Source organism: Vipera ursinii (assembly GCF_947247035.1).
Source record: "Vipera ursinii genome assembly, chromosome: 1".
NCBI lineage: Eukaryota > Metazoa > Chordata > Lepidosauria > Squamata > Viperidae > Vipera > Vipera ursinii.
In genome coordinates, this window is record NC_139512.1 from 58,987,199 (window position 1) to 59,131,377 (window position 144,179).

The following is a 144,179-nucleotide window of genomic DNA, read 5'->3' on the forward strand; positions in this document are numbered from 1 at the left end:
CAATCCCTACAATTGGCTTTTTTAGCTAATGAAATACACAGTATCCTCACCCATTGTTGGGTTATCCATACCTGCAAGCAAAGGAACAGGGTAAAATATTGTGCAATTTCTGATGCAAACTAAAAAAAAGTCCTGACTCATAAAATACCAGATTGAACTGTGGTTTAAAAGAATAACACATGGATAATTGTTGGGTAATATCAAGGAATAGTAGAAAAGAAGGCAAAGAATTGGAGAAGATCACAAATTATCAAGATCTGAAAATCAAATTTGAGAGATTATGGCATAAACTGGCAGTGGAGGTCCTTGTAGTTATTGGCATAACATGTATCATACAAAAAGCCTTGAAATAGCACTTATAAAATCACTTCATTGAGAAAATTTCCATCTGTCAGTTACAAAAAGCCATAATTCTTAGATACAAATATAGTATGCCAATACATTACAATGTCTTAGGTTCTCGATAAGAACTTGATGTGAATGAAGGCCAACACCAGCCAAATAACTGGCAGTCGTGATTTCATGATTTTACATATAAAATAATTAAATCTATATAAAAGGTAAAGGTTCCCCCGCACATGCGTGCTAGTCATTTCTGACTCTATGGGCTGGTGCTTATCTCCGTTTCAAAGCCAGAGAGCCAGCACTTGTATGAGGATGTCTCCGTGGTCATGTGGCCAGCATGACTAGACGCCAAAGGCGCACGGAACGCTGTTACCTTCCCACCGTAGTGGTTCCTATTTTTCTACTTGCATTTTTACATGCTTTCGAACTGCTAGGTTGGCAGAAGCTGGGACGAGTAACAGGCGCTCCCTGTGCTACGCGGCACTTGGGATTTGACCCGTCAAACTGCTGACCTTCTGATCAACAGGCTTAGTATCCTAATGTGTGCATGTGTGCGCACGCGCACACCCACACATATATGTGTGTGTATATATATATATATATATATATATATATATACATATATATCCAGCTTCCAGAGATTTTGGTCTAGTAGTTCAATTGGACCATGTTTTTAGTATTAGTTCTGATATTTCATCCATTTTTGTAGTTTTGTTGTTATCAATATTTTCAAAAATCATTTAATTTCACTTTCCAGTATGCTATAATTCAGCAGTTTGCCTGTGCCTGTGTCATCAATCCTAGGTTTATTTTTCTGTATATTTGTACTATGTGTTCTCATCTTTTTTGTTTGTACTCTTGTGCCTATTTTAACTTAAATAATCTCCTTGAGTTTTTAAAAGTTATTAAATAAACCTTATAACCCCCACATTCAGTTGTAATTTAAAACAAAAAGAAACTAGACATCCTTCTTGTCTCTTTTTGTTCTTTGGAACCTGGTGTTCAGCTGTGTCTATTTCCCTCCATCTCTTTTGCTTCCAGTTTTTCTTCTGCTATATTCAACATATTAGCAGAAAACCATTTTGCCTTTTGCTTGATGTGTATCAAAATATTTCTGTTTGCTTTGTCTTTAATCATGTCATGAATTTCAGATCAGAGTTCTTCAGACACTCTATTCATCAAACCAATCCATTAAATCACTTCTTTATCTTCACTGCATAATCACAGGGAGTTATTGCTGAGGTTGCATCGTGTAGGTTTGATTATTTGTTTTTTCTCAGTTTAAAGGGTAATTTGGCAAGGGGTTCATGATCTGAGTTGTAATCAATATTAGGTTTTGCTTTTCCTGAGTGAATAGAGCTTTTCTTTTCTTTTTTTGCTTGTAAAATATATATTCAAATATGGTGAGGTCCATGTGCATGTTATCTTTAAGGTTATTGAAAAAAGCTATTTTCTTGGCTGAATTCTTATTAGTCTGCTTCCTGTTTTAATTCATACACTTAGGTCATTTTTTTGCTATTATGCCAAATTCTGTTTTACTTTCAGCTTTACCATTCTAGCCTCCTATGATTAAAATGAGGTCTTCTGTTGGTGTGGTGTCATACAAGTTGCCACAGAATTTTCCCTCCCTCTGTATTTATGGTTGAAGCAAAGATTTGGACCATTCTAGCATTGCTTGTCTTCATATCGCTCCCTATTATCTTGTGTTGTATCCAAGCACTAATTTACACCTTTTCATTACAATGTCTTACCCACTTGTTTACCCTGAAAAAAAATGTAATGCTCTTCTAATGGGGAATGATCATTCCAGTCCATTTCAATTTACTGCTTTCTCCAAATGCTGCTGTTCAATAATCAACATTCCTGCTCTAACGACATCAAATTTGTCTTGGTCAAAATTCTGTCATTCCACCTAACATTGTTGTGCATGTTTTTGTAGCATCAAACTTTCCTTTTGCTTCTATAGTCAAAGGAAACTAGGCCAACTTTCAGTCTTAATCCAGCCATTATTATAAGTCCCTGTAATTCCCTTCTCACTGGATACCTTCTAACTTAGGAAACTCAAGTTCCAGTATCAAGATGGCACTTTCCTACCAGTGAATTTGGTTATTTTGACAGAATATTGACGTGCCTCACCATTTCCGTCTTCACTGATTGCATTTAGTCATATCCATTTTCTGTAACTAGCCCATTATGGATTATCTCTCTGGGAGCATACCCTTGTGATAGCACAACTGGCATAATGTCATTGGGATGTGCCAGCAATGATTCATGACTCTGCACCTGGGACAAAATTTAAAATCCTAATAGACATTTTATGGTTTTGTTTAATTAGAAGCTATGTTTTGATACAACAATCTTTTCCCACAATCAGTTGCAGAAAAAGGATAAAGATGTTTGAGACCCCTTAAAAATGTATTAGTTTATTAAAACATAGGATTTTGCAGAGGATATTCTTGTTTCATTCCACTGGAAAACAAATACGCTTACATTTTATTGATACAATGTTAAAAAAAAACAAAAAAACCAGACAGACAGAAGGAGTAAAATAACTTTTTCCCAGCACTGAGGGACAAAATAACAGTGACCCTGATTTATTTTCTTAAAAAATTGCAACTATGCACATATTCAGCATTGTGCATTAAAAAGAAAAAGAAAAGAAAGAAACCATGGCTGAAACCTTAAACAAAGTCCAATTGTCAATGCCCTTCACTCTATGAAGAACAGGAATGGCAAAACGCTTCTTTTGTATTATCCGGCTATCTCTGTCAGAGCATCTCTGCAGGGATTCAGTTGTGTGAAGAATGTGCAGCTATTCAGAACTGAGTAAATTGGCCTTTTCACCAGAGAGTAGGTTGGCAGAGTTTGAAAGAACTTGGGACCCATTCTTTGAAATTTCGAAGGCACAGCTGGATAAGCAGGTGACGGGTTGAACGCTGACAAATTGATGACAGATGAGAACGAAGAGGAGTGGCTGCTAGATGATGCATGTAAAAGATTTGTAGTCAGGAATACAGTCAGGGCTTTTACCCCTTCTCTCTCTTTTTTTCATGGATATATATATATATATATATATATATATATACACACACACATATATATACATATATATACATATATATATATACATATACATATACATATACATATATATTCTTTATTAGCAATTTGAATAATTTGCACAAATAATGAGCTGTCATAGTTGACTATATCCTGTGGATAAGCCTTGAGACAGGCCAATACAGGAATGAAAGAGTTAATTAGCAAGGTGCTTTCAAAAAGCCTTGACAAATACTTAACATATATTTGCCTTGCCTTCTAGCTAATAAAAAGAGAGAAAGAACCTGTGGCTCAGCAAGTTAAAAACAACTGCCTAAGATACAATCAGCCCAGGTTCGAATCTCAGATAAAGGGTATGACTGACTGATGAGAACATAAAGAGTTCGAAATGGCCATATCAGCCTCCCAAAATTCTTTATTAGCAATTTGAATAATTTGCATATATATATATATATATATATATATATATATATATATATATATATATATATATATATATATATATATATATATATATATATATATATTCCAAAAGCTTCCTTTTTTCAATGAAACTTTACTTTCATGTTAATAATTAGGCTGTTCAACTCCAAAAGTTTACCAGGACAATTCATCTTAAAAAAAAAAAAACAAAGCCTTTGGCACATAGAAATCAGAAAGGATGTTTCTGATTTGTCAGCTGGCAAACTATTCTGTTAAGACAGTGTGGCTGAAGAATTCTTTTCAATATCTTATGAAGCAGCTTATCCAATATAGAGTAGGAACTGAAGTTGTGTGTATGAAAGGGAAAAAGGAGCTGAGCATATCTTCCCTAAATAACAGCCTAAAGTTGTCATTTCATTCAATTGCTGCAGGCGCTACGGCTATTTGTATTATTTAGTAGCACCCCCAGACCTCCAGCGTCATCTGGGAACCATTGTTTATTAACACTGATGCTTTGCAGACATTACAAATGACTTTGATGCCTTGAAGAAATTACAGGCTTATGGAGGAATGGCAACAGCTACATTTCTAATTCAATGATCCAACCATACAGGCATTTATTAGAAATACATGGATTTCCATATCTACCAGGCATTTAGATTTTTTTTCCCATATACATTAGGAAAAAAAGAAGAACAAGGAAACCAATGGTAAATATTTACAACATTTGGATTTAATACATTGTGATTTTCTTTGTGAAGCTTTGTTAGGGCTAAACACAGTGTCGGTTTAAAAAAATTTGGGGAGAATGCAAGTCTAGGTTTGTAGCATTACCCCCCCCTTTCCCACCCGCCCACAAAAAAAATACACAGCCATTGGATCTCATGGCAGATGGATCCCTGAAAAATGAGATATTAAAACTATGTATTAGAAATGGAATACCCACAAAAACTGGCCTAACCGCTAAAGATATAACTGAAATAGATATACTGGATACAAAATCTAAAGTCTTATTACTTAAATTCCAATTCTTTTTCTAACGACAGAGAAACTAGTAAGCAAGTATTTGCGAAATGCTGTTTGCCATGTTTTCTGTTCTGCACACTTCTACAAAACTACTACAGCCATTGCCTGTACAACATTTCATTTAGTGACCATTCCAACTTACAATGGCACTGGGGAAAAAAAGACTTATGACCATTTTTCACACTCGTGACTTTTGCAGCTTCCTCAGGATCATGGGATTTACCTTTGCATTTGCTTGACAAGTGGCTCCTATTTAAGACAGATGCTGTGTCCCGGGGTCATGTGATCATCCTTTGCAACCTTCTGACAAGCAAAGTCAATGGGGAAGCCAGATTCACTGAACAGCCAGTGTTACTATTCACTTAACAAATGTGGCAAGAAAAGTTGTAAACTGGAGCAAAACTCACTTAACAAATTTCTCACTTAGCAATATAAATTCTGGGCTCAATCGTGATTGTAAGTTGAGGACTATCTGTATTGCAGGCTATGCACACAGGCACACACCAGAACAATGAAGAAAAACTGATCAGTCTCAGAGACACTACATCCCTATTTCTAGGAAAAAAACACATGTTTATTCCTACCCTCTGTTTCCTGTCTTTTAGCCAGCTAACTACCTATGACAGGACTTGTCCTCTTTATTTACAGCTACTAAACTATTCCAGCTTTTTGGTGCTCTCTGAGCTTGCTTGTTTTCTTGCAGATGTTTCATTACAAACTAAGAAACATCTTCAGTACTAGTAAGAAGTGCTGTTTGCTGTCAGTTTATATTCTAGTGGCTTGCCTGTCAGTGTTGGTGAGGGTGGTCTTAGAGATCTGTTGATTGGGCTGGATGCTGTTGGCTTCTTTGGCAGTTTCTTGACTGGGGTATTGTTTACTTGACTGTTGATCTGATGTTAACCTTGGAGTTAATCTATACTGATCTGGGCACTGATTGCTGGTGGAGAGGTGCTTAGATTTTTTTTTGTTCAGCACCCAGATCAGCATAGATTAAGTCCAAGGTTAACATCAGATCAACAACAAATAACCCAATCAAAGAAGCTCTAAGACCACCCTCACCAACACTGACAGGGAAGCCACTAGAATATAGACTGATAGCAATCAGCACTTCTTACTAGCACTGATGATGTTACCTAGTTTGAGTAATGAAATGTCTGCCCTGAGCTACAAATATTCTCCTTTATTAATATTCCAGGTTGTTTGGTAAAGGACTTTGCCAAAAGCCTCTCTAAGTCCAAATATGCACAGTCAGCCCCTGTCCAAATGCTTGTTCATTGGCCAAATAACATCTCCCTGTTCTCTTTCTCCCTCTATGCATGTACCATTGGAGAAGAATGTGCTGCACACAGCACTCCTCAGCCCAGGCAGCGGTACCAATAGTGGGCTCAAGGTCACAGTGCAGGAAGTATCTAGGCTTATAATTCTGACAGATGAGAGGAGGCATTGTGATCCAGGCAGTGGGTAGGAATAGTACAGCTGCATAGAGCTGGTGACAGCCACTGGACTATAATAGCTTTTAGCTATCTTAAGGAAAGACAATGACCCTAAGAAATATAATGGAAGAAAACAGGACAGTGATGAAGAAAACTTTTTTTTTCTGGGCCTCATTGCAACTACAACCTCCTTACCTTGGCTAAGCAACTGGTGATTTGTTTTGATTTTTATTTTATTTTTTTAAGTGGCATATGCCTTCTGCCTCTCTGATGCTTCCTCCTTATCACAATCTTTGTTCCTTCTACCAAATAGAAATAAAAGGATGGGTTCACTGATTCCACTTCTGTCTCCAAGAGTCAAGTCAAAAGAGATAGCTCTATTGCCAGGGAAAAGGGGACCTTGTATCTCTCCTAACAATAGGAGGTTCTCATCCAGCCTCTTAGTACAAAATGGCATACCTGTCTTCCTCTCTTGTTTGAATTATCATACAATATAAGATGGATTAAGAAAAAAAGAATTGAACTATTGATATATAATTTATTGGTATAGATCATTTATAGATATATAATTATTTTGTAGCTGAATATCTTAAATAAACCTACTATACATAAACAAATGGCTATTCATAAGAATATTTGAGTAATTCAAAGTGAATCTTGGGTAAACATAAATGGAAAACTCAACTAGTTTATTGCAAAGTACAGCCTTCTATCAAGATGATCTGCAATAATGCCTTTGAGCATAGGCAAATTAAACATGCAAATACAGAAACAACCTCACATTACTTTACCTACTGTAAATTTTTGAAATTGTCTTCATGGATCAGTAAGTTATTTAATGGCCTTTCACCCCCGAGGCCATACTTCAAATTACAGTTGCATGAGCTTTGAAAAAATAACCGATTTCAAATTATATTTTGAACTTTTATTAATGCCAGATTGAACACTGAGGAAGAAACCAGAATACCCCCCCAAATGGTCCAAAACAATTCTTTATAAAATATATATTATTCATCTGTTATATCATTTGGATTTGCCTCATTCAGTTCCCACACATTTTAGAAGTATGTGGTAATGCTATGAAATAATGTAGAGTGAAATATGGCAGAAAAAAAACCCATCCTATTTTCTTCCTAACTGAAGACAGTTGAAGCAATTTACTTAAGGTTTCTGCAAAACACGACATTCTGTCTTTTTTGTTTGTTTGTTACTGTATGAAGAGAAAAGAAAGAGAAAGGAAGGTCTGAATCCACTGCTAGGAGAAGGCAGCATGACAAGAACAGGTGACAAGAAAAGGATATGCCTGGGCTTTTGACACCACCCCCCCAAAAAAAAGAAAAAAAAGAAAAAAGGGGGAACTATCTTCAAATGGAACTTGTGGTAAATTAATAGGTAGGAGTGTCTGGTTACTCTGAATGAATTTTCCAGGACTTACATTTTCCGGTTCCCAGAAATAGACCGATGACATCTGGGATTGTTGAGAAAGCTTGTGGATGTTATTTCAGTGCCTCTTTCTGTTATCTCTCAGAAATATAGAAATATGGGTATTGATGGTAGAGAACTGCAGAAGGGAAAGGAGTACAGAGTATGCTTGGGTAACTATAGTTAGTCAGGTTGACATGATGCTGGACAAAACAGCTGCAGTTATTAAGCAGTTAGTTTATTACTACAAGTAGTTCTTGATTTACTATCGTTCATTTACCAACTATTCAAAGTTACAGTGGCACTGAAAAAAGACACTCATGACCAATTCTTGCACTTATGGCTATTGTAGCATCCCCACAGTCATGTGATCAGAATTTGGATGCTTGAAAATGGGTATGTACAGTACTTATGACAGTTGCAACATTCCCAGGGTCACATGGTTGTCATTTCTGACAAGCAAATGACCATGTGATTCACTTAGTAACCATGGTGATTCACTTAACTACTGTGGCAAAAACTTGGACTTATATGCCATTTCACAGTGCTTTACAGCCTTCTGTAAGCAGTTTACGGAGTCAGCATTTTGTCCCCAACAATCTGGGTCCTCATTTTACTGACCACAGAAGGATGGAAGGCTGAGTCAAACCTTGAGCTGGTCAGGATCAAACTGCCACACTGCTGGCAGTCGGCAGTCAGCAGAATTAGCCTTCAGTACTGCAGTATTCTAACCACTGCACCACCACACAGTGATGCAACTCACATAATAAATGCATCATTTAGCAAAGGAGGTTCCATTCCCAATTGTGGTCATACGTCCAGGACTACCTTTATTTAGAAAATAATGTATTGCTTGGAAGAAACTAGCAGTGTTTAAAATCAATAATAAGTAGTGCCAAATGTGATCTTCTTCATTTTGCCTCCAGTTTAGATGACCATGGGAATGCAGAGAATATAGTACACTTCATCAGGCATACAACAAAGTATTTGGTGAAATTCCAGTTTACAGGTCATGTAAAATCTGGTCTGGAGTATACTATCATCAGATGAACAAAGAGTTAGTTACATTGTTACAACCAGTTTCTGCATTTCAATGGTTATGTGTCAAATTGGAAAGAAGTATGAAATGCATACAAAGATTGATTCTGAGATTTGTCCTATGCAGTGTATGTGTGAATTATTCAGAGCAGGGATTATAAAATGTTGTTATCAAATCTGAAAATTATATACAGATAATAAATGTCTAAGAATATAGTATCAGGCTTTAGAAGAATCTTGAGAAGCTTAAACAATGGGCAGAAACCATCAGGAAGAATTTTAAGTAGAATAAATGCAAAGTTCTTTATTTACGTTTACGTTTACGTTTTATTTAATTTGTATACCGCCCTTCTCCCTAGGGACTCAGGGCGGTTCACAGGGCATATAAATAACAATACAATACAATACAAAAGTTAAAACAAAGATTAAATCAGTGCCCAGTTAAAACAATAATACTATTCTAAAACAACAATTTAAAACCCAACTCCCCTGTCAGGCCAGACCAGCTAATTCAAATAAATGGGTCTTCAGGTCACGATGGAAAGTTCGGAGGTCTGATGCCATCCGGAGCTCCACCGGCAGTTGGTTCCACAAAGCCGGGGCACCCACAGAGAAGGCTCTCCCCCTGGGGGCCGCCAGTCGGCATTCCCTGACCGGAGGCACCCTGAGGAGGCCCTCTCTGTGGGAACGCACAGGGCGGAGGGGAGTTGACGCCGGCAGCAGGTGGTCCCCGAGGTAACCCGGACCCATGCCATGTAGGGACTTAAAGATCATAACCAAGACCTTGAACCTCACCCGGAAGACAACTGGTAACCAATGCAGCTCGCGGAGCAAAGGTGTAACATGGGAGTACCGGGAAACTCCCAAGACAACTCTCGCGGCCGCATTCTGTACCAGTTGGAGCCTCCGAGTGGTCTTCAAGGGAAGCCCCATGTAGAGAGCATTACAGTAGTCAAGGCGAGAGGTCACGAGCGCATGAGTGACCGTGCACAGGGCATCCCGGTCCAGATAGGGCCGCAACTGGCGCACCAGGTGAACCTGGGCGAAAGCCCACCTAGTCACGGCCACCACATGATCTTCCAGGGTAAGCCGTGAATCTAGGAGGACTCCCAAGTTGCGAGCCCTATCCACGGGGGGTAAGAGCTCACCCCCCACAGAAAGAGATGGAACATTTTGAATGTCCCGGGATGCCGGAATGCACAGCCACTCAGTCTTGTCAGGGTTGAGTTGAAGTCTGTTCCTCCCCATCCAGACCCGAACCGCCTCCAGGCAACGGGACATCACAGCGAGGACATCACTGGGGTGGTTTGGGGTCGAAAAGAAAAGTTGGGTATCATCAGCATATTGATGATACCCAACTCCAAAACCACGAATGATCTCACCCAGCGGTTTCATATAGATGTTGAACAGGAGAGGCGAGAGAACCGATCCCTGAGGAACTCCACAAACGAGAGACCTAGGGGCCGATCTCTGCCCCCCTGCCAACACCGACTGCGAGCGTCCCAGGAGATAGGAGGAGAACCACCGAAGAACTGTGCCTCCCACTCCCAATCCCCTGAGACGCCGCAGCAAGATACCATGGTCGATGGTATCGAAAGCCGCCGAGAGGTCTAATAGGACTAGGACAGAGGAATATCCCCTGTCCCGAGCCCTCCAGAGATCATTCACCAGAGCGACCAATGCCGTCTCCGTGCTGTACCCGGGCCTGAAACCCGATTGGTAGGGGTCCAAATAATCCGCTTCATCCATGACCAGAGGGAGCTGATGCGCCACCACACTCTCAACAACCTTCGCAAGAAAGTGAAGGTTGGAGACTGGACGAAAGTTGTTCAATACAGCTGGGTCCAAGGCAGGCTTCTTGAGGAGAGGTCTCACCACCGCCTCCTTCAAGATGGTGGGGAAATAACCCTCACTCAAAGAAGCAGATATAACCGCCTGGAGCCAGCCTCGTGTCCTCTCCCTAGCTGCATAAACCAGCCAGGAAGGGCACGGGTCCAACAAACATGTGGAGGAGCTCAGCCTCCCCATAATCCTGTCCACTTCATCAGGGGTCACAGAATCAAACTCTTCCCAGGTAACATTGACAAGACCGCTCGTGTCCTGATCGCCAGACTCTGCCCAGTTGGAGTCCAAACCGGTCCGAATCCAAGCGATTTTATCCGACAGATGTTGACTAAATTCCTCGGCACGACCCTGCAAGGGATCCTCCCTCACCTCCTGAATAAGAAGTGAGCGAGTCACCCTAAACAGGGCGGCCGGGCGATTATCTGCGGACGCGATGAGGGTAGAGAAGTAGTTACACCTCGCCACCCTCATCGCTGCGAGATAAGACCTAATATAGGTTCTTAACCGCAACCGGTCGGGTTCGGATCGGCTCGACCTCCAACAGCTCTCTAGGCCCCGTTTCCGACGCTTCATCTCCCGGAGCTCCGCGTAAAACCATGGAGCTCGCTGGGATCTGCGCCGAGTCAGGGGCCGCAAGGGTACAACCCGGTCAAGTGCCTCAGTGGCTGCCCTTTCCCAGGCTTCCACTAAGGCATCCGCCGAGCTGTGAGCAATGGAGGCAGGTGGGGACCCCAGCGCCGCTTGGAATCTATCAGGATCCATTAAGCGTCTGGGGCGGTACCATCTGATTGGCTCCATATCCCCACGGCGGGGGGTGGCAAAACGGAAGACCATCCGCAGGAGATGATGATCGGTCCATGACAGGGGCATAATAAATGGAGAGCCCCCACCAAGATCATCCAACCACCGTCTAGATAAAAAAATCAGGTCAAGGGTGTGACCTCCCTCATGAGTTGGTTCAGAAATTACTTGCGTCAGGTCCACGGCCGTCATGGAAGCCATGAACTCCCAAGCTAGCTCAGATGAGCCTCCCAGGGATGGTAGATTGAAGTCTCCCAAAACTATAAGTTTGGGAAACTCAACCACCAACCCTGAGAGGATATCGAGCAGCTCGGGCAGGGCTGCCGCTGTACGACTAGGCGAAATGTACACCAGCAGGAAGCCCAACTGCGCCCCAGAACCAAATCTCACAAAGAGAGACTCACACCCGACTATCTGAGAAACGGTGGTCTCCCGCGGACATAAGGTCTCCCTAATAGTAACCGCCACTCCCCCACCCCTACCTTGAGCTCGTGGCCGGTGTAGCACCCGGAAGCCTGGTGGGCAGAGGTCAACCAAAGGGACCCCACCCTCTGGACCCAACCAGGTCTCCGTGATGCAGGCCAGGTCCGCATGCTCACCCTCAACTAAATCCCTAACGAGGGGAGCTTTGTTGACCACGGACCTGGCATTCAGATACACCAGCCGGAGCTCAGGAGGCTGCACATCCTCGCTCCCGGGACCTCGGGGAAGAAGCAGAGGGTCGGAGCGCCTCACCGCTTGCAAGTAGCGGAGATGGCCCTCCCGGTAGCGATACGGCCCCCTGTCTATCCGCCTGCTGCCATTCCCCGTCGTGGGAATTGGTAATCCCACAACCCGCTCGTGAGCTCCGGAGACAGCGACACCCCGTTCTCCCGCCGCGCGGTCGGACCGAAGTCTGGCCTGAGCCATGGTTGATTGGCCACCCCCCAAAGCCAGACAACCCTTATCACCCACCCCTCTCCCTAACCCTATAAAAAAATTAGATTAAAAAATGATCAGAGGCCTTCTATTAACTTTATATTGACGGCCCCTGCCCCTGCCCAGCCATTTCTCAGGGTCCCAAAACTCGGGCCCGTCATCGAGGTTGAAAGTGTTTAAGGAGGCGGGTCGCACCCAGGAGAGGGGGGCTCCCCTGAGGGCATACAAGTCCGTGCTAGTATATTTTCGCATAAGTCTAGCAAGTCCAGGAAAGGCGTCCCATTAGTTGTATCCATGGGAGGATCGAAGCATAAAGACAGATATCTAGGTCCCCACCCAACTTCACTGCCACTCAGTTGGGTGCCCCCAGAGACAGGCCACCCCCCGCCCTCTCACGACGCGTTGCAACTCTGTTCCTGGAGGTGGGCCAGATATCCTCTGGGTAGGCAACCCCATAGAGCTCCCACCTCCATGGAGCCGCAGATGGAAAAAGTCAAGCCACTCTCCCACCGTGGCCAATACCCAGGTGTGTCCCAAAATCCAAGGGGAGAGGGGGGAGGGTAGGCAGAAAGATGATAAATATGTATGTCCATATGTCCGAGGCAAAAAGGGTGGGCAGGCCAGGATAGTGAAGATGGTCCAAAATTGCCAACATCGCTGCAAAAGCAGTCCAAAAGCTGTGCGGGAACCACGTCATCTTAGCACCATTATGATGATCCGCGGTCATCTTCTCTGCCACTAAATGGACTGAAGACACCGTCGCCGCCAAGATGACTAACAATCGCCCTTTCCACCGTCGAAACGGCCCGAGGGCGACATTGCCACTAAAAAGCAGCCCAAGGCGAGCTAGGGCAACGTGGGGACCCCACCGCCGGCGAGAGGGCCAAAAGCCGAAAAAGCACAAAGCCAGCCACTGGCAAACGGGCACACAGTCCCAGAAACGCCGGTGCCGCCGTAAGCAGTCCAAAAGCTGGCCCCCGAAACGTCTCATCAGCTGTTGGGCCGCCAAAGACGGCCAGAACACACCATCTTCGCCGTCGCCACCGAACACGTATTGCCGCCGCTGCCGCCGAGCGCGGGCCGCCGTCGGCGCCAGGCGCGGCCCAGAGACCACCGCAACCAGCGCCGGAGACGCCGCCCACGCCATTGCCGCCATTGCCGCCATCACCGCCATTGCCGCCATCGTCGCCGCCCGAAATCGCCGCCGCCTGAGCAGATTCACCGGCGTCCACCCCGACAACCGGGGCCAGTCCAGGAGCGCCCAGGCGGCCCAAAACGGCCCGAAGTGCAGGAAAAATGCCGGCATCGGCCACGAGCAGCCGCAGACAGACCGGGAAGGAACAGCTGGCAAGAAAGAAAACAGCCGGCGTCGGCCCCAAGCAGCCGCGAATGGTCCGGAAAGGCGGCAGCAGAGAAAACAGCCGGAGGACAGCAGGAAGCAGCCGAAAAACAGCAGGGCCAGCGGACGGCCCCAAGCAGCCGCAAATGGTCCGGAAAGGCGGCAGCAGAAAAAACAGCCGGAGGACAGCAGGAAGCAGCCGGAAAACAGCAGGGCCAGCGGACGGGCAGCTTGGCAGATGAAGTAAGTCACTGCCAGCTTCGTTGACCTCCTAATTGTCTCGCTGCCTGATTCCCCAATCCCCCAATCCCCATTCTCAAAAAGCCCAAAGGCTCATGAGGGGCTCCCAAGAGACGCCTAACAGCTGGTGCTCGCGGAGCTCAGCCGAGCACGTCCGCCATCTTGGGTGGGGTTCCAATTTAGATTGGAAAAATGAAAGGCATACTGTAAATATAGGTGGGAAGGGGACAGTGAAAAAGATCTGGGTAGATCTTGGCAGATCACAAGCAGAAGATGACCCAATGATGTGATGCAGCTACAAAAAAAACAGCAACAAAACAGGCAAGCAAAAATAAACACAAAAGCAAACAGTCTGTAGTTTTATGTTAGTTAGACTGCACCAAGAATAAATTGATCGTCTGGGAATTGTATTAGTGAAAACATATTGATAAACCTGTGTGTCTAGAAGACGGCAACCAAACTAAGGAATCTGCAAGTAAAAACTTATGAGAAGAGAGCTTGTGTCTGAAGGGATGTCTTTAATAGATAGGGTAGAATTGTTCCCAATCACAGTGGAATTAAATTGGATGTAACTCCAATGAAATCCACAAAGTACATGGGATTAGCTTTCAGTTGGATATCAGGAAGCATTTCCTAACAGTAACAGCCAAACAAAACAGATGGCTTCAGGAAGTGGTGGATTGTTCTTAGTTGGAGGCATTTAAAAAAAGATTGGATGGTCAACTGTGTGGATGAAAAGTGGATTTCTCTGCAGAGCTAGATGATCTCTAAGGGTATTTCCAGAACTTATTTTCTGTGATTAAGGAGGAGGCTGCGGGTCTCCATACCTCTACATTCAGAGGATCTCATCACCCAACAGCTGGATCATTAAATATTATATCAACCAAAATTAGGGAAATTTGTTGTTAGAGAAAATAAATTACATATTTTTTTTTAATCAGATTGTCTTGCTTCCACACACAGACACGGACACTTCTACATACAAGTAGCACTTGACTTGGGACCTCAACTGAGTCCAAAATTTCTGTTGCTAAGTGAGACATTTGTGAAGTGAATTTTGCCCCATTTTATGACTTTTTTTTAACCAAATAGTTAAGTAAATCACTGCAGTTGTTAAATTAGTGACACAGTTGTTAAGCGAATTCGGTTCCCCACTGACTTTGTTTGTCAGAAGGTTGGAACACTGCAGCCATCATAAATATGAGTCAGTTGCCAAGCATCTGGATTTTGATTACATGACCATGGGGATGCTCCAGTGGTTGTAACCGTGAAAAATGATCATAAGTCATTTTTTTCAGTGCTGTTGTAACTTTGAATGATCACTAAATGAACTGTTATACGTATATCGAGGACTACCTGTACAGAGGAAAGCTTAATTATTGTAGATGTCATATACAGAAAGATACTGTAAATTCCCAATGGATATTTTCATTGAAAAAATAGCGAAAGACTAATTCTAAATAATTAAACTGCGTAGGATTTCATGAACATAGGAAGTAACCTCTAAGTATGTTCATACATCCACAACCACTCATCCAGCCTTATTATTCATTGACACACAAGAGAGGTCGTATATATGATATATTGTATTAGCATTTGAATCCCATTAAAACTTGGGCTACTGTGTATTATTTACACCAAAGGTTCCTGAAGTGTCTTCAGCCAAATACCATTCTAAAGAATGTATCTGGCTCTCCCTGTATTAGGTAGTTTGCTTATCTGAAAATCACATTTGCTCCAAAACTGAGAGCATCATTTGTTGGAAAAGTAATCATATACTCCAAGGTTAGAAAACCAGCTTCTAGGTCAGACTTGCTTATTTATTGCAGCTTTGATTATAGTTATTTGCTGTGGTGCCATCCATTAGAAATTCTGCAGGGTTGCATTGCTATGGAGAAGAGCATCCAAGAGCAATTGGTTCCTGAACAGTAAAGGGCAAGTTTAAGACGCTGCTGTAAAAATCTCTCAGTGATGCTCCTGGATTTAGCATTGGATTAAGATATGCGAAGGTCTTAAACTATGGGAAGCTTGAGACGCCAGAGCATTTTTAAAAATAACATTCCTACGGATAATAAAGAATAAAGACATAATAGAAACAATACTTTAACCTTCTCACATATACTTGGTAAAGATGTAGTGGAAAACTAATAATCTAACAAAACAGTTTTCTAGAAAAAAAATCCCTATTTGCATTATAAACACTACTCTTAGCTTAAAGACTATTACTGTTTTTCTTTCTTTTTCAGGAGATAGTAGCACAAGAGTGGTTACAGAGTTCTATATTTCTCAACTATAATCTGCCTTGCATTCCACATAAAAGTTAAAAAATATTTTATTTTGTGAGACTCAGAAAATAAAGTGTTATCAACTAAGATATTACAAAGTTACATTTTTCGATGTACATCATGCTTAAGGCTGGAAGTTATTATTATTTTTTCCCTAAAGTACCGATGTCCATAGTTCATTCTCCTCAAGAGCCATCCTATTACTTTTACGTTTTGGAAACTCAGTTGAAATTTTAATGATAACTTGATACAGGTCCTAATCTTGAAAATGCTACTTATTTGGATATCATTGCTGGATTTATCCATGGAAATGTTTTATGTCCCCAATATACACTAGCATTATCATGGTTTTATGCCTTCGTACAACTGATTTCCTGTGACATCTAACTGAACCAAACAAGAACAAGTTTATGCAACTTTTTCATATATAATTCATTTCCCCCCCCTTTAAGTTGGTTTCAAAGGCCATCAATGAGCAATGAAGGACTTGAAAGTTGCTTCTTTCAGAATGCGTCCCCTTAGATTAGATGTATCATCATAATTGGCTAGAATTTATTTTCCTTTTGCCTTTTATTCACTTACTGGTGGTCTATATCAGACAGCTTTTCTTTTACATTCAGTTCAGTTCCATCACAATAGGCCCCAATATTTATTTATTTATTTATTTATTTATTTGTTTGTTTGTTTGTTTGTTTGTTTTATATACCGTCCTTCTCCCGAGGGACTCGGGGCGGTGTACAGAGCAACGTATGTATACAGTTAAACAATATTAAAAACAAATGAACCCCAAGAGCTGTCAGGCCAGGCCGGCCTGTTGGAACAGGTAAGTTTTTAAGTCGTGCCAGAAGGTGCGAAGGTCGGGGGCCATCCGGATATCGGTAGGCAAGCTGTTCCAGAGGGTTGGCGCACCCACTGAGAATGCCCTCCCCCTGGGGGCCACCAGCCGGCATTCTTTGACCGGTGGCACTCTGAGGAGGCCCTCTCTGTGGGAGCGCACAGGACGGTGCGGTGTTGACGCTGGCAGTAGGTGCTCCCGTAGGTATTCCGGACCCATGCCATGTAGGGCTTTGTATGTCATCATTAGCACCTTGAATTTCACTCGGAAGGCAACCGGAAGCCAGTGCAGCTCACGGAGGAGAGGTGTGATATGGGAGTATCGGGAGACTCCCAGAAGTGTTCGTGCAGCTGCACTCTGCACCAGCTGAAGCTTCTGAGTGGCTTTCAAGGGCAGCCCCATGTAGAGAGCATTGCAGTAGTCAAGGCAAGAGGTCACAAGTGCATGGGTGACTGTACGCAAGGCATCCAGGTCCAGATAAGGTCATAGTTGGCGCACCAGCCGAACCCGAGTGAAGGCCCCCCTGGTCACAGCTCCTATGTGATCTTCCAAGGATAGCTGTGAGTCTAGGAGGACACCCAAGTTGCGGGCCCTATCAACAGGGGGTAATAACTCACCCCCGATGTTAAGGGATGGGATGCTCTGAGTATCCTGGCATGCCGGTATGTACAGCCATTCAGTCTTGTCCAGGTTGAGTTGAAGCCTGTTCCTCCCCATCCATTCCCAAACCGATTCCAGGCAACGGGACATCAAGTCGATGGCATCACTGATGCTGTTTGGAGTTGAGATGAAAAGCTGGGTGTCATCAGCATACTGATGGTACCCTACTCCAAAACCACGAATGATCTCACCTAGCGGTTTCATGTAGATGTTGAACAGGAGAGGCAAGAGAACCGTCCCCTGAGGGACTCCACAAACGAGAGGCCTCGGAGTCGACCTCTGTCCCCCTGCCAACACCGACTGCGAGCGTCCCAGGAGAAAGGAGAAGAACCACTGCAGAACCGTGCCTCCCACTCCCAATCCCCTGAGGCGCCGCAGCAAGATACCATGGTCGATGGTATCGAAAGCCGCCAAAAGGTCTAATAAGACTAGGACAGAGGAATGGCCCTTGTCCCGGGCCCAATATGTGCGAGTTGGAACAAATACCTCTAATACCATTTTCTTGAGCACAGGTTCTCCTCAGGGCTGCGCCCTAAGTCCGCTGCTGTTCACCCTGTTGACCCACGACTGTTGATGTAGATTTGCCACCAACCATATTGTGAAGTTTGCATATGATACAACAGTAGTGGACCTTATTCATGATGTCAAGGTGAAAGCTTACCGCAGGGAGGTTGAGGGGTTGGTGAACTGGTATAAGGAAAACAGCCTAGTTTTAAATACTGGAAAAACCAAAGAGATCATTGTCAATTTCAGAAAAGGCAGGCACAGCCACAGTTCTCTGTGCATAAATGATTCATCTGTGGAGATGGTTACCGGCATCAAATTCCTGGGTGTGCAGCTAACGAGTAGGCTGGCTTGATCGCTCAACAGCGAGACAATGGTGAAGCAGGCACAGCAGCACCTGCATTTTCTCTATCACATGAGAAAAGCACACCTTCCTTCTCCTATCCTTACCACTTTCTACAGGGGGACGATCGAGAGCATCCTGTCATACAGCATCAAAGTCTGGTTTGGAAGCATCACTGCTTCAGATAGGAAGGTGATGCAGAGAGTGGTGTGGATGGCCTAAAAGATCACTGGCAATTGCCTCCCTTCCATCCAGGACATAGCACACAAGTGTTTTTTGAGCAGGGACTGGAAGATTATCTGGGACACTACACATCCTCTTCACGACCTGTTTTCCTTGTTACCTTCTGGGAGGAGGCTTCATGGTATCCACAGCAGAACATCCAGATTCAGCCATAGTTTCATTCCATATAGCATTAACCTTGTGAACTCTCAAGCTTCCTCCTTCCGTTATATATTCAAGATGAACAGTATTTAATATTCATTTGTTATGTATATGTAGGGATGTGGGTCTGTACATATGCTGTACAGTATGTTTAGGTGTGTGTCATGTATATGTTTCACTTTGAGAGCAGGCAACTAAATTTCATTTTTGATGTGTGCCATTGTGCCCACAGTAAAAAAAAAAATGACAATGAAGGTTATCTTATCTTATTTTTAGCAGACAATAAGAAAACAAACTGAGCAAACTGTGTCTATAGAATTCAACAGATAACCCTGGCACATTTCAATAGCCCGTAAAGTATTGGAAGACTGTTATCGTGTTTATCCTTAGCTTTCTCTTCTTTAGGTTAAACATTTCCATTTCCTTTAAACATCCTTCACCAGATTTAGTTCCAAGGCCTTGCACCATATTTCATCAAAACCCTGCACTTTGATGAAATATGAGTGTTAAAGGAGTGGGGGAAAGGACAGATTTAATACGAATGCAAAATCATTAAAATATATAACCAGAATGAATTCTCTTCTTCATTCAGGAAACCCCAGAGACTAAGATCATTAGTAAGCTTTGTGTATTTATGTTCTTCTACCGGGATTTCAGGCTCTGTAACCTTCTCATATGTAGCAGTTATTCACCCTGATATAATCCAGAGAGGTAGCTGTGGGCCTGATTGATTATTCTGAGAACCAGGCCTCTTTCTGTCTACTGCAGTGAAATAACTTTGTAATTTCTGTATTTGCTGCTCAAGCTGCTGTTTCTTCTTTTTCTCTTCTGACATCCCCTTTCAAAGGTTCTCCTCATTTCCAAAAACTCTCCGAAAATTATTCAAAATTAGTAATTAATTATTCAAAATCACACTGTAGTAGCACTGTGTCTCAATAGTACCTGGTAATATACACAGCAGGGGAGTAACTATAACTGTACAATATCACCTTCCATTATGGAGCATTTCCTCCCCTGGAAAATAGCTTGCTTTTGTGCTCTTGCCTCCTATCATCCTGACACAGTGAAATGCTGCAGTCTGCAGATCAGAATATGGAAAGAGTATGATATTGTTTACACAGGGCTCTGTTGATATAAAGGATGTGCAAGGAATGTTCCACTCTTTGTTCTTTGTAGATCTTTTTCTGGGAGAAAAAAAAAACCCTCACCAAGTGGGGAGTGGAACGGGAGAAGGAAGGAAGGAAGGAAGGAAGGAAGGAAGGAAGGAAGGAAGGAAGGAAGGAAGGAAGGAAGGGAGGGAGGGAGGGAGGGAGGGAGGGAGGAGGAGGAGGAGGAGAAAGAAGAAGAAGAAGAAGAAGAAGAAGAAGAAGAAGAAGAAGAAGAAGAAGAAGAAGAAGAAGAAGAAGAAGAAGAAGAAGAAGAAGAAGAAGAAGAAGAAGAAGAAGAAGACACCCCCCCTTTCCTCGGGAATCAGTTCAATCTACTACAGCATGTCCCTGAATTATGCAAACTTTCAGTGCTGTATTTACCAAAATGTAGATGCAGTAATTGTGCTGTTTCATACCCATCAGGTGCATGTAAAAAACAGTACATCATGAGTACATCGTGCAGCCACCACTTATCTCTGGTACTGGCTTCCAAACTGGTCAGATTTTTGTGCTGTTTAATGTGTTGATTTTATTGACCTATCTGTTATGTATTGAATATATATAAAGTTGTGTTAATCCCTGCTAAAGTGAAACTAACTTAACTCCAACTGCTTGTGAAGCTAAAATGAAACTAACGTTTAGATGACCCTGACTGTTAACTCCAACTGTTTTGGAGGGAAACTTTGAACATTCATATTTGGGTGGGTTTTTCAAGTATTGTGATTGGTTAAGGCCCTGTGGGTTCAGAGTATAAATCACAGGCAATTGCCTGCAGTTCTCCAGTTCTAGTTTGAGTCAATAAATAATGTTGTAACTATGCTGGTCTGCTCCTTGCCTACTGAAGCCCACTACTCAATAATATCATTCATTATACTTTATTGACTTTTGTATCCTGGCCCCTTGTCCTATCTCTTTCCATGTTTTGCATGCCTTTCTCTCATAAATGTAACATTACCTTTTATATAAGTCTGTTTAAAATAATAAAACATAAAACACACTCATGATTATCATTTTTTTCTTTTCCCTTTTTCTTTTTGAACCAATTATGTAAAATTTGAAATTCAGGTATGGTTTATATTTGGAGGTCCTTCATAATGTGAGGTTATAAAATCTGCATTTCTTGATCTTAACACTCTTTTGCTATCGTAATCAATACTGAAGCACTGATTTTTATTGGAAGCAAATTGTTAGTAACAACTCATATTCCAGCATAGTGCACAATTCTGTTGTCTGTACAAATACTTCCCACTGAATTGTATACTAGTATAGGTAAAGATAAAGGTAAAGATTCCCCCGCACATGCGTGCTAGTCATTTCCGACTTTAGGGGCCGGTGCTCATCTCCGTTTCAAAGCTGAAGAGCCAGCGCTTGTCCAAGGACGTCTCCATGGTCATGTGGCTGGCATGACTAGATGCCAAAGGCGCATGGAACGCTGTTACCTTCCCACCGCAGTGGTCCCTATTTTTCTACTTGCATTTTTATGTGCTTTCGAACTGCTAGGTTGGCAGAAGCTGGGACGAATAACAGGCGCTCACTCTGCTACGCGGCACTCAGGATTCCACCCACCAAACTGCCGACCTTCTGATCGACAAGCTCAGCGTCCTAACCCACTGAGCCACCGCATCCCATATACTAGTATAGAAGCTACCAAATGAATCTGAAGTTTCTAAACCAGTTGAATATGGTAAAAACTGTGGGTCTAACAATCTGTTTTGAAGAAATATGAGTAGGAAAGTTAAAAGGTAGATTTAATGTGAATGCAAAACTATGAAAACTGCAATACTTTTCTCGTGATGATAAACTTTTTTTGTGTGACTTTGTTACACAGAACTCCAAGTGCCCCCCCCTTGCAAACCTAGTTTTGCATGGAGAATAACAGCTAATTTGATATGTCTGGCCTTTATGGGCTACAGAACTAAATGCACTCCATGACAACTATTGTAAATGCAGACTCTATCTTTTCTGGATGCTTTCTTTTTATTAGCAACAATATCGCAGATAGTTGCAAAGCTAACTTTACTGTGTGGTAATAAATGAGGAATATGTCAATGCTTTTTCGCCCCTGAAGTCATAGACCAAGCATTGTGCAACTTAAGTCCTTCAGCACATGATGAAAAGTATCAAACAGTGTCAACTAAGGCACTAGGATATGTGAAAATCAGAACAGCTACCAGGGCTTGCTAACAAGGTGGAATTAATTAGGATTGTTACCTGAATGGATTTCTTGACATTTTGTCAGAAAAAAAAGTGGCATTTTAAGTCAGGGATTAGAAATCTTTAGTATTCCAAAGATTGACTTAGCAATGACAAGGAAGACAAGAAATGTAATGGGTAGGGAAAGATATAAAATGGTTGGCACCATGTCACAGGCAGGAGCAATGTCAGTGTTTTCTACTTTTCCTTATTTTCTAAAAATTTATTAAATTTTAAGAACATAAATCAAATTTAGCAAGCAAGAAGGAAGAAAGTTAAAAAGAAAGAAAGAAACGGGGGCAAGAAAAGTAAGATAAAGGTTAAAAAAATGACTTCCAACTAAAAATACATCCAACTGAAATTAGCAATTGTTTTCATCACTTCCATAATCACATATAATTCTAACCAAATCCCAAAAGTGGATTCCAAGTATAAGTAAAATTGGTCAAAGTCTTTTCTTTAAGCCAAGCTGTTAATTTCTCCATTTCTGTCTCTTCCATCAGTTTTACTATCCATTCTTCCAATGTTGGTATTTATAAGTTCCAGCTTTGTGCTTATAGGTTTCCCTCCCATTTTTGAATAAATGTATAAGAGACTTTCTTTGCCTTTGGAAGTTGTATAAACCAGAGGTCCCCAACCTTTTGAGCACCAGGGACCAGTTACGTGAAGAGAGGTTTTTCCACGGACCAGAGGGTGCATGGTTTTGTCTGCTGCCTGCATCCCACAGATGGGATGTTAGTGCAGACCAGTTGCTGGTATACCATGGCCCAGTACCTGTCCACGGACTGGGGGTTGGGAACCCCTGGTATAAATCTATTAGTGTGTATATTATAACTGTATTTCATGAAAGAGAATGGCACTAGTCAACAGTCAGAGAAAGCTTTGAGAAACAGTTGCAGCTCTGGGATCAATCCTCCTCTGATTTTAACAGACATAAAGGGAAACTAAAAATAGTTTATTGTAACTTTTGTGTGGTCTCAGTGGTCACTATCCTGAGAATCCTTTGGAAGTCATTCCTAAGGGCAGGAACAACTGGAGGTGAAGAAAGGAAATCAAGTTAGAGGCACAACTATGAGATTGTGTAAAAAAGGAATGGAACTTCATTCATGTGAGCATGCAACTATCTTGACTATCTTATTTGGTCCCTCTGCAGGACCAAGTAGCATGTAGTTTTGCTGTTCTAGGCTAAAACTTTGTTACTATTATGTCTTGCTTCAGGTAATAGAATTGTTTGGGTTCATGTAAACAAATTATATGCAAGAGTTAAAAATATAAAAAGGAGTTTTCCATTTTTCCTAGTCAATATTAACAATGGCCCACATACAAATTGACAAAACCTAGTCATTATTGTCAGTTAATCAAAGCATTATGTTTGGATCAACATACTACACCATTTTTTCAATGTAAAAACTTAATACATTGTAGTCATGTACAAGGCATGGAGACAATATTTGTCTCACATTAAAACTTGTTGACCAGGCATTATATCAAATCCACTATAATGTGAATATGCACATTAGTACATTTAAATTCCATCTCCAACTACATTTAAACATAAATTATTTTATATTTATTATTTCTCCTATGCCCACAGGCTAAATTCTACTCAGTTTTTGTATGTTATGACTGTATTTGACTTTCACAAGGCCACAATTTGATCCATGCACTTCAAAAGCGTATTTCAAGGACAGCATTTAGCAAATGTGATTTTTGCTGTTCTACTTTCTTTGAAGAAAATCAGCCTCAACTATTAACAAGGAAACAGAAGAACAGATACCCAGGATGGAAAATCATATTAGTAAACAACACCCTTGCCTGAAAAAAGTCATTAAAAGCTATGTAGGAGTTAATTGAGTTTTATGTGAATTTTAATATCAAAAAGTTAATGACTAATGTAGATATTTCACAGAGTTTGGTTGCTGCAGACTTTATAATGATCTTCTTTGCATCTTAGCAGTGAAATTAACCTGTCTTTTGTCCTGCAGGTGTTCCACTCTGATAATGTATATCCTTTACAAAGCTGGACAAGTGATTTGTTCTGCATACTAGTCAGACATAAAACTGAACAGATATTTTGGAAATGGGAAAAATTGAGCAGGGTAGCTCCTTGCATTTGCACAGCAACATATTTTATAATATTGTTATTACAACAGAAATTCCTATAATTTAACTCTGAGAAAAGACTTTAAACTTTGATAATAGGATAGCAAGGAAGGTAATCATGCATTTAGATAAGTGTAATAGGTGGTAATCATGTTGATTCATAACAATGAGCAACTATTTCAACACTGAACAAAATCTTTACTCGAAGGAAGATTACATAAATTCTCAAAAGATGGTACAGAAGTTTTCAGTTCTGAAAAGTTGTACAGTTGTTTGGTTTTCCAGAACTTTTCAGCCTGCAAACCTCAAGAAAAAACAGGGGTATCAGTGATACTACAGTATCACAGTAGTAAGCAAAAATGACAGTGCAAATGCAAAGATGTCATGACTCAAATCCTATTTTCCCCTTAGGTACTTGAATCATGACATATGACAGAAGCATGTAACATGAATATTTCTATCATGAAGTGAGAAAACAGATTTTGTTACTTTCTTGTTTACACAGCCCTCCCCATTCTCCTGGGCATCCATGGAAAGAAGGAAGAAAGTGCAACCACTGCTCAGTTATTTCAGCCATGAAATCTGTCATTCAAAGCTTGCCTCCCAATGAAAATTACAGACTAAATATATTTGTTGATTGTAAATGTTCCCCATCAGTGTCAGTTTAAATGTAGTTTATGATACAAAGACAATGATTGGTCCCCCTCAGCATTGAAAACACAAAAGTTCCCACTTTATCTCTTGCCTAGATGAATTATATTTGTTTTCTGAGGTTTTCGCAGGTGTTTGTATGTAGATCTTTGGTCATTCGGGTTTTTCCCCACGTAGAATTGAAGGTGTAAGAGCAACGTTTCGACGAAATCTCATCCGTCATCCTCAGGAGAAGTGTGTGGTAGTGGCTGTTTGTTCCACTACCACACACTTCTCCCAGAAGAACGAAGCTGAAACCACCAGCCTGAGGATGACGGATGAGATTTCGTCGAAACGTTGCTCTTACACCTTCAATTCTATGTGGGGAAAAACCCGAATGACCAAAGATCTGGTCATTTTCTTGTTCTACTTAGTTTCTATTTCAACATCACCCAGTATTAGAGCCTTCTACAGAGAGATGGGGGTTCACATAATGTGTATGAAGTAGGATAATTTAAGCCTGGTCACTTGCATCTCAAGTGAAAATACTGGATTGATTTCCATTTGTTGATCTCTTGGCTTTCTACGGTATTCTCAGGAATATTCTATGATATCAAAGTTCAAAATTCAAGTTCAATACTCTTCTATCTTGCTCCTTCAAAATCCAATTTTCACTTCTATAGTGTGTCACAGGAAAAAATATTTCCTAAACAATTCAGATCTTTGTACATTTGGAGTGTACTTCTATATAATTTAATCTATTATAATTTAATTCTAATGGTAACTGGGTTAATTTGTTCACTAATTATTTGTTTTCTTTGCTATCCACATATGCTCAGGAATCTTCTCCAATAACAAAGTTCAAAGCATCCATAATTTTTTTCACCTGCTTTTTAAAGTTCAACTTTTACTACCACAGAGACTATCATTACTTGCACGCTCTGATCACTTTTGGTATAGACACATCAGGGCAGTGGAATACTTTTTCTAAGACCTTCATGGCTCTTCTACTGAGTGTTAATCTGTGGCATAATTCTTGACTGCTTTTTCCTTTATTGTTGATAGTTGATCCTAAAAGGCAGAAGCTATTCACTACTTCACTGAATACATTGTTGTCATTTAGTTTGGTCTTTATTCTTGATTTTTAATTTATTTATTGATAGAGCTTGAAGATCCTTTGCATTTTCAGCTATCAGAGTAATGTTAACATCAAAGCACAGGTTATTGATATTTCTTCCTCAAATTTTAAAAGCCTCACTTGTCTTCCTCCAATTCAGCTCCCTTTGATATATACTGTATACATATAGCTTCTATAACAAAGGAAGAACTGTGGTGGCACTATGGTTACAGTGCAGTACTACAAGCTACTTCTGCTGATTGCTGTTTGCCAGCAGTTTGGCAGTTCGATTCTTACCAGCTCAAGATTGACTCAGCCTTCCATCCTTCTGAGATTGGTAAAATGAGGACCCGGATTGTTGGGGGTAATATGCTGACTCTGTAAACCACTCAGAGAGGGCTGTAAAGCACTGTGAAGCACTATATAAGTCTAAGTGCTATTACTTTTCAGCAGAATACTCTGCATATCTGAAGCCAGTCTGTTTCACTGTGTTCTATCTGCATTTGGCTTCCTGCCCTTTATATACATTTCCCATGTGGATAATGAGACTGTCAACATCCAGCTTGAGAATCCAAATAAAACTCCAGTTTATTATGTTTCCGAAAGGTTTACTGTTTATTGGATACACTACATGGTTTTGTCGAAGTAAAACTAACTGAGGTTCCCACACCAATTCATAGACTTAAACAATAATTTTCCCAGCCAAACCCCCAAAGTCTTACATAATCAACATCAAAAAATCCACTTGATTCAAATCCACACCTGTTCTGGTGTCCTTGACAAGGCTTCAGGCTCCCATGATCTGCAGCTGAATTGAAGAAGTTTCATTTCCCCATCTACTTACTTGAGACTAACACCTCACATCCCTACCCCACACCCTTTATCTAAAGGCAAGTTGAAATACGGAGGCACTTAGCTGCCAAAGTTTCATACTTGATAGAGACATTCTGGATTTTCCATTTTTTCTAATCACTTTCCAAGTTTGATGTGACTGACATAATTAAAGGTCTTTCTATAACCAATGAAACACATAGAAACTTCGTTCTGGTATTCTTTGACTTTTTCAAATTTTGAGTAGATGACAATAATGAGTAGAAATAAAAGGTCATGGATTTTGGATATATATTCATTTAATTACCTACATGCAATTAATATAAAGGTAGACGTGGAAGAGAACTTCTCTGCTGAAGTTCTTCATGCCATCCAAAGAATCTAATTTGGTGCATTCTTTGCCAGAAATGGATTGCTGTGCATATGAAATCTGTCAAAGCAAAGCAAAGCAAAGCAAAGCAAAGCAAAGCAAAGCAAAGCAAAGCAAAGCAAAGCAAAGCAAAGCAAAGCAAAGCAAAGCAAAGCAAAGCAAAGCAAAGCAAAGCAAAGCAAAGCAGCCACTTCACTTTGTCATGTAGCATCTTATTGCTTCAGTGAAACTCTTTAGAAGGGTAGATTTTCTGAAGCCATTGTTGAAAGCTGACTTTGTAATAATGCCGCTTGGGGGGGGGGGGGCGAAAGCCCTAATAAGCAGGCATATACATAGAATGAAGGCTATTGCTAAGCACATTAGTTTGTGCTTAAATTGTAAGCCGCCCTGAGTCTTCGGAGAAGGGTGGGATATAAATGGGATTAAAAAAAAAAAGAAATGAAGAACTTCTTTGAAGATTTCTACCACATTATTGATCACATATTTAGTTTTTAGGAAAAAATCTAGCATACCAATAGCCTTACTTGCAAAGCAATTATTATACTGTCTACACACCAGCAAGTTTAGGATATAGAAGAGAAACAAGGGAAATTTATCAATTTTTGCATGCTTGTATGAGATAGGAGAAGTTATAAGATATATAGATCAGAGAAATTTTGCACCTCGTTACATGGACCATAAAACTTTGATGTACTTTAATCTACTGCAAGTCATTCTGATAAGAGGACATCTAGCAAATAATAAGGGGTTCCTTGTTTAAAAGCATACTTCTGAGGATGAAACCTAAGTACTTTTCACTCCCCAATCTGTTCCAAACTTAATTTTACAAGCTTACTATCTGGTCATTGTGTGCTACTTAACCTCCCACCTGTCCTTGCATTGATTGTTTTTGTGATATACTTGCAGAATATCATCTATTATGTTTTTAGTGTTATAGCGCATTCATCTTGAATGTATGAGTCATAATATTCTCCAAAGCACCTGAAGGCAGGACAAGAAACAATGGATGGAAACTAATCAAGGAGAGAAGCAACCTAGAATGAAGGAGAAATTTCCTGACAGTCAGCACAATTAATCAGTGGAACAACCTGCGTCCAGAAGCTGTGAATGCTCCAACACTGGAAGTTTTTAAGAAGAGATTGGACAACCATTTGTCTGAAATGGGATAGGGTTTCCTGCTTGAATAGGGAGTTGGACTAGAAGACCTACAAGTTCTCTCCAAATTCTGTTATTCTGTTATTTTTACAATTATATCACACTTTCTACCTGTAGGACACTCATAAAATCTTCATATCTTGCAGCTGTTTGCTGGTAAAGAATAAACAGAACAAATCATACAGTAAGCACATCATATGTATTCTTATCTCCTATGTTACAAAATAATGTATATTGGATTAGTTAGATTTATGTTAACCTATCTCAGCATTCTATATGTTTATAAAATTGACTGAGAACATCTCACCTGAGGTGTGCATGTATGATTAATAAAAGTAAAGGATAAACTAGTGGAGGAAAGATTTGCTAATGAGGTATTATACCTTGAAAGAAAACTGAAGCTGCTGGGGATAATAAAATACTTGGTAAATATCCCTGTGGTGTATCACATGTCCTTTCTTGATAATAGATAGAACACAAATCCTTTCAGGCATAAACCACAGCAAGATGTCACTAATATTACTGAATTCCACAAAATTGGTAAGCAAGCAGTTATTTCAGTACTTTGTAAATTATAGCACTGACAAGTGTTATATCTCCAGATGTGCAGAAATTTGGTGTTGCACTAACTTAGAAAACCAATCTGGTGGAACGGTTGGGCACCAGACTAGAAACCAAGAGACCATGAGTTTTAATTCCACTTACGGTAGGTACAAAGCCAGCTGGATGACATTGGGCTGTCATTCTAACTCAGCCCTAGAAAGAAGACAATGGCAAACAATTCTGAAATCTTGCCAAGAAAACTGAAGAAATTTGACCAGACAGACACCAAAGTCATCAGTGACTTGAAAGCACCCCTTCCCCTGTAAAGGCCATATTGTGCATAAAAGCAGACCTGATTATACAATGGATATTACACAGTGAGGTATGTTAATTGAAACAAGCACTTGAACATTTGACATTGACATTGAGAAGTTTGCATTCTACAAAAATAGAAAAATGTTTTCTTTTCCTCCACAAATCTAACAAAAATGGTTTATCCTGGGAGACTTTTCTGTCATTGTCCTTCCTTGCCACTGGTGACCCCATAAAGATGAAAATAGGACAAAAGGAAGATTTTGTTAGAAATGGATCAAATGAGTTTTAAAAAACAACAACAACAACAACAACAAAACATACAAGCTCCCTCATTTCCCTTTAAAAACAACAAATTTGCATATTTTAATCACTTGTATCTTCTTCTTGAATGGCTTTGAAAGCAAGCATTTTTCTTTTACATTCTCTTTCCTCTGCTCTCATAGTACAGTTCATGTACTAAATTGTATGGTGAATCTTTATATGTGAGATACAAAGAAATATAGAACCTATTTTTATTTATTTATTTTTATTTTATTAATTAAATTTACATATAACTGATCTTCAGTTTAGAACATCATATAGGAGCTGTGACCAGGGGGGGCTTTTGCCCAGGTTCACCTGGTGTGCCAGTTGCGGCCCTATTTGGACCAAGATGCCCTACATACAGTCACTCATGTGCTCGTGACCTCTCGGATTGACTACTGCAATGCTCTCTACATGGGGCTGCCCTTGAAGTCCACTTGGAGGCTCCAACTGGTGCAGAATGCGGACGCGCGAATTGTGATGGGGTTCTCCCGATACTCCCATGTAACACCTCTGCTCCGCGAGCTGCATTGGCTTCCAGTTATCTTCCGGGTGAGATTCAAGGTGCTGGTGATGACCTCTAAAGCCCTAAATGGCATGGGTCTGGATTATTTAAAGGAGCACCTTCTGCCGGCGTCAACCTCCCATTGTCCTGTGTGCTCCCACAGGGAGGGCCTCCTCAGGGTGCCGTCAGTCAGAGAATGCCGACTGGCAGCCCCCAGGGGGAGAGCATTCTCTGTGGGCGTGCCTGCCCTATGGAACCAACTTCCTATTGAGCTCCGGATGGCTCCTGACCTTCGCTTCTTTCGCCGCGACCTGAAAACTTGGTTATTTGAGCTTGCCGGCCTGGACTGAGGGATTGGAATTTTAATTTTTTTTAAATTTTTAAACTTTTAGAATGTGTTTTACTTATTAGGGCTAATTTAATTTATTTTATTTTAACTTTGTATAGTGTATATTGTATATTGTGTTTTAATTGCCCTGTACACCGCCCCGAGTCCTTCAGGAGAAGGGCGGTATATAAATCCAAATAATAATAATAATAATAATAATAATAATAATAATAATAATAATAATAATAATAATAATAATAATAATATATAGGGATGCGGTGGCTCAGTGGGTTAGGACGCTGAGCTTGTCAATCAGAAGGTCGGCAGTTTGGCAGGTCAAATCCCAAGTGCCGCATAACAGAGTGAGCGCCTGTTACTCGTCCCAGCTTCTGCCAAGCTAGCAGTTCGAAAGCCACATAAAAATGCAAGTAGAAAAATAGGGACCACTATGGTGGGAAGGTAACAACATTGCATGCGCCTTTGGCGTCTAGTCATGCTGGCCACATGACCATGGAGACGTCCTCAGACAAGCGCTGGCTGTTCGGCTTTGAAACGGAGATGAGCACCAGCCCCTAGAGTTGGAAACGACTAGCACGCATGTGCGGGGTAACCTTTACCTTTACCTTATATATACTGTATCAAAGTTGTCCAACCAGGACACCGGAAGAGATATCTAAAACACAACAACCCACCAAGCCCGGAGAACAGGAACAGAAGACAAACAGGTGGATAGAGCAAGGGAAGAGAAGACAATGTCACGTGCACGCACAAACAGATGGAGAGCACCCGGAAGAAAGGAGCTTAACAGAAATGGATGGACAGACAGGTACAATGAACAAACAAAAGCAACCATCCCAAGGCAAGGAAAATAACCAGCGAACGCATGACCCATAGAAAGAAATACAGCAAACAGAGGATAACATGACTCATAAGAAAAAGAAGATACTGATCATGCAACAACTAGCCGAGAAGACAAGGAATGATCTGAAGACAACCCCAATTGAATAGATATGGGTGAACCAAGGAAAGAGAGCGCCGCAACACACATACACACCAACACACAAAGAACGTCCAAATACAGCAAGATCAACTAAATCAGATAGCAGAAAGCAAGGGCGGCATATAAATAAACAAAAAACATTGGGTTGGCTAGTCCAGGGATCAGATAAAGATCAGTGGATAAGCACTCAAAACTTTCTTTTTCGAACAAGCTGGCCTGGTCTGATGGGATGGGGTTGGGTTTTATAAATAGTTTTAATTGTAATATGTATTAATTTTAAGGGCATAATGTTTAATGGCTTTTTAATTTTTGTATAATATTTTATTGTGTATTGCCCTGTTCACCGCCCTGAGTCCTTCGGGAGAAGGGCGGTATAGAAATCAAATTATTAAATTAAATTAATTATTAAATTAAAAAAAGTCATATGTGCAAGTGAATCGGGGCGGGGAGCTGTTTGCAGAAATCACGGAAGGGAGTCAAGAGGGAAACCCAGGCATAGCACAGAATGGCCAATCACAGGCAAGGAGGGTAGAGAAGGAGGACACAGAGAACAAGGAAATAGAAATACCAACAGCTATGACATTGGATGAGGAACAGCAAAAGAAAACAAGACCAGTTAAGGTAGTCAAACCAAAACAAATAGGGAGAAGAAAGTTAAAAAAAAAAAAGGGACAGTAAGACCAGATTGCAAGGGAAGCGATGCGAGACAGTCAGAACAATCACGATTGGCTAGAGCAAGGTCCATCTCATGGCCAACGAGCAGAGCTCGGAACCAAACAGGCTTACCAATGGTTTTTCAAACCTTCAATGCTTTCTCTGATGATGCTGGCAGAGGACCAGCGAAAGCTTAGATTATTGCTTATTATGATCTTTTAGCAATAAACAACTGTTTTTTATCCATCCCAGTGTTCAAAGATTTTATACTCACCCAATGCCTCACGTAGATTTTTAAAAAGGGAAAAGAAAGTACCAAACCCTGTGGCACCCCACAATGTAGTGGCCAAGGATGGGACCTCCTTTCCTTATTCATCACCAACTTGAATTGATCCTGAAGAAAGGACATGAACAAGCATAACACCATGCCACTACCCCCTCCCCAATCCTTTGAAATGATCCAGAATGATAAAATGGTTGATGGTATCAAAGGCCACTGAGAGCTCAAGCAGGGCAAGGATTGATCCACTATCTATATCCTACTCATGCTAGAAGTCATCCAAAATCTCAACCAATTCTGTTACTGCTTTACGGTCTAGATGCCTATTCTCCCATTTCATTGCCCTCAGCAATGGCCATGGAAGCCATAAACTCCTGAGTCACCTCAGACCCCACTCTTAGGGAAAGCAGAAAAAGTTATCCAAAGAGGATGGATAAAGGCAATGCTTTATTATTGTTATGAAATATGCCTGCCCTTCAAAGAGCTTTCACATAAGCATAGTACAAGCACAGTACATAGTACAAGATCTATTTTTCTCTAACTCAATGATTGCATAAGATAAGTTGGCTGAGAAAAGAAAATGACTGGCCCAATATCACTGTGTAAGTTTTTATGACAGAACGTGGATTGCAAATTTGGTCGCTCTGTTCCTAGTAGAAAACTTTAACTCAGTGTTTTTCAATGTCAGCAATTTTAAGTAGTATGTACCTCAATTCCCAGAATTCCCCTGCCAGCATGTTGGCTCATAAAGTTGCTGAGGTTGAGAAACACTGCTTTAATTATTGCATTATACTGGCTTTCAGCTTTAGTATATAACCTTATATAACATTATATTAAGAAAAGACTGAGATGAGAAATCAGGAATCTGGTAGTTGATGTTTTGGGGCCATTTGTCTTTTTTGGAATCAGTAATATGCCTCTGCCAAATAAATTCATTTCCAGGGTTGATTTTAAAATTTGTTTAATTCAGATTTTCACTCATCCTCCCTAATGATTAACTAGATTCCAGAAAGAAGTATCAGAAGGTATAGTTTGTATAAGAAGCTATAGCTGTGAAAAATTTATTTGTGAGGTGTTGTTTCAAATACAAAAATCTTACAATATGATTCTGATTTAATTAAGTCATTAGCTGATCAGTGATTGGATTGTTTTAACTTTTGAAATACATGATAAAAAATGTCTGAAAAATGTTTTTCTTGAGGTCATAGTCACATGATATTTATCCCAATCATTCTCTGAGAAGAATGCCATAAGTAATATCCCAAAATTACAAAGTTAGATTAGCAATGCATTTTTTTCATGAAAAGAGAAACATGTTTATATCAAGATTTATATTAACTATATTACTAGGTGGTTTGAATCACACATATATGTGTTGGATATGTTTGCCGCCTTGAGTTATTTCTAAAAATAATAAAAGCAGGATACAAACAAATAAATAAAATATAAGAATAATTAAGCTATACTTTTTCGATAGCCGACATAGCTTCCTTCCAAGTTATCTTTTTTATCATTTTCTAATCCAATTATTTAATTATTTAGTATTTAATGCTTCATGTTTGACAGTCATGGAAAGATAACTCAAGTTAACAACTTTCCAAAATCATAAAATATTCTTGTATGAATTTTTTTTTAATTTTTATATTGATGAAATGAATGAATACAGTTAATTTGGCTATTATGCTAATTGATCAGCACAGATCATATTCCTAAAATCTGAGATCTCTCTGCATTGCCTTCTGTCATTCCCTTTCTAATGAATCTTTCAGGATAGGATAGGATAGGCTAGGATAGGATAGGATAGGATAGCATAGCATAGCATAGCATAGCATAGCATAGCATAGCATAGCATAGCATAGCATAGCATAGCATAACATAGGATAGGACAGGACAGGACAGGAAAGGACAGGATAAGATTCTTTATTGGCCAAGTGTGATTGGACACACAAGAAATTCATCTCCAGTGCATAAGCTCACAATGTACATATAAACAGCAAGTAATAGGTCATGCCTATTATGCCTCTAAGAAGCACATTAAAAAATAATGAGTTTGATGCCTAACACTTCCTGATTTTTCCTATCTGTGGACTTGTGGTAAAAGTGTCACCAGACATCAGGCAGAGTGTAAGATGCTTTCTCTCAAGTTCATCAATGCCTTACTTGCATTCATCCAGCCCATGAAATAATAGGCTGAATGAATGGACTATTCCCTTCCAAAACAGATCTGCTTCTTTTGTCACAAAAGGGTTAATCAGTGAAAGCTTGGTCCTCTTTTAAATCTGGTCATCCTGTTACAAACTTATATAGGATAGTCACATTGAAAATACTACACTGATGGGAAAAGAGCAGCTGACTATAGAGAATTCCACAAAAAAGAGTAGCTCCTCAAAATATTGAAGTCATGGGAGATAATCTACTTATGCATTAGCTCCTAGCTTAGAGCTGTGACTAAGCAGGCTAATGTGTCCTTGGAACTATATAAAAAAGCTATTGAAAAAGAACAAAGTACAACTTTTTATGTATTCCATTTCAGTTGATCTACGGATTTTTAAAATGCTGAAAATATATAATAAGTGACTTTTAAAAAATGCATTAAAGATTTACATTGAACTTGGGGATCACTGTAAAATATGGGCTATATTAGGACTAGTTTCTGCATTTCAGTTCTGAGAAAGCCCTCCTACACATTATTATCATCTGGGTCATTTGAGGTAATAACCTATATAAGAGAAGTTCAGTATTTGATCTTGAAGGACATACAAACATGCATGGGGGGAAAAATAGCCATTCTAAAATGCAGATTCTAAGAAACTGAGGGCTTCAAATACAATGAGTTGCAAACAAAAAATGTACCACGAATGAAAAACATGACTGCTCCTCTGCAATTTAATGAAATAATGAACATCGCCACTAAGGGGCTGATCACATAACTCTCAGAAAGCTTCTACACCTGCACAGTATTTCTTTCTTTCATAAAAATTGGAACTTTACATTGGACTTTAACAAGGAAAGGAAAGAATACATTAATACCCAGTGTGCACAGCGGAAAAATGGCTAGATTATTGTTACCCAGGCAAAGTTGAAAGCCGAAGAATATCTAGATATTTTTACCTAGGCAAAGGAAATTTCCTTTATATAGTGGGGGAAAAACACATGTCATTACTGGATTCAGAGAGAGATTAGAGTTGTGATGCAGCCTAATAAAAGAAAGTAGACCACCTACCTTGAAGGATGCTAAGAAGAGAAAGAGCTTTAGTGTCTTAAACACTCCTTATTTCACAGGAAAAAAATTCTCTTTATAAATTGATCTTTGGCTCAAGATGTGAACTGAATGAAACAATTTGAGCAATTAGCATTCATTGGAGACAATACTACTTCCACTAATCCTGGGGTGTCTGTTTCCTCCTTAGACTTGCTATAATAACTGTACCTCTTAAATGGTAGATCCTTCAGAGCAATTAACCAATCGGAAATGTTCCAGAGCTATGCAAACAGAAAATTACTCTAGCCACATGAACAGTAATTGTATTTAAAAGTAAAACTGTGGCATATTATCTTGCTGAGAATAGCTACATCTTTTCTTGTAAAGTGAATTTATCATTGGATAATTTCATGAATGATCAGTTGGATTTCAGACTCTTTAATGAACAATGATGATGATGAAGAAGATTTAGATTTTGAATTACTGTGGAAGCATGTTAATGCTGTGCAAGCTTTTTCTTTTTTTAAAAAAAGATGTTGACTTTTAAATTCATTTATATACACTACTATTTCTAAGGACAATGTCCTGCTTAAATATTGCCAGCATTCCTGCATAGTTTTATTAGCAGTACTCTATTTCACTGGTAGCTAAGCAACTGACCGTTGGTGAGGAATACATAATGATTTTCTGCATATCCATTTTTCAGTGTTGGAAAAAATACAGCAAAGACTACACACACACAAACACACACACACACACAAACACATGCATGTACTTCAGCTGTAGCTATTGAAAGATCATGGGTCAATATAGCATTTATACTATAATGAAGAAGAAAGGAATGCCAAAGATTACAGCTAACAACCAAGGTATGAAGTTCCTTAAAAAAATAGGAAAATGCAGTAATCAAAAGGTATTTTACAAAGCCTCGACTTCTACAACTTAGTCTTGTCTTCTGAAAGCAAACTAATGAATGTTGTCTTACAATTTGAATTTCAGAACTACCAGTACTCTAGATAAGTTTGTCTTAAGTCATTTTCCATGGTCTTGCACACAGATTTTATCAGGGTCAGACACAACAATATTAAGAACTTAAGACTCTTGATTGGATGATGATGAATAGATTTATAAAAGACACTAAAATCTGTTTTTTGTCTCTGAATTAGAAAACTTCATTCCTTGGTTTACTTTCATATGGAATGGTCCAGATCAGGGCAACCAGTTGGGTCTATCAGAGAAGAATAAAGAGAGAAGGATTAGAACGAGACCACCTATCAGTAAGCAAGTAAGTTTTCTATAATGCTATAAACAGTGCTTTTTTAGTAAATGAAAAAGGTGCCGGAACTCACACATGTCATACAACCCACCTTGCCTACCCTACAAGGTCCCATCCAAAAAAGGTGTCAGAACTCCGTTCTGAGCGTTCTATGAGAAAAAAAGCCCTGGCTATAAATATGTAGTTTCCATCTATCAATAGAACTCTTCCCCCTCCCCCATAAATCAATGATCCTTCAAAGAAAACAGAAAGGATAACATTCTTTCTACTTATTCTACTTATTCTCTGTGTCATTCTACACATACTAATCTGTGCCTATAAGGCCAAATTACATTGTGCAAGTTTTTCAGTGTGATGGCAGCTTCCTCCTCCCCCTTGTTTCAAAGCTTCTCCTTTCCTTCAGCAATTTTCATTTTTCTTTTCTTTTTCATTTCTTAACCTGTTTTAAAGCTGTTTCTAGAAGGCATTCTTCTAAAACAACTCTCTACAGGTTGCTCTAAAACAGCAGCTTTTTGAACGATCTGTAACCATCTACTCCTTCCTTGCTGCCTCTAGAAATCCATTGATATCTTTTCTTGGACCTTCTCTTCAGTCTCTTAGCATTGAGCATTCTCTATCTCAGCATGGAAAGAGAAGGCACAACTCTGACCAGAGAGCAGAAGTTATTTCCCCAGTGCCCTGAAGATCTCAGAGAATGGAAGGCTTCTGAGATTTCTCTAATACTATTGTTCAGGACAAGAATGCCTGCAACGGAATTTTTAAGTAATGCAGATGTCTTTCTTCTCTGTCCTGTACACCAGATGGCAGCCTTTTAAGGCTACATAGTTTTTTGTGGGTTTTTTTTAAAAAAATGCAAAATAGATATACACACAACTCAGCTTTACATATCATTTGGTCTCCATTTTTTTCCTCCTTTAATTCTCTCTAATTCAAGCATCCCTAATACACCAAACCCTAATCAGCTACATTCCACTGCTTTTCATTTCCATAGAAGGTTCTTTATATAGAAATGTTCAAGTATTATTTAAGAAAAGTTTCCAACTTACTGTGCACTTTGGTGGATGAAAACCTGCCCAAAGGCCATGTTAGCTTCCTTATATAAATATTATTAAATAAAATAAATAAATAAATATAAATTTAAGTTTGCTAAAATTCCTCTGGAGAATCATCTGTGGATCCTTATGCAAAACCACTTGTATGCTGGGTATTTTGGCTTACTTTCTTTGATTTTTGTTCTTTTTCCCTTCCATTTCCTCCTCCTCCTCCTCCTCCTCCTCTTTCCCTCCACAATCTTTTCCAGATACTATGAGATGTGGTGAATGAGGTATTACATTGCAAATTTATTTTGGACAAAAACAAAATTAGGCATACTGAAGGCATAAACTGCATAACATTTACCTAGGAAAGAGTAAGTTTATACTACTTGTATGTGCAAATTATTGTGCTCTGGATAAACTCATTGTTTATAGCCTGCTATCAACCTTTCTGGTTCTGAAAGCCTCTATTTATGGTAGCAAAAACATAAACAGTTAGCTTCCTTTATTAAATCCTGTATTATCTAAGTATGCGTGAAGGTTTCCTTTCTTTCTTCTTCATTTTTTCCCCCTGCCATAACATTAATTACTAAGCTGCTGGGTGGCACATCTTTTTCATTTGGCTTTTCAACGCCTATGTGCACAGAGTTATGTCATTGTGTAATTTATTAGTGTTATCTGAGTCACTCAATGCATCTAGTATGTATAAAAACTTGAAAATGGAAAGCTGAGCATGCCAGATACTGAGCTTTCATCAATTTAAGATGCCAGCAAGCTGACAGGGCCAAATTTTCCATTGTTTAGAATGACTATTATATTGATGTGATTGAATTTGCCATACTGAGTTTAAAGAAAATGTGGGCAAGAATAAAGCTGTATTTAAACATCATGTTTTAAATAACTCAGCACAGAGCTGCTGCCACTATGTATCTAGCACAAGGATGATGTCAGCTTTTATTAAACTGTGATAGGTCTTTCTCAACGATCCATAACTTTAGCTATATATAAATAGGTCTGGAACTAGGTTTAGCTGTTTTTAAAACCTTAATCCAGTTTTATTTAAATAAATAAGATGGCAAGTCCTTTAATATTTTATGGTTTAGGACTTATATTGCAACCAAATTCATCCAGGACTTCTGCAATATATGAAAATTGAGTAGAAGGCCCTTGGCCTGGATCTTTTTGGGAGGGGGAGCTGATATAATAATTATGGTATTGATAATGATTGATAATTACATGCCATCAAGTCATTGTCAAATTTAGCAACCTTATAGATAGGTTTCCTCCATGATGATCTGTCCTTAACCTAAACTTCAGGTCTTCCAAGCTCACTCTCTCATTCACTCACACTTTGCTCACAACAGCTTCTCTCTTTCACTCTCATTCACTCACCCTTTCCTCACAGAGGCCGCTTGGTCACTCTCTCTTCACTGCTTCACTAACAAAAGCCTCTTCTCTCTCTTTCTCTCTGTGTTTTTTTCTCTCCCTCTCCTGCCAAAACCTGCTTTTTTATAGCTTCTCCTCTCTCCACCCTCTTCCTTTTCCGGGTAATCAGCAGGTAGCCACACGGACAGATCCTGGGGCTTCTGTTGAGCCCTGAAGCTCCAGCTGATCTCCTCCAGTCCTATGTAGCACCACTTTAGCTCGTTCCCTCCCCCACTACACTTGGCTAGGGGTCGTGTACCACCTGCCAAGTGTTAAAGTACTACTGGTGGTACATGTACCACCAGTTGAAAAGTCCTGCTCTAGAGAACTAGCTCTTCACATAACATGTCCAAAATAGAGTAATTTGAACTTAGTCATTTGTGCCTCAAGTGATATTTGTGTCTCTGAGTTGTTTTGTTTGATGATCCATTTGTTTCCTTTTTGGCTGCCCACATTATTCTCAGGAATCTTTTCCAACACCAAAGGTCAAAAGAGTCAATATTATTCTTTTATTGCATCTTCAAAGACTATCTTGCGCTTCAATACAGTTTCACAGGGAATACCATTGTCTGCATAATTCTGATCTTTGTAAGTATACCACGACATTTTAATATCTTTTCCAAGACCTTCATGGCTGCTCTACCAAGTTCTTATCTCTGGTATCTTTCCTGATTGCTCATTCCTTTACTGTTAGAGGCTATACAAAATGGAAGAAGCTATTCATTACTTCATCCAGTTTTATTGTCAATTCTATGGCTGATTGTTATCTGTTGTCATTTAGTTTGCTTTTTTCTATATTTAATTTTACTCCCATTTTTTCACTGTGCTCCTTGATTTTATAGCTACAGCTTACAGATTCTTTCTAGTTCATCTATCAGGGGAACATAATCAGCCTTGTAGAATTTATTGACATTTCTTTCTTCAATTTTAAAACTACATTAATCTTCTTCCAATCCAGCTTTCCTTAATATGTATTCTGCATATAGGTTGAATAAATAAGAGGAGACGATGCAGTCTTGATGCATTCTTTCGCCAGCCTGTTTCACCATGTTCCTTCTGCACTGTGGCTTCCTCACCTGTATAGGTTTCTTGTACGGACAATGAGATGCTTTGGGATTCCCATTTTTCTGACACTTTTCATAGTTTGATGTCATCTACACAACCAAGGGTGTTTTTATAATCAATGAAGCACATGGTCACTGCTTTTTTGCATTCTTTGGATTTTTCAATTATCCAGTGTACATCAGCAATAATGTTTCATCTTCCTTGGTTTTTTTCTAAAGCCAGGTTAAATATCTGGCATCTTTTTCCATATGCTGATTTAATCTACATTGAAAGATCCTAAACATTATTTTGAAATTAAGTATTTTGCTCTATAGGTTGCACTCTCTGTTAAGTCTTCTTTTTTAATTCAGTTTTGCTAATTCTTCTACTTGTTGTTTGTTATATTTCAGTAAGTTTTTCATCAGGTCCTGTAGACCTTTGACTTGGTAATGACAAGGGTGCAGAACTAATTTAATTGGAAACTACTTCTTTGTATCTTTTTTTTTCCTTTTACTGTTTTCCCTTTCTTGCACTTTTAGTTTTCTTTCTGATTTTTTTCTCTTCTGTTTCTTTTTTCTTTCTGTTAATTTCTATTAACTTTTAATGTTCATTTTTTTAAAAAATGAGCAACATTATATTAGAAATCTTGTAAGAAGGGAATATCTTCTAAGGTATCTTGGATATTAATGTTTCTATTCTGAATTATTGCATATATACCTTCCATCTTTGAATAGGTTATTATCTACTATGCCCAATGGCAAACTTTACCATACAGACGTGAAGTTGGAACCTCCTTTTGAATGCAGGCATTTTTGAAAGACTTTCCTTGTTTGTCCATGTCTGTTCCATATTTAAAATATTCACCTGTGTTGTCGTAATAGTGCTTCTTATCTCTTCTAACAGCTCTGAGAAGTTTGTATCTGAGATTTTTGGTTTTTTTAGCTTTGGCTTCTCTTCCTGGGGATTCTGTGGTTTGTTCTGACATCAGTTTTGCTTTCTTCTCTTTCTTAATTTTTACAGTCATTTTTTCCACATTCATCTTTAATAACATCTTTAAATTAATTCCATAATTCCTCTGGATCTCTATTAAAAAGGTTCCTAATGTTCTTTCTGATGCAGTTCCTGACGCTCTCTTTGAAAATGCCCCATATATATACACACACATATACACATACACACTCACACACACACACACACACACACACACATATATATACACATACACATACACATACACACACACACATATATATTAAGCATCCTTTTTTCTAATATTATAAAGTATTCATGTTTCAAGTTTAGGTTTCTTACTTCTCTATTAGTTCTCTAATGGTGTTCAGATCTTCAAAGATCCAACTACTGGAAATCCTGCTGGGACAACAACCCTTCCAACAAAGAAGGATTTACTTTCTTTGCTTCTGGCATTCTTTTAGTGTAGCAGGCATATACAAGCAAAACAAGAGAATGGAAAATATCATTTCTATTCTATTATATATACTTCATAAATATTTAATTCAAAGTGTTATACCCATTCTGTTTCTTTATATATAATTGCAGAATGCATATGAAAACAGAACAGACGTATTTACCTTGTATCTTAAGTCTCTCTTCTGTGTGTCCCATTCAAGTCTTACAGTCTGAGGAGTATCTTTCTTGATACAAGCACTGAATGGAGAAATTTTCCTTATGGTTACATTACCATTTCTCATTCAGTTTAATGAAATCATCTCATAGCTCAAAAGTAATATCTAAGTCTTCAAAAAGCTGTCATTACTTTAATTAATATGAGGAAGAATTCTATTTTAAAAAGCTAATATATAATAATAATAATAATAATAATAATAATAAGAAGAAGAAGAAGAAGAAGAAGAAGAAGAAAAAGAAAAAGAAAAAGAAAAAGAAAAAGAAGAAGAAGAAGAAGAAGAAGAAGAAGAAGAAGAAGAAGAAGAAGAAGAAGAAGAAGAAGAAGAAGAAGAAGAAGAAGAAGAAGAAGAAGAAGTTGGAAGGGACCTTGGAGGTCATCTAGTCCAACCCCCTGCTCAGGCAGGAAACCCTATACCATTTCAGGCAAATTTAATTTAATTTAATTTAATTTAATAATATTTGTATACCGCCCTTCTCCCTGAGGACTCAGGGCGGTTCACAGGGCAGAATAAAATACTAAATACAAACATTAAAAAAAGATTAAATGATTGCCCAAGTTAAAACAATTGGAATAAAATTCTAAAACACCAAGTTAAAATTAAGACACCAAAAATAAAAAAAAACCCACCAATCCCCATCAGGCTAGGCCGGCTTGAACAAACAGAAACGTCTTGAGATCGCGACGAAAGGAGCGAAGATCGGGCGCCATCCGGAGCTCTACCGGTAGCTGATTCCACAGCTCCGGGGCGCCCACAGAGAAGGATCTCCCCCTGGGGGCCACCAATCGACATTCTCTGATTGGTGGCACCCTGAGGAGGCCCTCTCTGTGGGAACGCACAGGGCGCAGGGAGCTTGATGCCGGCAGCAGATGTTCCCTAAGGTACTCCGGCCCCATGCCATGGAGGGCTTTAAACACCGTTACCAGTACCTTGAATCTCACCCGGAAGACAACCGGCAACCAATGCAGCTCACGGAGCAGAGGTGTAACGTGGGAGTATCGGGAGACTCCCAACACAACTCTCGCGGCTGCATTCTGTACCAGTTGAAGCTTCCGGGTGGTCCTCAAGGGCAGCCCCATGTAGAGAGCGTTGCAGTAGTCCAGACGAGAGGACACGAGCGCATGAGTGACCGTGCACAAATCATCCCGGCTAAGATAGGGCCACAACTGGCGCACCAGGCGAACCTGGGCGAAGGCCCCCCTAGTCACAGCTCCTATATGGTCTTCCAAGGTGAGCCGTGAGTCTAGGAGGACTCCCAAGTTGCGAGCCCTATCTACGGGGGGTAATAGTTCACCCCCCATAGCCAGAGGTGGAATGTCCGAATATACCCGGGATGAAGGTATGCAAAGCCACTCAGTCTTGTCGGGGTTGAGTTGAAGTCTGTTCCTCCCCATCCAGACCCGAACCGCCTCCAGGCAATGGGACATCACATTGAGGGCATCACTGGGGTGGTTTGGGGTCGAAAGGAAAAGTTGGGTATCATCAGCGTACTGATGATACCGAACTCCAAAGCCACGAATGATCTCACCCAGCGGTTTCATGTAGATGTTGAACAGGAGAGGCGAGAGGACCGACCCCTGAGGAACTCCACAAATGAGAGACCTCGCGGTCGACCTCTGCCCCGCTGCCAACACCGACTGCGAACGTCCCTGGAGATAGGAGGAGAACCACTGTAAGACTGTGCCTCCCACTCCCAGTCCCCTGAGACGCCGCAGCAAGATACCATGGTCGATGGTATCGAAAGCCGCCGAGAGGTCTAATAGGACTAGAACAGAGGAATATCCCCTGTCCCGAGCCCTCCAGAGATCATTCACCAGCGCGACCAATGCCGTCTCCGTGCTGTGCCCGGGCCTGAAACCCGATTGGTACGGGTCCAGATAATCCGCTTCATTGGCTGTCCCGTCTCTTCTTAAAAACTTCCAGTGTCGGAGCATTCACCACTTCTGGAGGCAGGCTTTCCAATTTTAATTAAAAGTGTTCTATTAATATATAGGCAATTTACAGTGCTAACATCAGTTCTGTAGTATTTCACATTAGACCTTTATAATTCTCTTTTAGGCATACAATTTTGAAATAATATATGAAATGGAACTATATATTTAAAACAGTCAGTCTTCTAGAAAACACTAATTTGCCAATGACCCTGAGTTTGGCTTTATTTACTATCCTGACATTTTGATAGTAATTCTGAAATTTCCTGTCAGCGAGAACTCTTAATCAGTGGAATGGCTTGCCTCCAGAAGTTGTGGCTACTCCATCACTGAAGATCTTTAAGAAGACTTTGAACAGTCTAGAATGGTATAAGGTCTCATGATTGAGCAGAGAGATTCCAAGGTTCTTCCAATTCTGTTATTCTGTTAGTCCTGTTAATTTGGTATAGTATTAAGCATGGGTGACTTGAATATAATAGGGAAACTCAGCAACAAACACCAGAACAATAGAGGAACTGGAAGTATTTTCATGAATAGCTTAGAATGAAGCTAAGTTAATTCTAAATTTTTCATGGTTGGTAGAAGCATGCTGGTGGTTAAGGCACCAGGCTAGAAAGCCAGAGACCATGAGTTCAAGTCCCACCTTAGCCATGAAAGCTACCTGGGTGATTTGGGGCCAGTCGTTCCCTTTCAGGCCAACCCACCTTACAGGAAAAGGAGAGGAGAAAGGTGTGCTGGATATGTTTGCTGCCTTGAATTATTTGTAAAAATAATAAAGGTGAGATATGAATGAATGTATGAATGAATGAATGAAATGAGCATTTTTCTTTCTGAAATCTCATTATGAAGCCTGTCCTAAGTGGGACTATATATTGAGAGAAATGTAAAGGTTGGAGCAATGTGGAAAGATGAGGATAATGAAGATAGATTTACTGAACTGTACTGCTCAAATGATATATTTAAAGGAGCCAGTTTCAAGATTAAGTTGCAGATCACCAGAATTTTTCTTCTCACCTCCTTTGTAAAACTAGTAGATCTTTAAATTTATATCAATTTCTCAGTCTATTGGACATGAAATTTTCCAGACCTCAAGACTACCAGAATGATGAATATGTATAAAAATGTTTGAAAGTGCTTTAATCTTTTTTTTATGTTGTTCTATATGCATGCTAAAATGTATGTAGCATATAGTGTACAATAGACTATGGAGATGAAAGAATGTTTCAGTAGTTTAATCATTGACATTTTTAAAGTATATGATCAAAACCCACAAGGTGCAGGTGTCATTTGGTCACAAACACTGACTACCCAATATGGTACACTGCCTAATGCCCAAGGAAAAGCTGGTTGACATCCTTGAAGTTCATTATTAATTTAACTTTTCACTTGATTTCATTGGCCTCTGGATTTAGCAATATTGGAATGATATATTTTTAGGGAAATTATATTTTGATAGTTTTTGAAATAAATAAAGTTTTATGTTTGGTGAGCTTTTAAAATAAGAACTTTAAGTACACAGAAAGAGAATGTGTTACATTACATATTGCTTTTTGTATTTTGTAAATATTAAGTACAGAAATATAACTGCAAAATTTAACTGGAAAAATACTACACTTCCTCTTCAATTCTTCAATGAAAAAATAGACCTTGGAAATGTAATTTAAATTTATTTACTGTTATTTTTTTAAAATAATATAAGGTCCTAAGATATCAGCATGATTCTGACAGCCTATTCCATAAAAATCCTTCATTACTGTCTATTGGGTTGTCTACAACAGTAATTTTCAACATAGGTCACATGTCTTCCCCCCCACCAGGGGTCCATAACCAATTTCTAAGAGGCCATAGTCTTTATATGATACAGTTTAGCTTAATAAATAATGTAGGTGGTAAAATATGTTGTTGTTGTTTTTTCAGGCAACAGTGATGATGAGAGTGGTCTGATCCATAAATAAGGCTCAGAGGGGCAAAATGAGCAAAAAAAGAAAAAGAAAAAAAAGGTTGAGAATCACTGGTCTACATGATCAAAAATGATTTGATGATACACTGAAGCTGATTTCATTAAACTTTTTCTGTAGACTTTCCATATTCATGGCCCCAGATTATCATAACTATTTCTACTAAATTGGATTAATATGTTATATTTCACACGAGACACTTTTTTTCTGGAATGGGAAACTTCATATAAGGAGAACACTAATCCACTTTTAGTAATCTCAGATATTGAGACCAAAGTGCTTGTTAATATAAAAAGTTAATATGTCAAAATGTTGGTCCTATTAGTGACAAAACTATGTTAACATTCCCCCACTGAAATTTTCTAATAAAATATAAAAATAAAATCTTTTTATTTCTTATGTTAAGCCTGTTTAACCATGTCAGACTATAAAAGAAATTGATACAATTTAATCAAACCCAAGTAAAGTATTATCTAAACCAGCCTTACTGAAGCTCTTTGGTTTTCAAAGGAGTTATGAATTTAGGTCTGATGCAAACGGTTTGTGACATTAGCATGTGGTATAAAGGCAAGATCAGACCTGTTTGCTCCAATATAAGGCTGTTTGTCTTAACCAACAAGTTATACCATTTCCCAGCTAAGAAGAACTTTTATCAAAATGCATGCAATTACCATAAATAGATGTTTACAACTTCTGTATTAAAGAAATAAATTGGTTAGGAGCAAAGTAGTGTCTGTGAATTTTTTTTCTTGTTTCTTAATGGAATTAAAGTAAAATAAAATTATAAAACTTGGCTCTGCTGATGTGTCACACATTCCCACCCCCCAACAAAATAGAAATAATTCTCTATCTGTCCCACCTTGCTCCATTCTCCAGGAACTGCTACGCACCAGCGGTATTCTGTTTCTGATAACAGGCTCATGTAGAACAGCCAAGGCTGTCCCAAGTCACACAAGGCCTTTTGCAATGTCGCGTGGTTGTACGGAGAGGCGGACACTTGAGCTGGGTAGTATTTCTTTATTGAGTCAGAAATGAAGCTGGAGCAAAAGGGTTACCTGGCGTCTCTTTATACCTGCCCAGGTGAATGGTGACCAATAGATTTAAACCTTTCATTCCCACCAGTGCAGGTGGCCAATGGATTTAAACCCTGGCTTCTTGCCAGAGCTGACCATGTCCTGGGGCTGTCAACGACTCGCTCTATTCAGGCTTTCCCGCCAAAACGGTTATAGCCTGGAGCTGTCCAGCCCCCTGCTGTGCTGACATTTCTGTGTATGCTTTAAAGGCATACACTACACCTTTGTTCTTAAAGTGACTTTGTAGAATTCTCTTCCATGGCCTCTGAAGCTTCTGAAAGCTGCACAAAAGCACACCCTTTTGTTGCAACCTTCCAAGATCACTTGAGGACAGGGCATGCTTTATGAAGCTTGTTGTCAGGCATTGATGAATGTTGGCGTGTCAGTCAAAATGTTGTGGCATGTCAGCTTTGACACACATGTCATAGATTTGCTATCAGTGTGTTATATGTATCCCAGCTAAACCCAGCAAATCCCATGTCTTTTGGTAAACTTGGCAATCACTGCCCCAGAAACAGCACACGACTCTTGATACCTGAGGCAAAGAAAGAGTAAGAAGCAGAAGCAGCAGAAGCAGGAGGAGGAGGAGGAGGAAGAGGAGGAGGAGGTCATTAAATGAATGATAAAAAGGTCTAAGTCAAAAGGCAGAAGGGCATAACTAGGCAATCAAGAGGCTTTATTCCTTCCTTACTAGGTACTGCTATTCTGCTGCTAAGCAATCTATTTATAAGTAAACCACAAAGTCAAATTTACTACCTTCATATTCTCCTGGGTTAAACAATTCATCTCCTGCATTAAGCACACCTTTGGTATGTGAGATGGCCCCATTAAAGAATAAAAGGAGATGATTTAGCATTAAGCAAAATAAGGTCTTAGTCTACCTCTATCTGTTGCATCTACAATGACTGAAGCAAGGAGATTTTCTCTGGAACTATCCATCCAAGAATGTTTATGCACCCATATTAATGAACAAGGACCATTGTTAATGCTTGACATTTCTCCTTTATACTATGTTAATGAGATGTAGTTGGGAAGACCATGCTCTGGTTTCCAAAGTCTGCAAACAAGCCCTCTGATGTATTTGAAAGAATATCAACATGAATTATTCAACTTGTAAGCTATCTAGGAATGCTAATCCTTCTATCCCGATGCCTGTCTGTAGTGGACAGAGGACTCATTGGAGGTAGGATATCTATTCCTCAGAGTCAAATTTCTCTAACCAGGAGTTTATATAACTAAGACTTTATAATGCTTTTTTAATAGGAAATGTGTGTCGCATCTGATGTAGAACTAGATGAGTTTTTGAATTTTTAAGTCTGGTAACTCCAAGCAAGCTAGGAGGAGACTCAGGGAAGGATTAGCAAACATGGTTAGTAGAGCTATACAGACATGACTGAATCATTTCTAGGCCCTTTCTCTGAAAATACTTTTTCTCCCTAAAAACTTCATAGTTAAGCCTCATAAGGCAGACCTGTACACGATGAAGATTCCCAAGCAGCTTGTGCCCAGTAGTAAGTCAGAAATTTTGTGACCTTCCATGCTCCTTGACCATAACTACCCTTCATTTTTCTGCAGCCTAAAATTAAGCTTAGCAACTACTTTCCTGTGATAAAATTGTTGATTTTGTTCTGGTCAGTTTTGATTTGTACAGTAATGGTATCAATGTATTTTTTCTGACTGAGACCTAATGGGGCTTGTCATAAATTTACCATGATGAAATTGTTTCTTGCCCTCACATAGATATACAGTGCTGTAACAGCATGTAGAAATTACTACCATCTGATGCTCTACAGTGGCTCCATAAACATGTAATCTATTGGGCAACTCTAATCCTAATACATGTCTAAGTTCTTCATAGCTAGAATTTCATGAGTCTCAAAAGATCAATTTTTTGAACTGCCAAGTCATACCACAGAATTATTTAGGGCCATCTATGGTATTTAATATACGTGTTTTTAGCAGTTCTTAGTTGCTGGCATAGTATGTAGTTCTCAAAGAAAAAAGATCTTTGTATTATTAGTAGTTTAATTTTTTAACCTGATATTAACATATTCTAATGAACTTCTACTAAATCCTTGCTGGTAAATTCATGGCCCTTGCTAATTAAGTAGTGTAATTAGAATTTTTTATTTTGGAGAAAACTGTCACTCTATCTATGGATAGAGTGATATAAATCCTTCCATGTTAAAGGAACTTCAGTTTCCTTAACCCAACTGTTGAATGTTTATGGTTGGCCAACCATTTCACTAGATTTTTCTCAATTGTCCCTACTCTGTTTTTGTTGTTGTTTGACCACTTTCTCAATTTTGCACATGCCATATTGGTCATGGCAAATCTTCAGGAACTCTTTGATATATAAAAGAGATCTTACAAGCTTATCTGTGCAGTATTTTAATCTGCATATCACTCTTTCTCTCCCTGTTCCCAATTCCTTGATGATGAATAATTCACCCATTGAGGTTTGCTGATAGCCCATTCAAATTTCACCAGGATACTTTGAGAATGCTCTCTTCATTCATTTGCCTTTTAAATTTTTCCCATACAATCTTATTGAAACATCCCATTTATTAGGTGAATTTAGAATGTCAGGGCTAGGCTAGAATAGATCCTATTGTAGCACTGAAGCCTCAGTATCCATGTACTTTCTAGCTGCAAAGTATATCCAGAGTTCAGTTTTCAAGGTAAAGTTAAACCACATTGGGACAGTCGTTTAAATTTTCTGAGTGACAAAGTAATAAATGTCATAATGTTTTAAAAGATTCTTTAGAGAGTTGTTTAAATATACCTGCACTTGTTTGTTGTTTGAGGGCCCATTTGGAACATACACTGAAAGGCAATGGCTATTTTCTCTCCATCACATTAGATAAAGGGATAGCTCAATCATAGTTAGATAATATGTCTATCATTGATAAATTTATTTTTGCCCATGGTTTTCTTTGGGAAATGTTGAAATTTAGTCTGATGTAGAACAGACATTGCCATTTTTTATCTAGGGAAAATGTAGCCTTCATAACCCTTGTAACTCTTGTAGCCTTATGAAGGATAATAAGCTCCTTGCCACAAAGCTATATTTCAGTCTCTTTCTGGGTAGCTTTTTATTGCATTTTCAGCCCTTCTTGAAATAGGGAATTTACTTTCTCGCTAAGTCCCTACAAGACTGGGCATGTGATAAATACTTTTTAGAATGTTTTCCTATCCCAACATATCAAAGGACAGTGAGGAAACAATTACACTGACTTGAAAGTGTATTTTAATTGATGATGCAATCAATTTTGATTGATAATGTAATTATGTGGAGTGCACAGGGGTATTTCTATCTCATTGGATGCTAACCACTTATCATTGCCTTCAGAAAAAAATACATATCATGTGACACCATTTTACAACATACACACCTTTCAATATCATACAAACCAGAATTACACTCACAAATAAAGTTTAATTATAGCATTCCAAGTCACAATGAAAATAGTGACTTTAATCTAGTTTTGATAGAATAGAATCATAGCCACCTTCCAGGTGGGGAAAAAAACCCCCAGATTTATGATATCACAATAATGTAATTACTGTCTCTTTCAAACTACTTGTGTGACGGCCTTTTCAGACACTTCCCTGGATGCCTTTCTGGAGGTCAGCTGAGAGGAGGACAAGTGGGTCCCAGGCATGTCTGGGGGAAGGTTCCAGCACATCTGCTGGTGGCTCTGAACCAGGATCAGTGAGACCAGAACAATCACAGGGGGCAATTAGTTGAGCAGCTGGCTGAGCTGGAATGGTCAAGACACATCTATAGCAGGACAACCCCAAGGCTTTAGGTCAGGGGTGTCAAACTCGTGACATGTCCCAACATATCACAACTTTTGTCCCATTGCCAGCAATGGGGTGGGTGCATCAACAATGACAGTCATCCTGGCTACCTGTGAGGCAGCAGCCTTGACCCTCTTGATGGACTGTACTGGGCAATGGCTATTCAGTGCAGCTGGAAGAGGCAGATGACATTAGGAAGAATGCATCTCTTTTGCTGCCAGTCTCTTTGTGCGCTTCCTGACCAGGACTGTGGACTTAGCTAGATTCATGCCTTGACCCTTGGACCTGCTTCTTGAACTTGCCTTCGCTTTGAATCCTGTACTCCAGACCCCAGGCAGTGGACCTTAGTATGTGTGTTTTGCCTTGCCTCTACTTTGTCCTTACCTTGTGGACTGCTCCAGCTTCGTGGATTCATACTGGGGTTATTAAGGAACTGAACTGGAATTCCCTGGGGAAGACTCTTGGGAGAGTTTGGAAACCCACTGAATCCTCTGTGCTGTGTGTGCATGTGAGTGGGAACAGGACAGCTTCCTTTCTAGGCGGCATTTAATTCAGACACTGCATTATAAAAATCAAATCCTTTAGGTTGACATCCAAGCATTGGTATGTACATAACAAGAAATAAAAACCAAATATTTTCTTACCAGGGGTGCTTGAAGGAGGTTGAAATGGGATGATTCACCATTTCACAGGTTGCCCAATAAGTATTACATAATATTGCCTCCATTTTCCTCTGCTCATTGTCAGCTGTGTCAGAATTGCAACACAGCTTATGACACCCAAACAAGATTGGCCCAAAGAAATAATGTTGTTCATCAAAACTCTGACAAAAGACTTTATTGCAGCTTGTTGGCTGTGGGCATTCTCTGCATGGAGAATGTGCCTTAGCAGGAAACAGGACCTTGTGCTGCTCTGGGTGCTAAAGAATATTTCCAATATTGCAGAAGGATTTGTAGAATCTTTGGTATCTAATATTCCATCTTCAAAACTAGAGGCCTTTATTCTGCAGAACCACACAGGACTTTAAAAAATAGAAGTTAAATGCAGTCTGTTTTCTGGGATATATAAGCAATGGCCCCTTTACTAAAACAGATGTTTATCCCTGCAAATGCAAAAAGCAGCTGGCTCTTATTTAAAAAGTTTGCTTTTTCCTAGTGTTTTCTCTTTTTTTTTTAATGTGCGAAGGAGAAATCCTGTTCTTGAATCTTTTTTCAGAATCTGCTTCATACATCTCTCTCCAAGAGTTTAGTTTGTTTATATTCCCATTTGTTCAACAATCTTATATATTTATTAAAATAAAAACTCCTATTTTGAGTGTATATTGTTGTGGGTGTGTCCAAGTAGGTGTTTGACTATTGTTCTCCTAATCCTTAAGACTTTCTTCTTAAGCCAAATCATATCTTTCCATTTCTGTCACTATTTAAATAAAAATAAATGTCAGAGGATTAATAGAAACATATAGAAGTACTTAAAGGTCTACAGACAAGATTCAGATCACACTCCATATTTACAAATAGAATGTACTCATTTAAACTGGCAACAGATGATTATAGCAGCTAGAGCTAAAAAAATAATCATCCACATTTTGGCATTGAGTTATACCAGGACTAAAGATGAGTCTTCCTGTCTAAACTGCCATATTCCAGTAAAGCTGGGGGCTCACTTCTCCCAGTTCAATGCAGTAGGATAGCTCCTTTTCAAAGCTGATGAGTAGTCATGATCATGTGAACCCAAATAGACTTAACTCGTGTTGGGAATTGTCAACTTTAACTCACATCAAGTTCCTGTAAAATTGTGAAGAACTTTTATCACGTGTTTCTTATGATTCTCAAGAGTTTGTGAAAATATTATCAATTATTAAGCTAACCTTGACTTTAATGTAACTGCTATATTTCATAAAATTTTCCATCCATTTTTAGAAGACTTGAGTCGTAGTTGTCAATTTCTTGAAATTCATATAGAGCACCCAATTACCACAGGCTGAAATAGTTTTTTTTTCCAAGTTCTGTCTTCATGCCAAACAGGTATTATTTAATAAAATCAAGTGAAAAATTTAAATGCACTGAGTTCCCATCTTTATTCTGTTCTGCTGGATAAAGAGCATGTGTTAGTCCTTGTATTGCTGGCAAGATATCATTCATCTACCACTGGAACATAAAAAAAACCCCAAAACAAAACACTTTAAAAGTATGTTAGGCTGAATTTTGTCAGTTTTGACAGAGAGATGAGAAATCCAGCCATATTCAATTACAGAGTTATTTTCAGGGAACAGATAATTTTTAAAAATATTTCAACCCATAATTCTGTATGGGTCACAGTTTTACATTTATATGGGTTAGCAATTTTTGTATCCCTTCTTTTAAAAACAGTCCATCTATTGTCACTACAACTAGAGTATTGAAGAAGACATTTTGTGGGAGAATTTGATGGGCACTTGTATTTGTCTCCCTCTTCACACATATTGATAACTTCAGCCATATTTATTATTTATTTATTATTTGGATTTATATACCACCCCTCTCCTGAAGGACTCGGGGCGGTGTACAGGGCAATTAAAACACTATAAACAACACATAATATACAAAAATTAAAATAAATTAAACCAAGTAGCCCTAAACAATAAAACATGTTCTGAAATTTAAAATTTTAAATCTAAAATCCCAATCCCTCAGTCCAGGCCGGCAAGTTCAAATAGCCAAGTCTTCAGGTCGCGGCGAAAAGAGCAAAGGTTGGGAGCCATCTGGAGCTCAACAGGGAGCTGATTCCAGAGGACAGGTGTGCCCACAGAGAATGCTCTCCCCCTGGGGGCCGCCAGTCGACATTCCCTGACCGACGGCACCCTGAGGAGGCCCTCTCTGTGGGAGCGCACAGGACGATGGGAAGTTAACGCCGGCAAAAGTTACTCCCATAAATAATCCAGGCCCATGCCATTTAGGGCTTTATAGGTCATCACCAGCAAACTGGTGTTGTACTATTAAGTTATATTTTTTATGAAAGGTAATAAATCTGTTCCTGTTAACATCTGTCCAACTAGTCTTTTAAGTCTTCCTAATAAACTATATATTAAATATCCCTGTGAGAAATACATTGGTTAGTTAGAACCAGAGCAAGGTTTGGCTGATGAATAAGCAGACTTCAGGGCAGGACAATCAAAATTAGATAAATGTATTTTCCTAAATTACTAGGTAGAAAAAAATATATTCATCTTGTTTTTGAGACTCTCTTTTTGCTGCCTTTATAGATCTGACTGAATTTCTAGAAAGAGACTGCAGTGGAAATTATTAAATGCATCTATGTATCACTATCTTATTAAATTAATCATGATGTTCCATGAGAATATGTACATACAAGTTAAATCTTCAGCAAGTGAAGATCTTTCTGCCCCAATTTTCACTACAAAAAGTTATTGTATTCTGACTTCTTTTAATTCTTATATCAACTTGGTAATTCAAATCCTCATAAAAAGTGTGTTTCAATCTCCAATGTTAGCAAATAGTAAGTTTGTTTTATGTAGACAGTCATCTACATAAAACAGATGTCATCCTCTTGCTAACACAAGATGCTCTTCAACAAATCTACAAGCTTTAACTGTTTATCATAAAAAAGAAAAAAATAAGTAATTATACTAAAACAAAAATGGTCATATGCACAAAATAACACACCAATCTCCTTCATAAATTGAAAATCAACAGCATTGAAATTGAACTGATCAAATCCTTTAAATACTTAGTGACTGGGTTCCAATCCTCTAATACCTGAAAATGATTAGAAAAAAGCTATTTCATCTCTCTCACACACTCAAAATCTAATGCAATAATTAAATTTTCCAGCCCCCTGGAAATAATTATGCTTTACCTGCAAGCATGCTTTTTCAGTCCAAAGGCTTGTATCTGATATTCTAGGGGCCCCAAATTTGTCCCTATAATGATATCCACATTTTGGAGACAACTCAGCCCAAGTTATTAAGAGCATTATTTGTATCCCTCACTTCATTTCAAATGCAAGCTTGAAGCAGGAACTAAATTATGTACTTTATCAACAGAAGCTCACATGGGGATTTGGTAATAAAACCACAAGCTAAAATATTTTTGGCATGAGAGAACTCTATCATAACTATTCTTTAACAGCAAGTTTGACTTCTCAAGGAAAAAAAAACAGCCTCAAACTTTATTACTGTGAAATTCTTATGTCAAACACTAATAATAGTAAATTTTGAGAAGGCCTTACAAGAAATGAATGGTATCCCAGTTCTATGACTCAGAAGAGAAGCAGATTTTTTTGGTATTGTAATATTGATCTTTAGAACAGGCCTTTATCTACCCCTAAGTACTTAGACATACTGTAATTGTCCCTCATGGAAGTGCTTTTAATCCTGCAAAACTTAATTTCTTGCTATCAAAGGTACTGGAAGTGAGGTATGACAATCTTCTCTTCCAGGAATAAACCCGCACTTGCATAGAAGATGTTATGAATCAACATCACACTTTTTGCTGAGCTGTTTGTTGTAACCTGCAATGTACTGTGCATTAATATTAATCCACCTTGTAAATTGTTCCAGTTCTACCATGGAAGACAATGCTTTCTTTTATTAGCCAATGCAACATCAGAGTTTCAAAAAGGGAAAATAATCAGAATCAACCATAATCACTGTAAAGAAACTTTAAGTATTATTAAGCTCTGTCTTAATACTGTCATACTGTCCCATGTTAGAAGGTAACTAGCTATGAGATTTTCTTCTAATAATTCAATTCAGGTATTGTTATTTTGTGGGGCATTTTGGTCTATGGTTGTAAACCAATAAACCTGAACTTCTGTCAAGAATCCCTGGAAAAAACATCAATAGTCAAATCAAGACATTTGATTGTTTGTGCTTCTTAAAAGACTGTTTCTAGTCTCAGAATCATATCAAGAAATGAGTGTTGTATAACCAAGTGTAAGAGATGCCCAGAAGCTGCACCTGTTCCTTATAAAAAATTAATCCTTCAAATTTGTTTATATTCAAAACATATGAACTAGCAGAATGCATACAAAAATAAGTGTTTATGTCTAGCTTTATAGAGGATGTTGTAGAGATGGTGTTGCCCTGATAAACAATCTCACCTTTTGTAATCATACAGCTTTTGAATAATGTTATTAATGTCTATCTCCAATTTTTCTATTACAGAATTCCTGATTACCCTTGCAAACTGGTTTTTCACAGGTACAGCCCTGAGATATATTATATTTTTTGTCTTGGAATATCATCTCAAATTGTTCTTCTTTTTGCAAAACCTTGATATTTATAATAAGACCATTTATACTGCAGAAAGTACTGTGACTATCTGATTTTCTTCTGTGCCTTTTTCAGTACATTGTAGGCACATATGCCCTGGGGCACACATGACATCAGTCTGAAGTCACTTCAAGAAATTTGGAACTGCAGGTTTCTTATATGACTGCTAATAATAGGTGCAGATGTCATTTTCCCACTTCATGTTTCATCTTCATGAGGAAAAAAAATATTTCTCTAAGAGAATCAAATAGAAACAGAAACGTTTTTCCTAATTTGCCCAACATTTCATCCATTTAAAAACTGTCCATGATTGCATTGAATTGTTTGTTCTTTTTGCAGTCCAATGTATTCTCAACAATATTGTCCAGCATCACGGTTCAGTGTCATTAGTTTTCCTTCAGATCTTTTTCGATGCCTGAACTTTCACAGTCATTTGGTGTAACTGAGAAAATTTTCATCTTAGACATATGTAACTTTGTCAGTGTGGTGACACCAAGCTGGGGGGAATTTGGAAGACAGACTCAATATTCAGAAGGATCTTGACAGACTTGAACATTGGGCCCTATCCAATAAGATGCAGTTCAGTGGTGAGAAAAGTAAGGTCATGCACTTAGGCAGGAAAAAGCAAATGCATAGGTACAGAATAGGTGGTACCTTGCTCACCAGTAGTAACTGTGAGACAAATCTAGGTGTCCTGGTGGATCACTACTTGATCATGAGACAACAATGTGCTGCAGCTGCCCAAAAAGCCCTGGGATGTGTCAACAGAGGAATAGCATCAAGATCACAAGAAATGATAATGCTGCTTTATACCACACTGGTGAGATCACATTCGGAATACTGCATAAAGTTCTAGTCACCATGGTTTTTTTAAAAAAGCTAAGGAAGTGTACAGATGATAAAGGGTCTGGAGGCTAAATCGTATGATGAACAGTTGAGAGACCTGGATGTGTGTAGACTATTGAAAATAATGATTGGGGAGGGGTGGATATGATAACTGTCTTCCAGTATTTATGGGGCTGTTACAGAGAAGAAGGGATTGACTTAGTCTCCAAAACACCAGAGGGCAGGACAAGAAGTGATGGGTAGGAGCTTGTTAAAGAGAGATCCAACCTAGAAGTAAGAAGAAATTTTTTGACAGTGAGAGCGATTAATCCATGGAATAGCTTACCTCCTATAGTTGAAACTCTTATCACTGAACATTTTCAAAATAGACGGGACAAACATTTGACCAGAATGTTATATGATCTCCTGCCTTGAACAGGGAGTTGGACTACAAGACCTTCAAGGATCTCTCCAGCCCTATGATTCTATGTTCTATGAAGTTTAACATTTTATTTGATTTGTTATGGTATTTCTCCATAATAAAAAAGTGGCAGGTAGCAAATACTTATTTTGTAACTACAGTCAGCATCTGTATTAATTGTTGAGCCTTACTATTTCAATATATAGAATTATTACCTTCTACTCTTCATATTAGGGGACGCGGTGGCTCAGTGGGTTAGGACGCTGAGCTTGTCGATCAGAAGGTCGGCAGTTTGGCGGGTCGAATCCCAAGTGCCATGTAACAGAGTGAGCGCCTGTACCCGTCCCAGCTTCTGCCAACCTAGCAGTTCGAAAGCACGTAAAAATGCAAGTAGAAAAATAGGGACCACTACAGTGGGAAGGTAACAGCGTTCGGTGCACCTCTGGCATCTAGTCATGCCGGCCACATGACCACAGAGATGTCCTTGGCTTTGAAACGAAGATGAGTACCGGCCCCTAGAGTTGGAAATGACTAGCACACATGTGCAGGAGAACCTTTACCTTTACCTTTTTACTCTTCATATTAGCAGTATTTGTTGATATAATCAGATTGTGTGTGTGTGTTTTCATTATCATTTTTATTTTTAAATTTAAGTAGCAGTTTTTTGCACATTTTCTTTCACATTCTGCACTTATATCTCCCTTGTTTCCAAAGTGGCATGACCAGTCTACAGTATCTGAGATTGTATTTTTACCAACAATTTTAATTCCAATTTCTATTTTTTTATAGTCCAGAATTTCTCATCATATATTCCCTAAATTAAATACAATAGCAGTACATATTTTAGCAAATATTTTGGTTTGGGTACTCAGATTGCAGCTGCTTTCTTGCAGGTATGTGGAATGGTGTGGGACCCACAGGTTTTGCAAAGTGAAGACAGGAAGTTAGTTACAGCTTTTTAGGAAAGATAAAATAGACAACCAAGAATGCTTTATTGACCAATCTTCATCCAGATTTTATATCAGTTGCATCTGCTCATACAGGCGTTCTGCTTCAGATTTCTATGTTATTTTCAGTATCTGGTAAAATGAATATAAACTTTTCCAACAACCTGTAAAATCCAAGACATTGCTTTTATTGTTTAATTCCCCACTCCTAGATTGTTGATTCAGGGAATATCCATTTTTTTAGTGTTTTATCAAATAGTGTTAGTTATTTAGGGATAGATTTGTATTGGTTGCTTCATTTTCTTTTTAATTTTGTGTTTTTGTAGACTCCAAGTCTTGTATACCCACTCAAAAATGACTACAGCAAAAAAAAGCAAAAACAGATAGTGGAAGTTCATTTCAAGAGGCCTAGACAGAGTCATTTCGAATGATTAAACACAGTGGGAAAATGTTATATGTTCTATGCAATGAAAATGTTGTGTATTGCACATCAAGCATCAGACAGCAGTTTGAAACCAACCACAAAAATGTTGCCCAACTTGGTGATACTGAAAGAAAAGAGTTTCTTGAAGGGAAATTGAGGAACTATCATTCCCAGCATCTTAGTTCTTCCAACTATCTTTCCAAAACAAATCATCTGACTCCTGCCAGTTTTTAAAATTTCATTGTGAATAGCAAAATATGGTAAGTCCCTCTCTGATGGTGTTAGTATTTAAAACGGCCATGTTGTCTGGGAGTGATTCTCTTTTTCATGATTTCCCAAACAAAGATGAAATTATTCAACACATCTCTGAGATAGCACTTAGCAGAAATACTGTTAAAGATCGAGTCCAGCACATGGCAAGTGATGTTAGTCAGCAGCTCACCACTGACTTACAAAAGGCAGCCTGTTACTCCGTGTGCTTGGATGAAAATACAGATATAAATAGTCCTGCAAGGCTAGCAGTAATTTTGCGTTATGCTGTTGGTGACATCATGAGAGAAGAGCTGGTGAAACTGGTGTCTTTGCCTGAAAGAACACAAGGAGTAGATATCTACAATGCTGTGAAGGAGACCTTTTTGTCACAAGACATAAGACCAGAAAAAGTGGTTTCAGTTACTAGTGATGGAGCACCTTCTATGGTGGGGACAACATCTGGTTTCATATAGTTGTTTGTTAAAGAAACAAAACATCAAAGTCATTCAGTTCCATTTTATTACACATCAAGAAGCTCTTTGTGCCAGGGAAAGCAACAAAAAAATTGACGATGTCCAAAGATGTCACAAAAATAGTGAATTACATCATGGCTCATGCTCTGAATTTTTGACCGTTCCAAGCACTTCTTGAGGAGGTTCAGGCACAGTATAATTGTTTATTTATTTATTTTATTTATTTTATTTTAATTCCATTTATATCCCGCCCTTCTCCGAAGACTCAGGGCGGCTTACAAGCTTAGCAGTAGCCTTCATTCTATGTATATGCCTGCTTATTAGGGCTTTCACACACACCCCCAAGCAGCATTATTACAAAGTCAGCTTAATTGCCCCCAACAATCTGGGTCCTCATTTTACCTACCTTGGAAGGATGGAAGGCTGAGTCAACCTTGAGCCTGGTGGGACTCGAACCTGCACTAATTGCAGGCAGCTGGTGTTACTTAAGGAGGCATTAGCCCACTGCTCCACCAAGGCTCTTGGTGTATAATATGTATAATAATGTCTGGTGGCTGAGCAGAGGATGAGTCCTGGAGAGATTTGTAGCCTGCTTGGATGAAATTAGGCTGTTTATGAATGAAGAAGGGCAAGGATATCCACAGCTCACTGATATGGCCTGGCTTACCAACCTCATGTTTTTTTTTTACAGATTTTACACTACACTTCAATGTACTGAACAAACAATTACAAGGTGTAGGGAAAACAGCAGATAGGATGTTTTGTGATATCAAAACATTTGAGAGAAAACTGCAGGTTTTTGAAAGACACTTTGAAAGTGGGCAGCTGAAATATTTTCCAAATCTAAAAATACATTTAGAAAATTCTACAACATGTGCAGACAATACTACAAGCCATCAGGAAATCCTACAAGCCACCAGGAATTTTCTAGCATTGTAGCAGCTGCAAAGGTGAATTTTAGTAACAGATTTTTACAGTTCCGTAAGATGGAGACAACCCTGTGTTTTCTTACTTCTCCAGATAAAGCCAAATTTGAAGAACCTGCTTACACTGGTTAGATTTAGGAAATCTGGAAATGGAGCTATTGGAATTTCAAGAAAACTCTATCTGGAAAAATAAGTTCTATGACCTGTGTGAAACACTTGAGAAGATAGAAGAGATGACAAAGGACAGCACAGTTAGTTCTGAAAATGAAATCCTTAAAGTGTGGAATTTTCTGCCAAATAATTTTAAGTCAATGAAAGCACTTGGGATTGCTTTCCTTACTTTGCTTGGATCATCTTATGTTTGTGAGCAGCTGTTTTCAGCTTTTAATTATATCAACAGCAAAAATCACATTAATTCTTCAAAAGCATGCCAAACGCAAACTTTTACTTTTCAATAAAAAGTTGTTTGTATCATTGAAAGCTCTGTTATTATGTTTTTGGGAGGTGGAGTGAGTGGGGGGATTTTTACTTTTTGCCTTGTTTTGCTCTTTTAAAGAGAACGCACCCCCAACGCACCCCTGCATAGAAAGAAGACTTGCGCCATCGCCATTTGTCTGCCATGCTCCCCCAGCCCCTCTCTTTCCCTTCCTTTGAAACAAACAACCTCCCCTCAATCCTCCCATTCCTGCCTTCTGAATTAAAATGAGAGAAAGCCAAGATTTTTCTTTTGTGGTCTTTACATATTTAAACTGCAGCTAGAAGGAAGTGTAGAAGAAAATCATCGTGAGACATTCTTCTGTTGTTGTTTTTTCCCTTGCTGCTTTTTGGAGTTTTCATCCTGCTTTTGTGAGAGGGCAGCATTTGGGAGGGGGTGTAGCTGCCCGCTTCCCCGCCCAAGCCACTGGCTGAACAAGACCCCTGCCTGCCCATGCTCTTCCCCGTCTGAGGCTTTCATTGTCTGAGCATTTCTGTTGAGGATTGGCGGGGCGGGGCTGTTTGGTTTTTATTCCTCTCCCATCTGGTGGGTGGTTGCAGCAGGTTTTGGTATCTTCTGTTGATGAAGCATGTTTGTTTTGGGGGGCATACCCACACTGGTTGCTAAGCTTGCTTAAACCCTCTTCCTCAGTCTCCTCATTGGAGCCTCCCTTTGTCTGCAACCAGCCCCTGCCTTGCCTTGCCTTGCCCTGTGGCAATGGCACCCCCGCCTTGTCCCCTCTTTTGCCTTGCCTCACCCTGCAGAACGAGCCTCCTTCCCACTGCCTCACCCACCAGAGACCCCCCCTGGATCTCCCCCAACCCTGCATGGCCCTCACAGGGATCCCTACTCAGGAGCAACATTGAGGTGGCCACGCCCAACCTGGCCACACCCTTCCAGTCTGCCATGACTACCATAGCCATGCCCACCCAGTGGGCCATTCCCACTCAGTAGACTATGCCCACTCAGTGGACCATGCCCACCCTGTGGGCCACACCCACCCAGCAACCAGCAATACATAAGTGGGTTTTGGGTTACAGTTTGGGCACTCAGTCTCTAGAAGGTTCGCCATCACTGGTATAGGGTTTTCTGCCTGAGAAGGATGTTGGACAAGAAGACCTCCAAGGTCCCTTCCAACATTATTATTATTATTATTATTATTATTATTATTATTATTATTATTATTATTATTATTATTATTATTATTATCCTATTATCATCTGCTTGACCTCTGCATGATGAGCAGCTTCAAAGATAAGTAAATGTTCATACTTCTGAGCCATGCCCAATCTAATACACATTTGAAGATGATGATGATGATGATGATGATGATGATGATGATGATGATGATGAAAGTTCTATTGCCAGGAGTAAACTTGATTACCAGATTTGCCAGCTCTTCTGGCACTCCCATAAACCTGGGAGGCAGCAAAGTGCATAATTCAACAAAGGGATGTCTTCAGAACCAAAATGAAACACATTCTTCAGTGGTATGCCAAATCAGAGAAAAGTAAAAATGTACCTTTACTTTTGGGTGGAAAAGTAAGAGTGAGCCTCTTCAATAGTTTCTGAACATGTTGACCATCACCACCACTACTATCGCTACCACCAGCCCACCACCAGAGTGTCTGAATAAGATTGATTTTGCAAACCTGAACCAAATCTTTTGCAAGTTGAATCCGGAATCAGAATAAAATAGGGTTGATTTCTGGAGCCTTGTTATTTACAATATGTTAGTGGTTGTTGTTTTTTTTAATTAATATGGTTGTTTGCTCTGAAATGACAGAGAAATGATACTGTTATTTTCTGTTACATTTTACTTTTGCCTCTGTAGCTTCACAGAAAATGGACCTGAAAAGGTCCAATTTAAGTATTCTCTTGTGGTGGCATTCTTTAACTGACAAATTTTATTGAAACAGGAGAAGGCAAAGAGGACACACATGCATACTGTTTGGCCATTCATAACTTAGATAAGTGCAAGGACAATACCCTTTATTCAAAAGGTAGATAGAATGAAAATAAATTTCTTTTTCATCAGATTTTATGGGAATATTAAAAAAGGCACAAGAAATAAATTTTCTGGCAAGCACAATCCTGAACATTGAGTATTATTAGTTTTATGAACCTTGATTTGTAATACAATACTTAAGAAAATAACAACATGATCGTCCCCATCTCTAGGGAAATAAGCAGTTTACCATATTATAAGGTACAGTTCTTGGGAGCAAGCAATATAAGTAAAAAGTTTGCATTGGAAAATCCCATATAATTAGATCACAGCAGGTGACCAAACTAGGCCAGGTCTGCACTGTGTAGTGCTAAGTATAATGGTTAATCCATCACTGAATTTAATAAGTTAATATGTTCATGTATAAAAGGTGCAATTATCAGCTACTTGGCGAGATAGAGGTGGAATCTAAAAAAAGCAAACACAAACGAAAAATGGTGAATTCCATAACCAGAAGACTAATCTTCACTGAAGCAATCTTGAAAAGATTTATAGATATATTTAGCTGTCAGCGGTGCTAATTTATTATTGAAGATGCACAGATTAGGCTTTTAACTATTGATGTGCTTAAAACGTTGGCACCTGAATTAGTTTTTATCTATATTCAACATTGATTTATGAAGTTCATAAAGGTTATTAAACCATTATTGGAATCCTACAGAACAAAGAATAGCATCGTTATATGAGCCTTGGAAAAAAGTTGCCTATGAAGGCCTCTGTGAGGTTTTTGTAATACATCAATGTCCACATAGTTTTATTGGTATTATATACTATAGAACTGGTTTGTGTTATGTGAACAGCTGAGTTTTCCTGCTCTGTTGCATTTAATATCACCTTATATAGCATGAATAGCTCTATCAGTCTATTTTGCATCTGCATCTGTTTCACACATGTTTCACTCTTAGATCCAGATGATTCTTTTTTTTAAGTCAATCTGATTAAAACATCGCACACATAACTTATATTTTTTCAGGAAATATACCTTTTTTACATATGTACTCCACATTACTCATTTGATATACATTTTAGTCAGTTAGTGACATTTAGTCACCATGATATAAAAGAGATATTAAGACTCTAGAAAGAGTATAGAGAAGAGCAACAGAGATGATTAGGAAACTAGATGCTAAAACATATGAAGAACAGTTTCAGGAATTGGGTATGTTTAGTTTAATGAAAAGAAGGACTAGGGGTGACATGATAACAGTGTTCCAATATCCAAGGGATTGCCATAAAGAAGAGGGAGTCAAGCTATTCTCCAAAGCACATGAAGGCAGGACAAAAAGCAATAGATGGAAACTAACCAAGAAGGAAAGCAAGCTAGAACTAAGGAGAAATTTCCTGACAGCTGGAACAATTAATCAGTGGAATGACTTGCCTCCATAAGTTGTGGGTGCTCCAGCACTGGAAGTTTTTAAGAAGAGATTGGACAACCATTTGTCTGAAATGGTATAGGGTTTTCTGCCTGAGCAGGGGGTTGGACTAGAAGATCTCCAAGGTCCCTTCCAATTCTATTATCCTGTTGTTTTGTTACTAAAAATAATTTTGTAACCAGTGCTTTTTTTGTAAAAGAAAAAGGTGCCAGAACTCACACATGTCATACAACCCGCCTTGCCTACCCTACAAGGTTCTATCCAAAAAAGGTGCCCGAACTCTGTTCTGAGCGTTCTATGAGAAAAAAAAAGCCCTGTTTGTAACAATAATTGCAATGCATACCCTTAGAACTATATGACAAAGGCTAATAAAAATAAAAATACCAAGAATCCGTGCCTTGATGGCACAGGATGGACTTAAAAAAAAAGAACAAACATTTCTCTAAGCATTTCAAAGTGCTTCAAATGTCAAGCTCCTTGAAAGTTAATGAACAGAATCCTCCAAATGATGTTCCAAATGGGACAAGCTTTATATATAAAAAATAGCGTAAAAGGATTATTTTTATTTACACAAATTCCTAAGATACAGAAATCCAGGGAGGAAGAGAGGCAATTTTTTGAATCTAAATCAAGCAGAGGAAATTACAATTCCCACAATGCATTTTTCCAACCAAGCAGAACCAAATGTAGGGAATGTTTCTATACTGTACAGCTACTGTCATTTCCTCAGGGGCTTTTAAATTTGAAGGACAACCATCTCATCTATCATTTCTGGTAGGGGAAAAATGACACAGAATCTGTTTGTTAGACTTATGCCAGTTTTTGTTTTATGTTTTGCTTTTGCTGCCTTCTAGGATAAGAACAGGTTTGAGATTTTATAGACCTAGCCAATATTCTTTGATCCTTATCTCCCCCCCCCAAAAATGGATGCTCTTCAATTAATCAGGAAACTGATTAATTACAAATTGGCAGTATAATTGTAATAGGAATCTTGGGAAGACTGTGGTGTTATTTGCTTTTAGATACATGTATGTCTGTGGGAATGCTTGCACTCCCTTTGTTTTTCTTTACATCTTCAATATTTCAATTTGCTTTTTTGTGTATTATATTTATGTGTTGCCAGTTCCCAATGATTCTTGCTGGTTTATAAAATCCATAAATATAGTCAGTCAATAAAAAGAGTCACGTACAATACATAAAATACCTGTATATCAATATTCTCAATCTGTATGTCATAATTCTAAATCTGTGTATCATAATTCTGAATTTGACATCCCAATTATTAAAAACTCTATGAGATAGCTCCATCCTGAGCTGCCTCCTAAAGGTTAGCATGGTGGATATTATTCAAACTTCAGAAAGAAGCTGTTGTACTTTGATGGAGCAGAGACTTAGAAATAGTGTCTCCTGCCCCCTAATTTATGAATGGGAGGAGTTCTCAAAATTGTAATTGTAATTGTAATTCAGTTCTACTTGAAGGAGAAAGTCATTCAGAGCTCTGGGTGTCAAGCCATATGGGTTTTATAGTTAAAGAAAGTATTTTAAATTGTACTAAGAAGTTTACTGGAAATGAAAGTATTAGTTAGTTATGACAGCTCTCACCTACCAATAACCGGGCCAATAGCATCTGTAACATCTAAGTACAGTACTAGGTAAAGTGCATTTATCCAGAAATTTCAAACATAACATATGGGTGGGGACAGAGAGGACAATGGGAATCCTATAGATAAGGGAATTGATGCTATGTTCCAGTAAGTTGCAAAATAAATATTTGGTAATAATGATATGATGTTTGTGGGCAACATAGAGTTTAGATCAAAATTTGATGTGTGTCCTTTTTGGAAAGAGGAATGAATTGTAGTATAGCAGGTGGTATACTACATATCTTTTTGAACTGAGTCAATTACATAGGTCTATTGTTTTGGTGAGGGAAACATAACCTGAGCCCTGAACTGAACTGAACTTTAGAGTCTTCTCTGGTTTGGTTCCTTTGCAAAGTCCTCATTTTAGAGACATAGGTGATCACTTGCTTGCCACCACAAACATTGATTGGTTCCAATAACCCAAATGCTCAAGAAATGGGCCCCACATTGGACACAGCTCACTGCTACAGCTACTGTTGCTGCCACAAGTCTATAAGGACATCCTTAAAAATCCTGCATTCATGTATATTACCCCCTTGTTTTAAAGGTATGTATTCCCCTTTGGAGTTCCTTACACAAAGCTTTTCTCTCTAAACTCTCCAAACCTGAGTTTTGCAATTGAATTTTAAAATTATCCACCTCTGTAAATTCTATAACTATATATTCAGTATGTACAAGATAAATTATTAAATAAAACATAGTAATGGAGGGCAAGAATAATATCTCCTATCATATATATCTGGCAAGGATTTAAAATATGAATAATATTTATGTTACTTATATGTAAGGGTGTATATGTATATGTTGTATATGTATATGTTGTATATACATATTATGTTTTAAATGTATTGTGTATGTGTACACTTTGAGAGGAAGCAACTAAATTTCATTTTTAATGTGTGCCATTGTGCCCACAGGAAAAAAAGGCAATAAAGATTATCTATCTATCTATCTATCTATCTATCTATCTATCTATCTATCTATCTATCTATCTATCTATCTAAAATGTATTGACTGAAAGTTACCTTTGCAATTAGCAAATGTTTTGATTTTCATGCCATTTAAAACCCCTTTGAGAAACTAATTTTACTAATTATTGCTAAAACAATTTAGCAGGTTTGAAAAAAGAATGCCCTCTACCAGGAATAAAAAAAATTGTACATAGGGATTTTTGGCATAAATAGCAACTATAGCTAATCATGCAAATAAACTGGTAAAAAATCCTTTCTCTTTCAAAATGATAATATTGAACTCATATTTACTTTGTAATTCATAAGAAACTTCTCTATATTAAAGTTATAAATATTGCTTTAGAAAAAGAAGCATGGTAGGTTTTTTAAAGTTGTATCTTCCTTTGAAACATAATATATTTAGTTATGCAATCCACCTAGTCTGAATGCAAAACTATTTTATATGCAGATTTAAGGTAATGAGCATTCAAGTTTAAAAAATGGCTCTGATATCCTGTAGTTTCTCAATAATAATATACTCTTACATTCCAACTGGAAAGGATGGATTAGGGTTTTTCAATTTGTCTCAGGCATATTAATTGCTGAGTAGGGTTTCCACATAAAATATCAATGTACTGGAACCAACTGTTAATGTACCAGAATATGAACACTTACATTCATTTCTTGAAATTTAGAAGCGATCTTTTTTCTTTCATACATAAGAATGATGCCCAGGAGGTTTTTTTTTTTTTGGTTTTTTTTCAATTGGCTAATGAGGATAAATGTAGGCGGGATTTTTTTCTGAAGTTCTTAATTAACTTAAGTGTCAATAGGTCTTCACTGCGTTGTCAAACAATACAACAAAGCACTACTTAAATAGCATAATTTTGATGGATGGAAAGAGGAAGAAGAGGAGAGGAGGAAGCATTTATATAGATTGACTTTTCAGAAACATGCCAAAAAGGTCAAATTTATGTTGCTATAAGAATAAAAGATGCTCACTTTATTCATCCTGAATCTCTCATTGATGAAAAAAATTACGCCAATAAATCTGTACGTGAGCAATACAGGATACGATCCATAAAATTAGCAGTGGTATTCACAATTCCCCTTTGGATTGCTTAAGATAAAGTACATATGTGTGATGGAATGTTGTCCAGATTCTCAGGAGGGAAGGTATGCATTCCGGAGGAGCAAGAGACGTTGCAGTTTAGACTGTTTGTGTGGGAGAAAAAGGGTGAAGGTAGCTCCTTTATAATCATGTTTTATGGTGCAAGTCTGCATTAGTTTGGTAAGGTTTCTATCTGCAGGTGAAAAACAGTAAAAGGAACTGAACTTCAATGACTCTTTCTTGGTTTTTTGAGCCTGTTAATATGACATGAATTCCAGGTGGTGGGAATTCTGAATGGTGACCCATCACTAGAATCAAAAATGTGAAACCCCGAAACAGACTTTATAGAAGTTAACACATTCCAATTGCTATATTGGGGTTTTGTTTTGTTTTGTTTGAGGCAATATTACACTGTTGGCTCATGTTCAGTTTATGATCCACAAAGACATTCAGAACCTTTCTACACATTGTTTTTTATTTTTTATTTTTCCTTCCTGAAAGAGTACATTGTATTTATTCCTGTTGAACTTCACCTTCCTACTTTCTGCCTATTATTCCAGGATGTCAAGATCCTCCTGAATCTTTATGCTGTCCTCTAATGTATTTATCTTCATCCAGATCTCTTTCTCAACAGCAAATTTAATAAACATATTTCTAATGCTTCATCCATGTCATTTATAAATGCATTGACAGCACCACCATTCAACTCTTCCTTTCATCTTGGCATAAAGCTATAGATGTATACGCATGAGGTACAATTTTCAAGCAGCTCTATATTCATCTGATGGTCACATGGTCCAGCATTCTTTTTTTCCATCTTTTTAACTAGAATGTCATAGGAGGCTTTGCTGAATACTTGGCTGAAGTCAAGGTACATTATCTTCACCACATTTTCATGGTCAACTATACTGCTTTATCAGAAAAGGAGGTCACATCAAAGTTTGGCATTTTAATTACTCTGAAGGTAACTGCTTTGTAGTCTGTTCCTGATTTGTGTCTGACACTGACAAGTATCACTATCAAGCTGACTGGCCTATAATTCTTGAAGGCAGAAACATTTGCCCTTCTCTAGTCATTTGGCCTTGCATCTGTCCTTCATGTTTTCTCAGATTACAGAAAAGCAATTCCTTCAAAAGTCTCAGATGGAATTGATCCTGTTTGGAGATGTAAAGTGATTCATGGTAGCTAAATGTTTCCTATTTCCCTTTTTACTTTGTTTGAATTGCTACTTCCCTTTTTTTGTCAATATTTCTGTTTGGTTCTATTTGGGGAGAATACCCAGAACAAGTAGGAGTTAAGGAATTCTATCCTCTTTCCATCACTTGTAACTATCCTCCCCTATTCTCCTAGCAGTGGGCCCACCCATTGTTTTTTTCTTCATTTTACTACTGATGTTGCCCCAAAAAATATTTTGTTGTTTTTGGTTTTCCTTGTGAGACTAAGATCTTTTTGTGCACTACCATTTCTAATTTTCTTCCTGCAGATATCAACTATTTATTAATAGATCTTTTTGTTGATTATATCAATATTTAATTTTGGATAGATGTCCATTTTAACAGTTATTTCAAGCAAAGTATCTCTATCAATGATGACTTCCTAGGCTAGCCCAGGATCCCTTGACCCTCATTGTGACCTGCTGATTTCAATATATGGTATTGAAATACCTATTATTTTTCTGAACTGTTGAAATTAGTTGTGCTGAATTCTATTATGCATGTTCAACTTTGCTGCAATTTTTCATTCTGTACTACCTTGAGCCCCAGATAACACCATTATTTCCTCAAAAGTTCCCACTGCAATTTCTGCTTCAACTGGCTCTTCCCTATTGTTTAGGATCAGATCTAGGAAATCTGATTTCCTATTTTATTCTTTAACCTTTCTGAAAATTAAAAAGCAAAACTGCTAAGGAATTTGGGGGACTTATAATCTTGACCATTGTGATTTCTCAATAAATTTATTGGAAATTATTATGATTATTACTACTATGCATATCCTCCTTGAAAGTTCTATAATCTGATCTAGAAGGGCACTCTAATGGCAGAAAATGAAGAAGAACTAAAGAGCCTCTTGTTGCGGGTGAAGAAGGAGAGTGCAAAACTTGGATTGAAACTTAACATTAAGAAAACCAAGATCATGGCATCTGGCCCTCTCAATTCCTGGCAAATAGATGGGGAAGAAATGGAGGTAGTGACAGATTTTATTTTCCTGGGCTCCAAGATCACCACAGATGGGGACTGCAGCCAAGAAATTAAAAGACGCTTGCTACTGGGGAGGAAAGCCATGGCAAATCTAGACAGCACACTAAAAAGCAGAGATATCACCCTGCCAACAAAAGTGCATGTAGTCAAGGCTATGGTCTTTCCAGTTGCAATGTATGGCTGTGAAAGTTGGACTATAAGAAAGGCTGAGCGCCAAAGAATTGAGGCCTTTGAACTATGGTGCTGGAGAAGACTCCTGCAAGTCCCTTGGATTGCAAGGCGATCAAACCGGTCAGTCCTAGAGGAGATCAACCCTGACTGCTCTTTAGAAGGCCAGATCATGAAGCTAAAACTCAAATACTTTGGCCACCTAATGAGAAGGAAGGACTCACTGGAGAAGAGCCTAATGCTGGGAAAGATTGAGGGCAATAGAAGAAGGGGATGACAGAATGAGATGGCTGGATGGAGTCATTGAAGCAGTAGGCATGAGCTTAAACGGACTCCAGAAGATGGTAGAGGACAGGAAGGCCTGGAGGAACGTTGTCTATAGGTTCGTGATGGGTCAGGCGTGACTTGGCAGCTAACAACAACAACAACAACAACAACAACAACAACAACAACAGAAGGGCATTATCCAAACTGTCCGTCAGGCCTGGCATTGGTTTTAGCAGTAATGTACTTGTTGTTTTCTCTTCTTATATTTTTATCCAAATGTTCTCAAATTTCTGGATCATTATACATGTTTATATTCACAAATAATGCCATTTTATCACTATTTTTATTTGTACATTGTACATTTCAATCTCTATTTTGCTCATATATAATATATTTATCCCATTAAGTTAAATCTTGCCACTAAATTTGCTTGCTGTCCTGCATTAAAACATCTAATTCTTCCTGTTGTCAATGCTGCTAACATCGGATGTTCTTGCTTTGACAACAGATGGAAATGCAGCCATTTTCTCTATTGCTTTTAGAATTAGTTGCTGCTGGGAGGAGGAATAAGAGTGAGAGTACAGCTAGTCATAACAATAATAACTTAATCGTGGGAACCCAAGGACATTGGGCCCAGAGCTAGGGAGAAAAACCCTGCTTCAAGCCAATTGGGGAATGTGAGTTATCACTGCTTATTGGAGAAGGAAATTGCACTTTGTTACTTTGCAACTATAGGAGAGGAATTTACTTTCTGGTTTCAACTATGTAGTGCCTATACTTTGTTTCTCAAATAAAAGATTCTTTAACGTAAACAATGCCTCAAATTTCTTTTGAAGAGTTTCATCTATCGCACAGGTCGGCAACCTGCGGCTCCCAGCCGCCCGGTGCGCGCGCACCTCTTCCAACGGGCAGTGGTGCGCGCGCACCTCTCCAAATGGAGAGTGGCACCGCCCGTTTGGAGAGGTGCACGCGCACCTCCCCGAATGGGCGGAGGTGCGCGCGCACCTCCCCAAACCTTTGGAGAGGTGCGCGCGTACCTCCACGCGAATGGGCAGTGGTGCCGCTCTTTGAGGAAGCTGCCGCTGCCCCTTCGCACGGAGGTACGCGCGCACCTCCCCAAAGGTTTGGGGAGGTGCGCGCGCAACTCCGGTCGTTCGGAGAGGTGCGCGCGCACCTCTCGGAATGGGCAGGGGCGCCTCTCTTTTTGAGGAAGCTGCCACGGCCCGTCTGCGAAGCTGCCGAAAGCGGCAGCTTCGCAGACGGGCCACGGCAGCTTCCTCAAAGAGCGGCACCGCTGCCCATTCGCGCGGAGGTACGTGCGCACCTCCGGTCATTCGGAGAGGTGCGCGCGCACCTCTCGGAATGGGCAGGGGCGCCGCTCTTTGAGGAAGCTGCCACGGCCCGTCTGCAAAGCTGCCGAAAGTGGCAGCTTTGCAGACGGGCCGTCGCCGTCGGGCAACCGGGAACCGGTTCCATCTCATTTTTAAAAAAATGGCAGCCGCGTGCATCCGCGCATGCGCAAAAAACCTTTTTGTGCATGCGCGTGCATGGACACACGCACGCGGCTCCCTCTTTTTTTAATTTGTGATAGAACCGGTTCCCAGTGGCTCTTTTTCTTTTTTAGGTTGCCGACCCCTGATCTATCGGAATGATAATACCTGTTTCTTTACCATATTTGAAGTATTTCTATAGTGATACTAGGAAACTGGAGCCAGTAATTTGAGCTATTCTTTCCGATATTTGCACACTCCTTATTGGGCATTTTCACATTCTGTGTGCATCACTCTTCGTCTGATACTCAGTAGGAGCATCATACTATTGCCTTAGCTGTCTTCTACTCCCCAACAGAATTCAGCATTTATTCTTCCAGATCAGATTTACATGACACTTTCCAGTTGATATATCCAGGGCTTTTTTTTCTCATAGAACGCTCAGAACGGAGCTCCGGCACCTTTTTTGGATGGAACCTTGTAGTGTAGGCAAGGCGGGTTGTATGACATATGTGAGTTCCGGCACCTTTTTCTTTTACAAAAAAAGCACTGGATATATCTATGTAACCAGTTGTTCCCTTCCAATATTCTTCTCTGTTTTCCTGGCCATGTCAGTATTTATTTATTTATCATATTTATTTATTTTACTTAGCAAAAATATAAAAAAGCACATCACAAACGCATTCTCAATGAGCAAATATGGAGCGACTTTATTTACAAATTCAAAGGTAAACTATTTATATAATCTGTATGTAATTACATACAAAAAGTCTCTAGGGTTTCCTGATATGTGCTCTGGGGGCACTCTTCCATTGTATATTGCTCTGTCTGCTACTGTCCAAAGAGGAGAGCTTTCCCCATTCACAAAGGAGGCTAGGCCCACCTGCCATATTTAGTTCTATTGAGGATTGTTCAGCTCCTACAGGGTTGATTGAATCCTTTCCGTTCAACTGTAAAGCAGAGACTGTTGTGACACTCTAGAAGAGCAATAGGGGACCATTCTTGCATCCAGACGTGAAGCAGATTGAAGTTGTTACCAGCGTATTTCTGGGTGTCCTAATAGGTGGATGTCTGGAGTGAAGCCTGCTGTGTATAGCATCAGTAATATCTGCACTGATTGGCAGGTATTACTAGTTATTTTCTTATACTCTCACGGTAGAGCATTTTCATTTCATAGATTTGGTAGAGGAATAAGACTTAAAACTGACAACCAGATTAAATCCTATTGTGGTCCAATATGATGCATATAGTGTGATTTATCTGGGTGTTGATCAGTCTGGTATGGTTACTATTTATCCGTACCAGTGAACAATATTCTGCTATTGAAAAGATGGGGCCAAGAGCTGAAGATCACAAGGTGAAAATTGAGGAACCCCAAGTATAACCACAGATTTTTTGCAGTATGTTATTCCTTGGTCTCAGTTTGGCTGCACTCTTCTTGAGTTGTTTTCTGAAGGACAATGGTCTATTGAGGTATTTCAGATATTTGTTATGAACAAGAAGAGAATCCTCAAGCTGTACATTTAGTTTACAGTTGGCCAACTTGTGGTTGAGGCAGAAACATGTTACCTCTTACCTGGGTTTGGCTGAAGTCTCCATTTATGAAAGTATTGTTCTAAGATAGCTATGAGGGCAATTCAAAAATAAATCTTTGGTTATCAATGACAGACTCTTACAGATATAAAACACTTATTATACAAATTAGAAAACTACATTACATTACTTTTTGACATAATTGCCATTCAAATTGAAGCACTTGTCATAATGTCTTACAAAGTTCGAAATTCCTTAGTAGTAGTCACTCAGCACTAAATCTGGGCTATGGCGGGGGTGTTCAAAAACATGCCAAAAGAACTGCTTCAAAAGTTCTAGCAGTGTGCAGGTGAGCATTATCATGAACCAACACCACACTGGAGGTCAGCATGCCCCAACGCTTGTTATGGATGTCTCATCTGAGTTTTTGTAACATTTCACAATAGACATCTGAATTGATGGTCAAACCATGCTCCATGAACTTCAGTAGCATCTTTGGCATCTTCACATTTGGTGGGATTTTCTAAGGCGCCACTTCTGGGATGATGTTTGTTCATGATAATGCTTGCCCGCACACCGCTAGACCCACCCAGGAACTTTTGAATCAGTTCTATTGGGATGTTTTTGATCACCACCACCCACCATAGCCCAGTTTTGGCACAAAGCGATTGCTACTAAGGAATTTCAAACCTTGTAAAACATTATGACAAGTGCTTCAATTTGAATGATTATAATGTAATGTTGTAGTTTTCTAATGTGTATAATAAAAGTTCTGTATCTGCGAGTGTCTGTCACTGATAACCAAATGGAGGTTTATTTCTGAATTGCCCTCATAGATCAGCTGTCAGTGCTTCTTCATTATATTACATGGATCCAGGAACAAGGAAGAAGTCTCCCTGAAGAATGTAGGAATCATAAACTTGGGCATCTCCTGGCCAATGACAGAGTCAGCTAATTTTTCTACAATGGCAGTCAGGCCATCTTTTGATCTCTTAGCTTAAAACACATCACTATGAGAAGGCCATGCATTCTTAGCTCCATCACTCTCCTGTTCAAAGCTTCATGGTTCTTAACTTATAAAGTTTACTAACAAAATATTTATTGATGGTAGTAGTTAATTTATAAGGCCTTAAATACATTCAGAGAGCATAATGTTAAAAATAGCTACTGCCAGCAATATGGTCAATGGCAAATTATTCATGATTTCAGCTGAATGAGAGCGACAGCAGGATACACCATTATGCATGAATAATAAATATTGGACTCTGGTTAGAAAAAACAAACAAACTTTGATCTGGTTTAACAAAGCTTTTTTATTATTGTTTAAATAAATTAGCCTGGAAGATTTTGGATCAGTTACTATACCTCAGTACAATCTACCTCACAGGGACGTTGTGGGAAAAATGGGGTGGGTGGATGAGGAAAAGTTATGTGTGCTGCCTTGAAGAAAAGGTAAAATATTCAAAAAGTTAGAGAATTGGCAACAACAATGTACACAGTTTGTCAACAAGCAAGAATCTGTTTTCCTTCCCTCAAGCAACTCTAGATGTATAATTGATGCTGTGTGCATTCTTTAAATTTTGTTTTGCACCTTTGAGTAGCTATATTCCAATAAAAATGTCAGGTGAGAAGTAATCTTTAGACCTCCTCATGAAGGCTTACAGGGAATCTATTGCTGTTACATTGATCCATACATTATTTCAAGAGGCTTCCTTTTCATTTAATGATTGCTTTGTCTTACATTACTCAACTTTAATGTCTCTCCGAAAGATCCGTGAAGTCTCACACTCCTCTTTTGAAAACCAAACAGAAAGAGAAAATATTTGAGTTTGCACGCCACAGCTGCAGGCAGTGAATTATCACACCAGGGAAGAGTGGAAATGCCACCCACATAATCCAACAGGAGGTCTGATTCATTTTGTGTCTGAAGCGATTATAGCAGTTCTACAAATCTAAAATGTCTTTCCTCTACAATTTTTCCAAGGTAAAAAAAAAAGAAAAAAAGAAAGAAGTGAAGCAGATCATTTTTTACTACTTTTAACAAAACTTTCTTTTTCTAGCCAGCCCCCATACCACATTCATTACTTTCTTATTCAATTCCAAGAAATGATGTGACAGGATATTTGGCATGGAAATAAATGTGGAATGCATACAAAACAGGAGATATACATGATTTTTATAATAATGTGCATCTCAGTCACAACAGCAATACATAATGGTCCATTTTTTTTTGTTTAACTTCCCACTTGCTTTACAGTATCTTCATAATATGCATTATTTTGTTCTGACATGTTATTCTGAAATTGGATTTCAATAATTTTACGCAGTGTATTGTTTTAATTCAAGTACTATTTATAAATTGTGAAAGAAAGGAGGGGAACAACCCAATTTCTGGATATTATGAATTTATTCAATAGTTTTATTCTGAAATAACTCTAATTTTAAGAATTGGAAAGGAAACAAGGGTAGGAAAATGGAGAGAACTAATTAGGAATTTTCACATATGAGAACAACTTAGGAGCATTCTGTTACCCAAATTAAAAATGACCAATTAAACTCTAGTGTTCATTTCATAGTTGTCTAAGTATTGAGCTGCCTTTTTAATGACTTTTTGTCAGCTGAACTAAACCCCAAAAATTAATTTTAATTTCTTTATGGAATATCTAGTATATAACATATATCCAAATGTAAGAACACTTTGGCATCTACTCTTTATGTTATGCAAATTTAAATAGGTTCTAGCATTTTGTCTAATACCTAAAACCACATTATTACTTTGAATATGTATTCTATAATTACATTGCTTTCTTGCTTCCTTTTTGTATTTGAATTTGCTAAGTGGAGTTTATGTATTTGAATATTAATGTTTACATTTTTTAAAATCCTAAACTTCCTACATTCAGCATAGCAGACACAATGTTATTCTTTATAGTTAAAGCTATTCTTTGAAGTAACATATCAAAACAGCATAATTAAATTTGGTCTAATTTGTTAGTGTGTGAGCGTTAACTGCATACACATCAGTGGGAGATCAGATTGACTTCTACTAAATATGTCATGCAACTTTAAGTTTAAGAGTGACTGATTTTTGATATTCCACCAAACTTTGGAAAAAATCTGAACTTTTTCAAAAGGGGAAAAATCTTTATATGCTGGAATACCAGGGTTATTTACTGTAGCTTGCTCTGAGATACGAACCAATGAATGTCAAAATTTGCAAAATTTATTATCTTGTTTATCCCCAAAGAAGATTACTCTGAAATTAAGATTATTTTAGCATAGGATAGCAAATTTGGCAGAAATAAAAAGCATAGGACTTTGTTTCAGGATTCCAGATAATGATAATGCTCTTTAGAAGGTAGATTGCATTCCTAATAGAATACAAATAATTGAAAATCAGCTAGATGAATATATGTGTGTGTGTGTATGTATGTGTGTGTGTATATATATATATATATGGATATATGGATATATCTGGATCTTTGGTTATTCGGGTTTTTCACCGCGTAGAGTTGAAGGTGTAGGAGCAACGTTTCGACGGAATCCCATCCGTCATCCTCAGGCTGGTGGCTTCAGCTTCCTTCTTCTGGGAGAAGCATGTGGTAGTGGCTGTTTGTTCCTCTTTTTTAAACTGCCAGAGGGGGTGTGTTCTGTGGGTGGAGGTGTGCTCTGATTGGGTGGGGGATTAAGTGTGTTCTGATTGGGTGGGAGTGTGTTTTGAATGGTGGGTGTGTTCTGATTGGGTGGGGGTGTGTTTTGAGTGGATGGGCTGGTCTCAGCTGCCAGCCTTAGACCTGAGCTGGTGAGTTGTGCTGCTTTTTTTCGGCTTCGTGTTTGTGGTGGTGCTATGTTTTTATAGTGGGTGTCAGTTTGCTTATTGTGTGGTTTGGAGGGGTTTAAAGTGGCTGATGTTGCAGCTGTAGTTAGGTTTCTATTTTGTGGTTGTGCGTTGTTATCATTGTGGGTTCGGATTTGCTTTTTGAATGGTTGTGTGGTGGTGGTGTCATGTGATGTTATCATTAGTTTGGGTCTGGTATCATTCTTGGTGGTTGGGACTCGTCTGTCAATCAAGGCGGGTTTCCAAATGGCTGGTAGGCAAGAGGTATCATCTCGTTTGTTCATGCTGTGGGGGCTTTTTTCTATCTCAATGGCTTCTCTGATTATTCTGTTGTTAAAATGTTCAATTTTGGCGATAGTTTTGGTTTTTTTAAAATCAATTTCATGTCCCGTGGCTTCAAAGTGTTGGACCAGGGATGAAGTTTGTTCTCCCTTTCTGAGTGAGTTTTTGTGCTCTTCAATGCATGCACTTATTCTTCTGTTGGTCTGTCCGATGTATGTGGTGGGGCAGGTGGTGCATGGGATTTCGTATACTCCTTGGTTTTCTAACCCAATTATGTCTTTGGGGTTTCTTAGGATGGTGGATATTTTTCTGTCTGTGTAGAATGCTGTTTTGATGTTGTGTTTTGGGAGGATCTTGCTGATTCTGTCTGTGGTCCCTTTTAGGTATGGGAGGAGGGCTTTGCCATGTTCTTGTTCTCTGTCTTGGGTTTTTGTGGGTGTCTCTCTTCGGATTAAGTTGGTAATCGTGTTTCTTTGGAATCCATTGGCTGTTAGTACATTAGTGAGAGTGTGTAGTTCGGTTTTTAGGTGTTGTTTGTTTGGAGCACCCATGGGATCACCCCTTTCACCTGTCATTGCTAACCTCTACATGGAACACTTTGAAACCCTCGCTCTAGAAAAATCCAACCACAAACCCAAACTCTGGCTCAGATACGTAGATGACACCTTCGTAATCTGTTCACATGGCAAAGAAAAACTGGATGACTTCCTCACACACCTCAATAGCCTACACCCCAAAATACAATTCACCATGGAAACAGAAGCTAACAATCAACTTCCCTTCCTTGATGTCTTAGTCTACAAGAAATCCAACGGCTCCCTAGGACACACTATCTACCATAAAAAACACACACAAACTGCTACCTGAACGCACTCTCACACCACCACCCAGCACAGATCAACTCCGTAGCCAAGACACTCATCTCCAGAACAAAACACCTAGCTGACAAACAACACCTAAAAACCAAACTACAACCAAACTCAGAAAACATATATATATATAAACATACATACATACATACATATATATATATATACATACATACATACATATATATACATATACATATACATATACATATACATATACATATACATATACATATATCATATATCTTTGGTCATTCGGGTTTTTTCCCACGTAGAATTGAAGGTATAAGAGCAACGTTTCAAAAAAATCTCATCCGTCATCCTCAGGCTGGTGGCTTCAGCTTCGTTATAATAGGTATGTGTCTTTGTGGGGAGCTGTTTTTTTCTCTTAATCACAGCCCCTCCCTCACTGTGTCATGTTTATGCATATCTGTGTGTGTGTTTTCCCCCCTTTTTGCTGCGTCTCTCATCATCTCTCTATTTGGGCAAGGAGGAGGGTACATTAGCATTCATATTCACCATAATCCCACTGGCCAAATCCAGCACCCTTGCCTACTCTACTACATTAGCTTTTATTTATAACATGAAAGCTCTCCACATGCTCTCCTCAGGACACATATATCAGCAAAAGCATTCAGCTTACCTGTTAAGGTCACTTGAGTTATACTTGGGGGCTGATATGCACAAGAGTCAGCTCCTTGTGCCCCTTTTTTTTTTTAACCAAACCTTGCATCCATCAAACTTCATCTATATGTTAATATTTATGATAATTATTGTATTCCTTTTAGGATCATAACCCTTGAACAGGCTGACACCTCTGTTCCTGAAGTCAGGCTAACAGGCTATGGAAACCACAGAGAAAGTCTACCACACAGGGAAATAACTGCTCTAAGAGCTTTTGCAATGTTCGTGTTGCTAAGGAAACCAGTTCTTTGTCTGTACGTGTTTAGAATGACTGCCTCATTAAGGCCCTTATTTTCGGCACTTCTTCATGAGAAAATGGAAGAAAAACTACAAATAGGTTGGTCAAAGATGAGAAGATCTGGAAGGAGCAAAACATAAATGTCATTTTCTCTATTGTTACTGTCGGTGATATTTAGATTTTGTGTAACTTCAAGACATGTAGAGAATCTTTGTTTCAAAATGAGTGATTGAAAATGTATAAATCATCCTTTCCTTCCTGGTTGTGATTCAGTGAGTTTACAAAATGCAGCCACAAATGTGCTCATGTGCTCACTCTCTCCCTCTTGGTAATGTGTAAAAGTAACTAGCCTGGTAATATGACCACTGCCTTGCAAACAATATACATGCCTATTTCTTGTTGGAAGAATGTCTGCATAGATAAGAGTCCTCTATCAGCATAAAAATCTGACATTTTAAAAAATATATTTTGGACCTAGATGTGCAGGGAACTCCTATGTGACAATGACATTTATATTATGAAAAAGCATTGAAATACTTAAGCCTGCCCCCCAAAAATATACATATATAACATTGCAATTTAATGTCAAAGCAAATAGGTGAAAATTGGCTAAAATCAGTGGTGGGATTCAGCCAGCTCGCACCAATTTGGCAGAACTGGTAGCTATTTTTTTGTCACCCAAGCCCAGAATGGACTTCCAGAAGTGGCATCCATACAGAGAACTGGTTGTTCACATATTTGAATCCCACCACTGGCTAAACTAGTTTGTACTTCAAGGCATTCTCCATTAGCAATAATGCTGTAAACCTAAAGTCCCGTGGGAGCTCGCTTCCCACCTAAATTGATAAGAAAATCCTTTGAAAATAGGGGCAGAGCATAACCTTAACCTTGAGCTCATAAATATCAGCATGGTGACAAGTCTGCAAGTCACAGTGTTTCATTATCAGTTGTTGAAGGACAAAAAGAAATAAAATAGTATAAAAAGGAAAGTGGCAGAAAGGGAGGGAGGGAGGGAGGGAGGGAAGGAAGGAAGGAAGGAAGGAAGGAAGGAAGGAAGGAAGGAAGGAAGGAAGGAAGGAAGGAAGGAAGGAAGATTTTAAAACTGCAGGTCTACATACAGCATGTTCCTCTTGAGCTAGCATGTAGTTATTCAGTACAGAGGAATGGGATTACATTATACTGTAGAAACTGCATGTATCAAAGGACAAGTTGATAGAATATTTAAAGGGTTAAAATGATTGAAACCTCCAAATATCAATAAGATATAGAGAAGACAAATTTGCCCAATGGTCCTTGAGTGGGATTTCAAATAGCTCTAGCTGCTGAGTTCAGAGGTATAGTTTGTTTGCAAATGAAGCACTTTGACAAATTGTTCATATAATCCCATAAAATAAAATATTGATATAGGGTTTAAATGAGATGATATTGTATTGTATGGCCTATGAAACTTCTTAAGATCATGGAACACTTCAGACTTTTTGACAGCATCATGAGCAATATGAGAAAAAGTCTGTTGCTGGAATGAAACTGGTCAAATCCAGTAAATGAGAGGATAAATCATCATGATCTTGCATGAATTATTTTATAATTGTGTTTTTGTTGTACAGATAGCCCTTTTTTAAGGCCAGAATTGGGACAAAATTTCTATTGCTAAACAAGGCAGCCTGTTAAGTGAGTTGCACCTGATTTTACAACCTCTTTTGCCATGGTTGTTAAGTGCATCACTTCAGTTATTAAATGAATCATGTGGTCATTAAGTGAACTTGGCTTCCCCATTGATTGTTGGAAGATGGCTGGGAAAGTCATGAATGGCAACTATATTGAGACACTGCAGCTATCATAGATACATGCTGGTTGCCAAGTGCCCAACTTTTGATGACAAGACCATGAGGATGCTTTGAAGGTGTAATGAGTGGGAGAACCAATCATATGTCACTTTTTTCAGTACTATTGTAATTTTGAACGGTTGCTAATTGAGTGGTAGTAAGTTGAAAACTACATGTATAAATGAACATAAACCAATTAATAAAAGTTAATTCCACAATAAGGTGTAGACCTTATTTTATTTATAAAAATAGGTACCATGGTAGCTTTTGTACTAAAAAAGGGAAGTCTGTCACAACAAACAGGAATCCTTGGTGTGTTTAATGGTGCTGGTGAACAATTTATATTATCGAAAGACACAGAAATTTATATAGTCACTGGATCCAATATTGAGGATAATTAGCAAGGTCTATCTCTTGTATTAAAAAATAGCAAATGTAATAAAAATTATAAATCTAAAGATAAACCAATAATGCAAACTAAAACAAGAAAAAAGAAAAAAATAGAAATATAAGAATATAGTAAAAAGAAGAAAAGTATTTTATAAAGAAATGACTGCTTCCTACACCACAGGTATACTGTAAGCAATTTCAGTAACTTATCAGCTTCTCTTTACATGCAACAAATGATCTTTTCTTGACATATCCCATCTCTTAGCTATAAACAAATCCTTAAGGCCTTCTGAGTGAACAGAATGCAAAGGTTATTGGATGTTAGCTACCATCTTTCATGACATGTGATATAGCTGCACCAGTATCAAATGATCAGCTATTTTTCTCTCTCTGTGAACCACCTATTTTTTTTCCCATTCTTTCCATGCCCTTTTGAAAGCACCATAAAGTTATTAGGGACATTTTCAATTCTTTCTTCATCAATTAATGAATCTGATGCATTCAGATCTGAAGTGTAATAAGCAGTCAGTATTAATAAATAAAGTTAATTAACAAAGGGAACCATTACAAAAAATCCATGAATCTTACAATTATCTTACATTTTTCAAAGTAGTTATTTAAAATTCAAACATCTTACCTTTTCTGCTTAAGTTCAAGACAGCTTCCAAATATAAATGATAGGGACATTCTCTGTGGGTTGTTGCAAAATTGTGACAGAGAACAATCATGGCCTGTCATCTTTCCCTTAGATTGCATCTATAATAATTTGTAGTTTTTGCAAAAATGTTTAGGAATTAGAATGTTTTCTTGATTCTTTTTTATACATTGGGCAATATAATAAAAGGTAAAGGTAAAGGTTCCCCCATCGTGGCCTGAAGACCCACCTGTTTGAATTAGCTGGTCTGGCCTGACGGGGGATTATGGGTTTTAAATTGTTGTTTTAGAATTGTATTACTGTTTTTAACTGGGCATTGGTTTAATCTTTTTTAATTTTTGTATTGTCTTTTTTATATATGCCCTGTGAACCGCCCTGAGTCCCTACCAAGGAGAAGGGCGGTATACAAATTAAATAAAACTTGAAACTTGAAACTTGAAACATGCGTGCTAGTCGTTTCCGACTCTAGGGGCCGGTGCTCATCTCCGTTTCAAAGCCGAAGAGCCAGCGCTTGTCCAAGGACGTCTCCGTGGTCATGTGGCCGGCATGACTAGATGCCAAAGGCGCACGGAACGCTGTTACCTTCCCACCGTAGTGGTCCCTATTTTTCTACTTGCATTTTTACGTGCTTTCAAACTGCTAGGTTGGCAGAAGGGGCAATATAATATTCTCACGCAAATTAAGCTGTGAAAAAGCCCTAGTATAAATCCGTTTTTTTCCAACATTGTCATTATGGATAACAAAGTGAGTTATTACAAGATTTTCCTTTCTCCCAGGTTTCTATTTCCTCATTCATCTAAATTATTTTGGTACTGTACTTGATTGGAAAAAACGAGGTGGAAATTCAGCTCATCTTGAGGACATGGAAATGAAGATGGCTCCTTGTTAAGATCAGAAGTTGGGTAGAACAGAAAATTCAGACATGAAGAAGCCATTTACTGTGAAAAGTATATAACATGCTATCAAGGATGAGCAAAAGCAAAATTATGCTGATTATGAGTGTGGGGGGGTCAGTTATTGGTAACAAATTCCTTTCCCCCCATGGTGTTTAAAAACAGCTAGCCTGATAAGGAGCAATAGCATACTTTATGCTTACATTTATCCTTTTTAGTAGATGGTTTAAGTGGGATATCAACTGCCATATTTTTATATAAATATCACAGGTATTTTGCAGTTGCTAGGCTGTTTGAAATGCAGACATGTATTCCTTGTATTACAAAGGTAGATGAAATGAAGTAATAAGAACATTTTTTTTTTTACTCTGCATTATAAAATGGGGCTCTTTCTAAGGTGCCTTGCTATTATGGGATAGTCTGACAAGAATGGCTACATTCTTGTTCTTTTCATCCACTGATTAGGAAGGGACGTGTTAGTGAAGAATATAAAAGGAGCAGAATCTCTTTAAAAATAATAATCATAATAAAGTTTTTCCTTTGAGCAAAGATATTCAGAGAGTGCACAATTTGAATGAGAGGATTTTTTTTGTTTAAAAAAAGTGCTTCCTGAATGCAAATGCACAAGCTTGGATGCCCCTGAGAACTGTTAATTAATTATACGACACAGTAAAATTGGATTGCTGTTACTGCATTGCTAACACAGCTTAGGCAACCCAGAAAAAAAAATAATGATAACGCCAGTGTATGCAAAAATATTACTCTGTGTTTTTTTCCATTTCTCTTTGAAGATCTTAAAATCTTCACATATATTTCATTCCTTATACAGATACAGGAATTTTCAGAGTTCACCAGAGTTCTCTTTCTTCTCAGTTTATGAGAAATTCATGTTACTTGATCTGAGAAGTAGATGATAAGTCTCAATGAACATATGAACAACAGATAAAATTTGCTTAATGAAATATTTGAAAATATTCCCTAGTTGTACACCAGTACTATCTTTCAAAATGCAGGAATCGTTCAGGTCCTCCATTTAATTCTAAAGTTAGTACTCTTTGCTTCCATTACACCAGAGGTTATATTCCCATGACCCACCATTATAGATAGATAACAGTAGAAAAGTAATTACATATATTATAACTGTTTTAGGGACAATCAAGACCTTTTCCAGGGTATGGAATATTTAATTGAAGATGCAGTTGGGGAGTTTCTCCTCCCAATAATTACCATTTCATTCTCAATTTTGTCTTCTGCACTATGTGCTGGGTATTTAGGAAATAACAGGAATCCCATGACCACCTTGATCCAGGTCCTATTTTGAAACCTACCTTCTATTGGGAAGTCACACAAATTTTGTAAATATTACAAAATATGAGAAAGGGTAAGGAAATGCTCAAAGTATGAAAGTATTCCAAAAGTAGGGATAAGAGTCTCATTACACTACTTGTATATGTTGCCCAGAGTCACTCGGTTGAGTTGGGCACTATGGAAATTGAATGAATGAATGAACGAATGAACAAATGAATGAATGAATATTTCCATTCTAAAAATTATTGTCTCCTCTGTAAATGCCTAGGAATTAATTCACTGTGATTTATTGATAAATTTTGGCTGTATACTTTGTATAACTATAATATAAGATAAAATTTGATTTAAAATATAATTGCATGCTAAAATGTGAAGCACTTCAGCCCACTGAAGTATTCTGGTAATATTTATCACTTGCTCTGGGTCAACTTTTTGGGCATATTTTGGCAAATGATACAAAGGGGAAATTGCAGTTCTTGGATAAAGAGAAAAGGGTGGGAGAACCCACTCTTTTGTTGTTTAAAAGGAAATGAGTTGAAAACAGGAAACTCCAGAAGAAATATAGAGATTGGGATTAGGTTTTAGTGCTGCTATGAGTTGCCCAGAATTGTTTGAGATGGGTGGTCAAAGAGATCTTTTAAATAATAAATACATAACTATACGCCTGCATAAAGAGACTAGAGACTGCATAAAGTAGAATTGAAGGAGGACCAGCAGATTAAAACAAACATAGATGGTTTCCTAAAGTCTAGACTGAGACAGAAATATATTATACATCAGTGTTTAGACTTCAACTCCCAGATTTCACCAGCCCTTCCTTATTTGTGTTGAATAAAAAGGCAAAACTTTGATCATGGGATTGTGGTTACCACCTTCACTTTTTTCACATACATCTTCTACCAGTGGCCACCCTGTCTGGGGGTGGGGGGAGGAAGAGAGAAATTTTATTGATTGAAAAAGTTGGGGGGAAAAGCCTAGCATAAATCCTAAGATCGATCGATCTATCTATCTATCTATCTATCTATCTATCTATCTATCTATCTATCTATCTATCTATCTATCTATCTATCCATCTATCCTTACAGACATTGTTTTTCTGTGTATTGCAGTTGCTAGTTAGCAGAATAGATTCATTCTTGTCTGTACTATCACAAATAATCTATGTTGTCTTTCTGAGTTTCTGCTGTAAGCAAGTTCCTGAATATGGGTTAGTGCCTGGAGAGTCAAGATTTATTACCATGCCTGGCATGAAGTCTGGCACATTAAAATTTTCTACACATTTATGGCTTCTCTGAGGTACTTCCACCTTGAAAATCAGATCTTTCATACATCAGCCAGTGCTCATTCATCAGGGCTTAATTACTTTCTTGAAAAGATATTTCAGATTTATAATTAAGAACACAAAGTAAAATCTCTCTATGAAAAGTGTATGCATGATAAACTGTAGATGTTTCATTTGGTTACATTTTTAAACAAATGGACCTAATCAATCTGCAATTGTGTAATTCCTATAGGAACTGGTATATATCTATCCCTCAAACTGTGAAAATGTATGAAATTTGATTGCAGAATATGCCTTTGAACATAAATGGATTAGATAAAAATGTGTACAAAAATAGGGTAGTAATAAAGGTGCATATGAGAACATTCTTTAAAGATGCTGCCAAAATTTGATTTCACAAACAAATATCTGAATATATGGGTAAATAACATGGATTGTATAAACACTCGCATTTAGTAATTAATAGAAGGGAATTTTTTTTGCAAGCAATTACAAACAAGCTAACATTTCTTTAAGTTACAATTTCACTGCAAATGTCCTCATTTTCAGAAATTTTGCTTTTTATCTGCCTGGAATATAATTACATTTGAAAATGCTGTCATAGATAAATCAATATTCTTAGACTTGAAGTGATTTTTTAAAACAAGAGCAGCATAAAACTGTACTTTATTCAAATAAGCAGAAAGGGCAATGAGAGATTTCAAAATCAGTGGTTTTTCTCATCTGAGTGAAGATGAGAAAAATAATAATTAGATTTTGTAGAAAGCAATTCAATAGTCTTCTGACATGTGGGGGTTTCTCTCTATTTTTTTCCCCATTGTCTGCCAACTTATCTCCACTTTCTAATATACAAATCTAATATATACAAATTTAATACACACAAATCTAATATAATTTGTTTATTTTCAATACAAATTGCAGCATTTTTTAAAGTACACAAGGTTTTCAAACAAATATTGTTGTGTACTGGGTTCGTTGCACAGGAATGAAGACGAGGCGAGTGAGTTCAGCAAAGATCATGGTTTATTGCTTGCAGGATCTGAAATAGAGAACAGGGCTGCAGATGCAGCAACTTACACCCTGGCCTCTAGGCGGTGGCCAATAGGTTTGAAGCAACCTATTGCCGCCCTAGGGGCAACCAATAGCAGCGCTGGAGACGGGTTGTCTGAAATGCTGGGAGACGTTAGCTAGCCTACCAGCCATTACCACCTGGTATTAACAAGCAAGCCCAATACATTACACCCCTCCCCCCTTACAACAAACAACATTATAGCAACAATATAAAGTAATTACAGCAATACACTTTACAAAGACTTAACACTGGTGTGAATAGGTTCCACTTAGCAGCACAATAAAGTATTTACAACATTATAGCTTTATTATTTCAGAACAAAATCTTGCAGATAAGCAGGAGGTTTGCCTGGCCTTGTGGAACGCTTGGGGGACCCAGGCACCTCCTGGCCTACCAGCTTGCCTGCCGGGCTGGGTTGACCAGTGTCTCTTAGTTCAAGTGATTCAGAGTTGCTCAGTGCTGTCTGGCTGGCCTTTCCAGGTTGGCCCACCCCAGAGTCAGTTTGTTCAGCAGAGTTAGCACAGTGGCTGTAGCCATCAGGTTGCCTTTCTCCATCAGGGGACCCATGTTGCACATCTGGGCTCCCCTCCTCTACGGCCAACTCCTCATTTCTTGGGCTGTGTGAGCCTTCAGGGTCTATGCATGGGCCAGCTTGGCTGCCAGTTTGTAGACCTTGGTAAGGACTTGTGACGAAGTCCTCGATTTGTGGCCATTCTGGGAAATGCTTCCTAAGCTGATTGATGTGGCACTAGACAACTCACCCGCCCTCCAGGCCCAATTTGTAGGAGAGAGAGCCTGACATTTTAGTAATTTTTCCAGGCACCCACAAATTCCCATGCCCATAGTTCCTGGCCCACAGCCCATCGCCCACTTGCAGCTCCCTTGGGGGTTTTGGACGTGAAGCTTCTGCTGCCACCCTATCTGGGTGCAACCTGTCCAGTTTCGTGATCAGTCGCCTCCCCCAGCGCAGCTCTGCTGGGCTTTTCCCTGTAGCCATGCAGGGCATGGAATGCTGGCAAAATAATAAATCTGCCAATCTGTGATGCCAGTCCCCAGTCACTATATGCTTCAGTGACTCTTTTGTGGTCCAGACCATGTGTTTGGCTTGACCATTAGAAGAAGGGTGAAACAGGGCCGACGTTGCGTGCCTGATGAGATTTGCTCTCAGGAATGCCTGAAATTCTGCCACTGTAAATTGGGCTCCATTGTCAGATACTATGACGTCTGGCAGCCCATGTGTGGCAAAGAGTTTCCTAAGCACCTGGATGGTCCTAGCAGTAGTCATGTTAGCAACTGGAATTACTTCAAGCCATTTAGAGTGGCTGTCGACCACTAAGAGGAAGAGCTGTCCCTGAAAGGGCCCAGCAAAGTCTATGTGAATTCTAGACCAGGGAGTGAGAGTCTCCTTCCACCTGTGAACTGGAGTGTGTGGCATTTCAGGCCTTGATTGCTGGCATGTGTAACATCCATGCACCTGGGCTTCAATGGCCTTGTCTAAACCTGGCCACCATAAATAGCTTCTAGCTAAAGCATGGACAATATATGGACAATACCCAGATGACCTTCATGCAGTGATTGTAAGATCCTGTCTCTTAGTGAGGTGGGGACTATGACCCTTTTCCCCCATAGGATGCAACCCTTGTGAGCTGATAGCTCATGTCTTCTAGTAAAAATAACTCTGAAATGCAGGGCCTGGGCTTTTATCCAGCCACCCTGTGTGCATCCAAGAAAGCACTCTACTTAGTGTCTTATCAGCTGCTGTTTCTGCAGCTATGTCCCCTAATGGAGGGGAAACTCTGGCAAGTCCTGAATGGACAATATGCCAGCCGCTGGGGCCAGATCTGGTTCAATTTGTGGCAGTGGAAGCCTACTCAGGCCGTCTGCATGGCCCATTTCTTTGCTGGGTTTGTGAATCAGCTTAAACGTTTACACTGATAAAAAATAGACCATCTCAGCATTCTAGGAGATAATATATGGGGTGTCTGAATAACCCCAGTAGCAGTTTGTGGTCTGTGAAGACTGTGAAGTCCCTGCCATATAAGTAGTCGTGGAATTTTTTAACTCCAGCTACCATGGCCAATGCCTGTTTGTCAATTAGAGCATAGTTACACTCAGCAGAGGACAGTGTCCTAGAATAAAATGCAATGGGAACTTGTGTTCCATCTTTCTCTAAGTGACTCAAGACTGCACCCACCCTGTATGGGGATGTGTCACATGCTAAGCAGACTGGTTTAGACTCCCTGAAATGAGTGATAGTGGAACTGACCAACAGAAGTGACTTCAGGTCCTGAAAACATTTTTTTGTGAATTCTGGTCTACTTCCAAGAAGCTTTTTTATCTAACAGCCTGTGAAGTGGCTCTGTCACTGCAGCCTTGTTAGGAAGGAACATGTGGTAGAAGTTGAGGAGGCCCAAGAATGCTTGCAGCTCTCCTTTTGTTTTATGACTAGGTGCCATCTGAATGGCTTTCACCTTGGACTCAAGTGAGTTCAATAAAGATCATGGTTTATTGCTTGCTGGATCTGAAAGCTCTTGAAATGCACAACACATTGCATTTGCCACAATATTTGAAAGAGAATGATTAGGGCAGATTGACAACAAATATAACAATTGCCAAAAGTGGAGCTGCTTACTTAAAGGCTGACCCTTAAAGCTATGCACAATATAAAAACTGCCTTCTTGTTCTGATTTCTATCATCTTATTAGGTTACGTGTAATTTAAAGAAGTATAATTTCCCTAAGTAGCACTTAATGCCAAAAACACACCCTTTTTTCTGGAATTCCATAATCCCTGAAAGAAAAGTTCTCTTGGAGTAACTGATTCTGCACCACAACATAATGTTTTGGCTGAAGATAACAAAATATCCTGCCTTCCTTGTTCTGTTGCCCACTGGGAACATCCAGAGTCAGAGATGTAGCACTGTGCATTAATCTTCCCAGCATTACACAGGACATCTGTAACTCAATTCCCTTGCATGTTTCAAATCTAATATATCCAATTTCTGAAAGATAAGAAACAAGGATGATATGGTTAATCAGTCCCATATTTCTGACTGGAGGTCAGATTCAGGAACATAACATTATACTATGGAAGACAAAATAATAAGGCAGGGCAAAAATAATAACGATGGTATTAAGAACAATAACCTTGCTATAATTGAAAAGTTACAGGGGAAAACAAACTGAGAAGAATGATTCTGCCAGATTCTCTCTGGAGAACAAGAATATTTGACATTATTCAAAAAGTGGCATAACGAATAGTATCAAGGTGTATTGGTTCATAATTCGTCATTCATTGTTGCATCATTTTCTATCCTATCAGCTGAACTGATATATGACTAATGTGGGATAGTTCATATTCTGAATACAAATAATAGCAATACAATGTCATTAATCTAGCAGGGAGGAAATTTGAATAGGACTTTACAGTTGGATGATTGCTAGCCAAGTGCAAAGTTCATTCAACATTTGAACTTGCATTTCCAATTTTAAAATTAGTAATAACTCCAAGGGATGCGTTATTGACCAAACAAGGTGGCTGAGATTATTCCATTTTTGTGCCTTAATAATTAACACTCTACATTCACAATAAACAATAAACAAGATAGCACAAGACAGTAGGAGTGGTTCATACAGCTCAGCCCCTCTCCCAGTACTGAAATAGATTCCCAACCATCACATGGGCATGCTGCAATTAAAGGTTTGTCAAAATGATGAAATGCAGTGTCACAATGAAAGCATTTCATACTTCTGACATCACTGTATATCAATATGTAGTGACTCACATTCAGTCATTTGTTTATTCCTGCACCCTATGGATGAATCAGCAGTGTCCACAGAAAAAACTAATATGTGCAGTGTTGTCAACATACAAATGCCACCACAAAGTGTTTAACTTCCTGATGTTTGATGCAAGTGTAAATGTTGCTGTATTTGCATGATTATGACATAATAAATATAGTATGTAGTCATTTGCTCCCAACTCCTGCTATGAAAACTCTATAGTCAACATGACTTCTATAAATGAAGGCAAATATATATGTTCTAAGATAATGTTACAGGATCCAATCTGGGTTGGTCATAGGGACAAGAGTTTTTGGATTTGTGCTGGAGCCCATTCTCAGGAAACTTCTCTCTACCGAACATTCTGGTAGAAAGGAGTTTTCTGAGGATAGGATCCAGCACAAGTATGAAATCTCAGAAGACTAAACCTCTGGACCCAGTGACTGACTCAGATTGGATCCATGTCTTCTATGAGTTAAGCTATGCTGCGTCATGGAACTATGATTCTATCTCTTGCCCATTTATTTTTATTGACTCTGTCAATAAAAAGATGGGAATATGAAATGACCCTTTAATTACACCCATATACTGTTCTCTTTTTTGGGGGGGAACCCTCTCATCTTGCTATCAGATAATACACACAGGTATATATTGTGTTGTTCTAGGATGGAAAAAAAATCAAAGGTCTAAGTCTATCTATTTAATACATATATAAAACTGCCACCCAAATCAGACTGAAAGAAGAACATGTTTTTGTCCGTTTGCCATTTTGAAACCTAACAATAATTTGTGTGGTTAATAATGTGTCATTACTCATGTTATTATTGATAGTAAATAATAAATTATAATATTACTACCATTACTAATGTGATGTTTCTTAGGAGCGATCTGCATAATTAATGTAGTTGTTCAATTTTGAAATACTTTAATATTTCTTTTCTAATCTGCAGATAAAGACCTTTTCTTCAGCAGATAGATTTTTTTTTTAAAAAAATAGTTCTCTTATTTACCAGTTCTTTGCTATGCTCTATGCTTATGCAGGCATCTTTGCATTTATTGCCTATTTCACCAACCTTATTGATTGCATTTTTCTCACTTCTGTCATCAGTTTCACTTCATAAGTATTCAACTGTATTTATGACTTATCAATGGAAGCATAATCATATCCATTCCCTTCCAATGCATTTTTTCTTCACTTAAATACATTTTTTTCCATATCTTCTTTACAACCAAACTATCTAGCAGGTATATTTTACCTGCAGAATATTTTGCAAAAATATGAAATGGCTTTTTGTGATAGGCACTGATTACAAAATTCAACAAAATAACTTGGCTCAGAGCTTTGGGAATGGCACTATTTTGCTCTATACTGTATACCTTGGGAAATGCATAACTTTTTTTTCCTCAGTAAAAATATCCTATATGGTCAGAAAAATAGAGTCCTTAGGCACAGTTTCTTCCATGAATAACTTTTTGAAATGACTGTATGATCATAGAAAACTGCCCTAGGGTGCCAAAAGATCATTTCATAGTATCTTGCTTAACTTCTCAATTTATGGTTCAGCAATTTCTCTGCTTCTGCTAAATACAATTGCTTACTGATTTTCTTGTGTTTGCATCAAATTATCATTTCTTTTAGCATTTTAGTCTATCTGAACTGGTGATGACAGTTTGCACATCATTGTAACTGCCAGGGTCATGATGCTACAATGAGCTAAATACTATGTGCCAAGAATGACACAGTTTAAAAAGCCGGACCTTTCTTTAGGCACGTCCATGTTATGTTTTTGTATGGTCTTCTTGGTACATCTCCTTAAAGACTGTCATTTTGTTATTGTGTTTTAAAATTATTTTACATTCCTGAGATATGAAGTATGGTTCCATATATTCAATATATCCAAGGAAGGATAAAAGCCATTTCCAAAATACAGCAAAATTGTTATAGCTGACTGTATTAAGCTAAATAGCCAATGGCTTCATTCAGTAGAAGACAACTTTACTTCTCTCTCCCCTTTCTCTTCATTCTTCTTTATTTTAAATTGTTTTATTAATAAAAAACCACCCTTCATTTTTCTGGTGATTAATTAAAATTAATTAATGAAAATATGTTTTAAAACTTTCATTCTTTAAAAATTCTAAATAAGCCTATAGGCATAATGAATGTCTATCTGAACTGGTGATGACAGTTTGCACATCATTGGTCAGTAGTGTTCTCATCAGTACTCCCAACAAAAGGCCAACACCCATTGATGGAAAAAAGAATTCTAGAAATAAACCACTGGATAAAGGAATGGTGTCACCAAAAAAACTTTGGTTTCCTGGACTGCATTTCCTACGTGAATGACTCTTGGCAAGGGATGGGCTGCACCTCACAAAAACAGGGAAAAATGTACTCAGAAAAAGACTGGCCCAACTCATTAGAAAGGCTAAACTAAAATTGAGGGGGGACGGTGACCAATCTTTAGAATCTTTAGGACACAAAACCAATCACAAATCCAAAGAAAATGAATCAAACAAAGAGTGATAAGAAAAAAGAAAAATAAATCAAACAACAGTTAGGAGATCCAGGAAACACACTCACGGACAGCCATAAAAGTCTTAATGCTCAAAGCTCCAGGAACAAACAGTGTGAACTAGAAGCAATAGTATACGAGAGTTGGTACGATATAATTCACATTACAGAAACCTGGTGGGATGAAACCCAAGACTGGAATGGACTGATGGATGGATACAAATTGTTCAAACAAACAGAACTACAAAAAGAGGAGGGGGAGTTGCACTATATGTAAGAGAATACTGCATATCTACAGAAATACACATAATCCAAGATAAAATCCCTCCAGAATGTATATGGGTCAATACAAAAGTGGGGGGAGTGACATTTCCATAGGGGTATACTACAGGCTACCCAACCAATCACAAGAAATATATGGACTCTTTGTCAACCAGTTAACAAATGCATATAGGAACCATACCACAGTAGTAATGGGAGACTTCAACTACCCAAATATCAGCTGGGAGACAAACTCTGCAGTGAGTGGGAGATCAAACAGATTCCTAACCAACCTAGCTGACAACTTTGTCATCCAAAAAGTAAAGGAGGGACCTAATTCTTACTAATAGAGAAGTGATAGAGGGAGTTGAAATTGTCAGAACCTTGGGGGAAAGTGACTACGTCATTCTGGAATTCAATATAATGCAAACACAAGCAATAGAAAATAATCCAACCAGTGTCTTAAACTTCAAAAGAGCTGATTTTAACAAATTCAGAGAACTTAGGAAAGATTTCATGGATGAAAATTCTAAAGGGGAAACCAACTCAAGAAGCACGGGAAACTGAAAAATGCTATCATAAAACCCCAGTCCAACATAATACCACTAAAAAAGAAAAACAAGAAAGTCAAGAAGAAACCAGCATGGTTGGACAAAGATCACTGAGACAAACTGAAAAACAAAAAGGACAAGTACAAAAAATGGAAAGAGGGACACATAACTAAGGCTGATTATCAGTAGGCAGCCAGAAAATGCAAAGATGAAGTCAGGAAAGCAAAGGCTCAGAATGAACAAAGACTTGGAACAGAAATCAAAGATGATAATAAAAAAACGTTTCTTTCAACATATTAATAACAAGAAAAAAGCCAAGGAATCTAGGGCCACTAAAGAGAGAAGATGGCAAGGAAGTAACAAGCAATAGGGAAAAAGCAGAGCTGTTTAACTCATTCTTTGCATCAGTCTTCACACAAAAAGAAATTATAGCACAAAATAAATAAAAAACCCTACTGTGAAAGACAAACTAGAAACAAAAAATAAAATAAGCAAGAAAATGGTAAGAGAACACCTATCTGACCTTGATGAATATAAATCAGGAGGACCCGACAGACTGCATCCTAGAGTTCTGAAGGAGCTGGCAGATGTTATCTCAGAACCAATGCACTATATCTTTTAAAAATCCTGGAGCACTGGGGAAGTACCTGAGGATTGGAAAAGGGCTGATGTGGTTCCCATCTTTAAGAAATGGGGGGGAAAAACAGACCCAGGAAACTACAGACCAATCAGTCTAACATCAATACCTAGAAAGATGTTGGAAAGATAATCAAAAAACAAATCTGCAAACAACTAGAAGCAAACAAAGTTATAATCAATAGCCAGCACAGGTCTGTCAAAAACAGATCATGCCAAATCAGTCTTTTCTCATTCTTTGATAAAGTGACTAAATTAGTAGACCAGCAAAATGCTGTGGACATAGTATACTTAGACTTCAGTAAGACATTCGACAAAGTAGACTACAATCTACTGCTTGGTAAGCTAGAAAAAGATGGAATAGACAACATCACCATCAGATGGATTCGTAGCTGGCTGACAAACCGTACTCAATGAGTAGTCCTCAATGGTACTACATGCACATGGAGAGAAGTAAGCAGTGAGGTACCACAAGGCTCCATCTTAGGCTCAGTACTCTTCAATATCTTCATCAATGACTTAGATGAGGGGAACTCATCAAATTTGCAGATGAACTAAACTGGCAGGAATAGCAAACACCCCAGAAGACAAGCTCAGGATCCAAAAAGATCTTGACAAACTTGAACAATGGGCCCTATCCAATAAAATGACTTTTAATATGGAGAAAAACAAAGTTTTACATTTAGGCAGGGAAAAAATCAAATATATAAGTACAGATTAGGTGAGACCTGGCTTAAAAATAGTAACTGTGAGAGGGACCTTGGAGTCCTAGTGGATGATTACTTGACTATGAGCCAGCAGTGTGCAGCAGCAGCCAAAAAGCTAATACAATCCTGGGTTGTATAAACAGAGGCATAGAATCAAGATCATGTGAAGTATTAGTACCGCTTTATAAAACCCTAGCGAGACCACACCTGGAATACTGCAACCAATTTACTACAAAAAAGATGTTGAGACCTTGGAAAAAGTTTAGAGAAGAGCAACTAATATGATCAAAGACCTGGAGACTAAAACATACGAAGAATGGCTGCAGGACCTGGGTTTGGGTAGTCTAAAGAAAAGAAGAAATAGGGTGACATGATAGCAGTATTCCAGTATCTGAGGGGCTGCCACAAAGAAGAGGGGGTCAAACTATTCTCCAAAGCACCAGAAGCCAGGATAAGAAACAATGGTTGGAAACTGATCAAAGAGAGAAGAAACCTGGAATTAAACTTCCTAACAGTGAGGACAATTAACCAGTGGAACAGCTTGCCCTCAGAAATTTTGGGCACACTGTCACTGGAGGTTTTTAAGAAGAGACTGGACAGTCACTTTCTGAGATGGTAGTAGATTCTTCTGCTTGAAGAATTAAGAGTTAACCAATGGAATAACTCACCTCCAGAAGTTGTGGATGCTCCAACACTGGAAGTTTTTTAAGAAGAGATTGGACAACCAATTGTTTGAAATGGTATAGGTTCCTGCCTGAGCAGAGGGTTTGGACTAGAAGACCTCTAAGGTCCTTTCCAACTCAGCTATTCTATTCTATTCTATTCTATTCTATTCTATTCTATTCTATTCTATTCTATTCTATTCTATTCTATTCTATTCTATTCTATTCTATTCTATTCTATTCTATTCTACTCTACTCTACTCTACTCTACTCTACTCTACTCTACTCTACTCTACTCTACTCTACTCTATTCTGTTATTTTTTTCCCCGGAGTTGTTTACTTTAGTGGCCCTAGCTAATTTCTTAAAGACCCAGTGGTATATTGATAGTCTGGATAAATATTTTAATATACGTATAAAACTAAAAATTGCTGCCATACTTAAAGAAATAAAAATAAAATTCTCATTGGGCATTTTTCATACAAATTGTATTTTTCACTATTCATTGAATTCTAGGATTGATCCAAAATCAATCCATCCAGATCCAATTGAGCTGGATGGAATTATTTATCCATCCAGAGTTGCACTGCAAGGAATTGCATTGGGAATAATATTTGCACTGGGAATATTGGAAACTCTTCTCCCCACTTGCTGAGTACAATTTTATGCAACATTAGCACTAACGTTAGTCCCAGAGAAATAAAGCAACATGCACCAAATGATTCTTCCACATGGTAGGATTCAGAGTCACTTTGGTGTAATGGTATTTTTTTTTATTGAAAAGTTTTACAATACATTTTTTAACAAAGCAAAACCCCTCCCCAACCCCACATTGGTGTAATGGTTAAGGCACCAGGCTAGAAACTAGGAGACAGTGATTTCTAATGGTGCCTTGGGCAAAAAGCCAGCTGGGTGACCTTGGACCAGGCATTCTCTCTCTCAACCCTAGAAAGGAGGCAATGGTGAATCACTTCTAAAAAAATTTGCCAAAAAAAACCCTACAAGCCAATTTGGCAATCACCAGGAGTCAAAAACTGATTTGAGGTCATCCCCCACAAATACGATTCATCATCACGAGGGTGCAAAAAAAAGGAGTTTGTTTCTGATTTGTATAATTAGTATGTGTGTATATACATATATTTCACTACAGGCAAAAAGTACTACACAACATGAATGTAGGCGATAAATAACCTTATATCAAATGACCAATTTCTACTTCAACAGGCATATCTGTTGAGCTGTGTCTGAGTAAACATAAAATATCAACAGAGTTACCATTCTTAATGTTAAAAAAGTGTATATAATACAAGCTGAAAAATCTTTCTGGTGTAGTTTTATAAGGATAAACCATTAGCAGCTATTTGGACTTCCTCAGCCATTAATCACTGGAAGTAAAACCTCATAAACGTAGTGACACAAACTTAAAGCAATCGTTTTATTCCAGAAAAGGTCAATCAAAAATAGACTCTGGTAGAAATGTCTAGTCAATAAATAATCTCACAGGCTAAACACCGTACTTATACTTTTCTAGGTAGCTATTAGTCATATTCTGAGCCTCCAACAATATTTTATAACTATAATATGTGTGTTTGTGTGTGTGAGAGAGAAAGAGAGAGAAAGAGAGATGGAAAGAGGAGGGGGAGGGGGAGATAGCCAGAATCTGAAAGAAATAGTTGCACTATTGATGAGGGAATCTAATCACAGGAATATTAGAAGCTACATCTTTTTGGGTCAGATTGCTGCTCCATCTTATTCAGTATTGTCAACCAGCATCAGAATAGAATAGAATAGAATAGAATAGAATAGAATAGAATAGAATAGAATAGAATAGAATAGAATAGAATAGAATAGAATAGAATAGAATAGAGCAGAGCTGGAAGGGACCTTGGAGGTCTTCTAGCCCAGCCCCCTTCTCAAGCAGGAGAACCTATACCATCTCAGACAAGTGACAGTCTAGCCTCTTCTTAAAAATGTCCAGTGATGGCACACCCATGATTCTGGAGGCAAGCTGTTCCACTGGTTAATTGTCTTCACTGTCAGGAATAATAATAAAAAAAGTTGAATACAAGGATCTTTTGCATCCTTCTTATGGCAACATTTATGTGCAAATATAAATGGGATTAAAAAAAATAGGGAACTAGAGCCCAACCATATCAGGAATCATCTATTGTAAATGTCATTTTCTGGAAACAGATTTTTTTTAGGGATGATGCATGTTATGAACTACAAATGTGATTTATGACAGCATTCAGTGTAAGTTTGAATAAATTGCAAAATGTCTTTATATTATACCCAAACAAGCTCACACCCATGAGATTAAAGGCTCTATGCCATCAGTTATCTTCTCAGTATATCAACAGTAATCTATACAGTATGAAAGTTTTAGAAAATTACATTTCTTCATTTGATTTACATGGTCATCCACTTGTCCAGTGTTCTGGACTACTAACAAGTGATAAACATCGAACTCAAATACACACATAAGCCCCCCCCCCCCCAAAAAAAAGAAAGAAAAAAAGAATCACATATAAAAATGCATAAAGATATTTAGCATCAGGAACAATAACTCACATAATATATGCTAACATATGCTAATGGATCATGTAAACCCAGGAATCAAGGAAAGAGCCAAGTCTTTGGGGGGTCTTTCTAAAGACCAGCAGGTTGAGGCTATCAGAATCTGATTTACTGAGAAATGCTTTGCAGATGTTTATTTCTGAAGGTCAAGTTATAAATGCTAAATATTAATCTACATAGAGATTAAAAAATATTTTTGTAAGGTTTATTTGTACCAGGATTAATATGTAGAGAAGGTGTTATTTAGTTTTACTCCAGCTTCATCCTTGACAACAATTCCCCCTTCATACTCATTCAGTAATTAGCCTAAGAGATGAAAATTCATATTAGATGCAATCCAAATGGAAATTAACCCCTCTCTAGGCCAGTCAGGGTATTAAAATCTTTTGGAATATTTCTTTAGTAATTTGGCCTTATATTGTTAATATCCACAACTGCCACCACTACCTCTCTCTCCCCTCTGGACAAATATGCAGACACTTATTTAATTTACAGGCTATACCTTTAGGGTCAACTAAATATAAGCAAAATATAAGCAAAAACAAAGGACTGATGTGTAAGGATTATCTAGACAATATTTTTGCACTTAATATGTTTCATTACCAGACATCACTCAAAGCACATTCAATAACATTGACAAACTGTGGCTGCCATATCCATCATACCTTTTCTCCAATAGAAAGTAAATAGTCCACTACAGTAAATCAGTTTACTATCATTAAAACTGTCAAAAAGGACTTGTATTAAAAGTGCAGAGTGCAGTATGTTCAATAACATTTCTTTCCTCTGGTACCCCATTGTTCTGCACTGAACTTCAAATTCTATTTCCTATAAATGCCAAAATTCAGGTGTAATGATCTCATTCTAATAGGCTGTTTGTTAGAATGAGCCTTGCTTCCTCCTACCTTCTCTCTTCTGCATGAACACTTTGAATGGTTATTTAAGACTGATGCCCATATCATTTGAATCCCACTATAATTTGCCTTTATACACTAAGAATAGATCCTGGAGTTAATCTTTAATACACGTTAAATGACAGTTTGTAGTTCTGAATAAATAGAAATTGTGGCTGAATAATTCTTGGGAGGTGTCCCTGGACTAGGCATGGGAGCAGAAAGCAAGTGTGAGAGTGATACAGTGTGTGTGTGTGTGTGTGTGTGTGTGTGTGTGTGTGCGTGCATGTGTGGAATAATTTCTCAGTTGACTTGGAAAATCACAAACAGGATGTCTGAAGAAATACAGACTTGAGCTTCCCAAAACAAGAGAATTCTTCAACTTTAGGAAAATATTACAATATATATATAATTTGATATATATATATCATTTTTAAAATGAAATAGCCATATATTGGCTAACATTATTATTATTATTCCTTATTCTGATTTATTTATTTGGATAATTCCCAAATAATTTACATCCAGATTCATTCCATGATGGTTGTTTGGTGCTGTTTGAGCTTGGATGTTTTCTTGCAGACATTCCATTATTCAACTAGGCAATGCCAAGATAGAATGCTGAATGATGTTCCCTAGTTGGGTAATGCAATATCTGCAAGCAAATAAGTTCAGAGAAAACCAAGGACTCCACAATTCAACCCTAAAACCTGTATGTTCTCTTCTATTGGTGATAGACACACATACACACATGCAAAAGTTTTAAATTTGAACTTAATAATGAAATATATTTGGTCAACATACTTTGAAAAAGAAATAACTTCAATAAAGGGTAGACCAGTTTTAGAAAAAGAAGTGAAGAAGCCTCGAGGTAGAAGCTTTGGCTTCTGCCGGATCTACTCCAAAGCACCTGAAGGCAGGACAAGAAGCAACGGATGGAAACTAACCAAAGAGAGAAGCAACCTAGAACTAATGAGAAATTTACTGACAGTTGGAACAATTAATCAGTGGAACAACCTGCCTCCAGAAGCTGTGAATGCTCCAACACTGGACGTTTTTAAAAAGAGTTTGGACAGCCATTCGTCTGAAATGGTATAGGGTTTCCTGCCTGAGCAGGGGGTTGGACTAAATGATCTCCAAGGTCCCTTCCAACATCATCATCATCATCATTATTATTATTATTATTATTATTATTATTATTATTATTATTATTATTATTATTATTATTTCCTCATAAAAATATGCAACATGATCTCATCATCTTGTAAGCTGAATTCCATCCATATATATATGCATGACATCACCATGCATGTATGAAAGGCGTGGTACTTGTCCATGAGAAGTTGCTTTCATCATTTGCCTCCCTTGATGTCCCCTGCAGATTATCCACAATTTTCATTTATTCACATTTATTCACAATAAGCTCCTCTCCTTTTAATGAATTCTCATACACATCAAATATATTAGATTCTATATATGTGTGGGAAGAAAAAAAATGCCAATAACACTTTTATGTGCCAACAATATATTAGCTTAAAGTTGATGTAAAAAAATCCACATTATATTGTAATCTAAACATAATTAAATTCAGTAAAACAAATCAACCCTTTGAATATGGTACATTTTTTATTGCTCACAAATCTTTGTTCACTGTCTTAAAAGTATACTTTGTGGTTGCTTAATATAGAAGAGGTTTATACTGCAGGGACATGTGTCTTATAATCACTATATTACAGCTTTGATCTTCTTCCTAATTGTACTAACTTTATTTCAATGCAAGGGTTAGTTCTGAAGTGTCTCAAAGTCCTTAATAGGCTGTGTCATTAAACAAAATATATTTTAGGGTATTTTAACCCATTCTACTTTTTCTAAAGAATCCTAATTTTGAAATTTAGAGATTTAGATGAAGAAAATAGTAGCCAATTCCTTAAGCACTGTTTATAAATATCAGTTTAGAACAGACATGTCAAACTTGCGACATCACATGACGTTGCACAATGTATCGGGACAGTTTTGCCATTGCCGGCAATGGGGTGGGCACGGCTTTTGTGTGACACGTCCAGCCTATGGGCTGGTAGTTTGACACCTCTGGTTTAGAACATGTTTTTCAACACTGGCTGGAGAATTCTGGGAGGAAGTCCACACATCTTAAAGTTGCCAAGGTTGTAAAACACTGGTTTAGAAGATGAATTTTCTTGAATTACAGTTGTACTGGAAGAGTCTGAGCACAAAACTATGCTCGATTATTATTATTATTTTTAATTCCATTTATATCCCGCCCTTCTCCGAAGACTCAGGGCGGCTTACAAGCTTAGCAGTAGCCTTCATTCTATGTATATGCCTGCTTATTAGGGCTTTCACACACACCCCAAGCGGCATTATTACAAAGTCAGCTTAATTGCCCCCAACAATCTGGGTCCTCATTTTACCTACCTCAGAAGGATGGAAGGCTGAGTCAACCTTGAGCCTGGTGGGATGCGAACCTGCACTAATTGCAGGCAGCTGGTGTTACTTAAGGAGGCATTAGCCCACTGCTTCACCAAGGCTCTTAATAGTGCAACTGAATTATATTGGACCTGTTTGTGAAGTTAGCTACCATTTACACTGCTATTATGGAAGATGATTTAAAGGCAACAGCAAAGAGATGTTTTTGTCTTTGTTTTCCAAATCAAATAGTCCTTCATCTACTCCTCTGCACAATTGCTTTCTCATGAAATTTTAGTTCCAGCATGTTATTCCTTTCTCTAGAAATGCTTTAACAAGGCCAGCCCTCTGGCAGGGAACATGGGATGGTTGAGTTGGTACTACCTCCCATCAACTTTTGAAAACCACTACAGCAATAACAATAGGTGCACTGAATTAGAAGTATGAATTGTTGCAGGCTCTGATGCAGAAGTGAGAATGGGTGACTGGCCCCTGGTTACTCAGCTGGCTTCCATGTCTAGGAGAGGACCACAGCCTGGATCTCTTTGCTCCTGATATAGAAACTTAACCAATGCAGCCAACTAGTTATTATTCACTAACTGGAATAATCTGGGAAGAGTCCATTTGAGTTGGCAGCTAATAGTTTTAAATAAATAGATAAATAAATAATCTCCAGTTGACTTTGATAGGAATATGGGGTGCCAGCTCCCATGAGGTATGAGATTCTGTTCTGTATTTTTATTCCTCTATTGAAGAATACTAAGTCTTGTTTTATTGTCCTGTTTATGGATATTTCCTGTCTCTGTATAATTTGAATTACTCTTTTGTTTTGCTTTGTCTAATAAATCCTTTCAGCTTCTACCTGAAATTTGCATTTGTTTATTGCATTGGAATCCACAAACCGCCTGCCTGTATTTTACTGCAGCATAAGAACACTTTTGATAGTATGGCCTAAGGCTCCCTGAAAACTCTTAGAGCCTCAAGTACTATCCTGTAGGAGAAGAAGAGGCTCCCCCAGGCTTGCCAGTAGCTTCATAGCAATATTTAACTAGATGATGCCTGAGAACAGCTGCCACTTCATTTTCTCCAAAGCTGTAGCTCTGCAAACTTTCTTCCAGTTTTAAGGGGGCATTGCTTAAGGGGGACAAGCTACACTGTAAGTATGGAATTGGTAGGCAACTTTGCCAGCTGTAATGGAATTCTCTAATAGAATGAGAATGGACATTTCCAAAAGTTTGTGGACAGGGCAAATAGTATACCAACAGTATCAAAGAATTAAAAAAATATATAATGACAATAAAGAACTATAGCCATCCATGCTCTCAATACATTTGAGTGGAAGAACACAGGAATAATAAATCATGCATATAGGAGGAGACCCAGAAAATTCCTAGAAGTCTGGCACTTAAATAAATAGTCATCAACATATTATGGAATCTAGATATAATTACTACCCTCTCAGGTGCTAGATCCAGGCTATGCATAGTAAACAGATAAGGTAAGTTAATCAAAATATAAGGAATATTATTTCTGGCAACTCTGTCTGTGTGTGTGTGTGTGTGTGTGTGTAAATTTGTATCTATTATTAGATATTTTTGTGCTTTCAAATAAATGATCAGAATTTTTTTTCCATTAAAGCAAAACTTTGTTAAAAAGATCAAAGATGATAGAGCCCAGGTTTTAATGTATTCACTGACAAATAAGGGCCAAGGTACACAGAACTAGTTTCCTAGATTCATAATTTAACACCTTGCTCACTACAGTAAACATGCTTTCTCTGAATTTCTGAGAATCTCATTTTCTTGGGTATCAGCTAGTATAAGAGGCTTGAGACCAAGGCTAGGGAAGACTTGCAAAATACTATATATGCAAGTAACTTTTGTTAAATGCTTTATTTAGAAAAGATGCAAAACAATAATGATTAGCATGGTGGTTATTTGGGCTGATTATATTGTTTCTAAGTACTGTATATTGTCAACCAAAAGAGCAATAAAAATCTGAGATAAACCAAAATAAATGACATTGACATAAAAGGAGAAAATAAAAAATACAATAGAATCATTTGAATGCCTATTTTATTATGTGATTTCCCTGTAACATGATCTTGCATTTTTCTTGTATTCTCAAAACCAGCAGTAAAATATGTCAAATAATAAACATGATGTCAATATAAAACATTTCTAGGTTTTCTCCCTGATGATCACTCTCTTGTTTTCCTTTCCCAGCCTTGTCGTAGGTGTGGCTGGTGATACCCATAGCTGTAAAAGTGGCATAGCCAACTACCCAATCATCTCTGAATTCGCCATACCTTCCTTCCCTTTCAGCTTTCACTTAGCTGCTGACCTTCAGGCATGGCATATATAAATGATCTACCTACCCCCAATCTTCCTTGTACCTCCTTTACTATCTCTGTTTAACTATTCATAAAATAGATATCAGATGTTCTTGGTTATTTCTTCTTCCCTTGAAACATTATTTTAAATGCACATCTCTTTTAGTTTTATCACAGACTATTTGAAAACAGCTGTTTCCTGCATGGAATGCTTTGCATTTGTGTATTGTTAACTAAAAAACTTAGTTGTATAATTATGGAAATGCTAAATGTGTGTTTTGCATATGTGGGATACCAACCAAAGTGTCAAAAGAGTCCATATTCATCCAAATCTCTGGAAAAAGATGGTAAGTCAGCACTAGAGCACAAATATTATCTTGGGAGAAAGACTAGTTTGAATATGGAAGGGGACATAGAAAAATATCTCTGTAAACATTTATATTTGATTATAGATCGAGGATATAGTGAATTCTGAAATAACTGCACGATTTCTAACCCCAGGAGAGGGAATACTTTCATGGTGGGATGCAGAAATACAAACATAATCTACCATACTAGCTCTCTCTCCTATGACAGATGTAAGCTTTCCATCACTATTTTGAGACCATTCCAGTTTAGCTTATAATAATTTGTTTTGTATAGCAGTCCAAGTAATGCTGTTTTACTTTTATTAATATGCACATCTTATAACCTCCAAGTTAGCTGAAAAAAGAAATCTTCAACAATTCCCAAAGTCACCAAAATTAACTTATCATTCCCCACGCCGGCTTTAAAATCTCTGCATAAAGACAGTTCATGCAGGGTAGCTTAACTTTATCTGATTGAAAAGTATGTCCCAATGGGTCCTTGAATAAATATCTAGATCTAGAATGGGAATGAAAATTACTTACTAATATAAAGGGCCATTTAGTAGAACCATCTGTTTTGGGGATCAGAGCTGGAAGTCTCTCAGTGGGCCTGATATTTGTGCATACCAAATTCCACTTTAAGGCAACTAATACCTTGCCTACACCTGAGCTGAGAGTCTATAAATGATATCCTGGCAGGCATTCTTCCCAATAATTCAGATTTCTTATACACAAACAATATTTCCCTCCTTGCAAAATGACAAGGAAATTATCTTCCCTTGCATGGGTCCTCCAATCAGCTATCTTCCACAATAAAAATAATAATAATAATTGTATAATAGCTTTCTTAGGTGATTTATCTCCCTATCTTATGAGCTGGAACAGAATACCTGATGTATTTCTGCTAAGAACTTCCTTTGGGTTAGGTTAAGCTATGAGAACCTCAGCTAAATTCTCAAATCTCTAGGAGCATAGACTCTGATGGAATTCTCTACCATAGACCTACAGTGACTGAGCCTAGTTATGGAATATCACTGGGTCTTGTTCAAATATAGGCTGTTTTTCTCCCTTAATAAAAACCGTGCATCCTCATACATTGGGAATATATGATTACACTGCTTCTCTAAACACAGATATCCACTACAGGGGGTCTTTGACTTACTAAATTTCATTCAGTGATCATTCAAAGTTATAATGCCACTGAAAAAGTGACTTATGACCATTTTTCACACTTATGACCATTGCAACATCCCCACAGTCACTTGATTAAATTTGGATGCTTAGCAACTGACTCATATTTATGACAGTTGCAGTGTTCCAGTGTTCCTTTTGCAACCTTCTGACAGGCTAAGTCAATGGGGAAACAGATTCAATTAGCAACTGTATTATTAATTTAACAACTGCAGTGATTCACTTAAAAAATATGGGAAGAAAAGTCATAAAATGGGGCAAAACTCACTTAGTATATTTCTCACTTAACAACATAAACTTTGGGATCAGTTGTGGTCATACGTTGAGGACTACCCGTATTAATAAAAGTTTTTCAGGATGTCCTCTACTCTGGATGAAGACCTTCCAATTATGAAGATCAGGTTTCTCTTCCCATTTAAGGGTTTCTCTAGGTAAAGAGGATTTATATTTTCTCTGCCTGACATTAAAGGTTCCATCAACCATCTTTTTTTCAATAATGGAAGACATGACTGTTTTTCAAAGGGATATTTTCCACTATAATTCATGTCTTTCTTCTGGAGAAATAGGAAGCTCCTTGGCCTGTAACACATAAATTTTGACTCAAGATTTTCTTTCTGCCCTCTAGAGCAATGAACTTTACACAGCTCCACTTCATATGTCACTAGAGGGTGACCCTAAAGCTGAACCAAATGTTTCATCAAAGCTGCCTTCCCAGAGTAAGATCTTTTTCTGGCTCCTAATTATCCATTTGTGTATCAGGCTTTCATAATACTGTATAGTATAATGCATCAACATACCATGCCTTGAAAGACATTGTGGTTGAAATGTATGACTTTTCTCACCTTTTAAAATCATTTTCAAAACCTCCCCACTCCCAGGCATAGTTGAGGGATATTTGGAAAACTATCATGTATCCTCAGTAGAGAGTCTTTCAGCCAAGACTTTGGTGATAAAGTACTTACTCCTGCATCAGTCTACCCTACTTGCCTGCTTGGGTTATGGTTAACTGTCTCTTTTAAGTAACAGCTATATTCCATAGTTCCAGAGCATTGTTATTCTACATCATTTCAGCAATATCCTTCAATTTCTCAACAGGGTGCCATGTCATAAGTGGAGGAGCACAGAATAGTATTTCTACTTTTATAAATAGTCATATGGCTATCATTGTGTAACATGGAGACCAGATTCTGTCTTTTTCAATAACTTTAATTTGAAATATTTCTATATTTCTATACTTCGGACCGCCCCCAATCGTTCATTTCGCCGGGACCTGAAAACCTGGTTTTTTGATCTATCAGGCCTGGACTGAAGGGGTTTTAGCTTTTAATATTGTTTTAATTGTTGGGCTTAATTAATTTAATCTATTTTAATTTTATACTATTTTTATATTGTATTTTATGTTGCCCTGTAAACCGCCTTGAGTCCTTCGGGAATAGGGCGGTATAAAAATTAAATAATTAAATTAAATTAAATTAAATTAAATTAAATATTGTGCATTAAGCCATTTTAGATAATTTTACAGAGATTGTTGGTTTTCATTTACAATATGACTTATATTGACTTATATTCCGGAGTCATTGAATTTCTGCAGTACTTAGGACCGATATAGATACTTACTTCAAACAAAAAATGCTGTGTGGAGATGGGATGTGGGTGTATCTGCACATGTTCTCTCTCCCTCAGATATTATGGAGCCATCAGTTGATCCTGCCCTCATTTAGCCTGCATTTATTATGGATTTGTGGAATAAACATGTATTGATGTAGATTTATCAGTTAACACTGATGTCTAGGAATCACCTTCCAAATATGCTACATTTACTTGAGGTTTGCAGCCAACCTATACTTTAGAAATGACGTTTTGAATTTCCTACATTTAGCTCCAGTAATATTTCTGCCAAGATATGCATTAATTGCATCTCTCACACAGTCACACACTCAATTCCACACTCAGAGCCTTGGTGGAGCAGTGGGCTGATGCCTCCTTAAGTAACACCAGCTGCCTGCAATTAGTGCAGGTTCGAGTCCCACCAGGCTCAAGGTTGACTCAGCCTTCCATCCTTCCGAGGTAGGTAAAATGAGGACCCAGATTGTTGGGGGCAATTAAGCTGACTTTGTAATAATGCCGCTTGGGGTGTGTGTGAAAGCCCTAATAAGCAGGCATATACATAGAATGAAGGCTACTGCTAAGCTTGTAAGCCGCCCTGAGTCTTCAGAGAAGGGCGGGATATAAATGGAATTAAAATAAAATAAAAAAAATAAAATAAAAATTCCATCAGTCATAACCATGCCATAAATATCCAGATTGTACCTAATATAAAATAACCCACTATTTAAGTAAGTAAACTGTATGCATAAGGCTTAAGAATCAGGTCAAGTTTTACACTATATTGTTTGTTTGTTTGTTTGTTTGTTTGTTTATTTATTTATTTATTTAAATCCCATTTATATCCCGCCCTTCTCCAATGACTCAGGGCGGCTTACAATCTAAGCACAAATCAATGTGCTTAGCAATAGCCTTCATTCTATGTATATGCCTGCTTATTAGGGCTTTCCCCCCCCCCCAGCGGCATTATTACAAAGTCAGCTTATTGCCCCCAACAATCTGGGTCCTCATTTTACCTACCTCGGAAGGATGGAAGGCTGAGTCAACCTTGAGCCTGGTGGGACGCGAACCTGCACTAATTGCAGGCAGCTGGTGTTACTTAAGGAGGCATTAGCCCACTGCTCCACCAAGGCTTAGTAGATATTTACAAATTTAAGTATCCTAATCTCAAGAGAAGGGGCAAAGCGGGGGAAGAAGGAGGGAAGCTGAGCATATCATGGGAGGGAGACTCTAATAGTGTTTCTAAGGAGGAGTGATTTCCTTTCAGACTTACATTCTCACAACCTGTTGCACAAAAATTTCAGAGAGTTAACAACGTCTTCCTTTTTGCTATGTTGACTTTCCAAAATCAGGTGCACTGGAGAAGAGATGGCTGGGAAAAACATCAACTTTTGGACTGGTCATTCTATCTGGACATTTCCTTTAGCCCTCTATCATTTGGGTGTTTAAACATGGGAACTCTTTTATTTTGTTGATTCTGTAACCCATTTTTTCCAATCCAAGAAGTGACCTGCATTATCTTCTTTCAAATTTCATCTTCTCCATCTGCACAAGCATTTCTTCTACTAGTTGTTTGCGGTCAGCCACTATCTGCTTTTGTTTATCATGGTTAGCTGATTGTATACCTGAAAAATCTAACGAAGGTATGAAGATGGAGGTGAAAAAAATACTAATCACAGAATCAGGCCCTAAATTTTAACCCAAAACCTGTTCTTGTAAAATTAAAGCAAAGTGAAATGTTAACACAACTTTTTTCATTAACTATACCCATGCTCAGAATTAGAAGATTGCTAATCTTCTTTTCCACAAGTAGCCTTGAGCTTATTGAATCAGTCTCCTTCTTCAAGACCTGTTGAATCACCACTGGGATCCCTTCTTTCTCAGTTATCTTAGGAAATGGACTAGAAATTAGAACAAAATAACTTGAACCTGCATTTTGGAGATAAACCTGAGGTAAGGCAGAAAGGCTATTTTGCTTGGCTACAGAGAAAATATACTTACCTGTATTAAATAACATTACTACCCCCAAAACAGTCACAGTTATACTCTTTTGTGGTACTTTCTCCCCACACAAAAAAACCCTCCTTTAAGGAGCAAGACCTTTAGACCAGAAAGGGACAACAAACACAATAAAGAATTCCTCCAGCTACTAGTAGCAGAATATCAGTCTTTTTTTCCCAAGACATCAGAAAATAAATGATGCTTAAGTAAAAGCAGAAGGATAAGACAAGTCAGACCTCCTTCAGTTACCAACTAAAGAGTCTCAGTCCTTTCTGAAGCCAGACTTCTAGACTATTAGATCATGGAGGTCTGGTGATGGTTACATACCTTGGCTAGGTGCTAAAGAGAAGGTATGGGTAATTTTCCTCTGGAATGAGAAGATGTGAAAAGTCAATTAGCAAAATCCACCAGAGATGCCTTATGGAACCAATTGCTTTCTGTGAGCCTATGGGGACTTTCAAAGTAAACTAACAGGCAGTTCCAGTTGCACTCAGAGCATCTCTGGAATATACAAAGGGCAAGAGCAATGGGTGAGATCGTCTGAGTACTGGTAGAAGAGAATATTTGTAGCTCAGGTTTGAACTGTGGGATCCTTGGTGCTATCTGAGCTTGGTGGTTTTCTTTCAAACTTTTTATAAACAAGGTAGGTAGCATCATCCATTACCAAGAACCCCATTGTCTGAGTAGCCTCTTTCTTTCTACTAATCAAAAAGTGCTCTATATTTTATGTAGCAGCTCCAGAGGTGAAGCAACAGAAGAGATGCCTAGAACACTGATGGTAGAGGATGAAGGAGCTGTCACAAAGAAGAGGAGGTCTAGGCAGGACAGGAAGCAATGGATGGAAACTAATTAAGGAGAGAACCGACTTAGAACTACTGTAAAGAGAAATTTCCTAACAATTATAACAATTAATTAGTTGAACAACTTGTCTCCAGAGGTTGTGAGTGCTCCAACACTGGACAGGTTTTTAAGAAGAGATTGCACAACTACTTGTCCAAAATGATACAGGGTTTCCTGCCTGAGCAGGGATTGGACTAGAAGACCTCCATGATCCTTCCCAATTATATTACCTTGAAGAATCAATATAACAAAACATGTTTCTGAATCCAGGTTTATTGTCCTTCCATATTTATTGCATCTGTAGATTGTCAACCAGCAATATCATTTGGGTGATGGTAGGCGAAAAGTGTTTCCCTCAAGCCAGTTTGATGTGCAGATTTAAGGGAAAAAAATATTGTATTTATTCAGCTTTGGAGATGCTATTACCTTCCTATGGCAGAGAGGAGGAGGAGGAGGAGGAGGAGGAGGAGGAGGAGGAGGAGGAGGAGAAGGAGGAGGAGGAGGAGGAGGAGGAGGAGGAGGACACAATATGAATAGTTGTTTAATATGCTTCTACTTTTATATATTCTATAACTTCAGAATTAATAATTACATTTTTAGTGGTGGTCCTGAAAATGTGCTTTGATTGAAACATGACAAATGGCTACCAGTAACTCAGTAATGTGTTTTACCCTAAAAAGTGAATTATGAAGAAGATGGGAAGTGGCATTCTATTTAACATCTGTATGAAATGCTCTGAAAGGTCATTTACTTGTTCAAAATGAGTTATCATCAAAATGTCTATGATTCCTAACTTTATATCTCTAGTGTGGGCTGAGAAGCTCTGACCCAGTATCTGGAGAATCTGGATGGAGAGAAATTGTTTCAGGATTAGGGTTAGCCAAGCAAGATGGAGGGACTATTTATTCAGAAGTCTGCTGATGTTAGTTCTAGTTCTTAATGGAGTTCTCCTACCTCGTGGAGAACAGAATAATAATTTGGAGGGTTCTTTTTGACTCATAGGTACTGTTGAAACTTAGCCTTTACCCATTACAACTAGCACATCAACTGCAACCTTAACTAAAACAGGAGGCACTACGGCCCTTGCCATTTTCTATCAGAGTTATTGCAATTCATTTTATTTGGAACCTCTCCTTAAGGACTAGTTTGAAAGTTCAACTTGCTCAAAATACAGCAGCCCATGTGCTTACTAGGCTGCTATATCACTGCCAGATAATGCCTTTGATGTTGAAGCTAAACTGGTTAATAGTGTGCTTCCAAGGGCAATTCCAGATCTGGTATCATCTATGTCAGGGGTGTCAAACTCAATTTCATTGAGGGCCGCATCAGCATTGCAGTTGCCCTCAGGGGGCCAGGTGGGTATGGCCAGGGTGGGCGTGGCTAGAGTGCGTATGACCTATTGGGTGGGCGTGGCCAGCTGTACATCGTTTGCATCAAGGGTGCCTATGGGGGCCTGGGCAGGAGTGGGACAGATCTGAGGGTCTCTGGCAGAAGGAGGGTCTCTGGGCCAGGGCCAAGGCAGTGGGGGCTGTTCCCTCACTTTTCCAGGATGGCTTCATGGGCCACATGAAACCACTTCATGGGCCGGATCTGGCCCCCGGGCCTTGTGTTTGACATGTCTGATCTATGTAGTTCAGTAAGTGGGTATCTACAAGCCGTCCTATCATACAAATATCCCCAACCTTGACCAAGTGGGTGAAAAATGCCTACTGAAGGTTCCCTATTTATTATTTATTTATTTATTTATTTATTTATTTATTTATTTATCTATTTATCTATCTATCTATATATCTATCTATCTATCTATCTATCTATTTATAGGACTATATGGCTGTCTATCTCATACAGTGACTTTAGGTGACTCATAACAATCAATGAAACTTAGTTAAAAACAAAGATATCCTTTTATCCAGGTGCTAGACCAAGCCTTTTCATATCTCAACTCCCTCCTATTCCAATGCTTGACAAGAGCCAGCTTGACTAAGGGATCCATCTGGTCTCAGGTGGGGCTAGGGTAATCACCAAAAAGGGCTGGGTAATCACCAAAAAGGCATGCCTCTGAAGTTTCCATCGGAGGAGGAGATATGAAGCTCTAACCAAAAGAATATGTTCCAAAAGGACATTTTCCTCCCCTCACACATATACAAAAGCACTGTCAGCTCTCCAATGGGACAATTTACCTCCTGGAGTTAGTGGTGCCCATACTCACTAATTTCCAGAAGCTTGTAAAAGTTTAATGCTCCAGAAGGTTTCTGGGACCTGACTAATATATAGAGGTGTTGGAGTCAAATATGTGCTATTACATTGTTACATATTAGGTTGTAATATATTTTATTTATGATTGTACACCAGTTTATGTTATTGTTTATGTCAATGGTGCTCTTGTAGAAGGCAAAGGAGATCTTTGAGATTGAAACTTTTCTTTGGAAGTCTAAATGATAGGAAAGAGAAGAAGATGACCATCAGCAAGGACTCAAAGTGGAAGGACTTAATTTCATTGCTAATAGGTTGCCAATGGAAAATGGAAAAAGTCAAGCTCTTGGTGATTGCTAAGAACCAACACCAACAATGGCACATAAAGCAGCCAGCCAGACATTTGATCCAAATAAACATTTTTCTTAGATGCTGCATATATTCAGTGTTTATCCTTTTCATTGATAATTTGAACCATGATCGTTGATCATAAAGAATTGTTGTGCAAATTTGTGTAATGAATGGAAATAGGCTTTTGGATAAAGGAATGATAACTTTAAAAAGTGAACAACCTCTTGGAAAACTAGGTTGTTGGCTGTATCACTCGGAATTCTTAAAAATCTGAGCAGGTTTGAACAAAAACTATCAAGTTGGTAAATACCATTTTAAATAAAAGTATAAAGAAAAGTACAAATCTCTCACCTTACTCGAATGACACTCATGCTGTATATTATTTCATGAATGGCCTGGACAACCTTGTGGCAATTATATTTTCCTCTGAGAATCATAAATCCAGCAGCATTAAGATTTTAGTACAGCATATCACCATGTCAGATAAAGAATTCAGTATTACTTTCCAAAATAAGTATATAAATCTGTCATGTCTCCCTGGATGAGACAGCAAGGTTTCTGTCCCCCCCACCCCAATAATTACTACTGAATTAAGGAAGTTGTCTTACATGGTCTGAGAAGAAAAGAAGAAGCAAAGGAATGGGTAGGAATGTAAATATCTGCAATTTTCTCTGTTTTCAGGATGCCTAAAAACTGGATACCTCTGAAAGATTAGAAGTGGCCACTGAGAAGTTACTTGCAGAGTGAATTTTAATGCTTTTAATGCTTTTTAGAACACAATAAACACTCTCATGGCAGAAAGTGAAGAGGAACTAAAGAGCCTCTTGTTGCGAGTGAAGAAGGAGAGTACAAAAGTTGGGTTGAAACTGAACTTTAAGAAAACCAAGATCATGGCATCTGGCCCTCTCAATTCCTGGCAAATAGATGGGGAAGAAATGGAGGTAGTGACAGATTTTATTTTCCTGGGCCCCAAGATCACCAAAGACAGGGACTGCAGCCAAGAAATTAAAAGACACTTGCTCCTGGGGAGGAAAGCCATGGCAAATCTAGACAGCACACTAAAAAGCAGAGACATCACCCTGTCAACAAAAGTGCATATAGTCAAGGCTATGGTCTTCCCAGTTGCAATGTATGGCTGTGAAAGTTGGACCACAAGAAAGGCTGAGCGCCAAAGAATTGAAGGCTTTGAACTATGGTGCTGGAGAAGACTCCTGCGAGTCCCTTGGGCTGCAAGGTGATCAAACTGGTCAGTCCTAGAGGAGATCAACCCTGACTGCTCTTTAGAAGGTCAGATCCTGAAACTAAAACTCAAATACTTTGGCCACCTAATGAGAAGGAAGGACTCACTGAAGAAGAGCCTAATGCTGGGAAAGTTTGAGGGCAAGAGAAGAAAGGGATGACAGAGAATGAGGTGGCTGGATGGAGTCACTGAAGCAGTAGGCATGAGCCTAAATGGACTCCAGAAGATGGTAGAGGACAGGAAGGCCTGGAGGAACATTGTCCATGAGGTCGTGATGGGTCGGACACAACTTTGCAATTAACAACAACATTTTACTTTGTGATTTCTGCTATAAAGGAGATAGGTGTGTGTGTGTGAGAGAGAGGGGGGGCAGGGTGGTAGTTGGTATGTATAGAAAGTCTCAATTTTACAAATTCAATATTTTATCATATCTGGTATAGATCAAAAGGCCTTAGGCATTGTGGACATCTACAGCCACCTAGGCTTCTTTGGTTGTTGGACTGAATTATATAAGCCTTTCCAAATTCTATAGTACTGAATTGTACTACATTCTAAGTACCAAATTGTAGGCTTTCACAGTCAATGTCATTCTAAATACAATATTGTATCAGTGTAGGCCAGTGTAAATCAAGAAATGATGAGCTTTCAGGCTGGATGGCCTTGGTCTACAGTAACCATCTGAGCTCTTTATTTGAATTTTGCAAACTGATGTCCAACTGGTCTATGTCATATAGTCCAAGAAAGCTGGTTCACAGGGAGTCTTGTAGACTTCTGATTAGTCTGTTTTGGAAAACCTTCTTGCACAAGGAACTAGCTGAGGATAGACCAATAGGAAATTCATGCTCTTAAAATTTCTTCCAAATGAAGAAATCTACCTAGATGAATAATCAAAAAGTAAACAGGATTGTTTTACTTCCCTGACATGGGCTTATTAGAGATCAGCTTGCCATGTTCAGATACAAGTTCTAGTCAGTCGCTGCTGAGTTACCTAAAAGTTACATGACAACAGGACTTTTTGAACCAGAAAACTTGATCCTGTTCATTCAATCTGAAATCTCATTGCTATTTGACAGTAGTGTATTTTTATTTCATGTCAACACTGAGGAGTTATGAATTCTTAATTCACTGATATGAATGGAAAAAACACATGAACATCAGCATCAGTCTTCCTTATTACTACCAAACTGCAAATGTTATTCCAAACTGGCAGAAAATCCTAGGAGTCCCAACAGGGTACAAAGTTAAAGGTGACTATTATATAAAAACTTTTGTGAAAAAAAATGGTTGATTGCTCATAATGTGAGTTATAGCTTAGCACATGTGCCTTCAGCATACCTTAATGCCCTTTGTCAAGAGCTACCAGAGATATACTTAAGATTTAGCATTCTTCTGGACTACCTGAATTTATGAGGATCTGAAACAGACTTTCACTCACTCTTGACCTTGATTATGGCCTCAATTTCCTGGACAATCACAATCACAGGATATGTGGCTGTCTCATAGCAATACTCTGATACAATGTCAGCTATCAGTAAAAACTCTGGAATAATAAAGTAGGCACAAGGACCTGTTACTGTTTATGTTGAGAAAAAGATATTATATGAACGTCAATGAAAAATACTATCAGGTCAGGCAGATTTTATAGATTCCCCTTTTCCCCATTTATAGCCATGGATATTTTTTTCTGTTCCTTATTGAAGAGATTTAAATAAAGTTTATTCACTGATGTATCAAGATTTTAGAATAACTGAGCAAATTATGAGAAAGATTGTATATATTTAATTTTACACGTACTAACTACAGCAAGAATTGTATTTGCCCAACATTGGAAAAATGAAAATTTACCAACTGAAAAAGTATTAATTAAGAAAATTTTAGATTGTACAGAAATGGACAGATTGACTTTAAAGATAAAAGAAAGAAGACTCTGTATTTTAAAACATGGGATAATTTCTATCAATGGCTAGAAACATGAGTTAGAGAGAAAGGAATATGATAACTTTGAATATATATTAGTAAGAAGAAGACTATCAAGCGATTAACTAATATATTTTTATGATAATTAACTATTATCTATTATTTTTTGTTAAACATGTGAACCCAGACATTATGCTGTTTGCTAAACATTGAGAATGTTATTTGGAAAAAACCTAACGCCAACCCTAATCCAAACCTGAACCGAAATCCCAACCCCAATCCCAATCACACCTCATTCCTAACCCTATAAAAACTAATAAAATTTATGCAAAAAATCTTTTAGAATAACTGGTTTTAATTTATAATATAGAGATTTGTACTGTTCATCTACAGATAGGGCATTAGATGTTTTGGGCACACAAGTCAAGAACAATGTTTATATTATGATAATTTATGACTATGTACTATTCTTTTTATATAGGGATGTGGTGGCTCAGTGGGTTAGGACGCTGAGCTGGTCGATCAGAAGGTCGGCAGTTTGGCAGGTCGAATCCTGAGTGCCGTGTAACAGAGTGAGCGCTTGTTACTCGTCCCAGCTTCTGCCAACCTAGCAGTTCGAAAGCCACATAAAAATGCAAGTAGAAAAATAGGGACCAGTACGGTGGACGGTGGGAAGGTAACAGCGTTCCGTGCGCCTTTGGCATCTAGTCATACTGGCCACATGACCACGGATACATCCTCGGACAAGCGCTGGCTCTTTGGCTTTGAAACAGAAATGAGCATTGAACCCTAGAGTTGGAAATGACTAGCACGCATGTGCGGGGGAAACTTTACCTTTACTACTATTCTTTTTTTCTAAACAAGCAGTGAAGTATATATTAATTAAAAATTTATTGCATTTATTTAATGTCTTCTGAAATAAATTCTCTAGACACTGTGCAACTTGATTAAAAAACCTAATGCTACAACACATAACTGATGAATAAAATCAAATATAATATTGAGAAAGAGTCTTACATATGAGGATAGTACAAAATAAAGTGCAGAAATGGATAGATTAGACTGTGCAGAAATGGATAGATTAACTTTAGAGATTAAAGAAAAAGAGCATTTAGTCTACTATAGAACCTGGAATAAATTTTTATCACTGGCTAAACAAACGAATTAGAGAGAAAGGAATGTGATACTTATTTTTGACCTTATTCTACTAAGAAAAATATTATAGATTGAAAATTTAACATTATTTACTATAATTTGCTATATCTATTATTGTTATCCATCATTATTCTTACTACTTCTATTGATACATATCAACCCAGACAATATGCTATTTGCTAAATATTGAATGTAATTGGGGGAAACCCCAACCTCTCCCCCAACTTTCCTTCTATCCCAACCCCACACCCTATCCCTTCATGTTCCTCCCCACCCTTATAAAAACCAATAAAATTTACATTAAAAAGTTAACAGAGATTTTAATGCAAAAAGCCTGATCAAAGTTCATATAATAGTTACTAAAATTATTACTGAATAATTGAATAATCCATATAAATATGATATATAAAGTTCTCCAAAGTTTCTAAAGCTCTTACTATAAGTTCTAGCATCACCCAATACTTAGGCAATAGTAGCAGAGAGAAATATTATCTTTTTCTTCTAAAGTATTGCTTTTCAGCACACAAGTGAGCTGTATAGATAATGAATTTGTGATTCTTGCTTTATAGTTATAAGTATTTTGGAATCAGATCAAAAGCAAAAGTAGAAATGATATAAAAAAACTAGTTACAGCACTATGATTTGGTCACTAACAGTATAATCCTAAAATAATAAAAAAAAGGATATAAGTACAGTGTAGCATTATGCGGTGGCTCAGTGGGTTAGGACGCTGAGCTTGTCGATCGGAAGGTCGGCAGTTTGGCGGGTCGAATCCCGAGTGCCGTGTAACAGAGTGAGCGCCTGTTACTCGTCCCAGCTTCTGCCAACCTAGCAGTTCGAAAGCACGTAAAAATGCAAGTAGAAAAATAGGGACCACTACGGTGGGAAGGTAACAGCGTTCCGTGCGCCTTTGGCGTCTAGTCATGCCGGCCACATGACCACGGAGACGTCCTCGGACAAGCGCTGGCTCTTCGGCTTTGAAACGGAGATGAGCACCGGCCCCTAGAGTCGGAAACGACTAGCACGCAAGTGCGGGGGAACCTTTACCTTTAGCATTATGCTTTTCAATAAACAGGTGCATTGGATTGCATCTTCCAGGTTATATAGGAAGAGAGCTGTATTTGTCTATGGCACTTCTTTTGAACCTACCTACCGATACCTGCCTCTCTGTCTCTCCCTCCCTCTCTCTTTCCATCTCTCTCTCCCCCTCCCTCTCATTCTCTCTCTGATACTCTATAGATTTGATGATGTGAGCTATAATTATGAAAAGCGTATGCCTTCTATTATTTTTTTTATCTGAAAAGTTTGTAAATCACCCAGAGTCACTGAGCTGGGCAGCTGTAGAAATTTTGTTCAATCATTTTCTTCAATCTATCAATCAATCAATCAATCAATCAATCAATCAATGTGCTACCATCTTTTCGACTAGGGTGGTGGTGGTTGGTATTTTATTTCAGCCTTAATTGATGGTTTTCTCTTCAGAGTTTCCTCCAAGGCTCATAACTGAAGCTGGACAGTCATGTGACATTAGTAGCAAAGGAAAGGAAAAATATCAACTTTAGCTTCTGATAACTGTGACCTGCTGTTGGTGAAACATGCTGGTAACCTCAAGGTTGGATTATTGATATGCAGACTTCCTGGGATAGGCCTTAAATAGAATCCAGAAAGTGCAATTGGTCCATAGCTCAGCGAATAATCTGTGATATACTTCTTGAGCACAATTTAGAATACTGAGCAAAGGCTATTCAATTGGAAGTGCTTTAGATCCAAGTTGCCTACAGTGTGTTTGGAAGATCCCATTACCAACATGTTTATATTAAATGATTGTACTTTTTTTTATTCTTAAACTCTGTAATAATATGCCAGATGATTGTTACAGGCACCTTCCTTATAACAATCCTATGAAATGCCTATTGCAAGTTGCCTAGAGCAGCGTTTCCCAACCTTAGGAACATAGCTAGCTGGGGAATTCTGGGAGTTGAAGTCCACGCATCTTCAAGTTCCTAAGGTTGGGAAACGCTGGCCTAGAGCCACTGGGAATGAGTGATATATCAGTCAGTTAGAGAGAAGCATAATGTTCTGTGTTCTAATAGGTGATACAGTAAGATTGGTATGCTTATGATTATGAATGAATAAAGGCTGAAAAAAGAAACCAGATTGAACCTAGCATGAAAACAGTGTACATCAAGTCAGAATGGACTGCTTATTTTCCTGCAGCATGTCTTCAACACAATATTATTTCATATACAAATAACAGCATGGTACTCCAAGAAGTTTAGGTAGTCTTCAGGAACAGCAAGGTATTTCACATTAAGAACAGCAGGTGGCAAGATTTTTAATTCAGTCCGTTCTGTCTCACAGCAGTAGAAGTACAATTATTCCAGATACCCAAATGGAAATACCAACCTTTAGATAAATACCATTTGTACATATTTTCGGTCTGGTAAAAGGAGACGGTGATTGATGGATCTCCTAACTATATACTGAACTCTCAAGAAACAGATCTCTCTTTTCTCTCTCTCTCTCTCTCTCTCTCATTCCATATTCATCCATTGCAGAATCTTTATTACAGATTATGGGCTGTAATCTATGAAGCTTCTCCAGTGTGGGTTTTATTTTTACTTCCTAGTTTAGAGCTAATTGATTGGCCCAGTGTCACCCAACAAGCTTCTGTGCATAAGAAAGGACAAGAACCTAGGTCCGCAATCTTAAACACTGCATCACAAACCACATAAAATGTGACACACGGATATCCAATGGGAAAAATGTTAGGTTGATCTTTGAAAACTTGAGTGGTTTCAGGACCTTTCTTCTGGAAGCATAACAAAAAGGAAAAAAGAGAGAATGGAAAGTGTGCAGAGGAGAGAAAAACAAAGATGATAGAGAATCTGGAGGCTAAATTATATGATGAACCACTGAAGAACCTAGGTATGTATGTGTAGCTTATGGAATAAAAGAATCAGTCAGGTACTGTCTTGTAGTACTTGAGAGGCTGTCACAAAGAAGAGGGGATTGACTTATTATCTAGGACACCAGAGAGCAGGACAAGAAGTAACGGGTAGACTTTTGTCAAAAAGAGATAAAACCTAGAAGTAAGGAGAAATTTTCTGACAGTGAGAGCAATTAAGCAATGGAATAGCTTGCCTACTAGAGTTGTGGTGCCTGCACAGCCGTTTATTTATTTATTTATTTATTTATTTTATTTGTTTGTTTTTATAAACCGCCCTTCTCCCGAGGGACTCGGGGCGGTGTACAGAATAAGGTAGGCATACAGAATGAACAATAGTGAAAACAAACAATAGTAAAATACAAACTGGGACCCCAGATTAGAGCTATCAGGCCAGGCGGGACTGCTGGAACAGGTAAGTTTTTAATTCGCGCCGGAAGGTGCGGAGGTCGGGGGCCATCCGGATTTCGGTTGGTAAGCTGTTCCAGAGGGCTGGCGCACCCACTGAGAATGCCCTCCCCCTGGGGGCCACCAGCCGACATTCCTTGAGCGATGGCACCCTGAGGAGGCCCTCTCTGTGGGAGCGCACAGGACGGTGGGGTGCTGACATTGGCAGAAGGTGCTCCCGTAGGTAGTCCGGACCCATGCCATGTAGGGCTTTGTATGTCATTGTTAGCACCTTGAACTTCACACGGAAGGCAACTGGAAGCCAGTGCAGTGCACGGAGGAGAGGTGTGATATGGGAGTATCGGGAGGCTCCCAAGAGTGTCCGTGCCGCTGCACTTTGCACCAGTTGAAGCTTCCGAGTGGATCTCAAGGGCAGCCCCAAGTAGAGAGCATTACAGTAGTCTAGGCGAGAGGTCACAAGAGCATGGGTGACTGTACGTAAGGCATCCAGGTCCAGATAAGGCCGTAATTGGCGAACTCGTCGAACCCGGGAGAAGGCCCCCTTGGTCACAGCTCCTATGTGATCTTCCAGGGAGAGCTGCGAGTCAAGGAGGACACCCAGGTTGCGGGCCCTATCAACAGGGGGTAGTAACTTGTCCCCGATGTTAAGAGATGGGATGTTCTGAGTATCCTGGCTTGCCGGTACGTACAGCCATTCAGTCTTGTCCGGGTTCAGTTGAAGCCTGTTCCTCCCCATCTATTCCCGGACCGCTTTCAGGCAGCGAGACATCACGTCGAGGGCATCACTGATGTTGTTTGGAGTTGAGATGAAAAGCTGGGTGTCATCAGCATACTGATGGTACCCTACTCCAAAGCTGCGAATGATCTCGCCCAGCGGTTTCATGTAGATGTTGAACAGGAGAGGCGAGAGGACCGACCCCTGAGGGACTCCGCAAGCGAGAGGCCTCGGGGTCGACCTCTGTCCCCCTGCCAACACCGACTGCGAGCGACCCTGGAGAAAGGAGGAGAACCAATGCAGAACCGTGCCTCCCACTCCCAGTCCCCTGAGGCATCGCAGCAAGATACCATGGTCGATGGTATCGAAAGCCGCCGAGAGGTCTAATAAGACTAGGACAGAGGAATGGCCCCTGTCCCGGGCTCTCCAGAGATCATTTATCAGAGCGACCAATGCCGTCTCCATGCTGTAGCCCGGCCTGAAAACCGATTGGTACGGGTCTAGATAAACCGCTTCATCCAGGATCTGAGGGAGTTGGTGCGCCACCACGCTCTCAACAACCTTCGCAAGGAAGCGAAGATTGGAGACTGGACGAAAGTTATTCAATGAGGATGGGTCCAAGGTGGGCTTCTTGAGGAGAGGCCTCACCACCGCCTCCTTCAAGGCGGTGGGGAAGTGACCCTCACTCAGAGAAGCGGAGATGACCGCCAGGAACCAGCCTCGTGTCCCCTCTCGAGCTGCATATGCCAGCCAGGAAGGGCACGGGTCCAGTAAGCATGTGGAGGAGCTCAACCTCCTCATAATCCTGTCCACTTCCTTAGGAGTCACAGGATCAAATTCCTCCCAGATGACGTCGACAAGACTGTCCATGCCTTGTTCTTCCAACTCAGCCCAGTTGGAGTCCAGGCCGTTTCGGATCCGAGCAATTTTATCCAGCAGATATTGACCGAATTCCTCGGCTCGACCCTGCAAGGGTTCCTCCCTCACCTCTTGGTTCAGTAGGGAGCGAGTCACCCTGAACAAGGCAGCCGGGCGATTATCTGCGGACGCGATGAGGGTGGAAAAGTAGTTGGATTTTGCCACCCTTATCGCAGCGAGATAAGACCTGGTGAGGATTCTTAATCGCAATCGGTCGGATTCGGATCAACTGGATCTCCAACGGCTCTCTAGGCCCCGTCTCCGACGCTTCATTTCCCGGAGCTCCGCAGTGAACCATGGGGCTCACTGGGATCTGTGCCGGGTCAGAGGCCGCAAGGGTACAACTCGGTCCAGAGTTTAGCTGGGACCAGGGGGTTGGACTAGAAGACTTCCACGCATGTTAGGAGTCTATAACAAATAAGATGCTAAATGTTAGAGAAAATTTTGACTCATTACTTTGCAATGCTGAATAGCTTGGGGAAGCACTTCTTCTATGCACTTGCCTGTAACTGCTCAGCTTGAGATCTTAGGCAACTTTGCCATAAATAACTATGATTAGCTTAATTAAAAGTACATTCATGGATGGTAACTTTGGAATAGAGTTAGTTTAGCTGCTGAGAGAACTGAAGTCAGAGATCCATGGTAGTAAAGTCAGAGATCCAGGGTAGTAAAGCCCAGTAAATCCTCTCTGCTTTTCTAATATCATTACTTGAAAGAGGAAAAACAAAAACAAAACAAATCTAGCAGGACCAGCAAAGTCTGAGGACAGCAAAAGAAACTAAGTTTTAGTTTTCCTGCCCTTCCTCCCATCCTCCAAATTAACCTTTTCTGCATGAGTTAATCCAATTTACTCCTTTAAAGCTAGTAAGAGAAGTATAATGAACAGTAACATTAATAACTTAGACTTTAATGATATTAATCACAATTCACGCAATGGATTTGGGGTTGAATTTAGATGTTGTAATATCATTCAAAAACATGCATTAAAGACACACAAACGTGTATATTAGAACAAGTCTTGCACAAAATGCATTATTAAAGCTCTTGAAAAAAGTATATAAAAGTGCATATAAAAATATGCATATCAGAAGAATGGTACATAAAAATTTATACCAATATTCATACAGCGTTACCAGTGGTGGGATTCAAATATGTGTGGATGCCGCTTCCAGAAGTCCTTTATGGGCCCGGGCACCAAAAACTAACTACTGGTTCTGCTGAAGTGGTGCAAAACAGCTGAATCTCACCACTGAGCATTACCTATAAACGTAGAATTTGTAAAAAAATTAAGTTGAAGCAAGCTTATATCATAATTATTAAAAAAGAAAAACAGATACATCACAGATCATCTCATTTTTAAGTTTGATATTAATGCAGAAGATCAAAAAGAAAACTAGAAGCATGTTCTTTCTCAGTTTATACAATTAACTGAGAAAGAACAATATTTATACAATATACAACATTTGGAAAATCTACAGTAATGGCAGTGATTCTTCTTCCTGAGGCTCTAAAGGGGTTTGAAGTTTCAAATTATACATAACTATGTTTCTCAGTTTTGGCAACTTCAAGGTGGGTGGACTTCAACTCCCAGAATTCCCTCATCAACAGCCAGTTGAAGTCTACATATTTTTAAATTGTCAAGGTAGAAAAGCACTGATTTATAGCCTTGATACTTGAATTGCGGTGGCTCAGTGGGTTAGGACGCTGAGCTTGTCGATCAGAAGGTCGGCAGTTTGGCGGGTCGAATCCCGAGTGCCGCGTAGCAGAGTGAGCGCCTGCTACTCGTCCTAGCTTCTGCCAACCTAGCAGTTCGAAAGCACGTAAAAATGCAAGTAGAAAAATAGGGACCACTATGGTGGGAAGGTAACAGCGTTCCGTGCGCCTTTGGCGTCTAGTCATGCCGGCCACATGACCACGGAGACATCCTCGGATGAGCGCTGGCTCTTCGGCTTTGAAACGGAGATGAGCACCGGCCCCTAGAGTTGGAAACGACTAGCACACACGTGCGGGGGAACCTTTACCTTTACCTTACTTGAATTTAAGCTAACTGTGTCCCATTTGTCTTGAGTAATCCTAAATTGATTCAAAACACAATGTATGCCTTACATTTAGTATAACATAGGAGGGCAGTCGGTCACTTTTGTCAGCCTTTGAGCATGATCTCTGGAAGAGATAAAGCTACATTTCAGTTTTATACCATGGAGGTGTTGAAGAGTCCCAGTTTACACAGATGTAAACCATTCCCATACAACAATATGACATCTACCATAGTTTTCCATTGTGCATCTGTACCAGTTGGCCCATATTCAGCTATGCGCTGCTGACTCTTCTTTGCCATTACCCGCTGAACAGCACATACTTTCTTGATCTCTGTGGATTGCCTTGTTTTTGCTGCGAAGGACTAAAGTACCTAAAATTATATACAAGTGCATTATCCAGGGAATTCAGTGCAGCTTGGACATACTGAGTGAAAAATATTAAAGGAGAAATGAAAGAAAATGATAGATTGGTGAGTTCTAAAAGAAGGGAAGTACAGGAGAACATGATTTCTACCCTATCTTTCATTTCAGGGGCTCAACATAGGATAAGTAGGGGTCCCTTCTCCCTCCAAAGCAACTGCACTGTGGAATAGGTTGGGCTGAAAGAAAGCAACTGCCACAGACTTGGCCACTTCTCCAAGCTTTTATAGGTGAAAAAGCAGATGAATCTCAGTATCAGCCCGACATCTTAATTAGAATGCCACACTAGTTCTATTCTTGCTAGTCAAAGAACTTAAAAGTTTATGTGCAAAGTCTATGCATTCTTATTTTTTAAAAAAAAATAATGGAAGGGGTGCAAAGAATGGCTAAGTTCTAATTACCTGATTGCATTTTCACAGGAAATCCTATCCCATGTAAAAGTAGTTGTTGGAGTAAAAAAAAATCTCACTAGCATTCATGAGAATTGTTTATCTAAAATAATTTCACCTTGTGTTTGTGTGAATGTGTGCATTCACACCTGGGAGGGAGATTGTAGTTTCCAGGAAGTGGATCTTTTCCCTTAGATTAGAATATGCTGCCTTCATCTATAATAATAACAATTAAAAATGATGAAACTACATGCTGTTAATAAAGAAAAACTACCCCCAAAATACAGTCCTTTGGATCCAATCTCATGTTTATATCTTGGGCAGGGTAGGGGTTAAATTAATTAATAATAAAGGATGCCAATACAAAAAATATGCCAATTTACAGCAAAAGCTTTCTTATACTGATTTCCACCTTTTTAAAAAGGACAAGTCCAAACAAATTGTTCTTACTTTCCAAAAGTTTTGAAGCCTAATAAAAACCTCTACAAGTAATTATTTTCTATTAGAATAAAATATGCAATTCTCTCTCTGCTTCCTGGCTAATTTGGTTATATTTAGTTTAAATTATACAAAACTCTCTATCACAGTTTTCTGTGGCTTGGGCTAACAAAGATAAATGAAAGCTGGGATTTCAATAAAACTTTGCAAACAATTCCATTATGACTTGTCAAATGTGCACCCAATCTTAGTTGCAAAGTCCTTTCATTTACATGTCACCTTTTCCAAAATCAGCAAATAAAAGGATGGACTTCAGGATATAATGTCTACACAAAAGAGAAATAAAATGACAGTTTGAGCTGGAAGCTTTTCACTCTTAACTATGTCGTTAGCTTTGACATTTTTTCTTCAGGCTTATCAACTATTGCAGCTCAATAATGAAATTTTGTGAAATCTTTTTGACCTGATATGGACCAATGTAGCTTACATTTTCCATGAACTGAATAGTCTATTAATAAACCATCTGGACTAATCTCTGTTGAAGAATTTACCTCTCTTAAGCTGCATTTTAGTTTGGAACCAATATTGTATACAGCAAGATGGTTCCAAGTTTCTATATTGTATGTTTGCAGAGTTATCTGGAAGAATATCTTGTAGAATTTTATTAGACTTTGTTGTTGTTGTTAGCTGTGAAGTCATGTCCAACCCATCGCAACCCTATGGACAACGTTCCTCCAGGCCTTCCTGTCCTCTACCATCTTCTGGAGTCCATTTAAGCTCATGCCTACTGCTTCAGTGACACCATCCAGCCACCTCATTCTCTGTCATCCCCTTCTTCTATTGCCCTCAATCTTTCCCAGCATTAGGCTCTGCTCCAGTGAGTCCTTCCTTCTCATTAGGTGGCCAAAGTATTTGAGTTTTAGTTTCAGGATCTGACCTTCTAAAGAGCAGTCAGGGTTGATCTCCTCTAGGACTGACTGGTTTGATCGCCTTGCAGTCCAAGGAACTCGCAGGAGTCTTCTCCAGCACCATAGTTCAAAGGCCTCAATTCTTTGGCGCTCAGCCTTTTTTATGGTCCAGCTTTCACTGCCATACATTGCAACTGGGAAGACCATAGCCTTGACTATACGCACTTTTGTTGACAGGGTGATGTCTCTGCTTTTTAGTGTCTAGATTTGCCATGGCTTTCCTCCCCAGGAGCAAGCGTCTTTTAATTTCTTGGCTACAGTCCCCATCTGCAGTGATTTTGGAGCCCAGGAAAATAAAATCTGTCACTACTTCCATTTCTTCCCCATCTGCTATCCTTCCAAAATGTCAGTCAGTCTCTACTTGTCTAAAATTTTGAGAATAAAATCTTGGAAAATCTGGAAGACAGACTGGAGAAGATTGATCTATAATGAGGATGTAATTATTTATTCGGGGGGGGGGGTATTCCAGATATAAAGCAGGATTGCTATTGGTAAAAATGTCCACTTACATTAGAACCAAAACATACACTCCAATATTGAGTATGAGCTAAATCTATCTGGATCTGACACATTGTTTAAATTGTAATTCCTCATTTTGAAAAAAGCCTGCACTCTGGAATAATGCAATCTATGGGAGCAATCTTCTCCAAGCCCTTGGTTGACTCTGCTAAAAACATATGTTTCCCTCAAGATTAAGCCATGCATGTCTAAGTGCACAAGGGAGATACTGTGCAAATGGCTCATTAATTAATTGCAAATAAACAACACTTTTGTCATTTTCATATCAGCTCTCTGGGAACATTCTTCCCATCAGTATCACATTGATCCTGCCTTAACCCCAGGCATTAACTGGAAATCATGCATACCAAAGTGCACATAGATTTTACCTTGACACTATGAATGGCTTGGTAACTGTTGCAAATCAGAAGCAACTTATTTGGTACTGAAAATATAGCTACCAGCTTTCCATTCTGAACAGTCTGTTTAAATTTCCATTCTTTTCAGTTAGCTCAGAAACATAGGAATTTAGTCCTAGATTATAATATGAATACACAGTTTTGATTTTACATTCTTTCTTAGGACAGGGAGAAGATCTAGAAGATCTAGTAAAATAAAATTCAGTGGAAGCTGTTGGAGAAACTCACTTGACTTTCTTCAGCCACTGAAGTGAGAAAATTCAAGTTCATTCCTCTACTCAATCAAAACCTCAGACACATGGATAAGCCATCTTACATAGACAGTTTAGATACAAAGAAACAGAGAAGGGGGCCACACTGAGATATTATAGGCATCTACACAATATTGCTTATTCCTGTCAAGAACAGGAAGCCTTCTCCTTGCAGTTATAGCAGATAGTCCTTTAGCTCTTGCAACAATTCTGCCAATCACAAGAGCAGCAATTGGTTCTAGTATTAACTGCATCCTGGTCTCTGCAAGGATGTCTTGATCAAAAGCAAGAAATATTGAACTTGATATGGCTAAGTAATATTCTGTTCTAGATTTCACTGACAGGCCCTTAATGTTTCTGGATTTCTTCAGAATATTTTGTACACTTCTCTTGTAGCAAATTTTTGCACTCTTCATCATTTTGTAATCTTCCACGAATGGAGCAAACCTATCACATTTTCAGCTAGTATCCTGGTCTGTCAGACAATGGACTCAAAAGTTCCCTCATTCCAGTTTTAACATCTTCTTTGGTACAATCCACATAAAACACGAGGAAGCTTTCAGAGGACCTGTCCTGTTCTCTAAATATTCTAAATATGCTGGAGAAACAACTTACAACATTTGCTTCTTTGCACTGGAGTTCTAATAGTCAGTTAACTTTCAAGGACATGAAGTTTCTAGTCTTACATTTGGGAAGGATAGCCTAAAATGGAGGTCTTCCTGAACAGAATTTTCTTCTAGAGTTTTCTGAAGGTGTGATTGGAATACATTCATGAGTGAGTACACGCAGAAAAGGTAAATGTCACTGAACTCATGTCTGAAAAATGTCTTGACAGTGGGCAGTTTAAGCTGTCAGAGAGAGAATTTCTTCAAGGTCAAAAAGTTACAGATGAGCCTTATAATAACTGGAAATAGCATCAGCTATTGTGAGCTATTTTGAGAAAGCTTTCTCCATTTGGTAACTTACAAACTCATAGTTATTGCTGTTTTTTTTTTTCTTAGCAGTTCTCTGTCTTGGTTGCACAGTCTGCTTGTTTTTGCACTCTGCTCACCTAATTGTTATAGAAAATCTATCCAATGCATAATGCAAGATGGTATTTTATATGTCAGGCTGATAGAATAAAGTACTCTTTTAAAATTAACTATCTCAGTGTCAACACCCATTGTTCTTGTCACATGATGAACACAATTTTTCAAAAAATGTTTACTGGGCATGCATACCAATTATCACCCTCTTCTTCTCCATTTTTTTTTAATCCCATTTATATCCCGCCCTTCTCCGAAGACTCAGGGCGGCCTACAATCTAAAGCACAAATCAATGTGCTTAGCAATAGCCTTCATTCTATGTATATGCCTGCTTATTAGGGCTTTTGCCCCCCCCAAGCGGCATTTTTACAAAGTCAGCTTATTGCCCCCAACAATCTGGGTCCTCATTTTACCTACCTCGGAAGGCTGGAAGGCTGAGTCAACCTTGAGCCTGGTGGGACTCGAACCTGCACTAATTGCAGGCAGCTGGTGTTACTTAAGGAGGCATTAGGCCACTGCTTCACCAAGGCTCTTTTAAATTTACAAACACAATTTTCCCATGTTGATTGCCCCATAACCCCCTGAACATTTTTTGGCAGTTATCACTTATAAATTCAGCAAGCTTCTTAAACAAACAAAGGCTTCTTTTTTAGATTCTACAATATATATATTGAGCACCTTTATTGACCATTTTGCTACATGTATTCAGAAGTTTAATTGATTTTGAACATTAAGGTGCCATGTGATAACTGACATATAGCTTTGAAAAAAGTAAAGAAATAACAAATAGAATTTTTAACTAAATGCTACCGTGGCAAACAAAAAATTAGAAATATAACACAATTTTTGTAATTTGGATATTATTTGTCATATGGCACTACTGTTTCTGCAAATGTTCATCAGTTACAAGTTAGAAGTTGTTAAATAATCAGCTGACAATCTCATTTCTCCATGTTAGAGCACTGATGATGTCACATTCTTTGGTAATGAAATGTCTGCAAGAAGAAAATTTTGGAGCTTGGAATGGAATTTCTGATAAGTTTTATAGTCCCTGAGCAAAGTCTCCCAAAACTTACAAACGTTTAGCTTTCATGATAAGAAAACAATTTAATTAATGCTAAATGCCACTAGTGACTGCATTCTTTTCTAAATTATTTTAAGCCAAGTTGAGGTTTCTTTTTCTTTTATTCTTATTCCATATCCTGCAAGTGTATGATACTGTATCAAGCCACTACTTCCAACTCCTGAAATTTAAAATAATGTTCACTTCTGACCTTACTAGCTTAAGTATTGAGCATTGTGAAAATGAAGTCCTATTTGTATTTTGCTCCCACAGAAATACACCTAACATTATATTATATATAACACTATTTCTGAATTTTATTCTGTATTAGATACAAAAAATGGGTAACTTACTCTCCCAAATTGCTCTATGACTAAGAGGTGCTAGACCACTTCTACTTATCTCTGGTTTTGTGATACAATGATGTAAGTTCTGAGAGTTCACTCACAAATGTCTTTTTAAATTTGCATTGCCTAATGAAAAAAATACCTAAAACATTCATCAATGGATGAATATGTACAGTCAGGTCCAGAAATATTGGGACATCAACACAATTCTAACATCTTTGGCTCTATACACCACCACAATGGATTTGGAATGAAACAAACACAATGTGCTTTAACTGCAGACTGTCAGCTTTAATTTGAGGGTATTTACATCCAACTCAGGTGAACGGTGTAGGAATTACAACAGTTTGGATATGTGCCTCCCACTTGGTAAGGGACCAATAGTAATGGGACAGAATAATAATCATAAACCAAACTTTCCCTTTTTAATACTTGGTTGCAAATCCTTTGCAGTCAATCACAGCCTGAAGTCTGGAACGCATAGACATCACCAGACGCTGGGTTTCATCCCTGGTGATGCTCTGCCAGGCCTCTACTGCAACTGTCTTCAGTTCCTGCTTGTTCTTGGGGCATTTTCCCTTCAGTTTTGTCTTCAGCAAGTGAAATGCATGTTCAATGGGATTCAGGTCAGGTGATTGACTTGGCCATTGCATAACATTCCACTTCTGTCCCTTCATAAACTCTTTGGTTGCTTTTGCAGTATGCTTTGGGTTATTGTGCATCTGCACTGTGAAGCGCCGTCCAATGAGTTCTGCAGCATTTGGCTGAATGTGAGCAGATAATATTGCCCGAAACATGTCAGACTTCATCCTGCTGCTTTTGTCAGCAGTCACATCATCAATAAATACAAGAGAACCAGTTCCATTGGCAGCCATACATGCCCACGTCATGACACTACCACCACCATGCTTCACTGATGAGGTGGTATGCTTAGGATCATGAGCAGTTCCTTTCCTTCTCCATACTCTTCCCATCACTCTGGTACAAGTTGATCTTGGTCTCATCTGTCCATAGGATGTTGTTCCAGAACTGTGAAGGCTTTTTTAGATGTCGTTTGGCAAACTCTAATCTGGCCTTCCTGTTTTTGAGGCTCACCAATGGTTTACATCTTGTGGTGAACCCTCTGTATTCACTCTGGTGAAGTCTTCTCTTGATTGTTGACTTTGACACACATACACCTACCGCCTGGAGAGTGTTCTTGATCTGGCCAACTGTTGTGAAGGGGGTTTTCTTCACCAGGGAAAGAATTCTTCGGTCATCCACCACAGTTGTTTTCTGTGGTCTCCCAGGTCTTTTGGTGTTGCTGAGCTCACTGGTGCGTTCCTTCTTTTTGAGAATGTTCCAAACAGTTGTTTTGGCCACACCTAATATTCTTGCTATCTCTCTGATGGGTTTGTTTTGTTTCTTCAGCCTAATGATGGCTTGCTTCACTGATAGTGACAGCTCTTTGGATCTCATCTTGAGAGTTGACAGCAACAGATTCCAAATGCAAATAGCACACTTGAAATGAACTCTGGGCCTTTTATCTGCACATTGTAATTGGGGTAATGAGGGAATATCACATACCTGGCCATGGAACAGCTGAGAAGCCAATTGTCCCATTACTATTGGTCCCTTACCAAGTGGGAGGCACATATGCAAACTGTTGTAATTCCTACACCGTTCACCTGAGTTGGGTGTAAATACCCTCAAATTAAAGCTGACAGTCTGCAGTTAAAGCACATTGTGTTTGTTTCATTCCAAATCCATTGTGGTGGTGTATAGAGCCAAAGATGTTAGAATTGTGTCGATGTCCCAATATTTCTGGACCTGACTGTATGTTTGAGTGTGTGTGTGTGTGTGTGTGTGTGTGTGTGTGTGTGTGTGTGAATTCAAAACCCAGGACAATAGAAATTATGCAGGTAGTTACATTCTGTGTTTGCCTGGAAGTATATTTCTAATTTTTCTCTTCTTTTCCTCATTATATAAGAAACTGAAAGTAATATATAGACATTCCTTGTTCAAAATGTAGGGGAAAACTTGAGCAAATTATAGGGCACACATGACCTTGTCACCTCTAAAGGAATTTAGATCAGTCTCCAGGATCTTCTACTACCATCTTCAGCAAAAAACTCCAACCAAACAGGACTATGATCCGACAATGTCCTAGGAAAAATCTTGACGTTCTTAACCCTAGAGAAAAGATCAGTAGTAATTAAAATAAAGTCAATCCTGGAGAAAGATTTATGTCTATCCGAAAAAAAGTAAAATCTCTGTCTTTCATATTCCTTTCCCGTCATACATCTCTTAATTCCAGATCCTCCTTCAAATCAAAAAAAGCTTTGGGCAATTTCGAATTAGAAAAGTTTTTGAAGGATCCCTTCTTGTCTTCAGATGGGTCCAAAACTCCATTCCAGTCCCCCATCATAATAACAGATTTGTAATCCAATTCAGTAGGGACGCGGTGGCTCAGTGGGTTAGGACGCTGAGCTTGTCGATCGGAAGGTCGGCAGTTTGGCGGGTCGAATCCCGAGCGCCGCGTAACAGAGTGAGCGCCTGTTACTCGTCCCAGCTTCTGCCAACCTAGCAGTTCAAAAGCACGTAAAAATGCAAGTAGAAAAATAGGGACCACTCCGGTGGGAAGGTAACAGCGTTCCGTGCACCTTTGGCGTCTAGTCATGCCGGCCACATGACCACGGAAACGTCCTCGGACAAGCGCTGGCTCTTCGGCTTTGAAACGGAGATGAGCACCGGCCCCTAGAGTCGGAAACGACTAGCACGAATGTGCAGGGGAACCTTTACCTTTACCTTTTAATCCAATTCAATTAGTCTCTGATGTAAAAATTTGAAAAACTTTTGCTGTTGTTGATTTGGAGCATATAATCCAATAAGAAGAACTTTCTTTCCTTGTAGCATTAATTCAATACTAAAATATCTCCCTTGTTTCTCCAATTCAATTAATCTAGCCGAAAAATATTTTCTTAAATAAATGACCACTCCAGCCTTCTTGTCCAGAGCAAAAGATGCAAAATGTGTTCCCATTCAGGAATTAGCTAGATACTTTTGGTCTTTTAATGCAATATGTGTCTCTTGTAAACAAACAATGTCATTTTTATGTTGTTTCAAATAATAAAATACTTTCTTTCTTTTCTGTACCTAAAACATTCATCAATGGATGAATATGTATGTATGAGTGTGTGTTTGTGTGTGTGTGTGTGTGTGTGTGTGAATTCAAAACCCAGGACAATAGAAATGATGCAGGTAGATACATTCTGTGTTTGCCTGGAAGTATATTTCTAATTTTTCTCTTCTTTTCCTCATTATATAAGAACCTGAAAGTAATATATAGACATTCCTTGTTCAAAATGTAGGGGAAAACGTGAGCAAATTATAGGGCACACATGACCTTGTCACCTCTAAAGGAATTTAGATCAATGTACTTTCAATCCTGTCTAATATATAACAAAGCTATGAAGAATAATGAAGCAGATTTACATTTCTGGACATTAGCACAGTAATTTAGGAGTTTGTTTCATTGCTTTGTTGTGAGCTGCAGATTACAACGAACATGAAGGACACTAATCTTATTTCTGTGAAAGAGGCAAGGTTCTTATCCACTCTAGCCAAATTCAGTAGAGAATGCTGGTTCCTGAGAATATTGGTCTCTGGATAGTCATTCTTTTCAAGGATATTAAAGGAAAATGACTGCTTCTTGTAGTTAAGAATTATTAAGACTCTTCAAAGATAAACATTGTGCAGGAATGGAGAGACTAGCTTGATTATGGCTTAAAGTGCTCAAGATATGTTGCAGATTTTAGGGATTTTTGAATAGTGATCTCCAATTTCCTGCTGATTTATTTTATAATTATTAGTAAAATGTAAAGTTTTGTCAAACTATAAGTTTCCAAAGAAAATATATCGGGTCAAAATTCAGACAATATGGTGAGCAGCTGCTATTTTTCATCAAATGAAATAATATAATAATGTATAACTAGAGTGAAGAAATAATACCACAAAAGAATTACTGGATAAGATCAAAGGTCCACCTAACCTAGCATCATGTTTTCTATTCTCCAGATAGGTGACAGAAAAATACAATGGTCATGAAATCAGTAGCTTTCTCAGCTTTGCTTTCTACCATAGCATACGGGATCATATTGTAGAAAAAAATCTGCAAAGGTCTAGCTTTTGATATATCTAGAATGAACCTTCAGATGTAATAAGTACTGGTTACTATTAGTATTTCATACTTAGATATTTGCTCCTGAGAAATCATCACTTATGAACAGAGGCATGCAAGGTGGGGTACACAGATTCCTTGTGCTTCTAAAGGAAGAATTAATGTCCTATTGCTGGCTTTGTTTTGTAGCATCTGTCAGCTTTAATAACAAAGTTATTAAAGCTGACAGATGCTACAAAGCAAAGCTAACAATAGGGAAATAGTTCTTGAGTTACATAACATTTATTGCCCAGTATTTTAGCTAGCAAATCTGCAGGAAGCCACTTTTACTTACAGTGGGATAATTATAAAAAAGTGTTCACACAATTAAGAACATATGCATTTATCTTTTGTTGGTTTTAGCTAAATAGATAATGAAATTTGGAAATGCTAATTATGTTATTCTGTCCAGTAATGAACAAACTTCCTCAGTATCTTCAAAATGACTTATGTTAATATTTGAAATATATTTAAACTTAATTAATTAAACAATGAGTGGAAAGGCAAATGAGGATAGATAGATAGATAGATAGATAGATAGATAGATAGATAGATAGATAGATAGATAGATAGATAGATAGATAGATAGATAGATGATAGATTAGATTAGAAGTGGTAGGGCTAGCAGCACAAAACAGGCATCAAGCACTAGATCCATAAAAAAACAGATAGACTATGTGGGACAGGACCCAAGGGGCAGTCCTGGAAGACAAATCTCACAGACAGTCTGACACATAGTGGCAGAGTACAACACAGAGACAGGAATAACATACACTGAACAGTAGGGTATGTACTAGCCCCTCCCAAATACAAAGGGTGATTCCACAATAGGTCATGGAGAATCACAGAGCTAAGATATTGTGGGGCTTCCAAATATAGACAGACAAGTATACACTGGCCATTCAATTAGATATCATGCTAGTAGACAAGGACCAGAAGACAGTGGTGGTGATAGATGTAATGGCACCAAATGTAACAGAGACATCAGAAAGAACTAATATGAGAAACTGCAGAAGTACCAGGGCCTGAAGTAGGAATTAGAGAGCATATGGAAAGTAAAGGCCAAAGTGGCCAGTGATGGTAGGAGCACCTGGGGTTGTGACTCCTAATCTTGGAGAGTAGCTCTAACAGACTTCAGGAACAACATTAGAATTGCATGTTCAGATGAGTGCAGTGCTAGCAACAGCTAAAATACTGTGCAGAACTGTGAAACTCCCAGGCCTCTGGTAAAAAACCAGAGATTGAAATGGACACATACTACTCATAGAAGCTAGAAGGGATACATGCATTCTTGCTTATTTATCCCTTTCATTTTATGTCCTATTGATGTTTCTAGTATTTACTTTTAAATTGCCATATAAACTAAAGATATAAAATTAAATATGTCCTCAAGTCACTCTTTGACAACTTTATTGACATGTAATTTTCTTGAAAAGTGTAAAAGGAATACTTAAAACTATCTCCTCCCATGTTGTTTTTCCCTTCTGAATTTCAAGTGTATCTACAGACATAATATTCTATAATGGACTCCCAACTAATTGTTAGACCTGGGACATCAAGTTTTTTTTCCTGTCCCATAGCCTCCTGAAGGCAAATCCTTTCTCTCAATTTCACTATGCTTGATGAGGAAGACTAAGATTTTGACTTGCATTGTGACCGGAAATATGATAAAATGGATTTTATGGTTATTTTAAGGATTCTATTAGTGTTCAGTTGAAAGCAAGTACTTGTTCCATGAATATCTGCATGCACTTTATAACCTCTTCCTTCTCTAAACACTACAGGTAGTTCTTGGGTTATGGTGACAATTGGCAAGTGATGCAGTCATAAGGCATGGCATCATATGACATCATTGCTTAGTGACTGCAATCCCAGCAGTCTTAATAGCCATCATAACCCACATGGGTTTTTAAGAGAGGACCTTGTGTGACCAGAATCCTGGGCAGGCAGTTGAAAGTTGTGGGTAGATCTAAGAAAGCCAGTGAGCCACTATCATATATGGTTCCAAATCAATCTAGATATCTGATAGCTTTCCATCAGCCATAGTCATGTTCATCTTGTCCATGTCTTGCTTCCCCTTGATTTTTCTTTCATTGAAACACATTTAAGAAGGTCAGTGGTCAAGCCTAGAAGGAACATGTAACAATATAGTACTTCTATGTAAACAAGGAGAGGGAAATCATAGATTGCTACTCTGCATCCATATTAGGAGTTGCTTCTAGATCCTCTGCATATCATACTACAAAAAATTATATCATATGAGAGTGGAAGATGTGATGTACAGGACACCAGTCATGAGGTCTCCTGATTTAAAAATGGTATTTTATTGGATTCTACATGCTGTTCACTATGATAAAAATATGGCTGACTCCAAATGAATAATAATTATGAAAAATATATACATTTTTCTATATTAATATAACATCAAGATGGAAAGTGTTTGGTTCTAATTGACGAGGACTCAGAGTGGTTTAACAATGAACGAGTTTATTGAATACACAAAGTCAACTGTCAACTGTCAAATGTTGCAACCCTTTTATAGAGAAAGCCTTTGAACTGTAACCAATCAATGGAGTCTCTTTTCCCGCTCCTAGGTTGTGGCGTCCAATGAATGCACCTTAATTTCCCGCTCTGAACCTTGCTAAGCTGCAATGTGTTTGCAATCTCTTGCTTGCCCTGTTAATAACTATTTACATACACAACAGAAAGGCAACATTGAAAATGGTATAATCTATTCAACAGGAGGGATTGCACTTTTGTTATTTTTCATTTGAGACAATTGCAAGAAATGTCATAGTGGCAACAAGAGATAAATGGGATTGTAGAATAGTTGAAAGGTCGTGAGTGAAGAAATGAATGTGAGAGTCGTAAGAAGAAATAAAAGATACCAGTTGCTTCATCTCAGTTATTCTGCTAATGTTAGCACTATCCATACATTTGTCTTGGGACCAAGATCTAAAACAGGGTGTCAAACTGCCGATCCACAGGCCGGACGTGTCACCAGGAAACCACACCCACCCCATTGCCGGCAATAGGGGAAAAGCTCTGATACGTCGCATGACATCATGTGACATCACAAGTTTGACATGTCTGACCTAAAATCACTAACCCTTGATTTCCCTCCCAACCCATCCCCTTCTTTTGATCTTTCGCCTCCTCTTGGCCTATTAACCAGACTATTTTAAGGAAAGATTCTGGAAACTCTTACCAGATTTAAATTTCTTTGAATTCCTTCCATTTCTTGTTCTGATTATATGCTGCATCATGCAACTTGTGATAATTGTTAAATAAATACTGCTGAAATTGTATTCTGAACAAGTATTATACACTTTCACTAAACACACAGCAAACTATTGTGAGTTGCTCATTTACTTAGAATGAACAAAAAGTAATCAGAGAATAATTGTAGCTATAGTGAGAAAGTCAAATCCAGGATTATTATTTTATTTATAAAGATGGCAAATAGAAGCTGGAACATGAATGATTCCTAAAACCACAGGAAGCCCCATTTATAGTTTCTTTGTAGGCATCAGTTTTAAGTGCCACTTATTTATAGAAAATGTGACTTACTATTTTTATTGGAATTGGACATGCAGGCTTACCATAAAGCTCACTACACTTAAGTCCTCAAACTAAATAAACATTAAATGTCATTTTCTTCCCTCAGCAGGGCAACATTTTGTATAGCTCCTTTTTTTCCCCTCCAAGTGTGCCCTTCATTAAATTTCCTATTTAAATGAAAGAAAGTCTGAAGTATTGGTCTCTGCAATTGTTATTTATGATTTTGTTTCCACATTGATGGAAAACTTGCAAAAGCAATCTGCAAAACTAAAGGAAATACTGATTGGGTGTCTTATAGCAGGCATGTCAAACTGCTGCTCTACAGGCTGGATGCCTCACTCCGAAACCACGCCCACCCCACTGCCGGCAATGAGGAAAAAGTCACATGACATCGCGAGTTTGACATGCCTGTGTTATAGGAACTCTCAGAAGAAGGCCTGATTCCCCAAGACCATTTACACCCATGAATAAATACTATTTACTTGCTGTAGTTTCAAAATTAGTATTGTGTGTGTGTCTGTGTGAATGTGTGTGTGTGTGTGTGCACACACACGTGCGCACACGCACATTTTATTTTATTTTTTAAAATTTTAATTCCATTTATATCCCGCCCTTCTCCGAAGACTCAGGGCGGCTTACAAGCTTAGCAGTAGCCTTCATTCTATGTATATGCCTGCTTATTAGGGCTTTCACACCCTCCCCAAGCGGCATTATTACAAAGTCAGCTTAATGGCCCCCAACAATCTGGGTCCTCATTTTACCTACCTCGGAAGGATGGAAGGCTGAGTCAACCTTGCATGCATGTGTCTTATACCCCTTATGTTTTAAATTGTAACTCAGTGTATAAGTTCCTGACAATGTGTAAGATGGCATGTCCCTGAAGACAACATAGCTTCTTGTTTCCAAATGTGCATCAGATCAACATTTCCTTGATCATGTGCAGAAAAGGCTTTCTCAAATATTTAACCAACTAATGATAGGGTCAGATTCTATTGTCATGGTTCCAATAGATGAGACCAATTAAAGCAAAACTCTGAGGCTTGAGTTTTCCTCTAAGAACATGTTTATTGGTTACAAAGTATTGGCACAGTCAAAAATGAAACCAAGACTAAAGTCCCCTGCAAAAGTATTACAAAGTTAAACTTCACCTATACTGATACAGAAGGCTAATTAAATTATCATGTTAAAGAAACTCACATGCTGCAACATGGTCAGCTAATGCTCTCAGTAAACTGTTAATAACCTTTACATCTCTCTTTTCAAGGAAAGGATGTCCCCATGGCATCTGTGCATTGTATTTCTGTTCAAACTTGCAGGTTTCACAGCATAGCAATTCAATATCTTCATTAACGATTTGGATGAGGGGATAGACGAGGAACTCATCAAATTTGCAGATGACACCAAGCTGGCAGAAATAGCCAATACTCCAGAAGATAGGCTTAAGATACAGAAGGATCTGAACAGACTCGAACACTGGGCACTATCTAACAAAATGAAATTCAATGGTGAAAAAGTAAGGTTCTACAGTTAGGCAGGAAAAATCAAATGCATAGGTATAGTATAGGTGGTACCTTGCTCAATAGTAGTAACTGTGAGAGGGATCTTGGAGTCCTAGTAGACAATCACTTAAATATGAGCCATCAGTGTGCTGCAGCTGCCAAAAAAGCCAACATAGTGCTAGGCTGCATTAACAGAGGGATAGAATCAAGATCAAGTGAAGTACTAATACCACTTTACAATGTTTTGGTAAGGCCACACCTGGAATACTGCATCCAGTTTTGGTCACCACGATGTAAAAAATATGTCGAGACTCTAGAAAGAGTACAGAGAAGAGCAACAGAGATGATTAGGGGGCTGGAGGTTAAAACATATAGGGAACGGTTGCTGGAATTGGGTATGTGTAGTTTAATGAATAGAAGGGTGAGGGGTGACATGATAGCAGTGTTCCAATATCTCAGGGGCTACCACAAAGAAGAGGGAATCAAGCTATTCTCCAAAGCACCTGAAAGCAGGACAAGAAGCAACGGATGGAAACTAGTCAAGGAGAGAAGCAACCTAGAACTAAGGAGAAACTTCCTGACAGTTAGAACAATTAACCAGTGGAACAACCTGCCTCCAGAGGTGGTGAATGCTCCAACACTGGAGGTTTTTAAGAAGAGACTGGACAGCCATTTGCCTGAAATGGTATAAGGTTTCCTGCCTGAGCAGGGGGTTGGACTAGATGACCTCCAAGGTCCCTTCCAACTTCATTATTATTATTATTATTATTATTATTATTATTATTATTATTATTATTATTATTATTATTATTAATTATTATTATTATCCTCTAGTCTACAACAAATCAGTAGCATTTACTTTCCTGCAATTAAAGATCTTGTTTTATATACTGACTGAAAAAAATATTTTTAAGTTCAGCTAACATGCATATAAGATGGAAATACTCTTTACTTACAAGAAGAAGAAAAATAAATGGGATTTTCCAGAGAAAAATCTGCTTGGGATTTAACAGGGCTTCAGTAACTCCAAGCTTTCTCTCTTTACATTTCCAAAATCAGAGCCACCCAGCTTGCAGGCACAAACTTTTTTCTGCTTCTAAACCTAGCATGGTTGTGGTGGGGAAAGATGAAGTAGGAATCTTTAAGGAATTAAGCAGAATACTCTATGAGCTGGAAGAAGTTATGCAACATCAAATCCCTATAGTAATATTCATTTTCCAGAGTTTGTAATTACTTGTTCACAATATAAACTTGCACAGTTTATAAAGCTTAGCTTCATCTCAAAGTGAGCACTGCTTCTTGGAATGTTCTACTGCTCTGATTAAAAAAACAAGCTTCAAGTTCCTTCATGGCTTCTCCTGAGATTTATACATTCCAGTGACAATATTCCAGGGTCTGATAAATGGGTGTCAGGACAGAATTTAAGTGAAGGTTTTAGAAAGTAAGAATTACATTTCTGCACCAGAGATTCTATATTCCACCCATAGTTGTCAGGGAAGAAGGGGAGGAGAAATATACCAGCCTGACATATTCTTACTTCTGGCATCTCTAATACAACTACTTTGGCTTTGCTTGAGAAACCATTCATTTCCAGACACGTTTACTGAGAAATTCTATTGTGATTAGAATTGCAAAAATCAGATCAACATATAATAATCAGGATATTCTAATTGAAGATCCACTCTACTTTTATCAAAATGTTTAGCACCACCAGTTGCAAAGCAATTACGCAATCAACTTTAAAATGCCTCTTGTGTTCTGTGTTATTGGTCTTTGCCTTGTGGAACTCCTGTAAGTAAAATTAATCTTATGTCTCTAAAATAAAACAAGATTGGGACTTTTTTAAAAAAGAGAAATGCCTACAAAAGTTATCTCAACTATTAACAAAAATGTGAAGACTTGTATTGGTGGGAACATTAGAGAGGACTTAATATCTTCAGCCTTTTTTCTTATGTACTGAGAGAGTTCTTCCTTTTGCAAAAATGTGCTGGGAACATCAGAGGAATATAAAAAAGTACCATGACCAATGTCTGGAAAACATAAGTTCTAACACAAACTATTGCATGACATTTAGAATATTATTTTTTTCTTCAATTTCTATATCTGCTCAGCTCAGAAAGTAATTCTAACTGGGAAACTATCATAAAATTAATTAAAAACCGAGTACAAGCACAATACATGCATATACATACACACACGTGCAGACACATACACACACATACACAAATCTATCTATCTATCTATCTATCTATCTATCTATCTATCTATCTATCTATCTATCTATCTATCTATCATCGAGAGGATGTGTGTGTGTGTGTTCCACCTCCATTTGCATTCCGATACAGGTGATCCCGAGGGCACAGATAAATCCCCAGGTAACCTCAAGAGCTCTCAGGGAGAGTGCTAAGACCAGATGACTGCAAAGAAATATGATCCTTCCACACACACATCTGCATCCTGTCAGAACTAATCCTCCATAGTCCCCACCATTGTGCAGAAACCAATGAAGCTTCTTAGATGAGAAGTGAAATGTCTTCTTCCTAATGGGCAAAAAAAAAACCCAGTCCAGTTGCCTTTTGAAAAAGCACCTTTTAGGTATATGGGTTAGGTTTTGCAAGACTCAGTTCAATCCAGAGATCCATGAGGATACTCTGGGAAACTTACATGGAGATGCAGAGTTGCATAGCATTTTCTTGGCTGGAGAAATCACATAAGCAACAGCAATACATTATTTGTAGCTAATTATAGGAGCCAGCAGTGTATTCTGGCTGCCAACTAGGCAAAATGAAAGCTTAGGTTGCATTAATAGAAATGCATTTTCATATCAAGAGAAGTAATAATTTTACTTATGCTGCTTTGATCAGACTTCATCTCATGTATTATGTCTTATTATGAATGCTGTATTTTTCTGGCCATTGGAGAAATTGGTTCAGGAAAGGGCAAGGAGAATGATCAAGAGATTAAAAACAAGGATCTATAAACTGAGATAGAAAGTGCTGATTACATTTTGGTTTGAGAAAGAGAGGAGTGAGAGAGCAGGGGGTTATGATAGCACTCTTCAAATATCTAAAAGGATGGCTACACAGTAATGTCAGAACCTGTTATCTGTCATTCCATTGTTCAAGATGCATAATAATGAATTTAAATTATAAGAACACAGATTGCAATGCTGTCAGAAAGTAGAAAACAATTCCTAACAATAAAGCAACTTGATACTTTGAGAGAATGTAATAAATTAGAACCAGACAGCCATTTGCCCAAGATACTTTGCATCCCTGCACTGAGCTAAGCTTAGATGACTTCTTCCAGGTCCACTTGATATGAAATGCTTCTTTGTATACTCAAGTACTTTGCTTTTGCTTTTCATTGAGATGTAGTTTTTGTCTATGCAGATCCATATGGCGATAGTCATCATCACCACCATCATTATGGAGAAATTTGAAACAATTATCATAGTAGTAGTGCTTTCTCTTTCTCTTTAAATGCAATTAATACATCAAAATTAAGACTTTTTTCTAAAACAAAAGGCACACATAGTAAAGAAAAAAATGTATGAAAAATTGTTAAAATGTAAACTATAAATGTGGTTATCTGGGCCATTTATTATTGAATGAAATCTGCACACAGCTAATTTAAAGCTCTTGAAAGGTTGAGGTATATTTCTTTCTTGAATAAAACAAATGACAAACAAATTACTGGATGAATCTTATACATAAGCTACTTCACTTCTTATTTCAAGTAGAACTATCTGTCTCCCAAGGAAATGTTTCCAAAAGGGTTCACTCATTCTGACTGGGACAGAGAACAAAGATTTGGGGATGCTTTGACTTGACGGAACATAACTATCATCAGTGTGCAGGAGGTGATGATCTGTGTTTCTGCCTAGAATCCAAAATATGCAAGTCATAATCAACTATCACTAATTGGACTATAAAGCAGACTCATTCACAAGGCAAATGTATAACAGGGTTTTTTTCAAAAATAAAATTTGATCAAACTTTATGAGTTTGTACAAGAAGCACCATCCTTCCTTCCTTCCTTCCTTCCTTCCTTCCTTCCTTCCTTCCTTCCTTCCTTCCTTCCTTCCTTCCTTTCTTCCTGTAGTAAACTGCTGAATTTGTGGAGCAAGGTTTTAAAAAAGGTCACTAGAGGATTCTACGAAATAACTGAAGGAATTCTCAATAGTGAATTAACAACACAGAGCCATCAAGGCCATCTGAAAGTCTTGTAATAGTGTGCTTGAAGAAATGTAATATTTGCATTTCTTTTACCAAGACAGATGGGTCTCTACAGATTTGCCAAAGATTCTAAAGAAAAAAAATGAAACAATAACGTAAATGAAGTATTCATATCTTTCTCTGTTTGTCTTCAGTGTCTCTCTGGAATAAAATACAGTTTCAATTTTTCAGAAGCCCGGACTGGATTATTATGTGAAAAAGGAGGATTAGAATAGCAACAGATTGTTGCACAAGAATGCCTGAGGAGAGGGTACAGTTGCTTAACACATCAAAGTCTGGGGCAGGGGGGAGGAAAGGCACAACTAGGGTTTTTAATGAATATACAGCAGGCCTGGGAGCAATTTCTGTTACAGATGCATAAAAACTCAGAAGGCAGAAAATAAAGAATCTCTGGCTGAAATTAAAACCCTAGTTCTCCTACTGCAGATATGCCTGGAATTAAACAGAAGTCCTGGGGTAAAACAGCTATACATTCTTAGGACATTATTCAACAAAGAGTTCATGTCTGACTCCAGGATGTTATTCATCTACATTCATTAGGCTATCAGAGAACAATCTTTGGAAAAATATGCAGGAAGAACTGAAGGGTTGCAAGAAAAGTGCAAAGCTGCCTTGAACTTCAGCCATCTAGTGTTGTCTGGAATGAGCTAAGGAACAGCAGGAGTTCCATCTAGGCACACTCGAAAGATCTATCAACATTCTATTCATTTCAGCAGATTGTAAATAAAATAAAATCTGGCACACACAATTTTCTGCCTCAAGGATGCCTCCAAAGACCTACTTTCCATTGGGAACAGCTTGC